The sequence below is a fragment of the Pelodiscus sinensis genome, chromosome 2, assembly GCF_052426305.1.
Source record: "Pelodiscus sinensis isolate ZL-2025 chromosome 2, ASM5242630v1, whole genome shotgun sequence".
NCBI classification, from domain to species: Eukaryota; Metazoa; Chordata; order Testudines; family Trionychidae; genus Pelodiscus; species Pelodiscus sinensis.
Genome location: NC_143053.1, coordinates 82245530 through 82389708, shown reverse-complemented (window position 1 = coordinate 82389708; position 144179 = coordinate 82245530).

Sequence of the window (144179 nt, the reverse complement as noted above, 5' to 3'; positions counted from 1 at the left end):
CCAGCCCAGTCCTCCCCATCGGGGGCTCGTACCCCATTCCTCCCTCACCTCCTTCCACTTGCCCTTCCCTAGCCCCCCTTCTTATTGATGTACAAAATAAAGATAACGTTTCTTCCAACATTGACTCTGTCTTTATTGAAAAAAACTGGGGGAGACTGGGAAAAGGAGGTGGGAGAGGGGAAGAGAAAGGCTGGGAGAGGGGAGGGCAACTAACATGATCAGGGGTTGGGAACAGGTCCCAGATGAAGAGAGGCTACAGAGACTGGGACTGTTCAGCTTAGAAAAGAGGAGACGGAGGGGGGACAGGATAGAGGTCTCTAAAAGCAGGGGTTGGGTGGAGAGGGTGCATTCAGAAAAGTTCTTCCTGAGTTCCCATAAAGAAGGACTAGAGGACACCAAAGGAAAGGAATGGGTAGCAGGCTTGAAACTAGTAAGAGAAAGTTGTTCTTGACAAAGCAAATAGTTAACCTGTGGAACTCCTTGCTGCAGGAGGCTGTGAAGGCTACAACTAGAACAGAGTTTAAAGGGAAGTGAGATCAAGTCATGGAGGTTGGGTCCATGGAGTCCTATTAGCCAGAGGGTAGGAGTGGTGTCCCTGCCCAAAGTTTGTGGAAGGCTGGAGAGGGATGGCACGAGACAAATGGCTTGGTCATTGTCTTCGGTCCATCCCCTCCAGGGTCCCTAGGGTTGGCCGCTGTGGGCAGACAGGCTACTGGGCTAGATGGACCTTTGGTCTGACCCAGGACGGCCATTGTAAGCTCAGGGCTCAGTGTCGGGGGTCTCAGTGGACCCCCTTGATTTTCATGCACACCTGGTCCTGGGTGGCCAGGCTGGCAGCTCTCCTGCCCTAGACGGCCACTTTCCTGTGCCTAGTGCGGAGATCGTGGACGAGGTCCACGATGTCCGCACTAGCCCAGGAAGGTGCCCGCCTCTTGCGGTCCAGGGCAAGCTCCCGGGAGCCGCCAGCCTGGTCCCGGCAAGAGGGGGTGGGCTGGGGGGCATCGGGTGGCTGGCTCTGTGCCGTGCCAGGTGCAGGGTCTGCTAGCTGGGTGCTGGCAGGCTTGCACCTGGCACGGGCACCGTAGCCAGCCCGTGCCCCTTTAAGGGGTCCGGGGCCGGGAGGGGGGCATAGAGTTTCCCTGGTGTTGGCCAGAGTGGCCACCAGGGAAACCTGGGGAGGGCTAGCCTCCCACTAGTTCGAACTAAAGGGCTACACAGCCCTTAGTTCGAACTAGCTAGTTCGAACTAGGCGTTAGTCCTCGTAAAATGAGGTTTTCCTAGTTCGAACTAAGCGCTCCGCTAGTTCGATTCAAATTCGAACTAGCGAAGCGCTAGTGTAGCGCATAGGAAAGTTAGTTCGAACTAACGTCCGTTAGTTCGAACTAACTTTCTAGTGTAGACATACCCTTTCCTTCTCCTCTCATTCCAAAGCCTAGTAGGGGCCCAAACCATCCTTCTGACATAAAAAGGATTGGATGGAACTTTCTCTGGAGCTCATAAATATAATTTCTGGTTCATTTCATAGATTCATCCAACAACAAGATAGTTGTGTCCTAGGTCCCTAATAAGGAACATGGAATCATGCTGTAATATCAACTTACCCAGTCCCGCATCAGTTTGCATTCTCTACCTCAGTCGTTCCTTGCTCCTGAGTAGCAGAGTGATTTCAGCACATTATGGCTAAAGCAAAATCAGGGAGGATTTGGCAAGTTCTTCCACCCTAGATCACAAGAGTTTCCTCACCATGTCTCTAGGTGGATTACAGATTTGGTGGGCTCTGGGCCAGAGCAAGTAGATGTCCTCCCCACCCTTTTTGCCTGCAGTCCCTCCCTGTCATCGCCCCAGGACTTCTGTTGGTGAAATGGGATCAGGCTGAGTGGGCAGGCTGCTGCCCTGTTTCTCAGTAGGGCTTACAACTTTCAGTAACATGCAACTAAAACCCTCAGAATACCTATACTTAACAGAATCAGGCCTTGAGGCCCCCTGCTGGAGGCCTTGTGCTCCTGTCACACTCTGCCCCCTGGAAAGATAATGGAGAGGTCCTCCAGGTGGGCTAGAGTGGCTGCAGGGGAAGACCCTATACAAAGCGCTGGGGAACAGAGCAGCAATCAATTCTTCTTGAGACCTCAAGGTGTGCAGACCAAAGCTATGTCTAGACTGCATCCCTCTGTCAACAGAAGGATGCAAATCAAGCACATCAAAATGCTAATGAAGCCAGGATTAAAATATGCAATGTCTCATTAACATAAACATGGCCGCCACTTTTTTTCAAAATGGATTTTTTTTAAAAAAACGGCAGTTTAGACGCGGATCTGTCAAAAATAAACCCTTTTTCGACAGATCCTGTAAACCCCATTTTTTGAGGTCATGTTTATGCTAATGAGGCATGAGATATTTAAATCCCGGCTTCATTAGCAATTTTGACGTGCCTAATCTGCAACTCTCTGTCGACAGAGAGATGTAGTCTAGACACACCCCAAGTGACTGGCTGGTAGAGCAGTAGCACCATGGATAGCTACATGTGGAGAGCTTATTGGAGACTGCTGGATTGTGCTGGAACTCTGAGGGCACATAAACACTTCTGGGAAGATTCACACTCAAGAGGTCAATCTTCTGGTCAATTTAGCGGGTCCTATTAAATTGAATGTTGAGGCCATCCCCATTGGCCCTGGAACTCCTTGCAGTCATGAGGAGTAAGAGAGTTTGATGGGAAAGTTTATACTGTCAACCTGTTGCTGTGTGGCTGCCCCAGAAAATTGGTGCAAGGTACATCAACTTCAGCTATGCAGTTCACATAGTGTGAGTTGTGTATCTGGCATTGATTTTCTGGCCTACGATAAAGCTCTGAAGTAAGGGCAAAGATATTGCCTCCAGGAGGGGAAGCTTTGGGGGGGTATCGCAGGGCAGTCCCTACTTTCCCCCTCTTGGGTCTACTGTCCACCACGTGTGCCCTGCCCCAGGCAGTAGCTGGCCTTTTAAGGCAGGGCTTGCTGGCCCACTGGCCAGAGTCAATATACAAAGTCACGGTAAAGGGCTACACCCCTAGTAGGGGGACCTGGGCCCACCCTATTCCACCGGGTCCCAGCTCAGGGTCCTGTGAGTGACAGGAGGATTCACCACTCACTCAGCGGGAAATCTATCTGAAACGCATCAAGGATTCCATTCCGAGGCGGCTCCTGTCCCCTCCCTGAGCCACTTCCTACCTGATCCAGTGGGGTGGGGTCCCAGGTGCTCACTGGATCCACTACTTCCCTGAGAGCTGCTTCTCCCTCGTCGACGGCTGGGGAGATGTCCCAATGAGCCCTCAGGTCTCTGCCATCTTCCCTCCAATCAACGGGCTGGTCTGGGTCTGGAGCTCCCCTCTGAGGTCCTTTCTCTCCGGCAGTCAGCCCAGACTAAGCCTCCCTCCAGGCTTTTATATCTAGGCTGCAGTCTGAGCATGTGCAACAGAGTCATGGGGGCAGGGCTTCTTTGGCCAAGTGGGCCTGATTAGGCTCAGCCTTCACAGTGCGGGGCTGATACACCCCATCACAAAGGGGTACCACTTTCTTCAGAGTGAGGGAACAGACTCAGAGGGACACTACAGCCTCTGCTAGATGTGTATCCTGGAAGGGGTTTGTGTTTGGACACAGGGCACAGGGGTTTGTTATTTGGCCAGAGGGATGAGTTGCCAAAGAAGGCTTCATATGAGAGAGAAAGTACAGGCACACACACTCAGTCAGAGGGAGCACTTACAACTCGTGAGTGCTGCCCCTCTACAGTTGGACTCAGATGTTCCCTTAAAGGGACAGTTCTCTCTGAGGCAGAGGGATTATATTTGTCATCTATTATCTCAAACAGATAAGGGTGAGATTACAGAAATAACTTTGATTTCTTATAAAAAGATGATATCTGAAAAAGCAGTTGTTTACAAGTTCTATAAACTCCATAGAAAAGTGACATCAGATTCAAACAAACACTGAGGAGGGAGGAGCCATCTTCGAAGGAAATTCTGTTGTGTGGATTTTATAACTACAAAGGGTCATGATAACATGTCTTAAATTATACTAAGAAATCTCAATAAATGAACACACTTTAAAATAATGAACAAAGGTGTCAGATGTATCGATAGTATATCAAAGCAGAATGAGTTTAATTTCTATGTTGAAGAGCCAACATGAAGTACAATTCTTAAAATTAACCAACTAAAAGACTCTTACGAAGAAATGCATGACCACAGAGATTTGTTAACTCCTTAACTGGATGAACAAACAAGTGAAACCAAGCTCATCAGTGAAATAAGAATAAATGAAGAAAGAAAAACAAGAGCTGAGTTAGGGTATGTCTACACTACAGACTAATTTGAACTAACTTAATTCGAATTAGTTAATTCGAAATAAGCTAATTCAAATTAGTGCATCTAAACCTAAAAACTAATTTGAATTAGTGTTTTGCTAATTTGAAATAGCATGTCCACATTGAGTGGATCCTGAACCGAAGTTAAGGCTGTCCGGAACCAGTGCCAGTAGGGCATCATGTTAGGACTTAGAGTGTGGAGCTGCTGCCTCAGGCTAGCTGAGGGCTGTGCTTAAAGGGACCCGACCCCGACCCCGGACAGACAGTTCTCAGGGTTCCCCACTTGCTTGTCTAACTTGATGAGGGACAGCAAAGCAGTCCTGTCTTGGAGTGCCCTGAGTGCCCACACTCAGCACATCACAGCACTCGGCCATCAGCTGCACTTGCCGCAGGCTGCCATCTGGGAGCTCAGTCGGGGGGCTGTCAGGATCCAGGAGGCCCTGGAGGAGAGCTTCCACTCCGAGGAGCCCGCAGAGCCACCCCAGTCCTCCCCATCAGGGTTTTGTGCCCCATTCCTCCCTCCTCTCCTTCCACTTACCCTTCCCTAGCCCCCCTTCCTGATGTAAAAAATAAAAAACACATGTGTTCAAAAATAGAAACTCTCTTTATTTAACAAAACTGGGGGGAGGAGGGATTAACCTCAGGGGAGACTGGGAAAAGGAAGTGGGAGAGGGGAAGAGAGAGGGTGGGAGAGGGCAGGTGGAAACCTGGGAGGAGGGAGCTGGAAGGGGATAGCCAGGGGAAGAAGGAGGAGGGGAAGTATAAAATTATGGTACGCCATATCTTCAGTACTGTGTACAGATGTGGTCTCCTCACCTCAAAAAAGATATTTTGGCCTTGGAAAGGGTTCAGAAAAGGGTAACTAAAATGATTAAGGGTTTGGAACAGGTCCCATATGAAGAGAGGCTAAAGCAACTGGGACTTTTCAGCTTAGAAATGAGGAGACTGAGGGGGGATAAGATAGAGGTATATAAAATCATGAGTGGTGTGGAGAGGGTGAATAAAAAAAAGTTCTTCATTAGTTCCCATAATATAAGGACTAGAGGACTCCAAATGAAATTAATGGGCAGCAGGTTTGAAACTGATAAAATAAAGTTCTTCTTCACACAGCACATAGTCAACCTGTGGAATTCCTTGCCACAGGAGGCTGTGAAGGCTAGAACTATAACAGAGTCTAAAGAGAAGTTAGATAAATTCACGGAGGTTGGGTCCATCGAGTGCTATTAGCCAGGGGGTAGGAATGGTGTCCCTGGCCTCTGTTTGTAGAAGGCTGGACATGGATGGCACGAGACAAATTGGTTGGTCATTGTCTTCGGTCCATTCACTCTGGGGTACCTGGTGTTGACCGCTGTTGGCAGACAGGCTACTGGGCTAGATGGACCTTTGGTATGACCCAGTACAGCCACTCTTATGTTCTTATGTTCTTATGTTCCAAGCTCAGGGCTCAGGGTCAGGGGTCTCACTAGACCAACTTGATTTTCATGCAAACCTGTTCCTGGGTTTGCATGTGGCCTATGGTGGCCAGGCTGGCAGCTATCCTATCCTAGACAGCTGCATTTCTGTGCCTAGTGCAGAGGTCGTGGACATTAGAGGCCTCCCCCCAAACTTCAATGAGGTCCACAATCTCCACACTAGATCAGGCGGGCGCCCGCCTCTTGCAGCCCCGGGCAGGCTGCTGGGAGCCGCCAGCCTGTTCCTGGGAAGAGGGGGAGGGCTGGGTGGCAGCGGGTGGCTGGCTCATGCCGTGCCAGGTGCAGGGTCTTCTGGCTGGGTGCAGGAAGGCTTGCAACTGGCACAAACACTGTAGCCAGACCATGGCCCTTTAAGGGCTCCGGGGCTAGGAGGGGGCAGAAAAGTTTCCCTGGTTTGGACCAGAGTGGCCACCAGGGCAACCTGGGAAGAGCTAGCCTCCAACTAGTTTGAATTAAGTGGCTACACAGCCCTTAATTTGAACTACTTAATTTGAACTAGGCGTTACTCCTCGTAGAATGAGGTTTATCTAGTTCGAATTAAGCGCTCCACTAGTTTGATTTAAATTCGAACTAGCGGTTTGTATGTTTGTATGTGTAGCCCCTATTAAAGTTAATTCGAACTAACGGCTGTTAGTTTGAATTAACTTTGTAGTGTAGACATACCCTTAGGCTGTGTCTACATTGGCACCCTTTTCCAGAAAAGGGATGCTAATGAGACCAGTCAGAACTGCAAATGCCGCGGGGGATTTAAATATCCCCCGCGGAATTTGCATGAACATGGCTGCCGCTTTTTTCTGGCTCGGGGTTTTGCCGGAGAAAAGCGCCAGTCTAGACGGGATCTTGCAGAAAATATACCCTTTTCCAGAAGATCCTTTATTCCTACTTGAAAGTGATCTTCCGGAAAAGGGTTTATTTTCCACAAGATCCCGTCTAGACTGGCGCTTTTCTTCGGCAAAACCCCGAGCCGGAAAAAAGCGGCTTCCATGTTCATGCAAATGCTGCAGGGGATATTTAATCCCCCGCGGCATTTGCAATTCCGACTGGTCTCATTAGCATCCCTTTTCCGAAAAAGGGTGCCAATGTAGACACAGCCTTAGAGATTAATAGTTTATAGAGGTACCTTCATCCAACAGATGTTTAATCACTCTAAGGCTGTTGGAGAATATAAGACTCAATTGGCTATGTTGTGGTGAACAGGCTAGTTAAATACATTTATAAAACCATCAAAACTTTATTCAAATGTAAAATTAGACTTTGTAAAGAAATGACATTGTATTTTCTATAGTCTCAGAGAGCACATGGAGTTCGCAAATTTAGCCCATACCGTATAGTGCCAACCTTCAAAAAAGCTTGGTAAAAGGTCGTGGAGCTGTGTACATCAAAACAAGAGATCCCACAACAAACAAACAAGCTCGGAGCTAGAGCAAATGTTAATTAGTTTTTTTAAACTGTTGAAATTCTGAGTGAAAGTGGAATGTTCCAAAACATTTGCATGTGAAGATTTATGGGCTTTCCTGTCAAACATCACTTAGGGCAGTGGTTCCCAACGCAGTGCCCGTGGGCACCATGGCACCCGCCGGAGCATTTATTTGCACCCGCCTAGCATCACATCCGGGTGCCCGGTGCATGTGCAGCCCCGCTCCCGGGCATAGGGTGAATGCATGGCTCCTGCCTCGGGTGTGGGGCGCTTGCATGGCCCCTGTCTCTGGGCGGCATGGCAGCCCCGTGTGGTGCCCACCACCCAAAAAGGTGGGGACCACTGACTTAGGGTATTAACTTGACTCCATCCCCTATGTCTATTTTGAGATGTTTTTTGTGAATCCTCTATGTTGTCAGGTCCCATATGTTTTCTGTTTCTGAGTTCAGAAGACTTTCAGTGGACTTTGATTTCTGTGCAACTGCCTAATAGTAATTTGCAGCTACAAATAGGAAACCCACAGAAGAGAATCTATTTTAATGGAAGAAGCATGAAGTTTTATTTGCCTTTCAAATAGATCATGTCAGCAGTTCATACAAAAACTGGTTCATGCTCTGATCATTCCAGATCTACTTTTCAAGACAGTGAACCAGTCAGTGTAACTCATCGACTGAATTAAAAATACATTGCCTTTATCACCACTCTTCTCTCAGCCCAAAATCACCTCACAGACAAGAATCTGACATAGGATACCATCAATTGATCACAGCTAAGATGGCACTCAAAAATCATGTGAATGTGTACTTTGTAAATTGTGTAGAAGAATAAATATCTCCACATTTTACTGGTGATGTTTGCTACAATTACACTGCTTTCTCATTATAATCTGTGGGATTTCAAAACAGTAACATTAATTCAAGACACATACACTGTGAAATACTTTCGTCTGGGGAATAATTCTCACAAATAAAACAATTTGGGATGTTTGAGCTTTGAGTTTGCTCCCTAAATATGTCTTTACTAACATTGAACTGTCCTAAATCTTCATCATAAAACAACATCAGTAATGATATGATGAGCAAATTATACAAAAATGATAACATGTCAGATTTATAGATTATTATTCTTTATTTGCTCCTTATATTTCTGCCGTGGATTTGCTATGGTTGAATCGATTCAGCAAGCAGCAATAAAACGTACTGCCTAGAGGATATAAACATTCTAAAAAGTCACAACCATACTGTAGATAGGTTTTCTTTTTATAGATACCACCTCTGGCTAAATTGAAATGAATACAAAACATTGGGAATACTGTAGCTTGAGCTATTCCCAGAGCATTCACTTCTGCCTCCCACTAACAGCACTTCTCAGAGCTGTATCATGGTTTTCACAATAGATCACTATGGTGTACAACTTGCAAGATGTCAAATATGCTGTATCTAATGGTATGTGTGGTATCCAATATCTTTTGCCATGTTGTTGATGTTGTGCTGTATATAATTTGAATTATATATAGTAGTTCTAAAACTCTTCAACAGAAGTGCAGGTAATTTGTAATAGCTTAATTATTCTACTCCAGAGGTCCCAGAGAACAGAGACATGAGCCTAAGTTCATTGCAGGCTATTTTTCAAGCTATGGAAATGACCCTTCATATCACAGACAGGTAAGTTCACCACCAGATACAGGGCCACCACAAAGCCAGTGTACCACTTAAATCAGGGCTACTCAACACGTGGCCCGTGGGCCACATGCGGCCCATGGCTGATTTGTATGCAGCCCGCAATGCAGTTTGGGTTTACGCGGGGCTTAGCATGCAGCTCGTGGGTAGGAACCAAAACAAAAGAGTAGTCAATATAATGGTCTTCTGTTGAGATGTGTTTAGTAGTTAAATTCCTGGACTGTCATTGCTCATTAAAAGTGCTGTCATGTGGGAGAAAATCGGGTAAATATTTCTTTTTATTAATATCAGCAGAACTGACTTAAATGGGGCCTGCATGTTGTATAGTCTTGCCTTAATCTTTGTATTCATGTCCATCAGTGTGAAAGAAGTTATTTGCATATATTTGCATATATATTTGCATGTATATGCAACCACACTTAAGTTGTGGTCCTCAGCATGTGCTGTGAGTATCATTGTGGCCCCAGAGCTTCCAAAGTTGAGTAGCCCTGACTTAAATCTTGCCCTTAAAAATGCCCCCTCGCACCAGCATTCTAAATCCTTAATCTATAGGTTAAGTGTGGCTGAAATTGTGGGTAGAAGATAAAATGGAATGAGAGTATGCTGCTGCTGGTGACCCTCTGCATGTATTTCACCTTATAAGAATAATGTACAGGACAATTAAGCTTGATTATTACCTAAATATTAGTAAGTTTTAACATGATTTGTCATATTATTATGAAAATCAAAAGTACGTGTTTAACTTCCTTAACCATTCACAAAACACGTTCATGGCTGCTAGCCACCGCAAGTGTTGAAACTCTCATTGACTTCTGAACAGGAGCTGCACGATTTTTCCTTTCACTTCTGCTGTGAGAAAGGTGCTACTTCTGATGACTCAGATGCCAGGCTTTGCAGTGGTGGTGATGAATGGTGTTGATGATGATGATGCCTGGAGGGGAACACCTGAAAAACTTGCTAATCAAGTCAGTGTTCCTCTTTGTGGTTTAAATGTTCTCACATTTGCTTAACATAGGCTCTAGGAACAAAACAGATTTGGGTTTATAATTATTTTAAAGATCAACCAAGTGAGGAAAATGAAACAACAGGGATTAGGCTGGGAATATACAAAGGAAATTAAAACAAATTTTTTTACTTGACATTTATATTGCAATAAATGAGCATGCACTAAGTAATTTTCATTACATTGAGTTATTGCAGAGCTCCTTTATATTAGTATTTGTTTTGGATACTTTAATCCAAAATGTAGATATAAATACGAGACACCTGCAACATCTACTCCAACTTCATTATTTAACTACTGAAGACCCCATAGGACAGAATACACTTTCAAATAGCATCTTTTACACAAGTTGAATCCAAAAAACTTTAAATAGCTCATAAGACATTGAGACATATAGACAAGAGAGGAAGGATATTTGGGGCTAGAACTTCAGCTGGTGGAAGCCAGCCTGGCACCATTGTGCAATGTTCCTGTTATTTTTAAAATGTGAAGAGTTGGAGAAGTGATCTGCTGCACAAGATCCAGGAAAGCTATTCTAGATCACAGAAGAAGCAAGGCAAAGGAGAAGGCTGTCACACTAACAATGACCAAACTGTAAGCAACTGGAAGAGAAGAAATGAGTGGTAGGTGTGGTCTAATGGGTCTGGTCTACACTAAAGAGGCAAGTCGACTTAAGATACACAACTCCAGCTACTTTAATGATGCAGCTGGAGCTGAAGTATCTTAAATCACATTTTCGCACTGTCCACATAATGGGAGATGGACGGGAGGATACGCTCCCATTGACTTCCCTTACTCCTTGTGAGGAGCAGAACTACTGGTGTCAATGGGAGTGCCCTCTCAGTTTGAATTAGCAGGTCTTCACTAGACCTGCTAATTCAAACCCTAAAAGATCAAGTGCAGCAGCGTCAATCTTCTCCGTAGTGTAGTAAAGCACATGGGGACTTATTTGTAGAACAAAGGGAAGCTGTGTATTTTGCTGGGTGTTTATTTTTTTTCTTGTGCTCTTGTAATTTCTAACAGGGGCATTAGAACACTGTCCCTCCCTCCTTTTTATTTTTTAATACACAGCTATAGAAATAAAATAATATACCAACTCAGTCAAGAAAGGGTCAGGGGTGGCGGGAGGGAGTACTAGGAGACACAGTTCTTGAAGTAGGCCAGGGAAAATCTATCGATGTTTTAAAAAATGAGGGTAAATTTTACATGGAGCTTGGAATGAATGGAGTGCCAGTACAGCTGTGTAAAGATTGGAGTATGCTTCTGTGTGGATATGAGGTAGCAAGCAGCAGCATTCTGCATGTAATGGAATTCAGAAAGTTGGGTCCGTGGAAATCCATTCAGAAGGAAGTTGTCAGGGTCAAGGTGAGAATAGATCAAAGACAGAAATTAGTGCTATACATGACCAATATTGCACAAGTAGCTGTAAGCAGAGCAAATAACTGATTTTTCTGTTTGTTGACAATTCCAAAACACTGGAAAAAGAATTTTGGTTTGCGTTAAATCAAATCCATTTTTTTGAATATTCAGTGAATTGAAAAACAACAAACTCAGCGTGGGTCAAACAAAATAGGTTGTCTAATTATGTTTCAGCACATTTTCCAAGCATTTCTACATGTCCAAGAGTGTAATCACTGCCCTTATATTTGGCAAACTCAAGTTCAAATTCCTGAATCCAATGCTCTCTTCTTTCCAGTGACTGTGTTACCTGCCAAGTTATAAGTTGTTTTGCCATGGGAATAAGCCATATGTCTGAAAAATGTTGCCCATTTCTAGTCAGAAGCAGATTTAGCTTTGTTTTCAGAAGTCACTTTTGGGATTTACATTTAATATTAACAATGCAGCCTGAAGATAAACCACCTGAGTTGAATAGTGGTTAATGAATGACTGATTTGCTATTCATGACCACCAGCACCAAAGATTTGTGTGTCAGATACAACTCCTGCTTGACAGAGACTAATACTGAAGACTAAGCATGCATATTAGCACTGCAGAGCTGACCCCAGGGAAAGAATAAAAAATAAGTACACATCAGGAAAACTGGTTTCATTCATTCCATTCCATTCAGAGTTAGAATTCATCAAAGAAGGCTAATCTAACAGAAGCTATTTTTCCTTCCAATTTGATTCAGAAAGTCAAATGGAATTTTTTTAAAAAAAAGGCAGGTGAAGATGAAACGGTCGCAGAATAGGAATAATTGTGGGACCAAATAAATCCACACAAAAGAACACATGACTTTAAATTTCTCAGCTCTTCTCCTCATTGCTCAACATTGTACTTTTCTTTTCCTGCATCGTTGATATTCATCCATGTCTGAACTTTCTACTCTTTCTATCAAAAATGAAATACAATCATGAAGATGTATTAGGAGGGCAAAAGAGAGGAAAACTGGGTTTGTGTTTAAGAGCACTAGACTTCTCAGTGTAGAGAACTGGGAAACATTTGAATTATTCTTTATAAATATCATCTGCCTCTCAGTGTGTCTGAGTGATATTTGCCTGCCTGAATGCTCAGTCAGATCAGAAAGAATAGTTAAAGGAAACCAAGGAGGAAAGATAAAATTATGTGCTAGATAAGAAGTATCTACCTCAAACAACAGCCAGGATTACATTTCTAAAGATGGTCTCCTTGGCCCTCACCCTTGCAACAGGGTTGTTTGCCTTTTGATCTCTCTCTTCTCAGCTTTGGCCAGAGCTATGCTGGAAAGTGCTGTTGGCAGAACAAAGAGCCAGTGAGCTCATCTGGAAGCTGAAATGACAGCATGATGCAGGCTGACCCTTGAGATTGATCAGGAGTCAGGGATCTGTAGTAAATAGCCTACACCTTGATTCCCAGAGAGAATGGGGAACAGGGCACCTGTGCTATGTCATGACTACCCTCAAAGTGAATGCAAGCTGGGGTAAGAAAATAGGTATGTGGGACTCTTTCTTGTTTTCAATCTATTTCTTTAAGCACTGTGAATCGTTGGGGGCAGAATAAAGCAGACTTTGTTTTGAGGAAGTTTCTGTGTCACAACATATGGTTACTGACCACAGGTTCCCTGAAACTCCTTCAGCTTCCATGGCCATTGGGGCTTCTAAGTAACAGAGTTGGTAGCCAGGGAGGGATCCCACAGTCCAACCAAAGACAAGAGGAATTTTAGGCCTGTCACATGGAAGGGGTGTATTCAGGGTACTGGAAAAGGGCCTCAGGAATGGCAGCCTACCCATGGATAGTGCATCTCAGGATATTAGGGTTCAACCCTGGTTCTGTCACATACTTCATGTATGACCTTGGGTAAGTGGTGTCTTAGGGTATATCTACACTACAAAGTTAATTTGAAATAACAGCAGTTATTTCGAATTAACTTTAATAGAGTCTACACAGGCAAATCGCTATTTCTAAATAAATTCGAAATAGTGGAGCCCTTATTTCGAATTTGGTAAACCTCATTCTACGAGGAGTAACACCAATTTTGAAATAGCTATTTCGAATTAAATGCTGTGTAGACACTTAATTCGAAATAGGGGGCTTCCAGCTCTTCCCAGGGAACCCTGGTGGCCACTCTGGGCACAACCAGGAAAACTTACTCTCCTCTCCCCCAGCCTAGGAGCCATTAAAGGGGTAGACCCTGGTCACAGTGCCTGTGCCAGCTCTAAGCCTGCCAGCCCAGAGCCAGCAGTGGACACCGGGGCCCCTGAGCCAGTGGCCCCAGAACATGAGCCAGCAAGCCACTGGCAGCCAGCCCTCCACCACTCCCCAGGAGCAGTCTGCCAGCTCGCAGGAGCCTGATGGGCTGGAGGAGACGGGTGCCTTCCTGGTCCAGGATGGAGATCATGGACCTTATTCGGGTTTGGGGGGATGCCCCCAATGTCCATGAACTCCGCACTAGACAGAGGAATGTGGTCATCTCTGGCAGGATAGCTGCCAGCCTGGCCACCAAAGGCCACATGCGAACCCAGGAACAGGTTAGCATGAAAGTCAGGTTGGTCCAGCGAGCCCCCCAACCCTGAGCCCTGAGCTTCCTTTCCCCCTTCTTCCCCTTGCTTCCCCCTACCAGCTTTCTCCTCCCAGGTTTCCCCCTCCCCTCTGCCACCCTCTCTCTTCCCCTCTTCCACCTCCTTTTCCCAGTCTCCCCAGAGGTTCATCCCCCCCCCCCAGTTTTGTTCAATAAACCCAGTTTCTATTTTTGAACATACATGTCTTTTATTTGACATCAGGAAGGCGGACTAGGGAGGGGTAAGTGGAAGGACGTGAGGGAGGAATGTGGCACGAGCCCCTGGTGGGGAGGATTGGGGAAGCTCTAAGAGCTTCTCGGGGTGGACGCTCTCTCTCAGGGCCTCCTGGATCCTGACAGCCCCCCAATGGACCCCCCAGATGGCAGCCTGCAGCAAGTGCAGCTAGGCTGATGGCAATGACCCCATGACCGGAGTTGCAAATGAAGCCCGGGATTTAAATATCCCGGGCTTTATTTGCATGCTTCCATCCGAAAGCCATTTTTAAATCCCCCTTAGTCCGAACGAACTGCCAGCGGCTACACGTGGCAGTTTAAAGTGGAATGGAGTAACAGTTAATCCAAACTAAGGACTTAGTTTGGATTAACTTTAAACAGCAGTGTGTAGCCACGGGCAGTTCGTTCGGACTAAGGGGGATTTAAAAATGGCAGCCGGATGGAAGCATGCAAATAAAGCCCGGGATATTTAAATCCCGGGCTTCATTTGCAACCCCGGTTCCCTGATTTGCCTACCTAGCTCGAATTAACGAGCCAGTGTAGACATATCCTAGGCTTTTTAAGGCCAGATACTGCTCTTACTGTGTATTTTTACAGCAAGTAGCTTAGCAGGTCCCAGTCTTGATTGGGTTTCTGCATGCTACAGTAATCAATATATAGTAATAATAGTGCTGTATTACTTATAAAGCACCACAAGAGATTGTGATCCTTTACAAAACACATAGGCTACGTCTACATTGGCATGATCTTGCGCAAATGCTCTTTAACGCAAGAGTTCTTGCATTAAAATAGTTGAGCAAAAGAGCGTCTATATTGGCCGGGACTCATCGTAAGAACGATGCACTTTTGCTCAAGAGAGGGTCTACATTGGTGGAATGCTTTTGTGTAAAAGCAGGAGCCTGGTACCATTTTGGAGAGGGCAAAAGGGCACCGGCCCTTTCCGGGGGTGGGGGCCGGAGCTCCTTTGAGACACGAGCTTAAAGGGATCTCCCCCGACAGCCATTTCTCTCCTGCTGCGCGCTTTAGGATCTCTTGCAGGGACTGACAGTCGTAGCAGTTCTAGTTGTGGTTGCCCTCTGCCTTGTTGGACACCACAGCCTTGTGCCTTAGTGCCATTAGCTGATTTTTTTACCTCAGCTCTCTTCTTGTGCCATGGAGCCGGGGTGGCCTTGTGCCTGCTCTGGCCCCTTCTGACCATTTTGGAGTGCCTGCAGCTGCTGCTCTATGTTGCTGCATTCATCGTGCAGGACTTGGAGGTGCAGATCGCTCTGGACTCCCTCACCATGGAGGCCATGGCTTCCCTGTGGCATCCCCACCCCACCGTGGAGAGGCCCTCGTGGAGACTGGACACCGGTACCGACTGGTGGGCTGCTCCTGGGGCAATGGGACGACCAGCAATGGCTCTGGAACTTTTGGATGCGAAAGCGGACGTTCCTGGAGCTGTGTACCTGGCTCGCCCCTGTGCTCAGAGAAGCACCACCTGGCTGTGGGCACCCATCCCTGTGGACAAGAGGGTCGCCATCGCACTCTGGAAGCTGGCCACCCCGGACAGCTACACCAGTTCGGGGTGGGAAGATCCACCGTCGGTGCTGTCGTCATGCAGGTAAATCCGGGGGAGGGGAGGAGGGTGCTGCACTCCATGCCCAGGGACAGGCAAGACTCCAGGCTGAGGTGATGGGGAATGCCCCGTCACCTAGGGGTTTGGGCCATCCGCCCCTTGCACAGGCCTGCTGGTGGGGGGAGGAGGGTGGCCCGTGGGGCGAGGGGCTCAGTTCCTGCACAGCCCAGGCATGGAACAGTGTGCTGTTCTGTGTGCTGCACCCTTTGGGAGGTGTGGGCTCTGGCCTGAGCCCCTGGGGCCTTGGCTGGTTCCAGCCCGCATCCACCCCTTCCTCTCTGGTCCAGATGTGTGCTAGCAGCACGGACCCAGGCATGCCCTGGAGCTGCCTGCTGTGGCCGCATTAACCGCATGCCACTCCGTCACCAGGCTGCATGTGGTTGCACGTGCTGCATACTGGTAATGCTACACAGTGTGCAGCTCATGCTGCCCGAGTGATGCTCCATCCCCCTCCCCCTTGGGCACTTGGCTCCCCCCCCCGCCCTTGTGAGTGCAAAGTGCAACACTCACTAGTGGATCCTTCCCCAACCTCTGATGACACACGGGAGATGTCCGGGCTGCCTGAGAGGACCTCCAGTCTGTGGGACGCCCAACCTCGCCCTACTTCTTCCCGAGGGATTGAGAGAAAGACACTGGCCACGCCAAGTCTGGAACGCAGGGGTGAGAATATATACCCGCTAGGTGTCTATTTTGCATGCATTTAACAAGAGCTCAGAGAACCAAAAGGGTTTCATGGTACCTGAAAGTGACTTAGTGTAATTTCTGTCCTGTCCTTTGTAGTGGCTGTGTTATCTGTAACACAGTAGTAGCATTTAACAGCTAAGTTTACCCTGTAAAAATAAAATAGTAACTGTTTAAGCTGTGACCTGACTCCTTCAGTTGCTGTAACAGAACCAGGCACAATTTAAAAGAACTTCAGCCGGTCATAAGGGACAGATATAGGGAGAGCTTGAGCGTTGGATCATGTCGCTTCCAGGGGACAGATCTGTTGGGGCATCTCTCAGCCTCCCCAGGCTGCCCGCTGCGAAGGGATCGTGTATCCTAGCAGTAAAAATCTGAGGTGTAATAAGCTCTCCCTGAAACTTGTTGGGGCGCCCGTCAACCTCCTCCAGGTTGCCCGCTGCGAAGGGACCCCGGTCTCAGCAGTTGAAGTCTTGGGTGTATAACACACACGCACACTACTCGCTGCCCTGACCATCGGCTGACAGCACCTTATAGACTATATATGTAACCATGGTCATCTCATCTGAAGAAGTGGGTTTTGCCCACAAAAACTCATGATTATATATATTTTTGTCAGTCTCTAAGGTGCCACTGGACTACTCATTATAATCAAAAGCTGACACAGTTACCAAAGGTAAATTCCAGAGGATATCAGCCACTGTGACTAGTTGTGTTTCATTCCTATATCAAATCTGCAAATATTTATTGGTAATGAAGCTGGGCATTTTTTCTGAAAATCTGGAAATCTTTAATGTTTTACAAATATACACATAGCATTTTACGTTACCCATAGTCATAGTATGATTTCCAATTTCATCATTATTTTGGATAATTAACTGATTAACCCTTCCCTGAAGTTTTTTTTCATTATAATTTTTTCATTGGACCCTGTTCTGTCACTGAGCTCCATAGTAGCAGATCCCTGCATAAGCATGGACCTTATGTTGCAGGATTGGGTCCTTGTTTCTAAAACTCCATCTTGTTTATCATCTATCTCAGTATTGATGCACTCATAAACGTAGTGTTTCTTCCTCATGAGAAAAGTTGCGTATATACAAAAATACAGTAAAACAAGACTGAAATGACTCCACAACCCAGTCATTTATGCATTCATATACAACAGCTGTGCCTACAGCAAACCATAAACCCATGGTTGTCAGATGAATGGGACTGTCACTGGGAATGCTTTATTTTCTGTAACATTAAAATAGATTTATTGTGCTACTGTACTTTTCCAAAGGAAAGAAAAGAGGGTGAACTTTATTATGGCAAATTTGAGACTTTAAACAAAAGGACACTATTAGTTGCATGTCACACAGCATGCGTCATTCCGTATATGCGAAGAATACCAATGTTTTATTTGTTTTCAAAAAGATACCAACACAATCATATGAAATACATTAGACAAACAATAGTTTCTTTCCCCGTATTTTATTTTGTTGCGGATAACTTGAGAACTCCCATACAATGTTTTCCAACCATGAAACTCTCAGGAAATTAAAAATGTGAAGAAAAGAGAAAGCTAGCCTTTATAAGCAGGGGTCCAATGGGAGGAGGGTGGGAATGTGAGCACATAATTAAAGACTGTACCATAATGAATACACATGAGCAGGGATTGTGACAGACATTACCAGGCCTGGCGTGTGTGGTCCCCCAGAACGAGCAGGGTCTCAGGTGGAAGGGGTAGGGCTAGACACTACCAGCCCTCAGCACTGCCTGGACCAGTGGTTCTCAACCGTGGGCCATATGGCTCCTCTGGGGCCACGCCCTACCTCTAGGGGACCACATGGAAAAACCGGAACATTAGGTAAATTACGTACCTTTTTTTCCAACTAACAGTGGCTATGAGGGGGGCTACAGAGGTAAACGAGGCTCAGAAGTGGGCCATGAGCAAAAAAAGGTTGCGAAACACTGGCCTGGACCATGCTGAACTGTATTCCTGTGGTGATTTAAAGGGCTGGGGACTTCATGTAGTGGCAGCAAAGGCAGCCGGAGCCCTGGGACCTTTCAAATCACTGTGGTATGAGGCAAATGCCCCCATACCTTTCTCACCCTTTGTGGTTCTGCATCTGAACATAACTGGTCAGAATATTTGTGATTGCATCACATTTCTTCTAAGCCAAAACAGTTTGTGGATATGTTTCAGTGTTAATGAAGATTTTTTCAGGAAAGGTTTTTGGGGGTTTTTTTGGAATCAGGAATCTCTGATCAGAAGTGACAATAGACAAATTTTCACTCTCTCTACGCTGGTTATTAGAACATTGGTCTGAGCTAGGGGAGACCCAGGTCAAAGTTCTTGCGCTGTTTCAGAGTGATCCAAGTGAAAATCTCTGGTGACTCAGTCACATCAGGGACTTTAGCATGGATGTCTCCCATTCCAGGCCAGTGCCCACATTTCTGGGCTATCCTTTGTGAGGGTCTTTCTCTAACTAGAGAGATTGAGCCCTGGATCCCAAACACCTTCCTGAATTGAAAAGCTCAAGTTTCAGTCCAAAATTAGATACTTGGAAGCAGGTCCATTTTCACACAAATGTTTGAAAGGGTTTGTTTTCATTCCAGTGTGGAAGGAGAACTAATTGTGGAACCTTGAAAGCTGTCACAAAATTGTCATTCTCTGGGCAGCTCTAAGGTTTACTTCAGGTTGCCTGGGTGACCTTGATGCTAGCAAACCTTATTTTTTAGGGTTTGTTTTTGCAACCTTAATGCCAGTCTAGTGGACAGGTCTTGTGTTCTGAAGCTCAGGATGACTGATTAATTCACAAACCCAAGAAATGAACTATGCCAAACTCTTCTTTAGAACTTCCATGACATGCTGTCTTATGCTCTTCAATAACTCAAACTGATCAAATCTTTTCAAATTAAAAGGATTAAAATAAACAATTTAAAAAAGAACTGTTGAACTTTTGAAAAAGTATTCATTTAATGTGATTTTCAGAACATTTTTAATTGAAAGGGTGGTTAGTAAACAAACAACAATCAAGAAACATTTTGATGGCATTTTCTATAAAAACTATGACTAAAATATCATCAAAAATTCATGAAAAATGATTTAGTTTTTAACCCTGCATCCAGGACTTTCAAGAGCTCTGGGTTTTGAGAAGCAACCAGTGTGACTGCCCTGCAACCCAGGTTTAAAGGAGAACTACTGAAGAACAGTAACTCCATTTCATTAGAAAATTCAGGTTTTGTAGATTTGGTTCTGAATCTCAACTAAACCAGATCCTCCAGAAAATCTTGAAATCCTCCGAGGAATGAATTTACTGTTCTCCACCCAGCTCTAATATTAGTCTATATTTAGACCTATCTTTATGTGACCATTGCATAAACTTGGGTCTTTTGTACTATCCATGCTTTACTACATAAAATTTAGATATGTGGTAACTAGTACATCCTGCACTACAAACATTTTAGCAAGCAGGGTACTGGAACTACAGTGATTTCCAGACAGGAGAAAAACATTTTAGGAAAAGGCAGTTTAATTTTGAGAGGCTGAGAATTAGAATTAGAATTTTGAGAGGCCTTTTTTGTCTCCTTATTTCAGCCTATATGGTATCACTGTTTACTTTTTAATCAGCTTTAAAAAAATCTTTTATGACTGTGGTTTCTGAATGAAAGAAAGCATTTGCTGCAAGATATTGCTGCACATTATATAAGCTTTTCAGCTAATTAAAAACTGATAGTTTCTATCTTAACTTAGGAGCACCCACAGTGATGGAAATTGCCTCTTTAACAATATTATTGACTGACAATGTAGGCGATGACCTGCTTGTATCTCCTGAACAAGTTCATTAGTTTGTTCTAATGACTATTGCAGGTAAACACTGATATTTCATTATCAGGTTGCCTACAGAAGAGCAAACTAATAAAAAATCCCTTCAGCTAACTGGGAACTCTTGTATGGCCAGTCTAATTCACTGTTAGTCAATAGATGTATATGTGACACTGCCATTAATAACTATTAGAGCCCTGTTTGAGCTGCAGGATTAGACTTCTATATCCTTCATGTTCTAAAAATAAGATATTATAGGTCCACATGATTAGCACTTTAGGTAGTGATATTTTAAACCCTTTTGGTCTGCATTTTCAAACAGACATCACTTAATGTAATTGTTCTGTCCTGACACTTTTTTTTTTTGGTACTCAGTATGATGAAAGACGCTTGGAGTCATTAACACTAATGTTTCCATAGAGTGTTTTCTTCAAGTATACCTGGAAATGACCATTTCATAGAGTACTATCTGGTAGGCCAAGCATAAATCTTAGGCAATCAAGAGCTTCAACACTTCTCATGTTAACAGAGGACTGGATGACTAATAATATACTTCGGGGGGGGGGGGGGGGAGGGGGATAGCTGAGTTAGTCTGTACAGGATAAACTTAAAAAACAACAAATGGTCTGGTAGCACTTTACAAACTAACAAAACATGTAGATGGTATCATGAGCTTTCGTGGGCACAGCCCACTTCTTCGGATGACCGGAGTTTTGAGTTTAGGATATGCAGACACAGTAATATACTAAACAGGGATCTAACTTCCACCACCGAACTGAAATAAGGATTGGGGTTATTTCCAAGCAGGAGGTGAAATTTACCCCTTTGTGGATGCAGCTACATCATCTGATAGACAGAGATTACGTCATCCAGGGAGCTCATAAAAACATTTCTGATGAGCATTTCTTTTTAATTGGAATGCACAAATTTGTACTAATTGTAAGATGGTACCTAAGATATCTGCATATACTCTCCCTCCATTTTAATTTACCCTGTGCAATATATTTTCAATATATTTGATATATTTTTCAGCAATGTGGCTTAAGATTCAAATACTCATTTGGTTTTACTGGCCACAGCTCCACTGATCTCCATAGAGATTTGTCTGTTTGCAGTCAAAGAGAATTTGGCTTTAAACTTTTCCTTCTTACAAGTATGTTTGCCAAGTAGCATTGCCCATTTGCTTGGTTTTGTTTATGATAAATTAATTTTATTAAATGGGAGAACAAATGAATAGATTCACCACTTGTTCTCCCTTCCTCAATGCAAGCAAAGCATACTTCCCAATTGCCTGATATATTGGTGGATTAGGGGGAAATGTATGTGTGACCCCCAATACTAACATATTGACTGTTTACTAGTAGATGGCTCAGGCAATATTTCACTCCTAGATCACCAGTGCAAATCCAGCACATCTTAGCAGTGATCAAAGGCTGTTCACTGATCTATATTGAACGAGCTTCTGGTTTCAGGCCAGTGTCAAATGAACAGACAAATCATAAAGCAGTTTTCACGTGCGAGCAATCCCATTAGCAAGGTCCTAGATAGAATAGGCTGTGGCGGGAATTTTCCAATCTATTTAAACTTTAAGCACTGCCAGCTGGCATTGGAAACACACATGACAAACTTCATTTATACTTCTCCGCTAAACAATGTGGGTGCATCTAGACTGGCATGATTTCACGCAAATACTTTTAACGGAAAAGTTTTTCCGTTAAAAGTATTTGCACAAGAGAGTGTCTACACTGGCACGGATGCTTTGCGCAAAAGACATCTTTTGTGCAAAAGCATCCATGCCAGTGTAGATGCTCTCTTGCACAAGAAAGCTCCGATGGCCATTTTAGCCATCGGGCTTTCTTGCGGAAGAAGTTAACTTGCCTGTCTACACTGGCCCTCTTGCGCAAGAATACTAGCGCGAGAGAGTTTATCCCTGAGCAGAAGTGTCAAAGTATTTGCGCAAGAACCACTGATTTTGTACAGTACAAAGTCAGTGTTCTTGTGCAAATACTCGCGACCAGTCTAGACAGGCGCAAAATCTTTTGCGCAAAATCTTACCAGTCTAGACGCATCCTGTTTGTTTTATTGTCACCCCATCCTTCCAACCCTTTCTCAGCTGGCAGTCTACTTCAGGTAGCTGTTGGACCAGTCTGAAATTTACCTCTCTGGGCTGGGCCCATTTTCTTAGGGCACGTCTTCACTTCGCAGAAGATTGGCATTGCCATGACCCATCCTCTGGAGTTTGATTTAGCGAGTCCAATTAAAAATTTGCTAAATCGAACACAGAGCTGGCATCTGGTACTCCTACTCTTGTGAGGAGTAAGGGAAGCTGTTGGGAGCATTTGCTGATGGGAGCATGTAGACCTGGCCTTAGTTACACTTGGGGTATGTCTACACTACCCTCCTAGTTCGAACTAGGAGGGTAATGTAGGCATACCGCACTTGCAAATGAAGCCCGGGAAATTCAAATTCCGGGCTTCATTTGCAAGTGCGGTATGCCTACATTACCCCCGCTAGTTCGAACTAGAGGGGTAGTGTAGACATACCCTTAGTTACTTGTGTATTCCATGTGACCCTGATGCTTCTTTGGGGCCCCTAGTTATTGCTGTGTTAAAGAACAATAGTAATTTTGAAGAGAAATTGAAAGGAAGACTGTCAAGGGTCACCTGCTCTTCCAACACTCTACCCCTCCTTCCCACTCCTGAATGAAAAATAGTTCATTTTGCGGTTCACCAGAAAGGATTGTGTGATGTCTGGAGGTCTTAAAGCAAACTGGCAATAGTGAAAACTGCAAAACACTTACAGCACACAAGTTTCTCACTTTGCTCTGCCATTCTGCCATATTTCATAAACTCACTTTCAATATTTTAGCTGCCCCCTGTAAAAGTGTTAACATTTTCATTTAGGCTCCCACATTTTTCTAGCTGGAATATGTGCAATTTCCTTCACAACATAATTATTTGGAACTGTGCCATTATGGGATGGATCTTCAGCTGATGTACATCAGTTGAGGATAAAATCCACTCTGTAACAACTGAGAATCTGTCCCTATAACTTTACTAGTGAATCTCACAATATTTCACAGCTCTTATCTAGCATTTGAAAACTACAGTCCCCAGAATCTCTTGCTATACAGTACAGCTCATGAGGGAATTTTGCAAATTATAGTTTTATTATTCTTTATGGTAAAACACAATGTCCCCTCACTCACAGGGAATGATATTGCATACTTTATTATTCTGGAACTTTTGGGATTACAACTATTTAGAATATAAAAAGAAACAATAAGTGACTTTAATTAATCCCTGCTTAACAAAATAGCTGATAGAAACTGAAAGAACATAATGTTCCTGTACAGGAACACAAAACAAAACAAACATTCTTTCAACATAATTTTTTTTTTACTTTTGTGACAAAAGCTTATGTTGACAGTTATTACCAATCTGGTATTCTGTCACATGTTGAGAGAATCTCTGGTGTGTGTGGGTGTGTGTGTGTGTGTGTGTGTGTTCCCTCTGGTGTGTGTGTGTGTTCCCTCTGCGTGCCTGCTTGGCTCTGCATAGTTAGCCAGTGAAACAGACCTCAGGTGAAGTGTCTAATGATCACAAAACCAGATAAGAGATGAAGAAACCTGTCCAGGTTAATTGCCAAATGAAATACTGTCCAAATGTCTCGGCTCTATGATTATAGGAACACTAAAAATGAGTGCACCTTGACAATGTACCCAGCTCAGTCAGTGGCAGGACTTTCTACTGTCCCCTAAGCTGCACAAAGACAGCTCCTCTGAGATACATCTTTATACACAAACAAGTCATGTATCACTCTTGACACTTCTAGGCACCACTTTCTGACATGTCTGGGTGCCACCCATGACCTTGTACATATTGATTCGATGAAAACATCCCTATCTATTATGCTGCCATCCTGATCTTATACTCTGGATGGGAGTGTGCTGGTGTTGGGGTGTTCTGGTGCTTCCCTTCTGGAATGTGCTTGTGTGAGTGTTTTGTGCCTAGCAATATTAGCCTTATGTTTGCCAAATTCTGCCTGCCGCTTGCTCACAGCTCAGCTTTGCTTTATCTTAGCAACATTTTGACTGCTTTAGCTCAGGCCTCATGCCAGGCCTCTGATATACAGACTTACGTACCAGATGCTCTTCTTACTATAGCATACAAAAGTTAAAAAAAAAAAAAGTGCAAGGCAATGCTAGTGCAGGAAAATTAAATTTTCAAATGGGAATTTAAAATCGTGGCGGCTTTGACCCTATAAGAAATACAAAATTTTAAATAAAAATGAAATTAACACTGAAAAATGCATTAATATTTTATAAATGTAAAGATAGAATGTTTTTGATATTTTTTAAACTGCTGCTGATCTCTTTGAAATCACTGTTAAGCCCCCCCCCCCCGCTCCCCCCCATGACCTGCAAACTAGTGTGTCGTCTGTGCCCATACAGGACAGAGAAACACACTGTTTATCCATTTTCAGGGGGAAAAAAACATGATAAAATACTTCTGCAACAAGCTTTGTCAAGCAGAGTCATATCAGTTTGACGGAATCATAAGGGCTTGCCTGCATGGCTCTCATTGCAGGATCAGTCAGAGCCATTAGAGAATTGGGCCCAGACCATAAGTCTGAAACTACGTCATGACTTGGGCAGCTGTGATTATAGAATGGCAGGGTTCCACTTCAGGACCATCTCTACTTTGAACAAACTCTGACTTAATCCAAATGGCTCAGCCAATGAAAAGACTTAATCCCACAGGGAGAAATAAATCAACTGCTGATAAAAAAAAATGTTTTTTTTTCTTTGTACAAGATTCCCCTCTAACTCTGAAACAATAATTTGAAGCTAGCAAATATATTACACAACACTGCCAAGATTTCCTTGTCAGCCAGGGTCAAACAATGTGACAATGACTGAGTACAAAAAGGCTTCCAGAGAGCTAGAAGGAGAAGAGAAATTCAATTTATTTGTATGACAAGCATTCTCGAATAGGGCAGTCAGATGGACAGAAGCATTCTGAAGCTTTCACGACTTTAACAAGCTCCATTTTCTGCTATATCTGGGGTGAAAAATGTGAACATTTTACTTTTAACTAAAACCGAAAGACAGAATCCTGGAGCATCATTAATGATCTGGAAAACAAAAACAGAAGAAAATAAATAGATACTGCCCTACTCAGAATTAATGGTGGGATAGTATATTAAGCTTCTGCTGGAATGTGGAATCTGTTTTTTGTTCTGATCTCTCATAATTTAGCATTAAAAATAAAACTAATCAGAAATGTAGATTATCTTTTAGCTCAATACCGCTTAAGACATACATAAAAATAAATAACAAAGCAGCCAGACAGCAACACTGCTTAAGGCTCATTGATGTCAACTTTTACACACTTCATTTTAATGATAAAAAACTTGTCAAGATTTGAAAAGTCCTATTCCAGTTGGAATTTGGCAAGAGGAGCACAAAAGATGGATTAATATGGTAAAGACTTCCAAAAGGAAATTTTGATCTCCAGCACTGAAGAATTAAAAATGAGAAATGCACAACTCATCAAGTGAAAATAATATTAATGGGATATAACCAGCACAAGTAAAAGAAAAGACAATTCACCCACTGAAAAGTACTTTTTTTAAAATGAGCAATAAACATTGAATGAGCTGTGTTGTTAGTGACAGGTAGTTTAGATGGCTAATCCTTTTAGAAAAAAATGTCTAATTTCATCAGAAAAAATATATTTAGGATATCAAAATTTGAGTGCACTATGACTTAGTGGTACTTTTAATATGTAAAAGTGTCCATTCCAAATGTTCTTATTTTTAATAGACTTTTACCAGCTACTTTATGCTTCCCAGGGATTTGGCAATAGGGCAAATTCTTGAATCATTCTTCTCTCTGCCCCATATTGTCCCCCATGCGGGTTTTTTAACATAGTAAGTTCTCCTCCTCACCAAAAATAGAATGAATGTTTTCTGGAGACTGTGTTAATACCAGCTCTTTAATTAATCACTCAACAGGGAAGCCAAAGAGCCATTCGCTCATAAAAAAAATCTCCCAGAAGACACCATCACATCCAGCAGAGACCAATGGTGCCAAATGGTGCTTGAGCCTATGAGATATCTGCTGAGTGCATTAATTTCTAATTGCAGCAAGATAGTCAATGAAAATTCAGAACATTCATCACCTTGCATGTTTATGGGCTTCCTATATGTTAACACCTTGTGTAACTCATGCAAGAGGCCTGTGTCCACTAATAGAACCAATGATTGGAACAGCCATTCCAGGCCTTGATTTCCCCACCAACTCTGCGCTTTGTCTGCATACAGTCCAGACTAAATGCATATGGAATTAAATTCACGAAATTAGAACTGAAAATGTTCAGCACCTCATAGAATTAGCCAAAGAGGAGCAGCAATAGATATGTCTTTTCTGTTTGTTTTTAATTGTTGTTAGATTACTCATAGAGATGCTTGTTGTTGTATTTAAGACTCACACACCAGTTTCAGCACAGCAGTTTTCTAAATTGGGCAGCTCAATCAGACTGGCAGCAAACAGGAATCAAGAGGAGGCTAACTCTTTAGAAAGTGTCTCAAAATATCAATTCAAACATTCAGTTGTGGCCAGGTAGCACAGTCTAAAATATGTATTTACAGCAATTTTAAGCATCAGACATATGGGTTAAACAGGAGTTCACTAGCATCATTGGCAGCAGGCATAAGAGGCAAGGGAAGACAATGCCATCACTGGATCTTAGTGCTCAACTCTCCCTTGTTCCTATCTCTATTCTGACTATTCCTGCAAGCTCCCAGAGCAGTCAGGTGAGACTTCCCTCCATCTAGGAAGTGAAAAGCCTTCCAGTTTGCCAGATCTATTTGCATAATGTTTTACCTGTGAAAGAGCCATTAAGTGGTAATGAAGCCATTTAACAGACATATACTAACCTGAAGGTATATACTGGCAGTTTCTGAATGTACTGATAAAAATAATTGTGAATTACTGTAATATGTCCAACAGGACCTTATTTAAAATGTGCTTTAAATATTTCATTAATTTGTTGGTGAAGATTAAAAAAATCACATCTCTAAAAATCCTTGGATAGTTTGGATCTTCAGACATATAGTATTTTAGATGAATTTGTCTAAAGACCACCCTTACCTAAATACACATTTTAATTTGAATTACTATAGTACAAAAACATGCTTCCAAAATCTTCCTTCTTTTATCCTCTGTTGAAGAGAGTCCTTAAAGGCAGGCCACATTATGAGTTTCGTGGACCCTAGGCACTTTTGCCTTCGTAGGCCCCTTCCTCCATAAAAAAAAATATTAAAAATTATTTTTGATATAACTTTAAATACTTCAACATTTTATTTTTTTTCTATTTTAGGCAAAATGTAATAGATTTTCATGGGCCCTAAAAGTTTCATTTTTTTCTGATATGAGAAAAAAATAAAACATTTTCTTCGACCCTAAAAATTCATTTTTTTTCTTCTGATTTTAAAAGAAATTAAAACATTTTCGTGGGCCCCTGAAAGTATCGTGGGCCTAGACATTGTGCCTACTGTGCCTAATGGATAAGTCGGCCCTGCTTAAAGGGACATTACTTTTCTTATAGATAGGTGGGCAAATGAGTTTCCCTTTCTTTACTTCTGATTAATTAATGAACTAGTTTTAACAGATCCCCCTATCAAAACGAGTATCTTAGTAATATATAAAATCCTTTGTTATGCCTAAATTCTTTGGAAACATACTTTTGACATAAACATATGGTGACATTTCACAAACATGTCTATTGTTATGTAGATCTCACAAAATATATTAGTATTTCCTCTTTCTAAAAGCAATGAACTTTGTGGGGAACACACTAAACCACTCTGACAGATTAATGTCTTTATTTCAGCGTGTTAAATATGTAGTAATCTGGAATGTAAAACAGAGAAGAGCTCCGTCATCTATTTCGTAATATTTAATGCTGTATTCAGCAGAATTGCTGACTTGCCTTTGCTACAAAGTTTTTGCAAGTATATTTCTGAACAACTTTGGGGTATAAAAAAAAACTATGACTGACATAATCTCCAAATTTAGTGTTTTTAATTAAAAACACTGCATGTCCAGTCTTCATAATCTGGCACGTAATGGAAAACATGTTCCATTTTCTTTAGCAAGACATTTAAAAAAGGGGTTTTTTTTCTAATGTCATTTGCTACATTTGGGTTTAGGGATTTAGTTGGAAGGGGTGAGCAGAAAGAAGGGGAGGGGAGGGAAGAGAAGAGGGAGACAGTGGGGCAGGGTAAATTTAGGCAGAGTGGGGGCAGAGCCTGGGCAGAGCTGGGGTGGGTTCACAGGGTGGGGAGCTTACATCCTCAAGAAAGAGTTTCACCCACTGCCCATGACTAGGGTAAGCCTGAATAAATACTTCCATTACAGCCATCTGGAATGGGAAAGAAATCCTGGATGTGTTTATGTAAATATGGTTTGCCCCTGCTTGGCTTCAGCCTGCTAGATATTCAACTTTTATCATGCTGTTTTGCTTCTTGTAACCATTTTGGCTGTTGTGGGGTCACAAATTGTGTTAGCACTAAATGCAGGGATAGTGAGATATGATCACCAAGACTTGCAGTTATTGTGGGAATGCAGAAAGTCAGACTGTGTTTAACTTAGTTCAAAAGGAGAGGCATTGTCAGTGTAAAGAACCCTGGATGGACAAAGGCTTCACTGCCAATGCTCTGCACAGTTAACTGGGAAGGGAGGACTCATGTCTGCCAGGCGTGAGCTGTAAGACTGGTTTAACCTGTTCCTCCCCTTGATCTAATGATAGAACTATAACAAAGTCCATAAGGAGTGTTTTATTATTTTAATCTTACTCCAGTGGATGCTGGAATTTCTAGTGGCTGGACTGTACTTAGGGCCAAGATCTGGAATCACTAACAACTGAAATCACTGGGTTTGGCCCAGAGCCAAAGCCACCACAAGCCAGCGGAAGATGTGATGAGCGGCCGGCTAATTCCATGAGGAGTAACAGTAGTTCGAACTAGGAAGCCTAGTCCGAACTACCTAGTTCGTGCCGCGTGTAGCCGCGCGGCACGGGGTTCGAACCAGCCGGGATTTAAAAATGGCGGCGCCCGGCTTATGCAAATGAAGCCCGGGAAATTCAAATCCCGGGCTTCATTTGCAAGTGCGGTATGCCTACATTACCCCGCTAGTTCGAACTAGGAGGGTAGTGTAGACATACCCTCACAGCAGTGTGTTGGTTTCACAAATATTCCTTTTAAGTAGCATATATGTAAGGGCTATATGCTGTGCTAGTGTAAATTGGCACGTGTCTTGGACTAGATCCTCCACTATAGCTGTGATGATCTACCCTTACGGAGGAGCAGATCTTTTTTTCTGATTTGTCTAAATTTTTCAGAAAATCTTTACTCTGGGATGAACCACGTTTTCAAGAAAATTGGAAAACAAAACCAGGCCTATAATGGAGAGCTAACTGACTGAGGTAACTAAAGTAACTTTTTTCAGGATTAATAAATAAATAAATAAATACATTCAGGCCTATAATGGAAAACTATCTGAGGTCATTTAGCTGTAAAATGGCAATTGCCACTCCAAAGTGAAATAAAAAATTCAGCTAATTAACTCCACAGAAGCTTCTGAGGCAGAAAGCTTCTGAGGCAGGGGCTTAGTACTCTCTTCACATGCTGTCTTTGCCATAAGTCCTACCCCCAGGCAGTGCAAGTCTACTCTGTCCCCTAAGCACCTTCCCCTGCTAAGCCACCCCTCTGGCTGGGTTTGCTGAAGCTACTGCAGTTAGATTCTCTGGGCCTTGGTGCACAAGGCATCCTTGGCGATTAACCCCTTCCTGTCCACGCTGAAGCTAGGGATACATAGAGGTGGCTGGGTTGTGTCAGTGCCCAGCTTCTGCCTGGAGGTGTTAGCTGCCTTTTTCTATGGGCAGAAAGGGACAAGCTGCTTTTAGCCACATAGTGACACGGTGGGAGGGAATGGGGGCCACCCTCTGTGGCTGGAAGCAGTTCTGTTCTTGTCTTCCTGCACAGTGATCAAAAGCTGCTGGTGGCCATGATCTGGTGTGAACCCTCACAGAAATCTGGGGAGGAGGACCTGTGACCCTGCATGCCCCCCCCCACACACATGTTGGCTTGAGAAGATGTAGTGCCAGGCACCAGAAGTGGTGGATCTATCCCAGAGGCCCAGCCAGGTATGGAGGGTAGAGAGCACTGGACAGGGAGGATTGTGTCAGATCACTCGACCATCCGTATCCGTGTGTGAGAGAGGTGTATGGGAGTGGGTGTGTAAGTCACCTCTCTCTGTGCAAAACCTTAAAGATAACAAGGCAAATAAAAACACTCCAGCTACTCCTTTTAACAGGGGGATCAAACAACTTGATATTATTTTGAATGCTTGTACTGCACAGTTCTGATTGATTGTTATTGAACTCACTTGAATATGAGTAATTTTACCAGGATGTCCCGTATTCAGCAGAGGGAACTACGGTCATCCTAGAAATAATAAAACTGTTAGGAATGAATGAAGAATGTTCACTCTCTGCTGTAGCATATCAGTAGCTGGCTTAGAATGCACACACTAACATACCCTGAATAATGTAGCAAATTTTGGGCACAGGCAGTCTGTCTGGTATTAAGAGATTTTTTTCCCCAAGTAAGTGTAAAATACTGTCCTTTGGCTCTCCTAGTAAATCTCCTTCTTGGATACTTTCTCATACTTCCACTTATGTTATTGCACCATTAAAAAATTGACACCCTGTTGTGTTTTTATTCCAGGAATTCATGTGTCATATCCACATAAGCTCAAAAGCTTCTCTCTCTCCCTAACAGAAGTTGGTCCAATAAAATATATCACCTCACCTCTCTAATGTTTAGTGCATGTCCAGAAGCTTTGCTCAGGCTCGGTGAAGAAAAGGTCTGATAGAGGTACAATCACAACTCCCCCGTTCTGCTCTTCCCATCCCCCGTGCAAGTTAAAGCCCCAACATGGTAGCCTTAAGGTATGCTGAGAATCAGGCCTAGTGTGTCAGTCAACTGTGTGTCAGTCCAGTCTAGATTGTCTATTGGTCAGAGCAGGCATCAGGCACCAAGGACTAAAGTCAGAGCTGGAGTCAGTAGTCAAAAGCCAGAGGTCAAAAAAAAAAAAAAAGCAATCATGATAGCCAGCCAGAAAGGGATCAAGGCAGGACAGAAGCAAAGCAGGAGCAAGGTAGTACAGGAGAAGTCACAGTAGCACCATGGGCATTATGAGAGTTGCTGCTGGTTTAAGGCATAGTGTGCTGGCCCTCAATAAGGTGGCATGGCCAGTTGGGCAGCCTGTTGCTGGACAGATGAGTCTCCCTGGAGACAGATTCTACTGCAGGTCCTGGTTCCTGCCATAGTGGAGCCTTCCTCCACTATGCACAATCCCTCCCCTGGCCCTGAACCTGCTTATATTCACTTCAATGCACATCCACCCCCTGCAAGCATACAAATATAGGCCGCTGCAGGTACATAGGAAGAAGTGGTGCAAAGGAACAGTGTAAAGATACCTTCACCAGCTTGACCGTGACCAGAAGGGAGAGTTGTTTAGGGGGTTCTCCGGCCAGTTCAGTGAAAAATAAATGGATCCACTCTGGGGACCCCTTTATGAATAGACCCACTATACGTAAGATTTCTCAGGGGTCTGCATTTCCATCTGAAATTTTTTAGGTGTCCACTTCTGAAAGAAGGTTGAAATCCCCAGGACTAGAGGGCCTGGCTCCATATTTTTCACTTAGTGTAAAGAAGAGCACAATTTTCAAGTGCCAGCCATGTTATGGAATAGAGATAGCTGTAAAATTTAGGCCCATTAAAAGTTAAAAAATGTACAACAATATGTTCTTTGACTTCTTACATACTTCATAAGACATAAGAGGACCGATACTATAAGCACAGCTAATTCAAACTAAAGTGTGCCACACCATGCTCCAGATGAATACAGCTATCAAATTAAGTGCAAGGAAGTTGTTACAGTTTAAATGATCTGAAGTATTGGAATCAAATCTGAGTCACACTGTACAAATTCTTTATTGCAACAGTGTAGGGATTTAAAAAGAAATCAATCAAACAATGATTCCTAAAAATGCAAGGGAAATGAAACAACAGCTTTGAAAGAACTTTCTGATGGCATTTAAAACTTCAGTGTTTACTTCTATATTCTTTTATAACTTTTTAAAAATTCAATTTAATTTTCTCCCTCTTCAAATGCTGGTACAGTCTGTGCTATGAAGAGAGGGCAGCAAATCTGATCATATTATTCAGTGCTGTCAGAGGTTATTAGTGGTCTGTAAGATAAACTAGTTGTTAGACATGGCTGCAGAGAACTAATGTAGGATACTTTCCATTTGTTCAAAGATAATGAAGATCTAAGTCATATCTGAACCCAAAATTCTTACATCAGAACACACCTACTCATATACTAGTGACAGCATACCCACAGCTATACACCACTTGAATTGTCACAAATAAATAACAAGTATCTGCTCCAAACAGCTTATGGCCTAAGCAGGGTTGCTCAATTTTGGAAGCCCAGAGGGCCACAATGATGCTCACAGCACTTAACTGTGGTTGCATATATATTCAAACATATATGCAAATAGCTTCTTTCACACTGATGGGCATGAATACAAAGATTAAGGAAAGACTACATAACATGCAGGCCCCATTTAAGTCCGTTCTGCTGATATTAATAAAATGAAATATTTACCAAATTTCCACCCATATGACAGCACTTTTAGTGAGCAATGACAGTCCAGGAATTTAACTATTAACCTTTTAATCTTTCTTATTAAAAAGAAAATTGTATGCTAGTGTTTTGGATGTTTAGCTTGAAGCTTCATGTTGTGCTTTTCTTGGAGTGATTTTATTGTAAAAAAAAGTTTCCAAGCTAGAGTTCTCTGACTTGTGGTGGATGGGGAACTGGGTGGGCATGAGAAGCAAAAAAGAACAGGTGCCCGGAAGCCCAGTCCTGGACTCCCAGCAGGGCTGACATCCCCATGCAGGAGTCTGTCACTCCATGTGGGATGGAGGCAGGGCTGCCCGGCCACCCAAACATGGCCAGTGTGAGCCAGTCAGCACCTCTCAGGCTCTGCCCACAAGGCTAAGCAGCCAGCACTTTCCACAATGCCCTGGCACATACTCTCTGGGGGTTAGAAATGCCAACACCCTGTACCTGTCTGTCCCAGCCAATCTGCCCGCTTGTGTCTTTCAGTGCTCACCCCACCAGGGAGATGCCTTGCTGTTGTGGAGCATGTTCCCAGTGGAGTCATGTTCAAAGTATGGGTTAAGTGGGTTAAGTACAGTGTTAAGCCCCGTGTAAACCCAAACCGCACGGTGGTCTGTAAACAAACAGACCATGTACTGAGTAGCCTTGGTCTAAAGTCATGTGTGAGTATTGTACAGAACATACAAATACAATACAGAACAGCTTTCATCAGCGATACTCAGTCTGATGCTTAAGAGCCATTAATGTATCTTTAATATGTAAGCTGTGGCGCTTTGCAGCACATGGTATTAAAACACTCTGTGATTTAATTAACTGATTAGGATACTTTTAGTATATTATTAAACAATTGTAGTTGATAAAATAATAATATTTGGCCAGTATAACAAGAAAAAATATTCATTATTTCATTTACTATATATAGTATATATTTCTCTCAACATGCCCTCCTCCCCCCCACAATGAAACAATGAATTCACACTTGTGTGGTTCTTTTGGGATAAAATTGATTGGTAATTTGGCTCCTGAGTGACTGAAGTCTGAGTACCACTGGCTCACATTATTTATAATCCTTATTGCAGGAAAACTTAGAATAGAAAAGTCTGAAAGCAGCTTGTTATACATTAATTTTCAGGCTGTTTTGAGTACAATATGCACATGTCAGTACAGTGCTTAGCCAAAGGAGGCCCTGATTTTGACTGGGATGTTTAGAAACTATCTTAATAACAATAATAAGATATAATTTCTGCTAATGAGGACAGGTAATACTATTAAAGTGCATAATCTATGTATATATATAGACAAAGCTTCAGATTTGTAGCTGAGTTAGTCTGTACAGGATAAACTTAAAAAATAATAGTCTGGTAGCACTTTAAAAACTAACAAAACAGGTAGATGGTATCATGAGCTTTCATGGGCACAACCCACTTCTTCAAATGACCAGAGTGTTGGATGTCCAGAACCAAAAATAAGGAGGGGGGGGGGGGGAAGAGGCAGTTGGTATATAAATATCAAAGGGAAAGCTGAGCAGTATGTAACAGGCAAAACTGATAGTCTATAAGCACCTAAAGGCTGGATAGTTAACAGAAGCAGATAAGAACCATTAGTTAGTAATTAAAGAGGAAGAGTACTTACACCAGATTCTACATAGACAAAAAACCATTGGCACCTTCATTGTTTGTTTGGTTGATAACGTCCCAGCCATCTGGTATCTCGATTCAGACCATTAGCATGAGAATTAAACTTGTGAATGAATTGTAGTTCCAACCCTTCCCTGTGTATTTGGCTTGTGGAATTGGTCTGTAACAAAACAGTAATATCTATATCTATATCGAGAGAGAGAGAGAGAGAGAGAGAGAGAGAGAGAGGGACTACATCTGTATTAAGTGCAAGTTCCCCTTCAATCTTTATTAGGTAATTCTATGGCCTGCAATGCTCCTGTCTCTGAGCACCTCACAGTCTTTAATGTCTTTTGGTTTATAACACGCCTATCAGGTAATGAAGAGCTGTTATCCTCATTTTACAGGCATGGAAGGAACTGAGGCACAGAATGGCTAAGACCCAGATCATCCCTTTATTTCATTGAAAGTTAGGAGCCTTTGAGAAACTGGGCTCAAGTGAGAGCAAGGTCACATAATAAGTCTGTAGTAGAACAGGAACTGAATGCAGCTTCCAAGTCCTCAGCTAATGTCCTAAATGTGTATCTGAGAAGGGAGAGGGGTTTCAGGGTGGAGGTAGAAACAACTGAAGAAACTGTCCTCCAATGCTGGTTCCGAACAGGAACTGACTGAGAATGTTAGAATAAAAGAGAGGTAAATGATCACAAGCTTTAAACTCATCACAGAAAGGAGCAGGCTCACAAACTATGATAATACAATTTGCATTTGATTACAGGAGAACAAATATTGACAAACCAAGAAATTGAGGAAATTCAAGTGGCAATATTAAACACATCCCTTCTACTATGTTAATAGAAATTTGTGGGAATATAACCCAGAAGTAACCTGCATACACGTTCTAATATCAGACAAGAAGCATTTTTATTAGTTATAATCACGTAAATATGATGTTGATTTCCTGTACAAAATCTGTTCCATTACCTATCCTTGCTCCATTTAAATCAATGGTAAATTTCCATTGACTTCAGTGGTTCTAGCATTTCATCCTTGTCTTCTTGATTCCATCAGGGGATGACAATGGGAAATGAAGGAACCAGAACTGCCAAATATGCTCAGAACCTCACAGGGTCAAGCCACCCAAAATAGTAACTAGAATGGGTGAGAGATATTGTCTATGATTTCTTTTTTTGGGGGGGAGGGAAAAGCAGTGGCAGACCAGGTACCATTTCCTGCCAAGGTATCAACTGAATACAGACTAACACATGCTAGAATCAGCATGACTCACCTGTACGTTGCTATCGTTAAAATAGGCATGAGAGTTCTAAAAATGTTTAGATTTTATTAAATGCTTCTATGTTGCTGCACACATTAATTTCACTTGAAATATCTTATAATATTTAAACGTTTGCTCTGTAACTGTAAATAAGGAGATAGGAGAGAGGCATTAACAAGTGTAAAATACTAATTTCCAACGAGGTGTGTTATTTCTTGTACAACAAAAGAAGGCCAATCAACACCAGACAAAGCATTGTGAAACATCAGAAGACAAAAGGTTTTGAGGATAGCTTCCTTCCCTCCTCTGCCACCCACTCAGTGAAATGGAGACGTGTAACTGAATTCCTCTCAGCCACTGGATTTGCAACTTGAAACTGACTGTGGAAAGGAGCAGCACTAACAAGAAGGAACTGTATTTTTATTCTGCTGGGATTCTGAGGGGCAAGGATTACTTAACCATAACCAAAAGATCCCCAGTTCTCTTGGCCTGGATTAGTTCTAAAGGACATATACAACTTGCTTATTAAAGAAGCTTCTGTTACTTTTTGAAATATAATATTGAAACTTGTGTGTGTGGGGGTATGTCTACACTAGCCCCCTAGTTCGAACTAGGGAGGCTAATGAGGGCGACCAAAATTGCAAATGAAGCGCGGGATTTAAATATCCCGTGTTTCATTAGCATGTTCCCGGAATAACTGCCCGCGTCTACATGCAGCAGAGAAGCGCAATTCCTCATTCTGTGAGGTTTAACTGTTAATTCGAACTAAGGGGTTTATCTCGGAATTGCGCTTCTTTGCCGCATGTAGACACGGGCAGTTATTCTGGGCTAGTCAGTTTCCAAAATGGCGACCGGCCAGGAACATGCTAATGAAGCGCGGGATATTTAAATCTCGTGCTTCATTTGCAATTTCGGTCGCCCTCATTAGCCTCCCTAATTCGAACTAGGGGGCTAGTGTAGTCATACCCTGTATGTTTTCCTATTTTAACTTGCAAATAATGTTCATTTCCTTTTGCTAGTTAATAAATCTTTAGATAGTTTACTACAGGATTAGCTATAAGTATTGTCTTTGGTGGAAGACTAAAAGTTCAATTAATCTAGGCTAAGTGACTGGACCTTTGGGACTGGTTGTGATTTGTGCTATAAGAGACAATCTATCACAAAGGCAAGCTTATGTGGATGGCTAGACAGTACCCAAGGGAACTGTCTGTGACTCCATACGAAGTAGCATTTCTTCTTGAAGGTGCTTTGTGAGACAATACCTATAAAACGTTAGCTCCTTGTTTAAGTTATCCTTGCAGATGACAATTGCATTTTGAATTCATTATACATGTATAAATCTTCCCTCTATAAAATACATATATTTCTTAACCTAATTATCTTTACATCATCATGGTTGGAGTACCATTCCGACACAACCTAGATGATAAAACCAAACCAAATCCTGAGGCTACCCTGGCCTTCATTCCATTGTACAGTACTTCAAAAATAACAGTTCTTGAGGCTGTCTTTTCATCCAGATAGTTTATATTTTCCTTGTTTGTGTTATTTAAACATTCTTCCCACAGCAAGGTCATCAGAAAATCCCAGATTTCTTCTTGAGACTGTGAGAAGTGACAAAACACACAGGGACGAACTAAAGCACTAGTCTCTTCTTCAGGTTCCATCTTTATTGAATCTATGCATTAGGCTATACTTGTACATGTATTTAGGCTCCGGTATGCACCTAACAACCATGGATTTCAAATACCATTACAAATCTGAAACTTTGTTCTTAGGAAAAACTCTACAATCCACTGAAAGCCTCTACTCTTTGTAGCTTCCCAGCTCATGAAGTGTTGGTGCACACTTCAGCTGTCAGGAACCTAATGCATCACAGTTGGTGGCTCATTCTCCTGACTAAAGATTTAGGCTTTTCTATTGGCCAGGTCTCTATGACCAGTCATGATGGCTAGGCTTATAAGAAGCACACAAGATCTTTTTGGGGAAAAGGCAATAAATATGCTGTTTATTGAAAATGCAAAGTTAAAATCATATGCATCCATTCTCTCTCTCTCTCTCTCTGACACCCCCCCACTCCCCATCCTGCTAATGTCATTGTAACCAGTCTGTTTCCTTGCATCACCCTAGTGACCTATTAGACTGAGTGCAAGGGAGGAGTGGGGCTCTATCAGTCCGGACCAGTGCTCCAGGATCTTGGCAAGACAGAACCTCATGGTAAAACATCCCATTTTATAGTAGCTTTCCTTCATTGGGACCAGTAAATTTTGTGCCATCAGGTTGTAATCAATCACCATTGATGAGTGCTTGTTTTCTTATGCTGTTCTTCTCATATCACAGCTACCTTGTCCCACCTGATAAGTGCTTGCTTTATTTCACAGAGTTTTCAACCTGCCCTTCATCCGCATTTCAGTAAAGCTATGCCTATACTATGAGCCTCTTGCGGAAGAGCAAATGCAAATGGAGTGCTCATTTGCATATGCCATGCTCTCATTTACATTTTGAGGAAGAATGGCTCTTGCGCAAAAGGGGGTTTTTGTGCAAAAAACTCTCGTGCAAAAGGGAAAGGAAGAGGAAATGCAAATGAGAGAGAGCGACATATGCAAATGAGCGCTCCATTCGCATTTGCTCTTCCACAAGAGGTTCGTAGTATAGACGTAGCCTAGGGATATACAGCAATCTCCTGGAGCCTTTACATGTGTCTTTGGCTTCTTCTTAGAATATCTAGTCCAGAGATGGCCTTCACACTCAACTCTTAACACACATTCCTCATTCTTCACTCCCACAAACAAAAATTACATATTTGTTTCACGCAAGCAAGGATTACATAGCTGCTTTTGTAAAAACAGATCTAGTACAAAATATTCAAAAATTAAAGTAACTATTACTCTTCTTCCTAATACAAAAACAGTCTTACACTCTTAAAGAAAAAAAAATCCTAACCGTAAAAGGGTGACAGTAGAGACAAACAGACCCTTTTGGTCTGCTCCTTCTTTAACATTAAACACAAACAGCCTGCTTAATGCACCTTTACCAGCAGCACTAGACCAATTCTTTCCGCTAGTCAGAAAAAATGGCTGTCAAGGTACACTAAAGCACATTACATTCCATCAGGCTACATTTTAGCTACATGGCTGCATGACACCTCTTCCAAGGGCAGCATAACAGATCTCCTGATAGCGAATCTGCTACTACTCTTTTCCTTTGGCTTGGGTGGATGATGGGGCCAGCATCAGAATATTCCCTGACAGTGAGGGTGAAAATTAAGAGGAATGAATTACAGTTGCAAGGTGTCTGGTATCCTTAGAGAAGCAGAATGTTGAGGGCAGTTGGAATTTGATTTTGGGATCAACCAGATTGTAATGAGCCTGAGACAGCAACATGGCTGCCTGTTGACCTGGAAGAGGAAGCGACCTCTATGACCCCTTAGTAGGTGGGTCCAGCCACACCTAGCCCTGCCCACAGGAAGTCATAGAGAGGGTCTAGGACTATAAGAGGCACGGGCTCAGTCAGAGACAGGCAGATGAGCTGAGCAAACACCTAGCCACAGCTCCAATAGGGACAGTGGGCCACCAAAATTGCCCCCTACCTGAGTGGCCTCGCCCAGATGGCCTATCAAGGCCTCTCTCCTGTGGCAGCCAGAGACTATGTGCAGGTAAAGGCAGCTATTCTCAATGCCTTAGACATAACCTCCAAGACCTTTTGGCAGCACCTTAGGATAGTTAGCCATTGCCCAGGAAATTCGGGATCTGGCCTATCACTGGCTACATCCAGAGAACTGGACTATATAGGATGTGGTGGAGGACATAGCCCTCAAGCAATTTTTTCACATCTTACCTCCCCAAGGCAGAGCCTGCATTGGAGTCTTAATTTGCCCTCTATCAGCTGTGCTTCTGGGGCTGCCTGCTGTTGGACGAGGGTCCGTCCACAACCCGAGTCTCTAAGAACGGTCCAGACTCCTCAGTCACTGGTGAGGGCCCTATGAGGTAATTTGCCAGGTGGGGCTGGTGACATATGAAATCCTTCAGCCAGACCATCGTCGGAAAAAGCAAATATACCATGTCAACCTGCTAAAACTCTGAAAGGTGCTGGAAGGATTATTGATTATCCCACAACCCCCAGATCCTGGATTGGGACCCCAGGTTGTGGACATAGACAACCCAGATGCTACAGACAAGCCAGCCCTAGGTAAAACGCTCTCCCTTCAATGGTGGGAGGAGGCTCGCTGCCTGCTACACTCCTTCCAGAAGGTGTTTACAGCTCGCCCTGGACACACTACAGTCATCTATCACAAAATTCAGACAACTGCCAGGGCCGCCATTCGTGAAGAGGTTTGCCCTCTCCCAGTCAGAGGTGGGAAGCCTTCCAAAGAGAGGTTCAGACAATGGGACCCTACTTTTTTGCATTGACTTTCATATAGTCAATGCTATTTCTAAATTTGATGCTTACCCAATACCCCAGGTCGATGAACTCCTCGACCAGCTGGGGACAGCCCACTACATTACAACTCTTTACCTCACCAAGGGGTATTGGCAAATCTTCCTAGATCCCCAGTCACGAGAGAAGACCACCTTTGCCACCACTACCGGGCTATACCATTTCGTCCGCATACCTTTTGGCCTACATGGAGCACCGGTGATGTTTCAGCAGGTGATGGACCACCTTTTGAGCGCACACACGGCGTACACTGCTGCCTACCTAGACGATGTCATAATCTACAGTAAAGACTGGGACACACATCTGAGGCAGGTAGCCACCGTCCTCCAGACTCTAAAGGGAGCTGGGTTCACGGCCAATCTTAAAAAGTGCAGAATCGGGTGTCAGGAGACAAACTATCTGGGGTACACCCTGTGCTGAGGGCAAGTTCGACCCCTTATAAAAAGTCCAGGCATTACAGGACTGGCTGGCCCCAAAGACCAAGCGGCAAGTCTGGCAGTTCCTGGGCCTACCTGGGTATTATCAGCAGTTTATACCCTAGTTCACAACCATCGTGGCTCCCCTCACTTTGCTCCTAAAGGACAGTTCCCGCCAAGTCCCCTGGACACCGGAGTATAAAGGCTTTCCACACGTTAAAAAGAGTCCTGTCACAGAAACAGGTACTCCTTACCCTGATTTTAACCGAGAATTTTTGTTGCAGAATGACGTCAGAGATGGGACTGGGGACGGTTCTCTCACAGGTGGATGGCGAGGAACACCCCATCCTCTACCTAAGTAGAAGGTTGTTTTCACGGGAGTGTAAATACTCCACGACAGAAAAGGAGGCCCTAGCGGTAAAATGGGCTATGGATGCCCTTCATTATTATTTGTTGGGTGCTCCCTTTGTCCTGGTGATGGACCATGCTACTCTGCAGTGGCTGCACAGAATGAAGGACACCAACCCCTGGCTGACGTGGTGGTACCTGGCATTCCAGCATCTTCTCAGTATGGTATCGAGCAGGCAGGGACCATCTGAATGCAGACTTTTTTCCACACCCAAGGGAGGAGCCAAAATCCAGCCCCAAAGACTGGGGACTGGACTTGAGAGGGGGCAGGGAGTATAATGAGCTTGGGACAGCAACATGGCCATTCTCTGACCTGGAAGAGGAAGCGCCCTCTATGACCCTTTGGTGGGAGGGTCCAGCCACACCTAGCCCCACCCACAGGAAGTCAGAGGGCGGGTCTGGGGGCTATAAGAGCCATGGGCTCAGTCAGAGCCAAGCAACTGAGCCGAGCAGACACCTGGTCTTGGCTCCTGCAGCGATGGCCTCAGCCATGCTGCCCCCGGCCCGAGAACTGGATTGGACCGCTTGGACCCCTCCCAATCCCAGAGCCCTAGTCTGGACTGTGGAGACACCGGCCACCACCTGAACCCACACTGACCCCGCCGAGACCCTCACCAACAACTGGGCCGGCTCACCTAGAGCCCTGCCTGAACCGGAGCCCATGAACATCCTGCCAGCCCCTCTGTCGCCTGAGGATCCAACGGAACATGGCCAGAATCAGGTAGGCTCATGGGGGGGAGGTTGGAAAGGGGCCCAGGGATAGCTGACCTTGGGGCGGCTGAGGATATGGAGGTCGGGTGGGCAGCGTACTGTGGCCTGGACTCCTGCTGACCCTTGACCTCGTCGGTGTGTAATGGCCTGTATCCCCGCCGACCTAGTGGCTGCAAGACTGCCACTGTCAGGGCCCTGGACTGGGATGCGGTGGAGTAGGGGGGGCCCACCCCCCCACACCTTTCGTTTTGCGTGGCAGGTTTCCCACTGTGGGGCAAAAACCCCTGAACTTGTCAGCTCTCCCAGAGTGAGGAGACCTGACAGCCTGCCCCACCAAAGCTTTGATCACTGGACAAGTGGTGATAGACACTTGTTGCCCTGACTCAGGGCTGTACCTTAAATTGTGAACTGGTGACTGTTTGTATTAACCCTGTGTCTTTCCACCTGCCCTGACCCCAGGCTGGGCCTCACAGACTGTTGCTTGGCCGATGCTGAGGCGTCCCTCATGGACTTGTGGGCACTTTAGGGAGTCAGGGGTGCCCCACCCGCTGACGTGCGACGCTTTACAAGGTGCTAAAGCCATAGAGCTATAGGAGCTCAAACACCTCAGCTGTGGTACAAGCCCACTGGTTTCCTAGCAAAGGGAATTTCTGACTTCCTCGTTCATCCAATTACAGGGTATATACATCCTAATCACAGTCATTCTTGTGCAGCTATTTTTATTTTGTTGTGAGGAAATGACCATATCATGGGAGAGGTTTATGTATGTTAAGAAGAAACTGTATCAAGAGATGAAAGTACAGATCTTTTCTGGATGTTGCCTCGAGGGGAGAAAAAAAACCCGTACATGCTCTTAAACAGAGTTGGTTTCACTAGAGAATGATGTGAAATTAAATTAGATTATGTGTGGGGGAAAAATTGTTTTTAATTACTGTGCTGGTGCCAGACATTTTTATTGGCGCAGTCCAAGACACAGGAAGATGAAGAAAAGAGGAACTCATGGGACGCTGCCAAAATTATATTATTGAATCTGATTCTTCCTGATTAGGACCTAAACTTAATATTCATGCTCTATCTATTGTGGCACCTCTCCCTGTTTTGCACATTTAAAATGTTTTATGCCAGTATTACTCTGTGAACCAGTTTTATAAACGGACGGGATTCTTCAGTGAACCTGATCATGCAACGTGCAGTACACCTTCATGGAGCCTCTGAACAACTCTCTCCCTCCTCACTGAAATCAATGGGAAAGGAACATGCTCAGCACCTTGGGGGAATATCAGAAAGCAGCTACCTTTTAAAAAACTACCGTCACATTTAAAAATCAGGAATTTTCAGATGATATCATTCAGGTAGCTTGTGAGCAGTAAATCTCTGCACTAATGATGTGCGTTTAAAAATAAACTACTTGAGCCCACTTGTCAGGATGCATACATAATGCAGGTTGAGCCTAGGGAAAAAATTAATCTCAAATGCAATTTGAAAACAACCCCATTATTCTACATAGATGTCACTGTGACTTCCAGTTTCACTTACTGTTATCTTGGAATAATAAGTGATTCTGTTTGCCTAGAAGATAATGTTCAGATATTTGAAGCATAGTTTGTTAATAATGTAATATTCACTGGGGCCTAAAATAAAGTAATAGGGCATATTGATAGCGGTGCACTATCCCTGACATCACCTAGGTATTTTGATATTTTACTTGAATGAAGACAGCTCTGGTTTTCTTCACATAAGTGGAGTTTTGAAATCATAATATGCAAGTGACTTGAAATGATGAAACAAGAAATCATGTTACAGTTTACAAAATTGATGATATTTTTCTTAGATCTGTCAGAGCACGTTCACAGTTGAAAGACTCTGCTTCTGACATATGCTTCTTGTGAAGGAAAAGAGGGAAAATATCACAAGCTGGATAACATTTTCTCTCCATTACTGTGAAGTCCACTATTTGCAAGATGAAGCATACGGATCATATTTTAACAAATCACGGTTTGAATCCTGCCAGGATACCTCTTACTCATTTTGCCATCTGAAACAAAAGCAAGATAAAGTTTGTTAGAGTTTATTATTAACATGATTTCTCTCTTCAAGTAAACCTCTGTTTAGAAAATATAAACCGCAACAAATCATTTTGGATCTCTTGGAAAAACTATAAAGATAAGTCCCAATCACCTCAGGCACTTTCGTCTAATACCTTCTAAGAATGATATATACGGGGAGAGTTCAATTTATTCACCAGTTTCTGAGGAGTAAGTAGGAGCAAACAAAGAAATTAAATCCATTTAAAAGGAAAGACTTTGTAAAGAACATTGATATCTCTGGATGCATAACCATGATTATTATAATACCCACTAACCTGGTTTGCTTAATTGAAAACAAAATGAATGAGAGAGCTATTGAGAGAGAGAGAGAGAGAGAGAGAGAGATTTTAAATAGAAGATGGTATACAGAGAGGGAACATGATGAAGTTGAATGAGAAACACAAAAAATGAAGAGATGCTTCTGTTGATCCTTTTTCATACTAAAAGAACCAAAGGACATTCAATGAGATTGAAAAGTAATACATTGATAAAAAAATATGCTGCATAACTAGCCTGCAGAACTCATTGACACATGATTAAATGCTAATGAAAACAAAAGTAACTATAAATTGCTTACAAAATGGGTTACTGTGCTAATTTGGAGGAGAGCCACAATACACGTAAGGAAAAAGAGGATGGACACCTTCTCACATATGCACAGAATGTTTGGTATAGTCAGACACACAAGCTAAAAGAGAATGGGTAAAATGAGCTAACGATCGTAAAATGTCAACATAACACATCCTTCTACTGAAGATCAACAGGCAAGGCATCCATCAGACCCTAAGAATATCATTAAGGATGTGCATATAAGATTTCTATATGTTTGGGTAATCATAAGCTTAATTGTAATGTTAATAAAACTTGTGAAACAGACTAGACCTTGTACTTGTAAATGTATGTGTGGTTGCTACCCTTGGTCTTTACATGTTTCTAGAGGCTCTACACCTGAAGCAGGTAGCAGAGGTGACTTTCCAGCTGAACTGGAAACTATGGCCCGCAAAGCCAAATGTACGGTGGTGTAATACATTACTCAATTCACTTTAAATAAAGCCTACAGTGGGCTACATGGATCACTGGTGCAAGCCATTACATCAGTTTCTTTGTCCTAGAATTGTTCCCAATAAAATACTTTGATGCACTGTTTATATGGTTACTCCCTTAGCCTCATTGTACTTAACTAACCCTCACAAACTCTTCACTGGTGAAACAGGAAGCAGTGGTGCCAGAAAACTGTTTATATGGTGGAGGTGCTGAGAGCCATTGAACCAAACTGTAAACCCCGAGCACTCCTAGGCTTTGTCTACACTGCAAGTTTTTGTGGCAGAAAATATGCTAATGAGGGACTCGTTAGCATGAGTCGCTATGTCATTAGCATATTTTTTGCCGATTCTTTTTGCGCAAGGGGTTTTTGCACAAAAAGAATCAGTGTAGCTGAGAGGCATAAGGATCTTGTACAAAAAGGGTTTTTTTTGCGCAAAACAGAAGTGGCTACACTGCTTCTTTTTTCCCCAAAACCCTTTGCACAAAAAGAATCGGCAGAAAATACGCTAATGACATCACAACTCATGCTAACGAGTCCCTCATTAGCATATTTTCTGCCACAAAAACTTGCAGTGAAGACATAGATCCAACACCAGTGACTGGAAGATGCCCACCATGTTTCCCTTGGGCACAACTGCACCCTGCTCTCCCTTGGAGTTTTGTAGCAGAGAAGTGCAGCTTTAATCTCTGCAGAGGGTGGCATAAGGCTCCACCTGGGAAAGGGATGTAGGGGAGGTGTACAGCTTTGCAACCTCTTCAGCTCTTGGTGAATTGGCTCAGTAAGTTGCTTAACAAGCAGAGGCAATTCATCTTGGGGAAAGAAGGGTTGAGTGCCTTCTAACAGCTGACCCAAGTGGAATGGACAGGGCCAGAGCCTCTTCCAGCCATACTGACTGGGAGAGTGCCTGGCTGCAGCTCCACTCAGGCTTAGCTACTGGGAGAGCTTCTCATAGTCTGTGAGATAGGACACAGGGATGCTTCACTTGAAAAAACTTTGGAAAATACATGTATATTCAGTCAGTAATTTACAATAATGCACTAACCAACAATGGGGTGGAGCAGTGAGCCTTTTAAATAGCTGCAGCAATCTTGGGCAGCTACCAGACAACATGGTAGCCTTAGAGCCCTTTCCTGTGTTTTTAATTTAAAGCCTCCAGCCCCAGACAACTTTGGGAGGAGGCTAGTTCCCAGCCCCGCCCCTTCCTTCCCAGGCCCGCCCCTCCCAGGGGGGAGGGGAGCTGGCCTATGACCATAGAGCAAAATTCATTAAGTGGTCTCCCTGTGAAAATTATTGCCCACCCCTGCTATAAGCACAATCTAGCCCAAAATATTTAGAGCTAGATCTCAGCTCCTTCAAATCAGCATAACAACACTGACTTCATCAGCTGAGGATCTCATTCCTTCAATTAACACTTTAAATCTAATTCATTCATTGGTTCAAATAGTATTTATTCAAAACCAAGCAAACAAACTAACAATAAGCCTGAACAGAACAAGTGGGGACAGGCAATAGTTGAGTGGAGTTTAGTTAGGGCTTTAAAATACCAGCTCTTGGTCCTGCCTCAGTGCAGGTGGCTGGATTTAATGACTTATCATGGTCCCTTCCAGCTCTGTAATTCAGTGAAAGACTAAATCTGTCTCCGGTGTGCTAAGACCAAACCAGTAACGTAAAATATCTTAAAATAAATTAGTTTATTTTTACTTTTAAAGTTTAAAATGGCAACCTTCTCTTAACATCTGCAGAAAAGTGACATGACTTAGCTGTAACACAGTATAATCAGACATCCAGCATTTTGATGCCTGAAGAAAACATATTGATAAATGTTTACATCGGAAATCTATTTGTAGTGGGTTAGCCAAGAGTGGCTCCATTGGAATATATCAATCACATTGCAGCATTTGCTGTGAAAGTTCAACCTTTTCCTCAGCTTGTCTATGATTGCCAGGAGAACATGATCATCTCTTCCAGCAGATGTTCCTATGGCAATAAAGAGGTGGGAAGGGAACATCAGTTCAGTAGTGCATTGTAATTTTTCTAGCAGTAAATAACAGAAAAGTATTTGCTTGATGTGCCCTTGGAGACAGTGCACGCAGACAGAGAGCCCCAAACAAGAAACAGGATCACATTAGACATATGTCTTTAATGTTTGATTTCTGGAGCTCAAAGGAAGCAGCTCAACTATTGGATCTGTCCAAAGGCAATAAGGAAACAGAGCTCTCTCCATGGGTAGCAGCGCAGCTGTCACAGATCTGCTGCAGGATGCCTGGCCTGCGGTGGCCCCTCCTTCACTGCCTCTTCACTTCCCTGCTTCACCCATTCCTCAAGGCCCCCCGCCTCCCCGCTCACTGGTGGCTGCCCAGTGAGTCTTTCCTTTTTTCTACTCCACACCCACTTTCCGGAGGTCCCTGCCACTCACTGCATCCCACCTCTGCTCCACTTCCCTGAAGTTGTCTGCCCTCTCCCTTGTCCCCCTCCCCCCGCAGAACTCCTCTCACAGCACCTTGCTGCATCTTGCATCTCCTCTGCCTCTCCCCCAAAAGGCTGCCCACTGCTTCCCATATCTCTCCTCTTCTTCTCTCTTCCATGAGCCCTCTCACCACTTCTGTGTCCCTCCTCTCCTCCATGAGTCACGTCCTCCTGCTGTGTCCCTCCTCACACTGCTGTCCCTCTTGGGGGAGACGGGTGGAGGAGGGCCACGGTGAGTAGCAGTCAAGTAGGCAGGTCTTTTGGGAGAGGCGGGTGGAGGAGAGGAGGGACGCAGCAGTGGGCAGCTCCATGGGGGGGAGGGAGAAGGGAATGTGGTTAGGCTGAGTAGTGGAGGGAGCAGGGACTGTGGTGGAGCAAGGATGAAGAGTAGTGGGCCACAGGTAGACTAGGTGGGACAAGGAGCTAGACTCCCACAGGTGAAGCTTTTCCCGCTGCCCACGGCTCTCTTCAACCACACAAACTGTAAAGATAAGTGACATATCATGGAGCACCACTTACATCTTGTTTTATGGCACAAAATGAACTTCTGATGATAAAAAAGAAAGTTATAAATATTGGGTCACGAGCAAAATCACTAAAATCTATGGAAAGGAGCCCATTGACTCAGTGGGCTTTGGGTCATGTCCATCATTGCTGGCTTTAATCCAGTTGTCAGGGAAGATTTCTTCACCATTATATTACACCAGAAACCTAGCATCCTTCTATTCTGTTCTCTCTCCAGAGTGAGGTTTCTCTAATTACATTTTCTCCATAGTGCTGTAACTAGAAAAGGGCATCACAGCTAGACAACATAGAGTCCCTGTTGATTCCAGATAGCTGACAGATTGCTGTTAAGTCAAAGAGTTTGTGGCATGAATCATTTCAGCCTAACTTTTAGTGTAATGTATAAGTTCTGTGCATTGATGATATGTTCACAATCAGAATCAGAAGAACTAGCTATAGCTTTGATTTGGAAGTGTCTACCTCCAAAATGTGGGATCAGACCCTATATGGGATTTTATTAGCCATTGACTAACCTGTTAAGCTTTTTCTGAAACTGGGCAGTTCAGGCATAGCTTTTTAGGTGACTACTTTACTGACCACCAGGGCTTAAAGTCAGTCAAAGCTGTCTGGAGTGGACCTGTGGTAAATATTTTCAAATCCAGAGGTACTCCAGTGACTCTGCCTAGGGCTGAAGCTCCAAGAAATACTCAGGTTGAAATTAAACTCCAGTCACTGGCATTATAAGACTACATTTGTCCTGAGTGAGTTCTTTCTTACTAGAGAGAGGACCAAAATGGGGAGGGGGAGAGAGAGAGAGGAGGGGGAAAGAGAAACAGGAAAGCAATGGGAGGAATGGGGTGGCATGGAGATGACACAAGTAGGTTGTGTATGGTAGAAATCTTAGGTCAACCACTCAGGAGGTGCTCAGGATGCAGCTATGAAGCTGATGATTTCACCTGATTCCATCTGATCTGATCAGAACACCATTCACACTCAGGAAAATGCTGGCCCTCTAGTGATGACAGTAAATCCTTGGACCACCATGTTGGTAGATGAAGTCTACAAGTTTTGCTCCTTTAGTTTCCAAAACAGATGCATCTGCTTAAGCACATCTCACGAGAGATGATTTCCTCTTTTACTTAGCTTAGTCATTTTGTGTCAGGGTATTACAAAAGTGGCAGAATCCCCTCTCCATGGCCTTAAAACATATAGATGATATTTATCTTGTAGTATGAAGAAAATCCAATCAAACTCTGGCATATGCAAGGACTGCAAAAACCAGTAGACTTATTTATTGCCTAGCATCTGTAATCAACTTCTTACTTAGCTGAGATTTTCTACAATGGTTTTAACTGTTGGGGTCCCACCATGGTTCCCAACTGACTAATTAATGGCTATTCTCTTTTGGTGTGTTGTGATATATCTCGCTTACAGCTTCAGGAAGCATTAGGTCAATGGCATATCTGTGCTAGGAGAAAAAAAAATTACCTCACCCTTCCCCACCCTAGCACAGCCATACAAAACAACTCTGAATTTTGACCTATGCTTTCCTTTTACTGACAGAGTCCTTCTTGTTCTTTTGTAATGGCTACAATGTTCCATCAGAACTATATTACAAAACTGTCATGCAGTCACTACTGCCTTCTATTATATGTTTGTACTGGTTTTTTTTCCTCGAAAGAAAGCATTTTGAATTTAGATGTTTATTGCTCTTATAATTTTAGCATTTAGGCATAAGTCAAGAAAGTAAACAACAGTTAAGAGTGGAAACATTGAATGCAGTGTAATACAAGTAGAGGATGGACCTCTCTGGTCTGGCACCCTTGGGACCTGAGAGTTTGCCGGACCAGGGGAGATCAGTGCTCCCTTGCTGGCTCCCCTTGGGGATCCCTGCCCTGCTGTTGGCCCCCCTAACACTGGCCAAGCACGGCTCCCCATCCTGCTGCCTGCCTGCTGCCCCAGGGTCTACTGAGGCTCCTGGTAGGGACTGCTTGGTCACTGCCAGGCCCATTGCCTGCCCTGCTGCTGACAGGGGTTCCCGAGCTGGTGTGTCCAGCTGTTCTGCTCCATTGCTAGGGCTGGCCCCGTTGCCCAGTCACCCCAACTCCGCTGCCATCAGGGTTTGCTGGGATTCCTGGCCAGAGCTGCCCGGCTGCAGGTAGCTACACTGCTGGGATTGGAACTACCAGGTCACCTGACCCTGCTAACACTGTGGATTCCCCGGCCAGAGTGGGGCTACACAAATACCACATGGCCCAGCCAAGGCTCCCCAGTCCCTGAGTTGCTCCCACCTCCTCTGGGGCTCTTTGATCCAGCAACATCTATGACCCTGAGAGGCCACGGATGTTGCCAGACCAGAGAGTCCCAGATTTGGGAGGTTCAATGTGTATTTACATTCTTGAATGACAAAGTGTTTTTAAATGCATCACATATATCATGATTTACCATCACTATGCCCATAAAGATGGAATTGTGAAGTGATGGTTGCTTTGTATGTGTATTCATAGTTCTACAAACAAAGGATATTTATAGCTTGTAATGTAATAATTCATAATGTAGGGCTGAGATTTTCATAAGAACCTTGTGGAAAATGAACAGTAAATTAGTTTCTATGGTTTCATTGCATAGAAAAAAATATAGATTCTTTTGTTCTGATATCACAGCAGTGATAAATACAATAGCAGTGGTCCAACTGGCCAATGCGCTACTTGCATGTCACTATATTATCTTTCTTTTTTGTCCTTCCTCCTCTTTCGTCCTCTGACCATACACAAACCCATTTGGTAAGTCTTCAATAGAAATTAGATTATGAAGTTTTTGGATCAGGGACCATGTCTTACTATAAATATGTTCAGCGGGAGTCAAAAAAAGAGCCCCAGACCTCATGAGGATTTCCAGGTACTATCTACTATATATCTGAGGGTATGTCTACACTACCACTCTAGTTCGAACTAGGGTGGTTAATGTAGGCAACCGAAGTTGCAAATGAAGCCCGGGATTTAAATATCCCGGGCTTCATTTGCATCTTGCTGGGCGCCGCCATTTTTAAAGCCCTGGTAGTTCGGACTCCATGCCCGCAGCTACATGCGGCACGGAGTAGGTAGTTCGAATTAGGCTCTCTAATCCGAACTACCGGTACACCTTGTTCCACGAGGAGTAACGGTAGTTCGAATTAGAGAGCCTAATTCGAACTACCTACTCCGTACTGCGTGTAGCCGCGGGCACAGAGTCCGAACTACCGGGGCTTTAAAAATGGTGGTGCCCGGCAAGATGCAAATGAAGCCTGGGATATTTAAATCCCGGGCTTCATTTGCAACTTTAGTTGCCTACATTAACCACCCTAGTTCGAACTAGGGTGGTAGTGTAGACATACCCTGAGAGACTTTATCTATGCATGTGTCTGTCTGTCTGTGCATCTTTCTGTCTGTTTGTTCAAGAACTCCTAAATGGTAAGAACTGGATCACCAATTTGTCATGCAGCTTCCTTGTATCATGCTTAATAGCTTCTTACAACTATCTTAAATGAAAGGCAGAAGTTACACTCCTCAGTTTCCAGACAATTGGAGCTTAGAGATTATTCTGGGGGTGGGAAGAGAGCATAGATTTCCCTTGACCGTAGTATGCAGCATGTAGAGAACACATGGTCCTCACAGCCAGGCCACTTTGAGTGGTGTGCAGAAAGTGTGGAGGTTCCTTAGGCTCCTCATGGGCAGTAGGCCAGATCTGAGAACTTGGTGGACTGGGTCCAGCCTTTGGGATATATTTTGTCCTATGGGACATGAAAATCTCAGTTCCACATCATTAATTAACTACAAGCTACTACTACTGTGCTACTTTCTCAAAGCTATAATCTCAGTTTGCTAAAATGATAGAGACTCATGGTTTCGCTGTGTATAGACTCAATCCTTACAGACTATCCGTGATGGGCTGCTCACTCCCCTCCCCCACAGCACCACATACATTAGCCTGGAAGAACAATGTGGCTCAGATGGGACCAAATAACCTGATAAGGGTTATCTGAACAGGGTTAGGCTTGACTGGCAATCTTGGATTGAAGATGGAGCCTAATGGTGAGTGTGGCAGGACCCCTAAGATATAACATGACACTGTGGGACCGCTGTGCCCCATTAACTGTCCAGGCTGGGTTCTCTCACACAATGTGATGCCAGTGACAAATAGCAAAGCCCTCCAGGAGCTGTCGCTACTCAGCATTCAGCTAAATTGCACGAATGCTTTCCAAGTTACTTGTGAATTATACAGAGAGACGCATCGGAGAATCACCTGCACATTAACAGATTTCTTAACCACAAAGAGATAGGCTTTAAGGCTGTGTCTAGATGACATGCCTGTCGTCAGAGGCATGTAGATTAGACACATAGGCTTCATTTAAATTTACATTAAATTTACATGGCTGCCGCGCTGAGCCGACAAACAGCTGATCAGCTGTTTGTCCGCTCAGCGCGCTAGTCTGGACGCTCCCCTGCCGACATCAAAGCCCTTTGTTAGCAGCCCCGTTATTCCTCGTGGAATGAGGTTTACCGGGGCTGCCGACAAAGGGCTTTGATGTCCGCAGGGGAGCATCCAGACTAGCGTGCTGAGCGGATAAACAGCTAATCAGCTGTTTGTCGGCTCAGCGTGGCAGCTATGTAAATTTAAATGAAGCCGCGATCATTTCAATCGCAGCTTCATTTGCCTTTGCCAAAACAACAAATCTACATGGCTCCGTCGACGGAGCCATGTAGTTTAGACATACCCTAAGTGATTATAAGTAGCAGACATAGAGACCAAAGTTGGTTACATAAGAAATTTAAAAAAACTGTAGTCCTAATTCTAGATGGGTAAGGTTTCTCACTCTTAATAGATGTCACAGGCAGCACACAACTCTTAATACACAGCCTGAATTGCCTTTCAGCCTAGTTCAAAGTTTTGCCTTCCGAAAGATCTTTTGAATGTTGAGATGTTAGTCTGAATGTTTTGTCTCCAAGGTGCTGCAGAACTATTCATTGTTTTTTAAGTTCTCAGGATTTTCCAAAAAACACATGTTAAGATACATTGCTTTAAAAAAAACAAACAAAAAAAACACCTCAGTCATGTTTTACCTTCAGTCAGATTTTCCAACTAGGTATGGTTTACACAAAGGAACACTAAGCCCTGGTCTATACTAAGACCTTATTCTGAAATGCCCTCACCCCCCAAGTTCAAATTTATAAGCGGTGCTTCCACACTACCCAATTCATTATTTCAAAATAAAGTGCTTCAGAATTCAAACTCTGTACTCCTGCTTTTCACAAGGAGTAACACTAATTCCAAAATAGTAATTTCAATATAGCATTAGGTGTGGATGCTCCGGTGCCACTAACTCAACCTTATTGGCCTCCAGGAAGCCAGTTGCAGCTCCCCAGAATGTTTCCTGAGGGCTCTAAGTCCAAGGTAGGGCATCCACATTAACGGAGCGTGCCTTGGACTAATTTTGATGCTTCCCTGTAGTGAGTACATGTTAGTTTGAATTTGTTAAATTGGGAGTTCTTAAGTCGAATTTAATAATTTCAAAATAGTTTCCTAGTTTAGACATGCCCTAATTAAGTTGTTTCCCATTTTGTAAGGGTATGTGGTAATACGTGTTCAAAACCTACCTTTCACCTCACTGCAAGGATAGACAACTGGCTCCTCTCTTAAAAGTCACAAATACAAATAACTGGGTAGGGGGAAACCCAGCCGCTGTCAGCTTGATTTGGAATTCCACAGAGAACCTTCATGATACATGGAATAAGATAGCCACATATAGCCATATATTAGAAATAGAGTGTTTTCCTCTTGCTAGGGAGTTCTTATATTTTAAAATAAAAAAATACAGTCAAATTGATATGTATTTATACAGTGCATTTGCGGTTAGTAGATCAAACTATGAAAGGTGTGATATGACACTGTAAAGTGAAAGGAAGTTGCACAGAAGGGTGCATTTATTAATATACAGATGGTCTTACTCTAGTTGGCTGAAACCATGGTGACTTGGTAACAGAAGTGGAACTCCAAATGCCTGAAGCCACCCCAGATGGCACAGCAAACACACCAGAGAATATAATTTAACAATAATTTATACAGTAAGTGTAACACTTGCAAAATTTGTCATTCAGCACCATCACTGCACCCCAGTCCCTAATGAGTAATTTAAGGACAAATACAGTATCCCAGCTTTGAATTGGAATGAAGATAATTAGATTCTCATTTTCAATCAGGTATATGAGAAGGAAAGTTAATCAACTGTAAAAGATAATCTAGTAGATTTGGATTCTCCAATGACACTCCTAATAAGAATTAGGACACAATTTGGGACACATAAAGAGTTGCTAATTATTATGAAAATATTTTCGATCACACAGCAGCCTAAAAGGAAAGGAAATGTATGCAAAACCTGATGTAGAGAATCTCCATCCTTACATATTTATATCCATTGTCTGCAAGTATAGACTTTCATCAGCCTGAGTGGCAAAGTTTTAATTTGGGCATTTGCCTCCTAAACTGAATATTGGGCATTTGCCTCCTAAACTGAATATTTGATCTGCAAATATTCAATAGAACTGTTTCAGTCTGCTTATGCACTTCCCTAGTGATGTGCATTGTTTGCTAATAATGTGCTTTGCTTCTCAATGAAAATTTGTGCTGGTGTCTTAGAACAACAAAAATGTCCCCCAATTCTGGGTAATGTGCTGTATATCAGTTGTTTAATTAGTTACTGCCTTCCTACTCAGAGAAATGCCTACATCATTTCAGTGATTCTTATAAAGCACTCTGGAACCTTTCCGAGGAAGGACATAAACATAAGATATCTTATTTTTACTGCTCTTAAAGATTTGAAGATTCACAAACTGCAATACCACAAAACTGCAGGCCAGGATTTTCATGTTTAAAAAATAATGTGTGTAGTTCTCATGAATGCAAAGAAAAGCTTAAAAACCATGAATCAAATCTACCAGATGCCTGGCCAAGTCTCCAGGCATCCCGGAACAAACATTCCAAGAATTATGGACTGCCCCATTCATATTAATTCTGAAATATGCCACCATTCCCAAGAGGGGTGGAGACACAGCACAGAGGTGGAGTCTCATGAGGACGAGGCTACAGGAGTCCCCTATTACATTTGCCCCAGACTGCCTGAATTCATTACTCTTTTACCAAACCATAAAGGGACTCACCCCAATTACTATGAATGAAACATTTTTGCGGGTATAAAGGGACCTATGTAGAATTAGAATCATGTCTACAGGACACACTGACAGATTCTCATGTGTGTCATACTCTCATTCTTGCTTGTATGTTTTTGCACATATGTCATCTACTGGAAATTCTTATCAGATTTACTCAAATATATCTCAATTCCATTATATCTGCTATTTTGATTTACAACATCTATGGATCTGTCCTTGTTCTCTGCCATAAGGAAAATTGATCATTATTTCAACTTACTCTTTTCCCTTCCCGAATTTCTTAGCCAGTTTATAAACCAGGGAAGACATTTACATCACCCTCCAAGATTGCTTAGTTTCATTTGTAGCCTCTCATGAGGGATTTTGTCAGAATAAGTATGAATAATCAGGTGAGTGCAAGTAAATGTCCCTCCTGATATTTTTGGGAGTATAATTCTTACATTGCATTATATTGTACATACGTGCCATATAATTAGCATCACCACAGGTGTTTCTGCTCAAACACTTTGAATAATGGCCTTTACTTTCTACTAATTCAGCAGAATCATCATTCAGACAATCTCTCTGATTATGTGGATATTTATACATAACAAATTCTAGGTTTCTAATTGCATATGCAAGGTCACACACAGGCATCATGACTCCTGTAACCATATTTATTTGCTTAGCTTCACTGACATGGAAGTCTCCTGGAAAGGTGGATAATGCATGTACATAAATTGCCTTTGAAACAGCAAGATAAGTGTTTTTACTCTGGTTTACAGTGTTTGCAACACAAATGATTCTAGGTGGAATTTGCCCTCAGCATACATGAACAACAGGTGGCTTGACCTGCACAAATGATTGATTCTCCAGAGCATTTAGGCTGCTTTGCTTCACTCTACTCATGCAAAGCTACCAGACCCAGGGGATCTATGCCTTAGAGGATTCCTTGTGAACAGGGAGATTTCCAAACAGTCATACCTGTTGGTCGTGCACGGTCTTTCCTCTCCTTCAGGCGCAGCCTCTAAGGGGTCCTGATGTCTGTGTACAGGTACAATGGGAAGAGGGGAAGGAGGTGTACTGCTTCTCACTCTCTCAACAGTCTTAGAGCTGTGCTACCTGTGGCTTCCCCACCATATAAGGGCCTGACCAACAGAAGCCACTGGGGAGATGGGCAATTTCAGCATCTCTCTTGGTATTGCCAGCTCCCAGCAGAGTGAGGGGAAAGGACAATTGGACCAGTGGTTATTACACACTCATTTCTGGAGGATTTCCAGGCACCAGCTTCACAGTTCTGGTTCTGCCACGAGAATTTAAGGCGTGAGTCAGGCCCTAAAGGTTTATGTTTGTTTCATACATATATAAAATAACATTTGATAGACATTGCTGGTGAGATGACAGAAGAGGGCAATTTTGGAGACAACCTTTCCAGGTAGTTTACATTTCACATTTATACTTCCAAGTCATTTGACGGTACATAGGGCCTGATTCTGCCTCCATTCAAGTGAATTGTACACTTCTGTGGACTGCAACAGGAACAGGAGCAGCCCTTTAGAGTAGGCTTTAAAGTATGAAAGTAAAGTATGGGCACTTTAAATAGTTTTATATCTGACCAATAGAGAAGCATACGTGCATAGAACTCACCTCATGACATGCCCCCCATTGTGCACTAGGAAGATATTTACTTAAACAAGAAGCTATGTTGTTCAGTAAAAGCCTGCCTTTACCTAATGTATAGCAGAAGTTATTCAAGGGTATTTTTGCCAATGTAAAGATTATATATAACAATGATGCACTGGTGCTAGAGGTTAATAACTTCTTTTCCAATAAGTTTTATTTATTAATAGGTGTTCAGTTTAGGGGTCAAAAAGGTCTCCTCATACTTTATCGTCCTTTGGACTGGTACATTACTAACATGCACCAGAAGGGTGTCCCATTGTATAGCAAGTGAGAAAACAGTCTCTCTTCTGAAATATAATTATACACACACAAACTTTGTTGAAGTAAAAGTTGCAGGCATGTAGCAGCAACTTGATTGTTCCATAACAAACTTTAAAAATTATTGCAAACCTTCGGTGCTGGAATCCCATTTAGTGCAGAGTAAAAATTACACTTCTCACGCAAATCACCCACATTCTCTTAGCCATGGCCAGTGGCATCTCTATCCAATCATCTCTTCTTTTCTGCACATAGCATATCAAATGTGCAGTGTTTTTATTTTTTTCATGCATACACACTTCCTCCAATATTAACCATGCTCCATTGCAAGCATGGATTTTCATCTGTGCCACAGCTCTGCTTCCCCCCCCCCCAATTCTTAATTCTTGAGGCTATCACCAGATCTGAAAATAAATGGTTTTGAGAAACTCCAAGTCTCATCACTGGGTCCTTTAATGTATCCTATGCCTGTGGAAGATTACAGTGATGGAGTGGGACCAAATTCAGCCATGCTGTCCCTCTACACGCTCAACCTGCCCCCTATGTTAAGAAAAAAAGATGGCAACCATAATATCTGGAACTATCGCACTTGCCCATAAGCAGGCAGAGTTCCTCTTATATCAGGTGAAATCTAGTCTGGCTTTTTGTGGCCAGTTTCATCCCCATTTGCATCCTCTGGATAGAATTGAGTTAATGGATGTTTCTGTTTTCTGGAAAGAAAAACACACACTTGGGATCAAATAAAAAATATTTTTCAATTTTGTTGTTAAAAAGAGAAGAAAAAAAGTTTGTGGTGAAACAAAACATTTTATTTAGACTAAATATTAAAATAGTAACCATTTTCATTTTTAATCAAAATAAAAGTAAATGAAATTTTGAAAAGTTTAAAACTGAAAAAATCAATGTTCCATATATTTTTATAACAAATAAAAAATATGTAAACTTGAAACAACTTGAATTTTACACAAATTTGCAAGAGGTTAGAGTCATCAAATCTGTATTTTTCACACACACACACACACACACACACACACACACACACACACACACACACACACACACACACACACACACACACACGTTGAAGAAAAAGTTTACCCAGCTCTGAACAAAGTTGAATAGGAGAATCCAGATCTAATTTTTGTTCTTTTAAAAATATGTTCATACAAATGCTCTAAAGTTTGCACCTGGCGATATACTAACTTTGTATTAACAACATTCACATAATTTATTGCCACCTGGAATCATGTAGATCACTTTTGTGCAGTGCTCTCTATAGAATCTTGCAGTATTGAGCCCTTGAAGTATGAGTAATGATTGACTTCAGTATGTTATTGTTTAATTTGGACTTAGTAACGATACAGTTTAAAAAGTATGTCCCTGTTAAGCAGTACAGCTACTATGCCATGAGAGTGAAGATTTTCATGGCCCTATCTGTTCAAGTTCAATGCTGCTTTTTAGTATTTGAGTGTTACAGATAATGGATGTTTGCCTGAGGGATGAATGTTACAGAGATAATTATTTAAGAGCTGAAAATAATCAAAATAAAACCAAAGTCTAATTTTTAAAAAATTCTACAGGCTTAACAGCTACTTACTTCTACTAATTCATCATTAAAGTGAGATTAGAATAGGGGATATTAGAACAATTTGCTCTTATCATATCTTTTGTCTTGTTCATCTCTCAGTGTAGAAAACAAATTTCATCTCAAGGCTTCTGTTCCTAATTAAATAAACTGGATAGATGATAGTCAATTAACTCTGCAACGTCAGAACATTTCTGACATTGTCTCCATGGTTATTTACAGGAAAACCACATAAAATTGACTTAAAGCTGGTTTCAAATATCCATTTTGTATCTTAAGCTGTAAAGTACAAATTTTGGTGAGACAAAAAAGTAATTAATACAGCTCCTCATTAAATCTAATTACTATTAAACTCCTCCAGACAGCTTGCCAGTGTTTCCTTGAGACCTTAAGGCTCTGTTATGAAAAGTAATTTGTTACTTTAGCTATATTTGTATCTGAGAACATTCGAAAAACAACCCTGCACTTCAGACAATATATATCTTGGAGACACAAATAGTGCTGAGGAAGAATGTGAAGTTAAGAAAACCATAACTCTATATTACTTAACTGATGCAAGTCAGTAAGCATTCCTATAGAACTTGACTGCTGGCTTCTGGATTTCTGGATTCAATTCAGTTAAATTATACACGTATCCTTTCTCCCATCCATGTATTAGAAAACTCGTTCATTCTATGTAAAAAGCTGGTTCATATTACTGCCAAGTTTTCCTTTTTGCAATATGGAAGAATTTTGTTCTTCACTGATCTTTTTTCACCAAATCTATGTGCTATCATTATAAGGGACCTTTTTAATTGCTGCCTTGATCAATGACAATTATGAGTCATTACTTCTTAGCAATGAATAGTTGCAAGTTATGGTCTGACATTTCATGATTGGGATACACATATCTTAGATGCAGAAAGAAGCCTGGTGTCACTAACTTATACTAGGTACTCCTAAAGAAATGTACAGTACCATTGCCTGAATAAATTGAGCAAGAAAATGTTTAGAAACCTCTCAACCCTCTCTGAGGAGTGATGGGGTCACAAAACTGACACAAAAACCAACAACAATCCCAGGAAGTGAGAACCGGAAGCTGGAGTAGAAAGGCCAGGTAAATAAGGTAAAAATATTTTATTGGACTAACTCCTGTTGGTGAGAGAGAAGAGTTTTCAAGATACACAGAGTTCTTTTTCAGAGCTGGGAAAGGTGTTTAGCTATGACACACTGGCTGTGTCTAGACTGCATCCCTTTTCCGTAAAAGGGATGCAAATTAGACACATCGCAATTGCAAATGAAGCGGGGATTTAAATCCCCCCCCCCCCCGCTTCATTTGCATAAAAATGGCTGACGCTTTTTTCCGGCTCGGAGCTTTGCCGGAAAAAAGCGCCAGTCTAGACGCGGATCTTTCGGAAAATAAAGCCTTTTCTGAAAGAACCCTGGTTATTCAATTGTGCCTCTAATACATAATTTTATGATGTCTCTTAATGGCCAAGCCTTTCTTTATATAGCTATTTTGAATATAGCACATTTTAGTGTATTTACTTGCTTGAGTTATTAGAAAGGATGATAAAATACATGTACTTCAAGGGCAGTGTTAATTTTATTATTATCTGATTTCATGCTAAATATCTTAAGCAGTGACCTTGTTAATTATGCCTTGTTTTAATATTCTTCTTCCATCTATATGATCATTTTAAAAAATATATTTAGAAGTTTTATTTGTAAGGATGGTGAATATCCACACATTATCTCAACATTGGTGTATATACCAAAATTCAATCTACCCAGGGATCGAAAAAAATTAGAGGGAATGCTGGTTGCAAGCTCTCTTCCTTTATGCATCTTCCTGGGTGCAGTTGGTGGATGGCTAGTGTATGTTACCAAGAACTATTGCAAAACTTAAGAAATAACAAATGGACCACTGGAATTTTAAATGCTCTGTTTCAGTCTTTTTTAAAAATCATAGATTTTTCCACTCAAAAAGTAATCCATGAAAAAGGTCATAGTACACTCAACCCTCACAGGCTCTATGCAACACTCTTTTTACATCTCTTATAATAAGCATGTCATAGAATCATAGGATCATAGAACCATAGAGCTAGAAGAGACCTCAGAAGGTCATCAAATCCAGCCCCCTGCTCTATGCAGGACCAATTCCAACTAAATCAACCCGGCCAGTGCTTTGTCAAGCCAAGACTTAAAATACCTCTAGGGATGGAGACTCCACTACTTCCCTAGGTAACCCATTCCAGTGCTTCACTACCCTCCTAGGCCGTGTCCAGACTCAGGGGTTTTTTCGGGAAAAGTAGCCTTTTCCTGAAAAAACTTCCCCTGCGTCCAGACACAAGCCGCGTTCTTTCGAAATTATTTCGAAAGAACGCGGCTTTTCTTTCGATGGCGGTAAACCTCGTTTCACGAGGAAGAACGCCTTCTTTCGAAAGTTCCTCTTTCGAAAGAAGGCGTTCTTCAATGTAAATAGGCCGTCTTCGAAAGAGAGCATCCAGACTCGCTGGGTGCTCTCTTTCGAAAAAGCGGATTTCTCTTTCGAAAGATCCGCCTGCAGTCTAGATGCGATCTTTTGAAAGAGGCTCTTTCGAAAGATGCTTTCGAAAGAGCCTCTTTCGAAAGAAGCCTGCAGTCTAGACATAGCCCTAGTGAAATAGTTTTTCCTAATATCCAATCTGGACCTCTCCCACCAAAATTTGAGACCATGTCTTATTGCCCCAATCCAGTCAAGCCAGTTCTAGTCACTGGTTTTATACTGTAGGATTGAGTTACATTATAAATGACTCATTTCTCATTTTTAGATAGTTCATTTTTTTAATTTTCCTATGTTACTGCCCAAACTACCATGGGCAAACTATTCCGTTCAGATTAATAATATTGGAGATTGCCTATCTCCTAGAACTGGAAGGGACCTTGAAAGGTCATTGAGTCCAGTCCCCTGCCTTCAGAGCAGGACCAAGTACCATCCCTGACAAATTTTTGCCCCAAATCCCTAAATGGCTTCCACAAGAATTGAACTCACAACCCTGGGTTTAGCAGGCCAATGCTCAAACCACTGAGCTATCCCTCCCCACCCTGTAGCAGTCTGAAGTGGGAATGTCTCAAAGCACAACTTCCCCATCCCAACATACACACCTCCCCTTTTCTTTTTTCCACAATAGACCAAGAGCTAATACAGAAAACAAATACAGTTTTCATTGACCACCCATAAATATGAAATGCACAATTAATTTTCTCACATGTATACTCATAAGCCCATATAGAACCAGATCCTCAGATCCTGTGTGTCTGTTCTCACAATTGCTCTACGTTGTACCAGCAGCCTTTACGTGGCTATTATAATTATTGGATGATGCCCAGATGTTGTGTCTCTGGCCACCCTCTGCTGCTCCAAGCATTAGGAAGAGGAGCTTGGGAATGGCTATAACAGATCTTTGTTGCCTGGTTATTTTTTCATGGTGATGGAATTGTTGGCTAGGCAGATGAGCCAATTTTCTCACTGCCAGTCAGGAGTGATACAAAGCAGCTGGGGTGCGGAGGTAAGGATGCTAAAAAAAAATCACCCAACTATTCTGACTTGTTCAGTCCACTGGAACACTTCTCAGCATGAATGAGGTTGGCAGAATGAGGCACATAATTCCTTAAAGAAGGAATTTTTAAGGCAGCATCAGTACATTTCACTTTTTGGAAGTCAGACACATTTTATTCAGGTTGATTGTACCTCTGAGTCACTTAGCTTGTCAAGCACTTGCATAAATGTAGATATTTTGAGTACTATTACACAGCAAATTGCACTGTGCATCAGAATGTAAGCTCTTTTCTGTCCTAAGGTGTTTCTGTAGTTAGATTAAATTTGGGAAAGTCACTGTGTTTGGCTGCTCTCAAAGTCACACTTCCACCCAGATGGTGTGATGGTACTAAGTATAGTAGTAAGACTATAAAATGCAAACTCTTTAAGCAGAATGGTTACCTTGATGCTTTCAAGACTGGTTTTGTGCATCACAGCGCTGTATGTTCCCAACTGGATGACTTTCCCCCCAATTGTATTTAACACACTAAAAAAGAATCTTTATCTATTCATGTGGAGGCAGGATGTATACGCCCTCTGGAGCCATTAAAAGCGAGAATTTACAAAAGCTGCCAAGGAAGGAGGAAAATTACATACTGCATGACTCTTTACAGCAATTTCATTCATATAGACAATCAAGTCATGCATGTTAGTGTCTTAGTCATTAAATAGTTTAGGGAAGGTCATCATGCAAGAGTATGAGGGTACCAGGCAACCCTTTTAGACGGGAAGCCTATGAGTAAATGCCCCATGTCTTCTAACTGGCACAGCCTGACCATTATTTCAGCAGTAATCCAAGGAACCTGCAGACCAGTATCCTGTAGGACATTAGCTTCAGTAGTTAGCATAAGCCTTGAGGCAGTAAATATAATAAAGGCAACCTAGCCCTGTGGACTACACATGCTACATCTGTTTTAAGCTACACCAGCTTAAATCAGCTAAACAGACTTCCCAATTTTCATAGCTGGGTTTCTTTAGTAGCACTGAACTGAAGTTAGTAGCTTTTTGCACAGGTTTAAGGGCCTACACAACATGCCAGGCGAGAAAAAAATCTGTTCCACAGCGCCAGTAAATCTCTAATTTAAAACTGTTATTTGGTTCATAGTGTTCATGCTTGAGTTGCTGGGATTTCATCAGCTCTGCCATTATTAATTAAAAAGGTTATCGAATTCATCAGTGAGGAGTGAAATTTGTTCCTAGCCAGGAAATAATATTTTTCCTTAATCAAGTTTTTAAAAAAGGTTCACTTATGTATTTAAGGAGCTCCAGGGGGTAGCTGACTTAGTCTGTTTCAGAAAAAAACAAGCAAGCAAATGGTCTGGTAGCACTTTATAGACTAACAAAACATGTAGAGCTTTCGTGTTTTGGTATCGTGAGCTTTTGTGGGCACAGCTCACTTCTTCAGATGCCCAGAGTTATGATGAGAGGATAAGGAAACTCAAAATAAATAGGAGAAGGGAAGGGGGTAGAGGGGAAGAAAGCTGAGCTGTCACCCACCCCCATCCACTGACTTTGATCTTTATCTACTCAGGTTTAGCACCCTTTCTCCTGATAGTTTATGCATAGAGGTAGGGGGTTGGTGACAGAACATCTTTCTTCCCTCCCTTCCCTTCTCCTATTTATTTTGAGTTTCCTTATCCTCTAATCATAACTCCGGTCATCTGAAGAAGCGGGCTGTGCCCATAAAAGCTCATGTTACCATCTACATGTTTTGTTAGTCTATAAAGTGCTACCAGACCATTTGCTTGCTATTTTTTATGTATTTAAGTGATGCAAAAGACAGAATCAGTTAGTATAATTGATTTTTGGACTTTTTTAGATTTCTAATTCCCTTAACCTAAAAAAAAAAATGTAGCAATTGATTATTCAGTTATTATATTGAAATAGTCAAGACAATCAAGTTAAAAAATTAACTACTGAACATGAACAAATATATATGCAATTTTCACAATCTTTAAAATTGTGGACAGCAATGTAATCACACAGTAATCTCTAGGCTCCAAAAAAGGCCATATCAGTCTGATGGAGAAATTAAAAGAATTTAGGATTTCTGTGCATAAACCAGAGAGGCCTGGCTACGTTGGTGAAAATATTGCCAGGAAAAGTGAACTAAAAAAAAAAAACAACTAACCAGAGTACAAGTCTAGCGAGTCTCTCTTTCCAGTCCACCGAAGGTTGGCCGCATCACCAGGTAGCATTGCAGAGTGACATGCCCTCTTTTCCCACCTAGTAAGACCCATTTACTAAAAAATTCAATAAAATAATTGGGACATGAAGTGTTAGTCTTTATAGCAGTCCTTCCTTTACCATCTTGTCCATCCCGTGTCTGCAAAGAACACAGTCCCAAAGCCCTGCTGTCAGTCATTTAGCAGGCTTGTGCCAAATGAGCCAAGTCAAGTGACACAAAAATATTCCTTTTGTCTTGTTGTATGAATATTTTCTAACAAAATAAAGTGGTGCAAGTCTCCATTCAGAGACAATTACTGAGACAATTTCTCAAAGACCTTGGTCTCTGGGAAAAGAAAATAAGGAGACAAGTTTACCAATATGAAGTCTTTTTCCTCTCGGTAAACAATTAGTCTTGGGAACTGAGTTAGAAGATGGCACCACCTGTGCGATTTAAAAACCCAGAGAAACAGGTGACCTTATATGCATGTGCACACACACTACAAAATGGCAAAAACTGTGCTGTCCTACTCTAGTCTCATGTTAAAACTATCTGGATCAATCATATGTAGTAGTTCCAGGCATAGTTGGAGAAAGTACATCACATAGCAGTCCATATGTCTTTAGACCCATCACTGTTAGCAAGGCTGAAAGTGCTTGTTCATCTGGAATGGAGTTGCAAGCAATGGAGTACTAAGAACATTCATGATACTCTATCCATGATCCACGATTGTCATTAAATTCACCATTATTGCCCCCAAAATTGCCTTTTCTTTGCTTTCCTGTTGGATTTCACAACTCCTGGACATCATCTTTCCCACAGAGAAAACAATACTTTGTGTCTAGACCAATGTTTTTTAAAGTGGGCTGTGGGCCATGGACCTGCTTTGGGAAAGCTACTAGCAGACCTGTGTCTAATGAGTCTGTAGCCACGGAGCCTTGTGGCTCCCATTGTCTCTGGATAGTCATTTCCAGCCACGGAGAGCCACGGGAAGTGGTAGGTTGGGCCATTTGGCTGCTCACAGGGTAGTCTGGGTAGGAAAGAATTTTTGCTGTGGTCTTGGTGCTGAGCTGAATAGCTTTTCTGCCTGTGGGTGACCTTACTATGGCTTAAAATATGAACTGGGGTTATGGAGCAAGGAATATGACTGATTTCGGTTTACTACTGTTTTGTTACAGAAATGAAGCCATATTTCTCCTGTATTCCTAAAATAGGACATGAAAATTTGGCCATTAAATTGAATAAGAGTCAGGACTATTATCCCACTATCCCTCCAAGTCATTTGATCAACCTTGCAAACCACTTTATACCAGGCTCAACCTTTTTAAACATTTAGCTGCATAATGGAGTTTCAGTGTATCACTCTGCTACTTATATACTTATTACCACTTGCTCAGTCAAGTATGTATTTGTGTTTTATATCATATATTATCATTGATAAATATTTATAGACATTTGAAAAAAGTGTATGCTTGTACTGCCATATTTCTCAGCCTTTTAAAAATACAAATCTCACTCTCTTATGAATACATTAACATATGTTTCATTTCCATAAGTATTCAGATGCTCCATTCCTGGAGACTATCAAGAAAATTCATTATAAAACTCTTCCCTTTAAGAATTCCAACTCTTTTCCTATCAGTTATCTACTTCTTTATTCCTGCCATCCTCTACTCTTCCTGATTAACTTGATGTGGTAATTAAAGCTTTCAAAAGGCCTAGCCTGTGGAGGAAGTATATGCAGCATTTTCCTGAATATAAATTGTATTTCTTATCTTAGAACCTACATGTCTGACACCACCAATATATGTAGACAATTGTGATGTAAAGGTTAATTGGTTAACCAATAAGCATTGTCTTAGCTGCATAACTACCAGTTTTCTGATTAATCAGCATGGTGGTGGGAGGCAGTCCCCTTCCCACTGTCCCCCACCTGGTATGATCCCGGCCAACTGGAGCGCAAACCTCCCTCCCCCTGACCTTAGCAGGACCCTGACCATGGTGCAGTACAGTAGGACACTGGCTAGCCAGCAGGAGCAGTTCCCCGCCCATGGCATGGTGTAGCAAGAGCAGCCCCCCACCCCCAGGTTGGTGGAGAGTCGGTTGGAGAAGCATCCTCCCCTCCCTCCCGCAGTGGGTTGGCCAGATCCCAGCCAGATAACTAGTTAAACGATTGCAATTAAATCTTTTAATGGTTAACTTTTTTCCTTCCTATTTAAATCCCTAATAGACAACTATAAACCTGGGTCATTATCAGATAGTGGCTGTGGCTGTGATGGCTGATATAGTGAAGATTGCAAAGCAGTTACCATTATAACTGCCATGTCTTCATTCTTCCAGAACTCTCTAAACTCTTTTTGACTGGGTTGACATTTTCCATGCTCAGTTCCTGAAAGTAAATTTTTCTGAGGCACTTATTTCAAGAATTTACATATTAATGGAACTTAGTTGTCACGACTCCAAATATATTTTAGATAGATCCAAGCATCCTATGCTCCTATTAATTGGTATTCTGAATTCTCCCATAATGGAAGATCCTGGTCTGATTGAAAAGTGCTGCTAAATCATTTTCCCTTTGGCAATTAGCAAAAATCTATGAAGGTTTTATCTTTAGCATATAATTGCTCCAATGAAATTTGAGATTGGTAATACTTACGTATGAAGTATGTAAGGTACATAGGTAGAGCAGGTAATCAAGATATAAAACTATAATTTGTGCCATCCAAAAGATTGAAGTTTAGCAGATCCCACATGTGAGATGCCAATGCATGTTCTGGATAAAGAAACTAAAATTGCCCTGGATCATAATTTTCAGATCAGTCGGTTCCCTGTGGGTGGTGAGGGGAGGCAAAGACTCTGGTTCTGCACTATCCTGACACTCAAATTATTCTTCTCTAACACATTATGAGAAAAGAAATATGGTGCAGAATATGAAGGTATAAAGAAACTCTGAAAAGCTGTAAAAAGGTAAATCTCATCATCATGATACAGGAGTGTAAAATTATATAAACCAGTATATATAAAGATGCTATCCAATAGTCAGAGAGAGACAGCCTGAGTCCTCACTGAGGGTATGTCTACACTACCACCCTAGTTCGAGCTAGGATGGTAATGTAGGCAACCAGAGTTGCAAATGAAGCCCGGGATTTGAATTTCCCGGGCTTCATTTGCATCTCGCCGGGCGCCGCCATTTTTAAATGTCCGTTAGTGCAGACTCCGTGCCACGCAGCTACACGTGGCACGGACTAGGTAGTTCGGACTAGGCTTCCTATTCCGAACTACCGGACTCCAAAAGAAGGAATAAGAGATCCTCCGGAAAAGGGCTTATTTTCTGGAGAATCACGTCTAGACTGGCGCTTTTCTCCGGCTTATCCCCAAGCCGGAAAAAAGCGGCAGCCATGTAAATGCAAATGCCGTGGGGGATATTGAAATCCCCCGCGGATTTGCAATTGCGATGTGTCTCATTAGCATCCCTTTTCCGGAAAGGGATGCCAATGTAGACACAGCCCTTGTGTATAAACCCTTTGGAGATGGGATCTTCCGTTATTATGTGCCTGAGCCTGACAGAGAGATGCTAGCCTTGGGTTGGGGTTTGTGGGTATTATCACCATACGTAATAATAGTACCACTATGGCTCTATTCAAGGAGTGATGCAGTAGTAGCCAATTTAAAAATAATATTTCACTGGCACATATTCAACAGGACATTTACCACTCTGTAGCACTTTATAGATTTTTTATCCTGTAATATCCTGTAAGACTATTTATATTGTCTTTTGATTATTTTAGCACCTTAATGTTAGAGAAGGATAATTCCAGGATTTATTGATTTATTTTTGCTAAGAGTTAGATTTGTGCACATACATATGAAAGACTCCAGAGGTTTCATTTACTGAGCTAAGAGTAAAACTAAGTATTTGAATACTTGTTTCTGAATTTTGTGACTTCTTTAGCTTCTTTATCCACTCTAGGACTTTGAAATTCTTCTTGCCTTCTACATAAAAAAATGGCCTTTGTTCAAAATAAGGCATATTCTATCTTTATCCATATTTTATTACAATCATATTCTCCTTTCAATGTTTGCTCAGCCCCCCTTTTGTGTTAATCCTCTTCAAGTTTTTATATTCTCCAAGTTTTCAGTTTGTAATGATTTTTTTTTTTAAAAAATCCAAGTTTCTTAGGTTACCACAGCTATCTGTGTGTTCAGTTGAGCTTCCCACAGCTTATGCTTATCATAAAGGTGACTGGATCATTATCTGTTGCATGTGGAGATATTTGATCTTTAAGTAAAAAGGAATTTGTTCTTCATCTACTTCATTTCATTTGATTGCTATTCAGATCTATAGATGCATGATCTCTTAAAGCTCTATGCATGGTTTCTTAATGCTCTATTTCCTATGAAATGAGACCGTTCCAAGAAATACTGAACCTGATGTTATGATGAATCTGTTCTCAAGAAAACATTGCATGAAGTCAGGTTGAAAGTAAAGTCTCTAATAGGATTATGACTCTTCTAAACATCATTGAGTAAACTATCTAAGCAAAATTGTACAAATATCTTTAAATCTGGTGATGCTTTGCATAATGATGTTTTCAGTCAAACTTTCTTTCTCTCTCTGGCCCAATACGTATTTAAGTATGTATCCACAGTGGAACAATTACTGGTCCAGAGAAAGAGAATGACTTTGTAGTTCAGTGTTTAGGTCAACCACTTGGAAGGTGGGAGACCCAGGTCTTGTTCCACTGTTTGAATACTTCTTTCATTATTGATTCACAGTGGAACAACTTCATCATAACTCATATATCAGAGAGGTAGCCGTGTTAGTCTGAATCTGCAAAAGCGACAAGGAGTCCTGTGGCACCTTATAGACTAACTGAAGTGTAAGAGCATAAGCTTTCGTGGGCAAAGACCCACTTCGTCAGATGCATGTAGTGGAAATTTCCAGAGGCAGGAATAAATATGCAGGCCAGGATCAGGCTGGAGATGACGAGGTGGATCCAGTCAAGTGGCCTCATCCTCCTTGATTGGATCCACCTCGTCATCTCCAGCCTGATCCTGGCCTGCATATTTATTCCTGCCTCTGGAAATTTCCACTACATGCATCTGACGAAGTGGGTCTTTGCCCACGAAAGCTTATGCTCCTACACTTCAGTTAGTCTATAAGGTGCCACAGGACTCCTCATCGCTTTTATCATAACTCATAGACTCACAAGACTGGAAGGAACCTCAAGAGGTCATCAAATCCTGTCCCCAGCACTCATGGCAGGACCAAACACCATCTAGACCACCTCTGACAGGTATTTGTTTAGCCCGATCTTAAAATTCTCCATTGATGGAGATTCCACAACCTCCTTAGGCAATTTATTCCAGCCTGTAACCACCCAGGGTATGTCTACACTACTCCGCTAGTTCGAACTAGCGGGGTAATATAGGCATACCACAATTGCAAATGAAGCCCGGGATTTGAATTTCCCGGGCTTCATTTGCATAAGCAGGGCGCTGCCATTTTTAAATCCCCGCTCGTTCGAACCCCGTGCGCGCGGCTACACGCGGCACGAACTAGGTAGTTTGAACTAGGCTTCCTAGTTCGAACTACCATTACTCCTCATGGAATGTCTTCAGCCTAGTTCGAACTACCTAGTTCGTGCCGCGTGTAGCCGCGCGGCACGGGGTTCGAACGAGCGGGGATTTAAAAATGGCAGTGCCCCGCTTATGTAAATGAAGCCTGGGAAATTCAAATCCCGGGCTTCATTTGCAATTGTGGTATGCCTACAGTACCCCGCTAGTTCGAACTAGCGGGGTAGTGTAGACATACCCCCAGACAGTTAGGAACTTTTTCCTAATGTCCAACCTAAACCTCTCTTGCTGCAATGTAAGTCCATTCCTTCTTGTCCTATGCACAGAAGTTAAAGAGAATATTTTCTCTCCCTCCTCCTTGTAACCACCTTTTAGGTACTTGAATGCTGTTATTATGTTTCCCCTTCTCTTTTCCAGACTAAACAAATCCAGTTCTTTCAATCTTTCCTTATAGATCATGTTATCTATACCTTTAATCATTTTTGTTGCTCTTCACTGGACTTTTTCCTTTTTGTCCACATCTTTTCTGAGATGTGGTGTCCAGAACTAGACACAATACTCCAGCTGAAACCTAATCAGCATGGAGTGTAACAAAAAAATTTCTTGTCATGTCTTGCTCACAACACTCCTGCTAATGCATCCCAGGATGTTTGCTTCTCCCCCCTCCTCCCCCCAAACAGTATCACAATATTGACTCATATCTAGCTTGTGGTCTACTATGATCCTGTACATCTCTTTCTGCAATACTCCTTCCCACGCAGTCATTTCCTATTTTGTGTGTGAAACTGATTGTTCCTTCCTAAGTAGAATCCTTTGCACTTGTCCTTAATGAATCTCATCCAATTTACCTCAGACCATTTCTACAGTTTGTCCAGATCATTTTGAATTATAATCCCATCCTCCAAAGTACTTAAACCTCTCCCAGTTTGGTATTATTTGAAAACTTTATAAGCTTACTCTGTGACATTATCTAAATAATTGATGAAGATATTGAACAAAACTAAATCAGAATTGCCCTCTGAATCCCTTGTTATGCCCCTCCATTGGTTCATGACCATGAACCATTTATAACTTCTCTCTGGAAACGGTTATCCCACCAATTATGCACCCACCTTTTAATAGCTTCATCTAGATTGTATTTCCCTAGTTTATTAATGATAAGCTCATGTGAGTCTGTATCAAAAACCTTACTAAACACTAGATATGCCACATCTACCACTTTCCCCTATCCACAACACTTGTTACTCTATCAGAAAAAAGCTATCATGTTGGTCTGACATGACTTGGTCTGGACAAATCCATGCTATTACTTATCAGCTTATTAACTTCTACGTATTTGCAAACTGATTCTTTAATTATTTGCTCCATTATCTTTTCTGGTACCAAAGTTAAACTGTCTGGTCTGTAATTCCCTGAGTTGTCCTTACTACCCTTTTTTTTTTAGAGGGGTACTATATTTGCCCTTTTCCAGTCTTCTGGAATTCCTCCCATCTTTCATGACTTTGCAAAGATAATAACCAATGGCTTAGATATCGCCTCAGTCAGCTCCTTGAGTATTTTAGAATTCAGTTAATCAGGCCCGGGTCCCTTGAAGACATTTAACTTGTTCAAGTAATCTTTAACTTGTTCTTTCCCTCTTTTAGCTTCTGAACCTACCCCATTTTCCATAGCATTCACTATGCTAGGCATCCAATTGCCACTAATCTTTTTGGTGAAAACCCCAAAACAAAGAAGTTATTAAGCACTTCTGCCATTTCCACATTTTATGTTGTTTCTTCCCTTCATTTAGTAAGACCTGTCCTAGGTCTTCCTTTTGCTTCTAATGTATTTGTAAATATTTTTCTTATTACCCTTTATGTCTCTAACTAGTTCCATATCATTTTTTGCCTTGGCCTTTCTAATTTTTCTCCTACATGCTTGTGTTATTTGTTTATATTAATCTTTTGTAACTTGAACTAGTTTCAACTTTTTGTAGGACTCATTTTGTATTTGTATATCAGTTGAGCTTTCCTGGTTAAGAGAGGGTGGTCTCTTGCCAGGCTTCCTATCTTTTCTATACACTGGAACAGTTTGCTCTTGTGCCCTTAATAATGTCTCTCTGAAAAATTGCCAACTGTCTTCAGCATTAATATACAGACCTTGAAGATACTAATTTTATTTCTCCCCTAGTTCTGTCTTGCCTCTCCTTTATTCTTGTATTACAGGTTATGCTCATCCAAATTTCTGACCCTTCTCCCTGGTCTCCATGCTTTTGACTTACCTGTGGGCTCACCTGCCCCTTGTGAATCTAGTTGAAAACACTCCTCACTAGATTAGCCAGTCTGTATCTACAAATGCTCTTCCCCTTCCTAACTAGGGGTATGTCTACACTACCCCGCTAGTTCAAACTAGCGGAGTAATGTAGGCATACCGCACTTGCAAATGAAGCCCGGGATTTGAATTTCCCGGGCTTCATTTGCATAAGCCGGCCGGCGCCATTTTTAAATGCCAGCTCGTTCGAACCCCGTGCCGCGCGGCTACACCCGGCATGGGCTAGATAGTGCGGAATGGCTTGCTAGTTCGAACTATCTAGCCCATGCCGCGTGTAGCCGCGCGACACGGGGTTCGAACGAGCCGGCATTTAAAAATGGCGCTGGCCGGCTTATTCAAATGAAACCCGGGAAATTCAAATCCCGGGCTTCATTTGCAAGTGCGGTATACCTACATTACCACTCTAGTTCGAACTAGGGTGGTAGTGTAGACATACCCTAGGTCCCTATCTTTGCTTAGCAGTCCTCCCTGGAACAATATACCATGGTCAAGAAAGCTGAAGCCCTCCAAAGCTGATGTCACCAGAAGCCAGATATTCGCCTCCAGGATGCATCTATCTCTGTTTAGTACCCTGCCCTTAACTGAAAGGATGAAAGACACACCACCAGCACTTTGAACTCCTTCACACATACTCTGTGATCTCCCAAGGATCATACCTCACAGTATCATTAGTGCCCATGTGGATGAGTAGTATGGGGTAGCAGTCAGAGGACCATTTGATCCTCAACAATTTCTCCATTACATCTCAGTAATGGGCCCCTGGCAGGCAGCATACCTACCAGGATGCCATGTCAGGGCAACAGATGGGTGCCTCCACTATCCTGAGAAGAGAGTTTCCAAACGCCACTATCCTCCATTTCCTCCTAGGAGTGGCAGCTGCAGGCTACCCAGCATTGGGGGTACATAGCTTCTCCTCTTCCACCCTAAGGGGTAATTCTCATCTCTTGGTGCCAGAGTAACAGTTTTCCATCACCCTAGTTAATGTGTTGGGAGTAGCGTTGCCTGCTGCCAGTTCATAGTTCTGTGGTTGGGATCCCTCTCTTGAGAAGTAGGAGATCCCTGGTCAAATCCTTTTTCTCTTTTAGGTAGACAGGAGGGAATTAAGCCTAGGATCTCCCACATCCTTGATGAGTGTTTCAGAAATGGGGTTAAAAGGTATAGTAATGTGGACACCACCATTATCTCGAGCTGGTTTTTGTGTGGAGCGAAGCAGACACCTAACTCAATCCAGCAAGCAATGCCATAGACATCAAAGCCACCTGCCTGTGGGTGGCAGAGTTCCTGTATCTAGACTGCTAAACAGAGAAAGGTGCCTAACGTCCCCCCCTTTCATTGCCATCTTCCATTGGCTAGTTTAGGTGGCTCCCTGCTTAGTATGTGGACTTTTGTAGATTTTTTCTAAGGCTTTTAACTCTCCCTATTCATTGAATAGAGACTGTAGGCATCTAGCTAGGTTCTGTGCATTGCAGTGAGATTCCTGTAATTTTTCTAGGATCTCTTTTTGGACTTTATTCCTATTACTTTAGATAGCAATGAAGAGTTTGTAAAGCAGGACAACAATAAAGATGACTAACAAAAAAGAAAGAATTATTTACCAGGGTCAATACTTCTGTCAAGAAGTTTCAGGGGGTAGCCGAGTTAGTCTGTACAGAAAAAACAGACCATTTGTTGTTATTTCTGTCAAGTGAGGAGAAGGAAGACTGTTTGCAATTGAGGCCACTCCTTGTGATGTTTGGGTAAATTAGAAGGTGATGTTCCAGTATATTACAACTCCTAGTCTTTTGGGATGTCATTTATTCTTTTGGTCACATGGAGGAATACAAAATTAAAGGCTCTTGAATCTAACACGCTTTAAAATTTTGCAGATGTTCAGAGCATTTGCTAATTGCTCCTAGCCAACAAGTGAAATAATTAGAGACAAAGGATTACAATGATAAATTAGAATAAACCATAACAGGGAAACCAATCTGCCTTTGGTATTAGTGTTCTAGTTTACTTTTGTTCGTGTATTTGCTTAATCACATTGGCAGTGTAATATTGTTGGCCAGTCTGTATGGTGTTTAGTATCCCTTCCTACATTTTTTTTAAATGTTGGTATTCCTGTTGACGTTGTAACCTTTGTAACTTCGGTCAAGTAAAAAGTTCTGTATTCTTGGCTCCTGCAACTAGGTGCACTCAGAGGGAACTACCGCCAGTTCTATGTGACTAGACAACAATAATAATTTATAATACTGTACGTCTAAACTCTGCTGATGTAAAGCTAAATGAAAATTACTAAATAACCAGACTTCTCATATACTAATTAAAATGCACATCCTCTGACAGGTGATAGAAACTGTTTAAAAGTGTGGCTCACTTGCTGTATTCATCTATGGAGCTTTAGCCTTTCATAGCCACATTGCTAATAAATCATTCATAAAAGCATTGCATTTCAATTTTTAAAAGCAGTTTTTATATTCAATACCAACCAATCATTAGCACATTTAGTGCCAGATTCTGACACTTTTATTCTGGCTGTATTCTAACTTAATAGAATGCAATGCCTCACTGAAATCATTATTACTACTGGTGAAATATGGCACTGCTTAAGCTAAATAAGGTGTCAGAAAGTGATCTGTATTAAGTAAAGTTCATAGAGTGATAATCCCCGTTCTAGTTGTCTAAGTTCTAAAGATCAACTTGTAGCTCCTAGACATATGATATGAGCTGCAGCTCGACGAGTCTTATTAGAGATTTAATTTTAGAAACAATAAGTCATGTTTTGATTTGTTATGCTAGTGTAAATCTGAAATGTTTTCATAGAATTACTGTAGACTTGCAGCAATGGGGAAAAAACTCTGAGCCATCATGCTCTGATTATATGTAATAAGCCTGGCAATGGTGCATCACTTCCATTGTGGAGTGGGTGTGGGCATGCTGTATTGCCAGTAAGGGGTTTTGTGCCAATTGATCGCCTAGGCTGCATCTGGAGGGGGTGTGCGGGAGTGAGGCCTAATTATAGACAAGGCTCAGCTGGAAAGGAACAGGAGGGGCCTGTATAAAGCCCAGTAGCTGAGAGCAATTGAGAGACAGAGGCTGCCGTCATGCTCAGGGTGAGAGGAAGCACTGTGGGAAGCAGTCCAGGGCTACAGCAATAAGATTCAGGACTGTGCAGACTGCTTGTTGCTTGATCCTTGGGCTACATCTCAGTATAGAGGGCAGGCCTGGGTTCCCCTTTCCACCACTGGAGAAGTGGCACTGAATAAGAGGACTGCCTTGGACAGTGGTTCCTGAGAGACTTTGATGCTCTGGAAGGAAAGGACTACAGTGACCTGGCCAGAGGACCAAGCTATAAAGTGAAAGCAATTGTGTCCTGTAAGAGTGAAACACAGAGACCATGACAGAACACAAACACAGGGAAAGCTGTTGACTTGAAATGTTAATTCCCAATGAGGCTGAGAGGAACTGCTTCAGCAGTGAAGACCTGGTCACCAATCTATTCATAGTGTGCTTACTACTGCAATAATTATTTGTTCAAAATATGCCTTGTGAAGTATCAGATGAGAACTAATAAAATGTTGGTTATTAGTAGCACTGTAAAATGCATGTGTTAATGTTATATGTGAAGTTATCAATTTTCTCTGTGTGTTGTTACTAGAACATGTTTAAGACCAAACAGCCTAGCCTAGGAAAGATGATAAATAGGTGTGATCTGCACAAAGCTATGAGACATCCAAAGTTACAAGGCAGACAGTGACGGAAGTCCTATTGGCCTAGGTGAACCCCAAGGATGTGTCTAGACTATAGGGTTTTGTTGACAAAACTATGCCTACGTCTACACTACCGCCGAGTTCTGTTGACATAACATTGACAAAACTCGGCAGTTTTGTCAATGACGGTAAACCTCATTCTATAAGGAATAACGCCTTGTGTCAACAGAGTTCTGTCGACAGAAGGCGTTATTTCATCTACACTGTTCTTTGTGTTTACACTCTCATATGGACAAAGTGGCTTGCTTTGTCAACAGAACTGGATGTAGTCTAGACGCTCTTTGTCGACAGAAGCTTTGTCGACAGTATCTGTTGACAAAGCCTCCGTCGACAAAAGCCTGTTGTCTAGACATAACACACATGCTCCTTTCCTTACTTTTGGCCAGATCTGTTGGTCAGTGTGGAGGGAGGTGAAGTCATAGTTCCACTTCCTGCCCACTTCTCCCTGTCTGCTATGGGTTGTCTGCACCCTACTGGGTAAATAGAAACTACTAAAACAAGACAGGACTATTTCCAGTAACTGAAAGGATATGGGTCCATTAGTAATGGTGCTGAAATACGACAAAGCCCCTCAGCATCTGGGAGCCCCTATATTTTAAAACACATTATTTTGGGGTTTTCATATTGTCTGTCCCATCTTTCTTTTTAATGGGCTGATCAGCAGTTGGTGCAAATTGGTACGGGTCCATTGACGGCAGTGGAGTTATATTGATTTACAGCAGCTCAGAAACAGCTGAATAGCAAACAAGTGCCTCAGATATGTCCCCATGGCCAACCACTGTTCAGGGTTTTCCAGACAAGGTCCCATGAACACAGATGGTATAACCTCAGAAGGAATTGAGAGGTTTGACAAGAAAAAAATGGTTCAAAAGCTTAAGAGAGGCAGTTTAATGTTTTCTCACTTTCATGTTGTAGCAGCACACAAAAGTTCTGAATTGTCACACTGTAAATACTTGCACAAGCGGTTCACAAGTAACATGAAAATGTGGACAGGAAAAAGTGGACTGACATTTGTTCATAAATCTTGTGGTGCCAACAGTTAGTCAGCTCAAATTATAACCTTCAGGAAGTGTTAAGTGTACCATTTCACTAGTTAGTACAGAACAAAAGAAAAGGATGTTACAACATCCCATGTGCATAGTGTGTGCCTGTTTCCATCAATATATCTTGCTTTGCTTTAAATACATGAAAGCCAGTGTAATGGTAATGTTAGATGAAGACAATATCTGTTTCCTGTGACTGCTATGTTTGTAGTTTACCTTATATCAAAGAAGAAGAGTTTGCTTGATGTCGTATTGTTCATGAAAACTAAGGAAATTGTCCAGATGTCTGTAACTAAATGACTTGTGTCTCTGTAATTGAATGGTCCATCGACTAGGAACGAAGCTTTGGAACTTCAAATATAGGTCATTATGTAAGACAATGAAAGAGCCACAAAACTTCATCTGCATTTAGTCAACAAAGCAAGACCCATGTGTTGATGAAAACAGCAGGCTGTTCTAAACTATAGAAAGTGAATGATTCTGCATCTCTCATCTGTCAGAAGGCATTCCAGATTCAAGACAGAGGTCCCTGAAACCATTTGGGCAGCCTAAAGAAACTTATGGAGAATTAATCAAACACCCCATCACTGCTATTATTGGAATTTACAAACTTTGACGTACCGGTCATATATTTCATGTTCTTTAACCCCCCAACAGCTTTCTTTTGTAGAACATAAATCTTTCATTAGTTTATTAAAGGATTGGGTATCAGGATTGGTTTTGGTGTGAGATGCAGAGTATCCATTGACCCAGGGAAAATGACTGGTCCTTTAGGACTGGAAATAACCTAATGGGTGATGAATTTTAGTTTTGCTAAACTTTCATCATAAAGACCAGTGCATTTGGGTGATAAAAAGAGGGCCTGTGGTAAGCCCAAGGGTGACTGTCCATTGCATTCTGCTACAAAGACCTTTTACATCTGCACTTGAAAGGGAATCCTCTGAACTGTCATTCATGTTAAAATTCGACACTTACCGACAAGGACTTAACAAGTCTTTGAACTTTCTCACCCATTATCAAGACAGTTTCCCCAATTATCACCTGTAATACCATTAACTCACAAACATCCCACTCTCCCTACCTTTAATATCAGCAATTCACAGACACTTACCTTCCTTCCTCCCCCTTCCCACCCCCCCGCATCCTCCTTCTGTTCTGCAATGTGATTTGTCCTTTTCATATTTGTTCATTTTTTTAAATTGTATCCTTTGGTATATATGGTTGTGACTACTTTCTTCCACTATTTGATCTGAGGAAGTGGGTCTGGCCCACGAAAGCTCATCATCTAATAAACCATCTTGTTAGTCTTTAAAGTGCTACATTGTCCTGCATTTTGCTTCAACTACCCCAGACTAACACGGCTACATTTCTATCACATGACTCCTTAGTAACACTAATGTAGTAATCCAGGATTGCACACTTGTTACTGGCTTGGTAAAATCTAATTACAGAATATACCACCAGTTTGGGGTGCCTGCCCTGTTTTCTGACAGTCTGACCTAAGACTGGCATTCACAGCTGTGAGCCACTCCAGAGAGTATGATAAGTATGATCATGAATATTTCAAGACTAAGCATATTAAATGCTGCTTTAAGTAATTACATTGAGCTGATTGCTACTAATACCTCTGCTGAGTCAAATCTGTGTTCTCCATAGAGCTTTGGTACAATGTATACTAATCTTTTTTAATAAAAACAGATCAATAGACATATGGCATGTGTTCAGTTGAACTAAATTTGATACCTTTGGGGAAATGATTAATAAAGTATTGTTTTTATGTGTGGCTTATTGTTACTGATTATTATCGAATCTACACAGCTTGTTAGAGACTCATTCTTTAGCAAACAACATACCTTAGACTGGCACTGAAAACATGACAACTTTAAACCTTACTAAAAGTTAACTTAACAAAAGCTCTATACTCACAGTCTTACCCCCATCACACCTACTGCTATCCTGTTCAGTTTGCCTTGCTCCCTCATATGGGCTGTGTCTAGACTGGCCAGTTTTTCCAGAAAATCAACCGCTTTTCCGGAAAAACTTGTCAGCTGTCTACACTGGCCGCTTGAATTTCCGCAAAAGCACTGACTTCCTACTGTAAGAAATCAGTGCTTTTTGCCGAAATACTATGCTGCTCCCATTCAGGCAAAAGTCCCTTTTGCGCAAAAGTTTTGCGCAAAAGAGCCAGTGTAGACAGCTGAGATTTGTTTTCTGCAAAAAAGCCCCAATCGCGAAAATGGCGATCAGGGCTTTTTTGCACAAAAGCACATCTAGATTGGCCAGGGACGCTTTTCCGCAAAAAGTGTCCGTGCCAATCTAGATGCTCTGTTCCAAAAATGCTTTTAACGGAAAACTTTTCCATTAAAAGCATTTCCGGAAAATCATGCCAGTCTAGATGTAGCCATGGTGTTTATCTCACTGTCTCAATAGTTGAGACCCATGAAAATAGGAAGGGGATGGAGAGAGATGTCCGTGCTAAATATTTTAACTAGCTCCCATTCTGAAGCAGTCAGATAAACTGATATGAAAGGCACCAATCACTAGGAACAGACACAGAGAAATCTGGGATTTTTCTATTAACTGAAAATGGGAATAAGGGAAGGAAATATGAAGGAGAATGAAAGCAAAGATTGTTCTTATTCAAATAGTGCATAATTCTGATTCAACAACTTTAGAATGTGTTTCAAGTAATCCTGTTCTTAAGTATCTTGTTGAGTCAACATATAGATAGATAGATAGATAGATAGATAGATAGATAGATAGATAGATAGATAGATAGATAGATAGATATTTGAGAGAGTTTGTGTGTCTGGCTGTCCGTGTGTCTATCTGTCTGTTTGTTCAAGAACTCCTCCTAAACAGTAAGAGCTAGGACCACCAAATTTGGTATACAACTTATTATTAGCATAACTTGAAGTAAGGTCAGGGTTTGGTTGTACCAGGAAAATGAGATGTGCCTGGAATGGGGTTACTTCTCATAAAATCATACAGAAAAGAGACAGAATCACCAGGCAGGTGAAAGGGGCTGGCCATCTGGGTCTGTCTTCCACCCCTCAGGTACTCTTTAGGGAGGGTGTGTGGGGGGACACTGAAGATCTCCCTTCCCCCCCCCCAATTTGTATGGGAACATTGCTGGCTGTTTCCCTTCATCAGGGAGCAAGGGGAAAGTGCACAGTTTGCGGCATTCCTCACTCTGGCTGGGGAGCACAGGGGACAGACGAATCTGGACCTGCCCCAGCCAAGGGAACATGCACCCCTCCTCTGGCGGTGCCCACTGGAGCTGCAGCGGCCATGGTCTCCCCAGGGAAGCCTGCATACTGAACCTGTCATCTCCAGCCCTATCCCAGTGCAATGATTTAAATGAAGAAAAACAAACATTTTTTAAATTAAGGATCCTTGCAAGCAATGCTGGATAAATCTTTGTGTGTGTGTGCACCTGTACATGTGCATGTGTGTGTATACCATTGACATTGTTTTAATGCATCATTAAGTTGTCATGCAACAGTCACAAACTACAAGTGTGATTTCACTTCTCCACCTTGCCTCACCCACTCAATAATTCTTAAATGCTTAATTTTTGAAAAATGTTAATTTTTCAAAAGTGGCTTTTGTATGAGAAGGGGGGTGTGAGCGTGAGTGTGTGTGTTGCACACATGTTCAAGTGAAGGATGGAGTTTGTGAAGACTGTGATTGTTTAGCTAGAGGAATACAAAGAAAGGGGCAAAAAATTTCAAAAGGAGAGTATATTTAAACATTTCTTTTGTAAAACCCCTTGGGGTTGTGAATTATTGAAGAAGCCCACTGAAGGAGGAAGCTGAAATAGAGGGCTGCTCGGACAACTAGGAAGATGCATGGGGAGCATCCACTCATTGACACTGAAAAAGATTGCAAGAAAAAAAATCACTTGTCCTATGAACATTTGTTGTGTTGCAGGTGCAGATGGAACAAAGGGATGTTTTCTTGCTTTAAAGTTGAAGTTTAATTCATCCTTGTCTGTGGAGTCTGTATAAACCTTGCATGATGCACACACGTGGAAGGATTGGGGTGAAATCTGCACCATGCAGGGGAGAGGAACAAAATATCTTTAATTTTGTTTTAGATTTATTCTATTTTTCTGGGTTGAGCTATAACTTTGGTAAGATAGTATCTCTGATAGTGAGTCAACTGTATCTTTCCTAACTTTCACCAATCTCCTGCTGGCTTAACTCCTGCTAGGAACAAACCAAAAGAACAATTCAAGCCCTGGGAGGGGGTGCTGTTGGAGTGTCAGATTTGTATTCTGTCTTTTATATGTTTCTCGTGTATGCAGGCTACTCATAATGAGTGATTCTATTAAATACATGACCACAGATACCCTGTGGTGAGCTTAGCAAAGGGCAGCAGCAAGACAAACTATTCATTGCGTCTCTATTTTTCACCTGTTTGGAGACAAACTGACTTTTTTTAGAACATATTGAATTCAGGACTCAATCCAAGAGGGTGGTACTGAGCAGACGACTGCTGATTTGATTTGATTTTTCACAGGACTGAATTCATCTACTGCCTCCCAAGCAGATCAGTATAACAGAACAGGTTCCTCAGCAAACTGCCCTCTTCATCAGAAAGCTGAGCTTTCTGCAGGAGCTATTTAAAACCACTTTTGTTGACAGATCAATTCTAGAGCTCATCAGGAAGTGGACTGCTCATGAGGTAAATGCATAACGATGCCTATCCTCAAGCTTACGTGGCTGAGTATGACATAATTAAAACATAAAACAAATGTAGATGCCCCTAAAATGTCAACTTATCAAGCGGTATAGAAATTATTTCTGTTTAACTATGGCCATGACAGATGTTCGGTCACTCTGTTTTATTATTTTCAGTTCCAACAGGACTTGGAAGAATGTTCCTCTTCCCATTGGGGGCTACATGTACTGAATGTCCATTTTGGAGCCACCCTTACTTCCATGGTTTGGCTTTTTTCATATCCTAAAGTTATTATTCCTGAAGTAAGATACAGAAAACTTCATGGGCCTGGTTTTCAGATGTGCTGGGCATCACACCTCTAAATGAAGGTGCCCAATTCCTTTGAAAACCAAGCCCCACATGTCCCTTATTTGACCTCAACAGCTGTTCCAGTACTAGAAGAGCCAGGGCAACTCTAAGGGCTAGGAGCAGTATTTGGCATGGGCTACCAGTATCCCTGGCTTTGGGTGTGGAGTTGTCAACCACTAAAGAAGCCACCCCCAAATGTCAAGTCATTTTTCCTTCCAGGATGAAGTTCTCCTTTACTTCGGCTGACAAATTGCCATGCCTCATGTCAGACAGAGACTATGCTGAGGACATTGCTCAATGTTCTCCTGAACATTGAGAGCCTAATTATCAAATCGTTTGGATGGACTCAGAGGTTGTGCTTGTCAGACAGGGAAAATACCTAAATACATATCATGGTATTTCACAGCTGTCTAACTGTGCTGACATTTTTCATTCTCCCCATAAGATTTGCTTTCTTAGCTACAAAGCCCAGGATACTCTCAGAACTACCAATGGTCAACAGCAACATAAAGTATCAAGTAAGGAATTCTCACCTAACAAGTGTTATTTTCATTGCATGTTACAGTCCATACCATAGAACAAAATTATAGCACATTATAGATTTTACTATTTTATTAATACAGGCAGGAAGATCTCTGAAAGCATTTCCGCAAAGGGCAGCTTTCCTTCTGGTTGTAGGATTACAACCTATATTTATCATAATTCTTATAGTTGAAAGCTTAAAAATGCACCAAGAAGCTTGAAAATTACTGACACTAATTGCCACATTTAAACTTTATGAATGTTGAATATTTTCTATATACATTTATTTGGATTCACATTTGTTCAGATATACTCGAGGTATCTATTCTACAATCCATACCTGCAAAACAAAACAGCCCTTACCCCTTTTATCTCAGGGCATTTCCAAGAATTAATATTAGAATGTCAATGTTACTGAAATCCCTTTAATCTCAAAAGCCATCCATGGTGATCTCTCCCTCTTTTTTGACATTATTAATGGCTATAATTTATCTTCAGACAATCACACCTATGATGTGTAGTTGTTTCTAGAATTCATCAGTTGTTGACAAAATACATTCTATCTTAGAAACATGAATTTTCTTGTTGCTGTCAGGGAGATGTGTTTGTGTAAATTATGATTGGTATATGACTTTAAATCAGGAACACTCGGTAAATAATAAATGTTATTTGCTTGCATCATGTAAGTCTCCTCATACACAAGCTCTGCACTGATGGGTGAATGCTTTAGAGATTCTCTCCTTTCCCTTCTCCCCCCGACCCTTGCCAAAAAAAAGAAGAGGTAAATCAGATATTACAGAGTTCAAACTCAACTTAAAAGAAAGCCAAACATTTGAAAGGATGGAAATTCACAGTTAAGGTATCAAAATACTTTCATTCTGCCTCTGGAGAGATTGCAACCTACCATTTCCATTCTTTTGACTATAGACCATAAAACACTGACCTTCCAATTGCCTTTGTGACAACAGTCTCTCCTACAAAGTTTGTGGCTTTGCTACTGCACAGTTCTTTTTTCCCCCACATTAGTGTTACTTTAGTCATAGACCTAACCTACAACTGCTAGAGGCAAGATCATTAATGGCATTTGGACAAGTGGCTGCTCATGAACTTATGACTGGATGATTTTGAAGTGTTGGGACCCATGGTGTCCTGAAAGATTGGGCACCTCATGAGTTGAGTGCAATGACTGTGAGTGGTTGTAAAGAACTCAAACAAGCCTATTAAATCTTGTGGGAAATGTATGTAGATGTGACCCAGTGTACCTAGAAATGCTTAAAGGAGTGGGTGAGGGGGTTACCAACCAGAATCCTTAGGCTTACAGAGATTGAGGATAGGACACAGTTGAGTGTTTCCTATTTTCTCCTTTTCCTGTGTTTCCCATTTCTTCCTTGCCTGGCTGGCACCTTCCATATCCTTTGCAACTCATTTTTTCATTTAATGTTAGAATTTAATAAGTCCCTAGGCAATTCGCTTCAGAGTTGACAGATTACATTTTATCTTTGCTAAATGTTTAACATGCACATTTTAAGGATAATATTTGTTTGGTCTCAGATTTTTTTGAATTGGGCAAGAGAGGCAAAAATCAAGCTTATCAAAGTAACTCACTAGCAATCTTATCTATGTGATGTCTACTGCCACTGTGTGAGAATGCGTTACCTGTACCGCCAGTGCAGTGTCAGATATCCCCAATTCAGCTGCATGAACAATTTAAAGGATCATTGTCATGTTATTAGATTTTAAGGGGAGCAGCCAGATCACTGCTGCACCCAGGGGGTAGGGAGGGATGTTTGCCCCAAAGTCTGTACAAAGGGGGCCATGTGAGGTGTCAAATGAAAGCTTATATTTCACTGATTCTATGTATGCTACTCATGTACTTGTATGATGTCTGTATGTGGAATTATGAATATAGACTCTGTGCTGGTATTGTGAATGTTCTTTGCCTGAGACAGAGCAATGGGTCTGGACTGCCTGTCCTGAGGAAGGAATGTCCAGTGAATGACTGTGCTAATTAGCAGGGCCCCAAGGACAATGGCTCTCAAGGTGCCCAATACAGACCTGAGGAATGCGTCTGGAAACCTGCAAACCAGTCAGTATCTAATGGCTGATGGCATGGGACACAGGGATAGGTCACTTGGCCATGTGACCCACTCCAACTGGGAAGTTATGGATATAAAGTGCCATGAGGTGGACTCCATCATATCTTCATTTCTGCTACTGATCCCAGATGCAGCCTTACAAGGGACAGCGAGCTGGGAAGGATTGTCGACCCATCCTGACATAGGATGTACACCAGAGACTTTTAAGATAGCAGTTTATAACATCTTTTCTGAAAGCCTGCATCAAGAACTTAATGATTGATGCATGTGATGTATTCTCCTTAACAACCTTACTCTCAACCTTTTCTTTCCTTTATTAATAAACCTTTAGGCCAGTGGTCCCCAACGCGGTGCCCGTGGGTGCCATGGCGCCCACCGGGGCATTTGTGTGCGCCCGCTGACAACCTGGGCTGGCCCCCCCGGGGTGCGGCGCACTGGAGGCACCAGCCCCAGGCGCGCGACATGCACCGGCGCCTGGTGTGCGGAGCTCGGGCGGCCCCAGCCCCGGGGCACATGCAGGCGCGCGGTGCCGGTGCCGGCCCCAGGCGCGCGGCTCGGGCGATGGCACCGGCCCCGGGACACGGCACAAGGCGCTCGGGTGGCCCCAGCCCTGGAGTGCCCCAGGATGCACAGCCCTGCCCCCGGGCACCCGGCGCGTGAGTGGCCCCGCCCCCGAGTGCCTGGGAGCCTCTAAAGGTTGGGGACCACTGCTTTAGGCTCCATCTACATTGTGCTCTCTTGCGCAAGAACATATGCAAATGAGGCGCAGTGACAAATATCATTGCACCTCATTTGCATACTTAATGGGCCGCCATTTTGTGCAAGGGGCCTTTGTGCAAGCAGCAGAATAGCTCTCGCGCAAGAGGGTTTTATTGCGCAAAATGGTGGCTCATTTGCATATGCTCTTGTGCAAGAGAGTGCAATGTAGACGTAGCCTACAATTTTAGATTCTAAAGGATTTGCCCAGCATGCTCTTGTGGGTAAGATTTAAGGTGTAAATTGACTGGGAATCTGTGACTGGTTCTTTGGGACCAGGAGAATCCATTCGGGGTAGGTGAGATTGGGTTCTATAACCCCTCACCTCTGTGTAAGGCTTGGGGCTGATTATGGGACAAGAAGATGGGGAAGGGATAGCTCAGTGGCTTGAGCACTGGTCTGCTATAAACCCAGGGCTGTGAGTTCAATCTTTGTGGAGGCCATTTGGGGCAAAAATTCATCAGGGGTGATACTTGGTCCTGCTGTGTAGGCAGGAGACTGGACTCAATGACCTTTCAAGGTTCCTCCCAGTTCTAGGAAATAGGCAATCTCCATTAATTTATAAAAAAAAGAGCTGGGGTGTCTGAGGGGTTTTGCTCATGAGGCTTCCTGCTGGCCAGATTGGCAGCTGAAGTGCTCTGTGTGACTGATTTGTGGCCTATTTGGGAAAGGTTGCCAGTCTGGGGCTGTAAGGAACCCTGGTTTTGAGCAATTCGCCCTGAGCAGATGCCCTCAGCGGTGCCCAGACCAGGCCTGGTCCATCACAATCATCTATGGAAAGCATAACATTGACCAGTTTCAAAACTCTTTTTACAACTGTTCCTGCAAAATGAAAAGTTGTTGAGTTCCTAATAATTGGATATTTATCATAATAGAATTCATTATAATATTTTCATTTAAAGGATATTTATTACCATTTTAGCAATGAATGGAACAAAGGTGCTTTAAAAAAAAAAAGTTAATTACTGTAACTTCAGCTGAACAGTTTTTGTACCACAGTGTCAAAATGTAGTGGTTTTCGTTTTTCACATATGAACAGATCATCTCTTTATAATCTACGGATGAGGAAATGTGGGAAAAAACATAGTATTTGTTTTCCTAAAGTCAATCAATCAGAGAGTAGGCCACCTCAAAAAATAAGAAAAGTTCATCAGAATGGGCAGATTAATGAGGAGGCACTTAAATTTGGATGCAAAAAGAATTAACTGGTGAAAATAGGTTTAATTTTCTATGTTGTACCCAGACACCAACGACACTATGGTAGGAATAAATCAGGTCATGAGTCTGTGGACAAGGGATAGCTTTGATATAAAATGTTATAAAGTAGAAAAAAAGAAGGAACTGGAAGAATTTTTCTTCACATAGGTATGACTAGAGCCCTGCAAATTTGCGGATATCTGCTTTATATCTGCAGATGTCCATATCCATATCCATATCCATGGATGTCATTGCAGATATCTGTGGCTCATGTTTGTGGACATAGATGCAAATGTGGATACAAACTTTGTATCTGTGCAGAGCTCTAGGTATGACTCATACAGAAGGCATAACTGAATACAACTCAGTTGGACTGCAAAGTTTGAATAATTCTAGAAGGGATTTAGGCCCTGACTCATCAAGATGCTTAAGTATATGCCAGAAGCACAGAATTAACTGTATTGAAATCAATTATTTAAACTGTGAATAGCCAACTAATAGATCTGACCACAGAACTTGTTAGGATAGAGCTCTATTTAGGTCACTGACTACTCATGTGGTCAAAGTCAGGCACATAAGAATCTTGCTTAAATAATTGTTTAATGAGAAATGTTATGAATTGGCTACTCAATCCAAACCAGGCAAGAACCTAAATTGATCTTTGCCCTAAAATATTCCATGTTTGTTATTAATATCTTAACTATCAGAAATATAAAAGGTGCATTGCTGAAGGCGGAAGGAAGGCACACTTGTCTCCTTTCTTTCTCAGTAAACACAATAAATATTTTCTCTCTGAGAAACAATTTCTTTTATAAAGAGCAGATAGGTATGTGTCAGCTGAACACAGACTAAATTTCTAACAGTCCTTAATTGCATTCTTGTGAGGTACCTCCATTCATGATCAGAACATGAACTGTAAGAAGAGGCAAGGTGTCATAGACATGGCTCTATTTAAGTTCACAGTTCTGAAATAATTTTCTATTAATATTTGAAGAAAGTTTATTATTTGTCATGCATATCAGAAGAGAAATCTAATGCCAAACAGCCAGACAGAAAGTGTGATAAATGTTAATCTATTTTGCTGGGAGGAAAGAATGCATGCTTGTAAGACTTAAATGTCTCTCTTAAAGATTCTCTTCTCAGAAGATATAAACCTTGAGAAATTGAACCTGGTGTCACATACATCTGTAGGGCACAGTAGTAAAACCAGAAAATATTACTTGAATGAAAAAAAGAGTTGTAAACTAGCCTTCAACATTGGTTGATAATGCAATAAATTTGGAATAGCTGTTGCTATGGTTACAAACATATTCCACTGACCAATAATGTAAAGATGGTCCTGGCATTGTTTACTACCTATATTTTACATGCTCTTCAGTTATTGGAATGGTTTACTGCATTTGCTTACTGCTACTAATAGAAACATGAAACACCATGTCAGGCTCAATTCTGCATTGCTAGAACATCCAAAATGCTCATTGAAACCAATGGGACTTGGTGGCACGCAAGGAATGCAGGATTAGGGCAGTAATGCTTTAAATACTGTCTGCAGTGGTGTATTTATGGGTTGTGCTTAACAGACTGTTAGCAAGTTCAAATTTTACCAAACTCTGTTATAAAAAAAATTTCACACAAACTAAGATGGATGGGAATGTTTTCATTGCTTTTTTTCTTTTGCTTCAATGGGGAATTATTTTTAAACAAACAGAAAACAAACAGAATTCTCTTTTCTTCCAGTGGTTGAAAGCCACAATACACGAAAAACTACTGCAGGTGCAGGAGCTCCATAAGGTGGAACGGACTAGAAAATAACTATAAATAATAGTGAAACTGGCTTTGGCATTTTTTGTTGGCCAAGCTGAGAGTAATGAAACAGTTTGAAAGTAAACAAACAGCACAATTGTGAGAGGGGAAAGAGGTTTTAATAACTCCTTCTTTTGAAATAATTTAAAAGCACTCTGTAACCTAGGAAAAACTTTTACCTGGCACAGTCCTATTAACTGTATTACAATATCAATTATGTAGTATGCTGGTTTTCGCACAAGAATATAGTCAGACCTGCCCAGTACAAAGTTTCAACTTATCTGGCTCCTTGAGAATTTCCCCTGCATAGGAACATCCCTGGGAAGTGCAGAGGTTCTGTAACAGCTCCTCTCTCAAACCATCTCTCCTTCAGGTGGCACATCCCTTGAAAAGGAGTTATGGTCAGGCATCACTCTCCCAAGATTCAGACTTTGCAATTTGTAGGCAACTGGAAGTAAGTCAGGCTATGTCTACACTACAGGCTTCTTGTGCAAGAAGCTTTTTGCGAAAGAGAACTGCGAGGCAGTTCCCCATCCACACACATCTTTTTGCACAAAAGCTTTTGCACAAAAACAAGTTATCCCTCATAGAAAGAGGAATAACTCTTGCGCAAAAACCCCTCTGTTCTGTCGATTTACTTGCACAAAAACGCGCTTGAGGTATGGACACTCCTCGAGTTTTTGCGCAAACATGGCCATTTTTGTGCAAAAACTCTGCAGTCTAGATGTAGCCACAAAATGGCCATCAAACTGGGGTTATGAGCATTTAGTGGGTGGTGCAAACTGGACACAAGACACATCGATGAAGAAGGGCAAGGAGAAACTGTGGAGCATGAGGTACAATCTGCTTACTGTTTCTGCTGACACAGGGGAGCGCTATACTACACTTTACATAGAAAGCTCTGACATAAAAATAGTTTGAAGAATTGATTTTTCTCTGTATATTGTCATTTTCCAAACAATTCACCCCAGCAGAGCAGAGAATGAAGTTCTTGTGTTTCCTGATTCACAAGCCTATATTAGTACACAGTGCTCAGCCTACTTCTTTGTTCATTTCTAAATATCAGCAATCAATAAGAAGTCTGCTTGAGGAAACAACATATTTTTTTTCCGGTTAACTTCTACTCTCTCCAGAGAGTCTGCAGAGGCAGGGTATTAAATATTATTATTTGTTCTCAAGTGCATAGACTAACCTGTGACGTATTTTTTCTTTAGTTTCAAGTGGTACACCAAATCAGGATTTTTAACAGGTGAAACATGATCCTCACTAGATTATTGCAACTATAATGTTAAGCCTAAATAACTTGATGGGCTTTCACGGCCTTGAGCACTTATTCTGGCAACAAGTTTGAATTTTCAGGGCATTGTTTCTATAGCATTTAGTCCTATTTGTTCATACTAAAACTCTTGCTTTTCTTTCACTGAGCCATGGCTCGCAGTGAATGGAAATGCAGGGTGGCCACATTACAACCGGAGCCACCCTGCATTTCCGGATGAGTCAGCAGGATGAGTCAGCAGAAATCTCTCTGGGCAGGGTTCTTACGGAATTCATGCCAACTTCTGAAACTGGACAGCTGTGTTGCCTACTTCAGGGAAAAGGTGTGGGGTAGGGCTATGATCCTGTCCCATTGAAGAAGGCCAGGCACCATCAGTAGTAATAGCATGGAGCAGTGACACCACTTCCCAGCCATACTATAAGAAATACAACAGGAGAGAAGGCTCCTTACACTCTTACCCTTCCTTTTACACTTGCTCAGACTCAGACAAGCTGTATCTACAGAGATTTCATAGCATCTTAGGTGCTGGTTTGGAGTGCCTTTGATTTTTCTGTATTGTCTTTTTAGGAGCTCTTTTCCTAAGATCCCAATGTCTTCTCTTTGTCGCGATGGCATCGCTGGTTCTCTGTATCGGATTGGAGACTTCTTCTTCCATCCCTTTATCACCCTTACCAATATTTTGTTCCTGTTTGGATACTCAAAGAATTATGTTGTTCTTGTTTAAGAGTTGAATCACTTTGGCTTCAATAGTTAGCAGAAGGCCTGGGTCACAATTCTTTATGGTGGACATCTCACTTGTACCTATTTGCCAGAACTGTGAACATATGCCAAATGATTATCATCTCCTGATAGTGAATTAGCCTTAATATTGCTCAATAAGAGCTCGCTAATTTACATAGTAGGTCCATTTTAATTTGTATATCAGACTTTTCCAACCTGTGCTCAAACCTAAGCTCTGGCATCCACACTCCAGTGCACAGACCTGAATCAAGTAGGCGCATCCCAGAGTCCCTGAGCTACCTCTCCTCTGGAAATGTGGCTATTCTTGCCTTTGGACTATGGAAAAACTTTACTTCCTGACCACCACATTTCCAGAAAGCAGTACCCTTTGCAAAGGCTTGATTGGTTCACTCTTTATTGTAGACCCAATTTGACAGGGGGCTTGCAGATAAGTGATTCAAAAAGAACAGACTAATGCTGACCTGAGCTGCTACTGTTCAGAAAAGGAAGGTGGCTTCTATTTTCAGTAGAGTGAATTGTAGATTGTAGGGATAGAGAGCACAAAGGAAATGTCCCTCTGGAATTATGAGACAATTCCAGCTGACACCTGGGCCCAAAGTCAAGCAGAGCTGCATTTACACTGCAAAGCAACAGGGCTTCGATGCTGCTTGAATAACTGACGTTATTGCAAAATAACATAGTCCACATCTATATTACAAGCAATTATTTTCACATAATGTCAAAATATGTTCTAGAATCATAGAATACAAGAACTGGAAAGGACCTTGAAAGGTTATCGAGTTAATTCCCTGCCCTAGACAGGACCAAGAGCTGTCTAGACCATCCCTGATAGATGTCTATCTAACCTACTCTTAAATATCTTCAGTGATGAAGATTCCACAACCTCCCTGGGCAATTTATTCCAGTGTTTAACCACCTTGACAGGAAGTTTTTCTAATGTCAAACCTAAACCTCCCTTGCTGCTGTTTAAGCCCATTGCTCCTTGTCCTACCCGCAGAGGCCAAGAAGAACAATTTCCCCCCACCTCCCTGTGACACCTTTTATATACATGAAAACTGCTATTATGTCCCCTCTTCGTCTTCTCTTTTCCAAACTAAACAAGCCCAATTCCTCAGCCTTGCCTCATAGTTCATGTTGTCTAGACCTTTAATCGTTTAAAGGTAACTACAGATAAGAGTAGATCCAGGTTTTCATTTTATGGATTTGTTTTGTATAGTAACCATTTGCTTCCATCTCTTTCATTTCTCATTAAGTCTTGATTCTTTGTGAACTAAACTGACATTTGTTTTATTACAGTGCTCCCAAGCACCTGAGTGATTTTACAGGAATGGTAACACAAGGTGAAACTGAGGCACACTTCACTTTGGGGAGAAGTGGCTCTGGAATTTCTGTTAGTAGCCCATGTGAGGGGCTAGAGATCACAGGGGAATGATACAAAGGGACTCAAGAATTGGGATGCATCTATTGTTAATCTGCAAGAAGATGTAAGAATTTGCATGGCTCACAGATGAGTGCTTGAGTGGCTAAAAAGCTGGAATGTCAAGGAGCATTTAATCATTCAAAAGAAAAACTCCATCATACTAGAGGCAGGGCTAAAAAGGAAACCCAGTCCTGGGTGCCCAAAGAACCATCAGAGTCATATGTGGCAAGGGCCCCTCTCACCCAGGCCACCGCTAGGGACAGCCTCTCGCTGCCAGCCCCAGGGGTTGGGGTTTGCAGCAGGTCTCTGTGGTATGGGGCCCAGCCACACCTCCTGGGACTCCCTCCCTGGCTGTTTCTATTCTAATGTTGGTATGAATCACTCTCTAATCTTTAAAAAAAGACAGGACTATGTAGCACTTTAAAGACTAACAAGATGGTATTAGATGATGAGCTTTCATCATCTAATAAACCATCTTGTTAGTCTTTAAAGTGCTACATAGTCCTGTATTTTGTTTCAGCGACACCAGACTAACACGGCTACATTTCTATCACTATTCTCTAATCTTTGGCTCTCTGTCCCGCCTTCACCTCTCTTCCATCCTCTCACTCTCCCCTGCAGCTTCCAACTGCTGAGGTTTTTAAAAGTCTTTAGCCAGCCAGCAGAGGAGTCATCTGGCCCCAATCTGCCTGAGCCAGCTCCCTCCCAGCTGAATCTAAATGCCCTGCAGCCCTCTGCTTCTATTTAGAGGTCTTTACCCTTTTTGGGCTGCCTTTCCTCCACTCTGTAGCAGCTCTCTGACCTGACCCTGCCACACATACTGCTGGTTATACTGTTTCTAAATCCATATTCTTGTGCAGACTGAAAATCTCACATATAAAGCATTTCTCATCCATGATAAACATTTTCTAGGATACTGTGCCTTACAAAATGTAATCTTTTGTGTGTCACTTAGACTTTGGAAATGGGTTTTAAAAAACATCCAGGACTTTCAGAAGCAACTAATCACTTTGTGGGTCTCAATTTTGGAATGTCTGACTTTTTGCAGGAGTCCGATTTTCAGAACATGGGTACTCAGAACTTTCTAGAAATAAGGCCACTTTCCTGTTTCTCAAGTTGGAAACCCATAATCATTAGTCATTTTTGAAAATCTTATCCATTGTGCCTTTTGTTATTCATATAAAAAAAGCACTGAGTGGTGCTACTGGAAAGGACTATGCATGGTCTGGTTTTAACCAATCTGTTCCTACCTGACAAAGTAATGTGGGGGACTAGTGAACAAATGACCTTTTCACATTTCATGGAATTTGGAGTAAGTCTAGTTCAACTGTTTTTATCCAAAAATGAAATTCACAAGAAGTGGGTCTTCCAGTTGGCCACCCACTGAGATTTTATTTAATTCAGACTGCTGGATTTCTTAATCGTAGAGGATCCTGCAGAAAGCATAATATCTCTTTACAGAGGAAAAGATTTCCTCGCTGCATTGTCAATTTAGTGTATGCTGGTTAACACTGTTATCTCCTGATAGGTATGTAATTAATGCATGCCACTGGTGACCATGATGACCTTTAAAATCATAGAGAAATTAAATTCAGTCTTTTGCAATACAGTACATTTCACAAGTATACAATTAATTGAAGCAGATATGTGTAAGTGGCAGGAGCTGACCAACCTTTTATAGCTTCTGACTTAACAAAACATTTCAGAAAAATGTGAGTAACCTTTCTTAACCATATCTTCTTGGTTTTTTTTCTGCCACTGCACTAATCAGCACATTGCTCCCTGTGCAGGGAAACTGGGAAAGGAAAGGTAGAAACCTGGGAGCATCAGAAATTGAAGAACAATGCTTGGTAACGCAAATCAGGTGAAGATTCACAATTGTAGCAAGGTCAAGGATCCTCAAAGAATCCAACAGCTTACAAGAGTTCAATACATATTTGTGTTTGGGGGAGATATAATTTCTGTATATTTCAAAGGGTAGGGGAAAAAAAGAAAGGGTTATGTGAGGGGAAGCTGAGAGAGTGTGCCAGAAACAATGAACACAATAAGCTTATCGTCTGATTTTGTGCAACAAGAAAGTCATTTTATCTTAACAATGTTTCACTTGTAATCAGTCTCAAATATTAAATGAACAGATAGGGAATGTTAATACAATAATTTGCTATTCATCATGAATAATAAACAGAATAATTTCCTATTCACACATCTCAAGTTTGTAAATTGGCTCTCACATTGAATCAGAAAGCAGTGACCAGAGCAAATTTATCAAATGAACTGATACAAGGATAATGTGGTAAATCCCTCATGTTGCTCAGAAATCACTAGGCTTGTTGGGTGAACTCAGTTCTCTGAACTTTAGTTCTTTCAAGGCATTTAATTAGTCTCCACCCTTATCCCCCTGCTGCTCTTTCACATGAAAAAAAATATAATCTGGGCTTGCAGGGTTTCTCCTTTGTATCTGTGCAGGAGAGACATATGCAGGCTCAGACCCATTAAACCACATATTCCTTTTTGGATGATTTGTTCACTCAGTATCTCTTAAATCTGCTCAATATTAGGACATCAACAACCTAAATTATCAACCTTAAAGCTGAGAAACTTGTTTTACAATGTTAGCATTGCACTTAGCATTTTGGGGTGGGTATGTGAAAAACAATATTCAGCTTCCCTCTTTCCATGCACACATGGTAACTCCAAGATGCGTAGTACCAGGCTCCAGAGTAAGTCCTTTGAGAGGATTCTTCTAGAGGATTGCCTCTAGCTCAGTGATTCCCAACCTTTTTGAGCATAAAGACCCCTTTTCAATCTATTAAAATGTCATGGCTCGCCCTCCCCAGGGGAGGGGAAGAAAAGAAAAGAAAAGAAAAGAAAAGAAAAGAAAAGAAAAGAAAAGAAAAGAAAAGAAAGGATTGGGCCCATTGTGGTGGGCCCAATTCTTATTTTTAAACTTTCCACGGACCCCCTGCAGTACCATAAAGACCGCCAGGGGTCCACAGACCACAGGCTGTGAATCGCTGCTCTAGCTTCATTTGGTGCAGGGGAAGAGGAATTCAGTCTAAAGGGGATAGCTCTGAGTTTAGTGTTTATAGTCTACAAATTAGAATGAGGACAAGCCGTCAGCTCTGCCAGCTTACTCTATGCAATATAATAAGACCAAGAGTCAGTATATAGTGGTCAATTGGAAGGCTTACTCCAAAATTTCCAATGTAGACGAACATTTCACCGCAAGGGGGGAAAGAGTGAACTACATAAGTTCACAGACACTAAAAAATAAATAGTGTACTTTGAATCAGGCTACCCGCTGACAAGGCGACAAAAGGATATAACTCAACCTGGTTGACATTTTTCCTTGAAAACTTTTTTCCATCCTCCCCAAAGAGCCATTTTATGACAATGATTTTTTGTATGGAAATGCCATTTTTATTTTTCTATGATATTTTTAAGGGAAAAGAGTGATATTTGTTTTTTATAAATCAACACTATTTTGCCTTTCCGTTTTTCAGTGAATATGTTCTGTTTCATTCCTTTTGTCTCTCAGTTTTTGGATTTCTTCTCCTTGCTTTTTTAGTGGAAAAGAGAAAAAAGAAAACAAGTGAGAAAGTTAAAAAAAAGAAGTAAAGAGACAAAAAGGAGGAGACAAACTCAAACTGGGATAGCAAAGCCTCTAAAAATCAGCGTGTTTCTTTTTGGATGGGTTGTTTCTTTTTAAAAAATGACTATACTCAATATTTTTAACAAAATGAGAAAATATTTTTATGCAACAGACTTACTATTTTTGGTTAGCTGTCTGTATATCTTTTCCTGCCTTCCAAGTTTTATATTGTACAATTTATCACTATGCACATTTGAAAGTAAGTTAAAAATGAGAAATGTTTTAGTTTAAATAAATTATCTGAGAATGTCACATTTGTTTTCAGTGTTTACCCATGGGCTGATACAAAGTACAGTGAAGTCAATGGGACGTTTCCATAGATTTATTGTGCTTGGGCTCAGGCCCTCAGTCTGTTAGATATTTACATTTTGTACGGTAAGTTATATAAAGCAGATTGTACCTGCATCTTAAACTACATGACTAATACAGATTAGAAAATGCAAAACTAGTTTATCAAGTTTAGAGGGCATTTGGTTACCATTAGTAGAACTCCTTGGTCTTTGATCTGACAGAAAGCAGAAATATACATTGATTTCCTACAATATGTACGTTAGCCTTTAAGCCTCGGGAAATCTTGATGGAATATAAAAACCTTGCCAGACCCAAAATCCACCTTTTCTATACTAATTCTGAAATACTCTCAAGAACTTAATTTGTTAAATCTCACAAAATAAATCCCAAAGTCTTTATTAAAAATGCATCTGCATTAATTTATTATATAACTTCTTCATTATGCCATGGCATTGCAGATCAACATGAAAGAAATGGGAGTTTTACTCTTATGGGAGGAATAATAGGAAGAGTTGGGATTGCAATGCATTTTCTGATAATTTGGCAGCTATCATTGCACCATAATGACACACAAGAGGAACAGGCATTTTGTTGCCAGCTGCAGCAATATGGCAAGCTATTTTGTGTAGGTATAAACATTTCAGAGGGGTAGCCATGTTAGTCTATAACTGAAAAAACTTTAAAAAATAACAAATAGTCTTGCAGCACCTTAGAGACTAATAACAAATGTAGATGGTATCATGAAATTGTATTACTTCTTTGTGCCCACAAAAGCTCATGATATCATCTACAATTTTTGTTCATCTCTAAGGTGCTGCAAGACTATTTGTTATTTTTTTAAAGGTTTTTTTGTGTTGGTGATATCCAAACAGTAAAGACACAGTTGGTCTTTTTAAAACCACAGGTCTTTGGGGGAGAAAAATATTCTGGATTTAAACAGATAAACAACTTTGTATTTTGCCAACAGTTAAATTCTATCAAACAAATGTCAACATAAAACTTAAAGGGACACTGTGAACTTGATTTCTGTTTAAATTAATTAACTTTAAAATATTCCTGTTTTGGACATAGTGTTTAAAGAATTATCTACCTTGGTTTTAATGATCTCATCCTTTGTTATTGAAGGGTTTTTCTGCTTCCCTTTGGATTTTTATAAGGCTTTTTTCAGAAGAAAAGAAACTAACTGAGGTAGATGATGGTCTTTTATTTGAGGCACTGTTTGAGACATTAGTGATAAATCTTTGTCTCTTCAGCTGATTTCCTGTATGACCTGGGGTAAGTTACTTAGGCACAGATTTTTTGATATTAAAACTGTAAGTCATATTGGTTTCAGTGGAAATTAGTCACCCTAACATCTTGAAAAATCTCTGCTACCCCGGGCATAACAATTCTTTTTCTTCTTTTGTGCATTTTCTTTTCAGTTGTCAAGTTCTATTGGTAGGGTCTATACCCTACTATGGCCAGCTCTAGATTAGGACAATAGCTAACAAGATTTTAAATCAAAACTATTTTCTTGTATGTTTGTACAATAACAAGTATAAGGTTGCCTACATCTGAATTGAGATCCACAAATGCTAGCATGATGCCAATGTAAGCCTCAGAACTAGAAGGCATAGAGGGACAGAACCACAACTCCTTCTGTAGGTGAAAAGATGCAGCAAGGTCTGACCAGTAGTGGCAGCAGTTCAGAGAAACTTTGCTGTGATCCAATAGAGATCAGCAGTGCAGGCAGCAGCAGTACAGAACTGGACCTGGTAGCTGAGCATCAGAGCAGGAAGGTGGGATGCAGACTTCACTGGATTGGAGCAAACCCACGAATGATCTCTCCTAATGCACTGGAATATCACCATGTCTAATTATATCTGTGGGTTTTGGTAGGGTTGGGTTTCTTAATTTCTTGGGATTAAGCTTGGAATCTCAACAAACTGGACAATTAATACATTGCTAATGCTGATGTTTGTTCCTTTTAGTGTGTGCGTGAGAAAGAAATCTGGTTATTGTGTTGCTTTAATTTAGACTTTTCCTCCACATTTAACATTTGTGGTTCCACGATCTAAAGGTTTCCATGCAAATGCACTGGGGAAGTTCTATTTTAATTTCCCAGAGTTGAAAACAGGAGCACAGATCTGGATGAGGGGCTTAAATCATTGTTTTATTGATGGTAAAAAAAGGACCTGCAGACACACTTGAACCTAGTCCATGTTACTGTCAGAAGGGATAACCAAATACTACTACTAATAACTATATTGAGGAAATGGTGAAACTGGCTACACACAGAGCCACAGCAGTGTTATTCCAAAATAACATAGTGTTCATCTACACCACAAGCCTTTATTTTGAAAGAATGTTGAGCTGGAGGACTTCTTACTCTGACTCCTGGTAACCCTTATTTCATGAGGAGTAAGGGAAGTCAAAAGAAGAGTGTTCTTCCTCAGACTTCCTGCTGTGTAGACAGCGCCAAAAGCCGAATTAAGCTATTTTGACTTAAGCTACGCAATTGATGTAGCTAAATTACATAGCTTAATTCAACTTTAGTTCTGCTGTGTAGACGTACTCAGTGCTTTTACAAGAGAACATTTGGAAAAAAGAGCCCTTTTCTCTAATTTCTCATTTATTGTTACCTTATGTTCTCTTTGAAGTACTACAGTTAGAAAATGTTGAGACAGAAATGTTACTTACAAGTTGGGTGTCTCTTTAATGTTATGCCTATCACAGAGGCTGCTATTGCCAATAAACTCCCCCAATAAAAACCTGATATTGAAAATGTTTTCACAAGACCAGCATGCACAGCTAAGCGTGAAACCCTCATCTTAGTTTGACTAAGGCAGTGAATAGTAGACAACATTTTTCATTGCAGATGGATCGTTGTAATGTTTACAGGATGCAACAATTACTTAAAGTTCTTGCTGGAAATGAGGCTATATTTTCCCTTCAGAAAATTTCAGTGACACCTTCATTTTTCTTAAATGTTCCAAGCCTCTTGGAGTGACTGACTTTCTTTTTCAAAAAATAAATAACCGTCCCTGGTTATAGTTATTCCTCAGAGTTCTGACAAATTACAATCTGTGGTGGCAGTTAGTCTGGGTTAAAGATAGACATGTCAAACACATCACTTGATCAATGGCAAGTTAAAGTGTCAGAATGTAAAAAAAGGATTAATTCAGTCTAGGCTATGGCTGCAGGTTTTCCCTATGAATACTGTACCTGTGACTAAAATGAGCCTAAAAAAACCATAGCAATATTGAAACGGTCCATTTCTCAAGTTTTTCTGTGCTGTTCTCTAACACTAGGCTTTTCAGAGTGCTGTGAATATCTCCAAATCAACAGCTGCCTAAAATATCTGCCTCATGGTCAGTTTGCTTTTCCAGATGCTGAAATTGCTCTGCAGCCAGGAAAGACATTGGTGGGGTTAGATTAGGGGATTTACAGAAACTGCCTGGGAGACAACAAACATCACCTCTGAGTATGAGTTAGTAACAATTATTCTTCGTCTTGTCATTGGACTTGAACACTGGCTATTTGGTTAACTCAGCAGAGGTCTCTATTCTTCTGCAGGAACCTCAAATGTGTCATTCTCTTACCAGCTCTTTATTGGCAGCCTCAGATGAGAGGCCTTGATTGACAGGACATGGAGACTCAATCACTCTCTCCTATCCCAGAGATGGCCCATGTGGATGATCATTCACTACCGTAGTGATAGAGATGCAGCCGTGTTAGTCTGGTGTAGCTGAAACAAAAGACAGAACTATGTAGTGTTACATAGTTCTGTCTTCTGTTTCATTCACTACCATTCCTTCTGCTGTCCATGTTCACTAGCTAAATTGAGGCTGTCAATCTGGCATCTGCCAGAGGACCTGAATTCTAAGAAAATTAAATTCTTAAAATACATATTTTTGAAAGATTTGGTTGAATGTCTTCACGTGTCCAGATTTGGATGATTAAAGAATTAACAGTGCAGGCTTGTTTTAGAAACAGACTTGATCTAAGCCACTTCTACTATATATTTTGAAGAGTTTGTTTGTGGATATGTTTGTGAAAAATAAAGTCACACTTTGCAATTACCTACAGATACCAAATTTTGCGTAAACAATCCTGTCACTTAAATTAACTGAATGCACTACTTTTTACACTGGGATATGCTGGGTGAAAGGTTTAAATCAGTGTTTATCAAACTGCAAACCACAGCCAATGGGAGCTGTGAATCTCTGTGACTGTGGACCCAATAAGTACACAAACCGGAGTGGTCCCAGTAGCAGCTTTCTCAAAGTGGGTCCACGGGCCACTTTGAGAAATACTGGTTTAAAGAATTATTTTTGTTTTTCATCGGAAAAAAGTCATGACTATTATGATTAGCGTTCATTAAAAAAATTGCTAACAAAATTAAAATTGAGTTACCCATGTAATTGTCATTTTAGTGGAAAATTTTTTTTACTGTTACAAATCACAGAATAATTCAAATGAGTTACAGAAAGAGTAATGGAAGCTTTACGAGTTTGTTTCAAATTCACTATAGACAGTAAATGTTCAATAAAATGAATAATGTTTGACATTGAAATCATACACATTTAAAACTGTTCCTTTACTTTCCTTTTGCAAGCACATTAATAAAAAATCCTATTACATATATTTAATTTTTTGAACTTTCCTATAAGCGTGACCTATGTAAAATGACTTTGCCTGATCAATGACGGGCCTTACCTGCTACTTCATAATAATTCTGATTATGGAAGGAGGAATACTGCTGTGTGTTTGACAAGGGAGAATTAAAGGAAGGACATCAAATGTCTGGTATTTAAAGGATTTTAGTTAGATTATAGGAACAATAAGAGTCTTGTTAGTAAAATATCAATTTGTTAACTCCAGATCACTACTCTACTGTGAAATAACCATTAACTCGATTTCAAGTTATACCCTTTCTTCTGCAAACATATGTTGAATGCTGTGACAGAGTTCCTGGGGTGCAATCTGGACTGAGGGACCACTGAGCCTTCTATCCCACCAACCTGGGGTATCCCTCTCATAGTCTCATGCTAGTATATACTGCCCTTACACAGACATCCCCAGGCCAATACACCCAACTGAGTTATGGGAATGTTTCTCCCAGTTACTGATGAACTAAGACTGTGGAAAAGCAGACTGTGAAGAAATTAAAAAAAACTCACCAAACTGAGTGATTGGGCAACAAAATGGCAAATGAAATTTAATGTGGATAAGTGTAAAGTAATGCATATTGGGAAAAATAACCCCAACTATACGTACAGTATTATGGGGGCTAATTTGCCTATGACAAATAAGGAAAAAGATCTTGGAGTTATCATGGATAGTTCTCTGAAAACTTCCGCACAGTGTGCAGCAGCGGTCAAAAAGGCAAATAGGATGTTAGGAATTATTAAGAAAGAAATAGAAAATAAGACACAGAATATCTGACTGCCCGTGTATAAAACTATGGTACGCCCACATCTTAGGGTATGTCTACACTACCACCCTAGTTCGAACTAGGTGGTAATGTAGGCATACCGCACTTGCAAATGAAGCCCGGGATTTGAATTTCCCGGGCTTCATTTGCATAAGCCGGCCGGCGCCATTTTTAAATGGCGGCTTGTTCGAACCCCGTGCCGCGCGGCTACACGCGGCACGGGCTAGATAGTTTGAACTAGCAAGCCATTCTGAACTATCTGTACGCCTCGTGGAACGTTCCACGAGGCGTACAGATAGTTCAGAATGGCTTGCTAGTTCGAACTATCTAGCCTGTGCAGCGTGTAGCCGCGCGGCACAGGGTTCGAACAAGCCGCCATTTAAAAATGGCGCCGGCCGGCTTATGCAAATGAAGCCCGGGAAATTCAAATCCCGGGCTTCATTTGCAAGTGCGGTATGCCTACATTACCCCGCTAGTTCGAACTAGCGGGGTAGTGTAGACATACCCTTGAATACTGTGTACAGATGTGATCTCCTCACCTCAAAAAAGGTATTTTGGCCTTAGAAAGGGTTCAGAAAAGGGCAACTAAAATGATTAGGGGTTTGGAATGGGTCCCATATGAAGAAAGGTTAAAGCGACTGGAGCTTTTCAGTTTAGAAAAGAGGAGACTTATGATAGAAGTATATAAAATCATGAGTGGTGTGGAGAGGGTGAATAAATAAACGTTTTTTATTAGTTCCCATAATAGAAGAACTAGAGGACAGCAAATGAAGTTAATGGGTAGCAGGCTTAAAACTAATAAAAGAAAGTTCTTCTTTGCACAGCGCGTAGTCAAACCTGTGGAACTCCTTGCCAGAGGAGGCTGTGAAGGCTAGGACTATAACAGAGTTTAAAGAGAAGCTAGATAATTTCATGGAGGTTAAGTCCATAAAAGGCTATTAGCCAGGGGATAGAAATGGCGTCCCTGGCCTGTTTGTCAGAGGCTGGAGAAGGGTATCAGGAGACAAATCGCTTGACCATTGTCTTCGGTCCATCCCCGCTGGGGCACCTGGTGCTGGGCACTGTCAGCAGACAGGCTACTGGGCTAGATGGACCTTTGGTCTGACCCAGTATGGCCATTCTTATGTTCTTATAGGACAATGGTGATATAGAGCTTCTAGAGTGGTGCTTTGAGGTACACAGGGCTACATGCACATTTCACTTACAACGTAAGTTTACGTGTTTAAAGGTAGATGTTTACAAATCTTTGCAGAATTGGCTTCTTAGTATCTAGTACCACAGTGCATAATAAAAGAATAGTTCAAATTGATATGTTGGGATTTAGAGTCAGAACTGGACGTCTCCATATGGACGTAATTCCTCTGCATATTATACACATGAAGCCTGGATGTCTGTCTATGTATCATAGTTGATAATATAAGAATTATATGTTAAAAGGGTGAAAAATTAAGGGTTTAACTTTCATTAGGCTGTTTTGAATTCTAACATTCTGTTTTTATATTGCTTTATAACTATTTAGACGTATATTGGCAAATACAGTAAAAGAGTTGTACAAAAAGGCCAACTTTTGAATAAACACTTATCCATTTAGTACAAACTACAAATTTGCTTCAACATTGTTCCTGATGTTTTATTTGCTTTCTGAGAACATCTGTAAGAACACATTTTGGTTTGCAATAAGTTCCACAATAGGAAGTGTCATTAAAATGTCACTAACACTATGTCAATATTCATTTGTACCTTAAGTCTTTGTGTGGTTGTCTGGGAAGTTCTTTAGGCATATGGGGATGATCCAGTCCAGGGGCACTGAAACTAAAGGTGCTGGGGGTGTGGCTGCACCCCCTGTCTTGAAGTGGCTTCCGTCATATACGAGGTTTACAATTTTGTACAATGGCCTTCAACATCTCCACTGTACAAATTGTTCCAACATCCTTGATCCAGTCATGAAGCAGAAGTTCCATGTGACTTTGGTGAGCAATGATGCTTAATGAGCTACGTATGATTACAAATACTCAATAGTTGTGATAAAGAGTTGGTGAGCTAGCCATAGGATGAAATTGCTCACATAAAGTAATAAATGAATAGTTTCTAATGATGAAAATGAAAGTCTATTCATAGAGAATTAATAAAGAGGGGCTGAACTTACTGAATTAATTATTTGCTGCAAATAATTCATCCAGTTTTAGTATTGAGTGTGAACATGCCTCATTAAGAGCCAAATAAGATTATATCTGGAGAAAAAACTAACTCTATATTCTTTAACTTGATCTACACTAGGGAGTTATTTTTGAAATAACCCCCCTTATGTCGAAATAATAAGTGGAGTGTCCACACTACCAAGCCTGTTATATCAAAATAATAGGCTGGTTATTTTGAAATCTGTACTCCTGCTTTCCTCAGGGAATAGCACTTATTTTGAAATTGTTATTTTGAAATAGCGTTAGTGTGGACATTCCGCTGCTGCTATTTCAAAATAACGACTCTTCAGAATAATTCAAAGTAATAACTTACCAGTACTTCCTGGGGCTCTAAGTTGAGGTGGCACAGCCACAATAACAGAGCCTTCCTCCGATTAATTTTGGGGCTCCCCTGGAGCCTCAAAATCAATATTTTGATTTTGTTATTTCAGGAATTACTATTTTTAATTTAGTTATTTTGAAATAATTTCCTAGTATAGGCATGCCCTTTCTGTCTCCATATTGCAGGAAAGGAATAATTGCTTCTTGAAGTCTTCATGAAATCATTCTGGCTGCATCTAGACTGTCAAGTTTTTCCGCAAAAGCAGCTACTTTTGCAGAAAAACTTGCCAGCTGTCTACACTGGCCGCTTGCATTTCCGCAGGAACACTGACTTCCTACTGTCTGAAATCAGTGCTTCTTGCAGAAATGCTATGGTGCTCCCATTCGGGCAAAAGCCCTTTTGTACAAATGCTTTTGCACAAGAGGGCCAGTGTAGACAACGCGGTATTGTTTTGCGCAAAAAAGCCCCAATCACGAAAATGGCGGTCAGAGCTTTCTTGTGCAAAACTGCATCTAGATTGGCACGGACGCTTTTCCACAAAAAGTGCTTTTGCAGAAAAGCGTCCGTGCCAATCTAGACACTCTTTTTTGAAAATGCTTTTAACGGAAAACTTTTCCGTTAAAAGCATTTGCGGAAAATCATTCCAGTCTAGACATAGCCTCTATGTTTTCCTCCCATGGGACTTTGCATCACTCTTTAGAGTTTACTAAATTTCACAGTGGCAAACTAATGCTTTTGTAAATCTCTTCTCTGTTTTTTGAATAATGTTAGTATTTATCTAAGATATAAGTAAATCTGGTGGAAAGCAATTAAAATAAAGTTCTCTCAAGTTTAAAAAGGTTTTGAGCCTAGAGTAAGCTTAATTAAAGTCAATTGTGGCAAACAAAGCACTTAGCACTGCAGTCCTCCACATTTGTCAGGCTTGGGAATCATGGGAAGCGTTAATAAGAATCAAATGAGGAAAAGTAAACATTAAGAGTTCTTTCTGGGGTTCATTAAATTTGAATAAGTCAAAATATGTAATATTCAACTTTGTAGCTATGTCCCATACTTTTCTGTCTTCTTTTCTCCTCTGACAATCTCTGGGTACTGGATTAAAATATATATAGGGCCTGATTCTCTTTTACAGAGTGGAGGGTCTTGGAATGAGTTGCACATAAATTGCACTCTACAGGCCTAATTCTCATTTATACTTAAGTTACGGTTCACCATTATGGCAGGGAAGAAGGGGAAGTAAATTATATGTAGTTTAAAAGCCCTTTGCAATTCCATAATGTATAAAGCGGGCTTAGCATAAATGAGTATTAGGCCTGTAGAGTGCAGTATATGTTTTACAACTCATTCCAGGATTCTCTTCTCCATCCTTTTGCTGTGAGGGAGGAAAATAAAAAAAAATTAAAAGCTCTTTCTTTGTACAAGATAGTGTAGAGGCTATGTACTCCTTAAGTGGAGAAAAACTAGATCTTAACCACATCAGCTATATCATCAAAGGCTCATTCACATGCACATCTATTAATGTAATATATGACATGTGCCAACAGTGTGCCTCTGTCATGTACACTGGACAAACTGGATTGTGTCAGCACAAAAGAATAAATGGACACAAATCAGACATTAAGAATGACAACATCCAAAAGCTAGCGGGGGAGCATTTTAATCTCCCTTGGCACACAGTTTCTGACCGGCAAGTGGCCATTCTCAGAGAAAAAAACTTCCAAAACAGACTGCAGAGAGAAACTGCTGTACTGGAATTCATATGCAAATTTGACACCCTGAACCAAGGTCTAAACAAACACATGGAGTGGTTCTCGTATTACAATAGGTAGTTTCCCATGAAGGTACACTTGCCTTCTCACCACTGTTGGGGATGAGCCACATCCACTCTGATTTAATTAGCACTGATATCACACTCCCATCTCTATGTTCTTTTTCCCCCTCTTTTTCTTTCTTTTTCTCTTCAGTATTTGAGAAAGTGAGCTGTATCTCACAAAAGCTTATGCTCTAATACCCTAATAAATGCATTAGTCTTTAAAGACCCATCAGATTCCTTGTTTTTTCTGAACCCAATGTTTTTGGGGTTTTAATTTTTTTTTCCTATATGAAGACTGCAGAATCAGGCCTCCTACAGATTGAAGGTACGTCTACGCTGCAACACTATTTTGAAATAACTAGCCCTGCTCCAAAATAATTTAGTCTGTGTCTACACAGCAGGCAGTTATTTCAAAATAGTGTCAAAATACTGTCAAGCTGGAGGACTTCTTACTCCAGTTCCTGTAACCTTCATTGTACGCAGAGTAAGGGAAGTCGGAGGAAGAGTGCTCTGTTTCGAAATAAGTGCTATATAGATGCTCTCTATTTCTAAATGAGATACACAATTAACGTAGCTCAATTTGCATAGCTTATTTCGAGTTAAGCCCTGCAGTGTAGATGCACCCCGAGTTTGAAAAAAGGCGCTCCCAGATGTAAGCCATCTCTCAAGAAATGCTGAACTATGTAGGGATGTGTTATGTGGGAGTTGTCATAGAGGACAAAGAGAAGAGGATAGTGAGAGCCAAGAAGGTGACACACCAGGAATTTCTATAATGGAAAAAAATGGGAAGCTGTGAGAAAAGGAAATAAGCTTTTCTGGCCACTTTGTCAAGGTGTCAAATAAGAACCCAAAACTTTCTTGGGTTAGCTAAGTCTCATCACTTTTCAAAGTCTGCAACCCACTAGTTGTCCACAGGAAATTACAAATCCCACTACAGAATTTCTTAAGACACCAAAGTCTTGTCTCCCTTGCATGAATTAAATTCCTGATGTGGAAAAAATATTTCAAAATTATCTACTCTACCTGTTAATTCAGTTGACAGCATTATCTACAGAGCTATGTGAACAAATACGTACACAGATAATAACTGGACATAATTTCCTCTAATGTTAATTGCTTTAATTTTTCATTCATCAAATTAACAAACTTTCCTTATAAGAGTCTTTCATTTCACTTTCTCTTTCATTGTGTCCCCTTCTTGTTGTGTAATTATTGATGCCCACAGTGACAGTTGCTGATGAGAGATCCGTTATGAAGACGTAATGAAAATGTTTTCTTGCCTCAGGGTGTCAAGTCTGAGCAATGCCCTGCTAGAGTATGACAATACATGACGGAAAGTGCTGGAAATATGGCTAATAGTTACCTGGTATATTGCACGAACATGCTAGCACTGTGTTTACCAAACACTGTAGAGATATGAACCTTTATTTCAGGGTTTCCCAACTGGAGGATTAAGACCCAAAATCAAATTGCCAGAATATCTCAGAGAGTCATATGGCAGCTTTTGAGTTTAGCTTGTTTCACCTCCCTGGTCCAGACATTGCAATCTCTGAGGTCCTAGAACCACTCAGGTTTGGCCCAGCTGTCATGGCAACAGAAGTCTGGATAGACCAGGTCTGAGTAAGTGACACTACATGAGTCAGGTCACACTTCCAATCTCACAAATTTGGGCCAGTCAGGGGGTCGGGCCAAACCTGAACAACTCCAAGGCTGTGTCTAGACTACATGCCTCTGTCGTCAGAGGCATGTAGATTAGACACATAGGCAAAGGCAAATGAAGCCGCGATTTAAATGATTGCGGCTTCCTTTAAATTTACATGGCTGCCGCACTGAGCCAACAAACAGCTGATGAGCTGTTTGTCCGCTCAGCGCGCTAGTCTGGACGCTCCCCTGCCGACATCAAAGCCCTTTGTCGGCAGCCCCGTTATTCCTCGTGGGATGAGGTTTACCGGGCTGCCGACAAAGGGCTTTGATGTCGGCAGGGGAGCGTCCAGACTAGCACGCTGAGCGGACAAACAGCTGATCAGCTGTTTGTCTGCTCAGTGCGGCAGCCATGTAAATTTAAATGAAGCCGCGATCATTTAAATCGCGGCTTCATTTGCCTTTGCCAAAACAACAAATCTACATGGCTCCGTCGACAGAGCCATGTAGTTTAGACGTACCCAAAGTTTGCAAGGCCCAGAGCCAAGCCTAGCGCCAGGCCCATAGCACAGAAGCTGCTGGAACCACCACTATAGGGTGAGTGCCATGCAAGATCAAATCAAAACCATGACCTCAGACTATTTACTGGTCTCAACAGGCAAGAACATTTACAAATGGGTTTTGATCCCCAAGAAGCTGAGAACCACCGCCTGATGTGCTGACAAGTTGTAGTTACTATGCATGCTGCTACATTCCAGTGCAATCCTTAAAAAGAAAAGAAAAGAAAAGAAAAGAAAAGAAAAGAAAAGAAAAGAAAAGAAAAGAAAAGAAAAGAAGTGAAATCTCTATTAAACTTGTTCTTGCAGGCAAATGCTATTGGGAGAATTTATATAAAGTCTTCAGGAGGGAGAAAAGGGCAGCTCATTACCTATTGTACATTAGTGTTTCAAGAGCTGTAGCGAGATATTAATCTTGAAGGGAAGGGATAGGAAGGAAACCAGAGCAAGATCCTATATCACAAGACAGTTTTAGCAATGACAAATCAGAAGTGCTTCGCAAGTAAAAAAAAAAAAAGAGATGCTGTTTTGTTTAAATTAAACCCACAAAGGAATCTGGCCTATAAGAAACGCGTGTGTGATGTTAAGAATGAGCATTTATAACTATGTTAAATTAGTGCTAGGAAAGCCAGATAACAAGTGGAGTTAAATGTGAGTGCCCAATCTGAAATCAGGCAATGTAGTGTGCGTGCAGGAGGCTGGGGAGGATTCAGACTTGCTGTGGTTATGCAATGGTGAAACAATGGAAAACCTGTGTGTGGGACCCAGATTGAAAAGCTGCTTTTACTGGACGATAATTTTCATAGATAGACCTACAGGATAGAACTCTGAAAATGAATATTACAGCATCTCTGATCATGCCTGAAGGTAAACTGAATAGAACAAGGAGAATAATACAACAGCATAATTCAACTGGAGCAAAAGCTAATTTCCTGAAAGAAAATGTTATGTTGTCCCAAGAGTCTGAAATATTTCATAAACCATGTTCTTGTAAGCAGCCAAATTACTGCAGCATCTTTTAAATTCTCCAAGAGCCAAGTTGCTTTCTGTATTTTTGAATGAAGCATTATTGTACTCAGGCAAATTTTTCATTCCTCAGAACAATGCCTCCAGAAGTCAGAAATAATACAAATGGTCTACAAAGCCTTCATGGGTCTATAGGAGGTATATTTCGGCATGGGTGAAGAAATACGCTGGTCAGATGCACAGTTGCAGGTCCTATCCAAGGTATGCAGTTGTGTCTGGAGTTTGAGAGACATGCTGAAAGCACTAAGCTTTTCTGAAAGCTCATGCAAAATTCACACAAAATGAAAAGTCAAACAACTTTCATAGAATATCCACAGATTCCAAAGACCAGAAGAGATGAGTGGGATCAGGGCAACTGATGTCCTTTATACCATAGTCCATAGAACTGATTCAAAGTACTTCCTAAAGGAGGTCTTTTAGGGGAAAAATCCAATCTGGATTTTTAAATTGCCCAGGATGGAGAATTCAGCATTATATAATAAACAAACAATGTGAAGCTCAGTCATGGTGAGGTGAGATGAGAGAGGAGCAAGATCTCCAGTTGCCCAGAATCTGGAATGTAGGACCTTCTGAGTTTACCAGATCTTGAAGTGCCTCTCTTCTGAAGTGCCTACCTGCCTCTTCAAGAGCTTAATTCCAGCAGTTAGACATCAGTGCTGTTTTCAAAATAGCTACCCAGTTGCCTCCTGACCTTTTAAGCACCTATGTCCCCTTCAGGGTGTCTGTAGTTCCTTCTGTCAGCATTTGTAAAGCTGGCGCTGTCCAACAACTACGAAGTTGCTGAGAGCCCTCACTCAAGCCAAAGAGGGATTATCAGACGAGGCAGGGAATTGCCCATCTATCTGCCTGTGCTTCATCATCAGCATAATATCTGAGTGCTTCCTAGTATAATCTGATTAGAATGGTTCCTTCTAGCCTTTAAAATCTAAGTATAAAAACAAAGAAAACTCTCAGCTCTTCACTTGCAAAAATAGCTTAATATATGAATATGCTGAGGATGTCTCTTCTGGCCTCTTTTTACCTTCCAATCCCCAATGGATGTGTAGAGCAATATGAGGAGTTTATTATGAGAAAACTGAGCAAATGGTCTTTGCATTTCGATACAAAGGCTGTTAATAAATGTGTGTTACCATTTTAATAGCTATTGCTATTAAATAACTAGTACCTTCATGCCTGCATTTCTTGTAAATACCACAAAACATGTCTCTGTGATGGCTTTTAGGAATTAAAGGCTAGATTTCTATAATTTATATATAAATGTTTATAAATGAGTCATTAAGGATCTTGATTGTTTACTACAAACAATAACTCCTTGCCTTTGTGGTAAATTATACATAACAGAAACAAGTGACTGTTTATTATAGGACAATAGGGATTCTGCTGACATACAAATTATAACAACAGAGGCTGAAAGTTCCTTTCCAATCAGATTAGATGCTGTTAACTCAGAATTATTAACAACCTATAACATGCCCCCAAAAGCTGACCACATGGCTTCATGGATAAGTCATTTGTTCCGAGCTCGAAACATAGGATTTTTCTTTAAAAAAATATTTATCACAGCAGAGTTTGAATACACATAGAACTGAACACTGGTAAACAAACTGCACACAGATATAATGTGTTGCCACAGCAATTTTCAAAAAGTGATGTATTGCAGGGGCTCTCAGCCTTTCCAGACTACTGTACACCTTTCAGGAGTCTGTTTGCTGTGTCTTGGTTACCCCAAGTTTTCCCCTTATTTAAAAAAGTATTTGATCAGAAAATCAGACATAAAAATACAAAAGCATCACGCACACAGTATTACTGAAAAGTTACTTGATTTCTCATTTTCACTGTATAGTTGTAAATAAATAATTTGGATATAAATATTGTACTTATGTTTCCCTGTTTAGTATATAGAGCAGTTTAAAAAAGTCATTGTATGAAATTTGAGTTTCTACTGTCTTCTCTAAAGCTTTCTATATAGCCTGTTGTAAATAGGCAAATATTTAGATGAGTTAATGTGCCCCCAGAAGACCCCCTACATATCCGTAGGGATACAACTACCCCTGGCTGAGAATCCTGACCTATGAAACACTTGCCAGAGGTGTGTAGTGAGCTAATTGATTATATAAGACTTCCTCTTCTCCTTTTCTCCACCTTCTAGATCACATTAACTCCAGCTCAATATCCAAGACCCAGCCACGAAATTATGCTGGTTGACACCAGCTGCAAACCTGTTCCACACTAACAATTTTCTAGTCTTACCTTTACATCTGAGCAACGACTGCAGTTGTCAAAGGAGTGTAATGCCACCACAAAAGGAAAGGAAGATGATCACAAAACACCTTGTTAAACATGGTATGAAAAGTCTGAGATGCCCTGCAGGCCAGCTTTGCAGCTCATGCTAGTGGAAGCAAAACCAGGCTTTAAAGGCCAGATTTTTACAAGCAGGCATCTAAGGATCCAGCAAGGCAGGTAAGTGGAGTTGAATATATGGAGGGTAGGGGAGGTGTTGTCAACCTCTCAGTTGCATCTCAGCCCCACTAAAGTGATATCACAGTCAAAACTATGAGTAGAGTTTAACTCTCATATGGGTCTGCACAGTATGGCTGTGTCTACACTGGCATGAATTTCCGGAACTGCTTAAAACGGAATACTATCCGTTTTCAGTTTTTCCGGAAAAGGAGCATCTACATTGGCAGGCTGCTTTTCCGGAAAAGCCCTTTTTCTGGAAAAGTGTCTGTGGCCAATGTAGACGCTCTTTTCCGGAAAAGAGCCCCGATCGCCATTTTTGCGATCGGGGCTTTTTTCCGGAAAAGACTACTGGGCTGTCTACACTGGCCCTTTTCTGGAACAGTGTTCCGGAATAAGGACTTATGCCTGAGCGGGAGCAGAATAGTTTTTCCGGAATAGCAGCTGATTTTGTACAGTAGAGCGTTGTTGTTTTTCCGGAAATTTAAGGGCCAGTGTAGACAGCTTGCAGCTTATTCCGGAAAAGCGGCTGATTTTCCGGAATAAGTGGCCCAGTGTAGACACAGCCCCCATGTTTTTTAAGGTGATTACAGAATGCCAATTTACATTGTATATTGAGCTTCTCTTTGACTTGTAATTCCATTCATGTTACAAGATCATACTGTAGCCTATTCCATAAGGACTACTAGAAATGCCATCCCAGGTCCAGGAGTAAACCCCAAAAGTAGCCGTACATTTAGAGGTTGACACACTTCAGTGTCATTCCCATAAACCAGCTCTAGCTGCCAGATGATATGACATCACAGGGAATTCCTACAGTGCATTCCTAATAACATGGTGTATGTCCTAAGTGTACCAGCTGATACTTCTAGAACTGATGTGAAAAACAGGATGGCAGCTGCTAGAGAATGTAAGAAAACATCTGCTCCAAGTGTGAATTGTCAGGCCCAGAAACAAATAGGTTCAAACTTCATCACCCAGTTGTGGAACTTGTGCAGGCTTTAAAAATCATTAAGCCCTCCATCACTTGGCAACTTTGTCCAGAAGTATTTGCAACATCCTTTGAACTGTAAATAGTGTGATTGCCACATACTGTGGTTGTACTTTTAAGATCTGCAAGTCACCTGTCGAGATATTTCATTCTCTAATTCTATGAACAGATTTTGAAAAGAAAACATTCAGTCATCCTATAAGGCTTTTGGGAAATGGTGTTGATTTCCTGATTTCTGTTTCAGCAGAGCTCCAAACCATGTGCCCTATAGCATATGTAAATAGCAAAAGGAGGCTTAGCAGAAAGAATCTTCTGTTCTCCAGAACAGCTGTTGCTCTTGACAGATGTGCCAATGCCAACACAACATTAAGCTGAGTAATTTCCATAGAGATTACAAACTTTATCAGCATTTCTTTTACTTACTAGCCAATAACAAAGTGCTGAACTTTTTAGTATGAATATAATAAAACATAAAAGGCTTATTTAGAGTCAATGTTCCACAGATACAGATAAATGAAGTGGTACTGCATTGTCCTTAATCTTACTAGAAAAAATGTTTCCTTTTATCTATTTCACAGATACATGATAAAATTATTAGCATGTTTAAGGCTTTCTTGATTGTTGGTTTTTGATTGTGTAGAATTTTTAATTGAGACCCACCCATTTGTAAACAATAAGGTGACCAAAGATTATATGGCATGGCCACAAGTAAAATGAAACAAAAACAAAACAAAACTCAAATGAAAAAAGGGAATCAAAATCGGTATGGCAATACGTTGGTTATGAGCAAATGAGTTAAATAACAGTGTACACTTACTATCTGTAGAATGATTAGTGTGCTTTTAACTAGCACTTATTAACACTTACTAGCTGCTACAGGTTGAATCTCTCAAGTCCATCACTCTCTGCAACACTCAGCAACATCAGTGGTCCAGTATGATGTCAGTTAGCCAGATGTCCACTTATCATGGATGTGGTCAAGTTTCCTGTAGTTCCATAAAGTTTGTTTACAGCCACCAGTCTTGGTTCTCAGTGTTCTGTGCTGTTATTTAGCTTTAATTTAACCTTGAATGTCTTCTAACAGCCCAGTAAGCAGTGGACGTGTTGATAATCCTGCTAGACAATATTGACTACCCGTGGTTTGGCAAATCCTCTGGTTCGGCATGGGTCAGGTCCTAAAAGTGCTGGGCTAGAGAGGTTCAACCTGTACCTGTGAAATACTAACTGGTTGTGTCTCTGCTTCTGATCTGTCCCTTCTCTGATTCCTTTTCCCAAGCCTCTGTTTTCCTCCTCCTTATCCATCTCAACAATTCATTTGCATATTCTACTAGGATGTATTGCAATGAACCATAACAAATGAGTTAAGTCAGCAGCACACAAACAAGATTATCAGAGCTGAGTGAATGCTCTATAAAGAATAACTTGCTTAGTTTGGAGCACCAAATAATATAAATAATGATGAAAATAATTAATAATAATGGAGCTTGTTCATCAGCAGTTCACAGCAAGTTTTCATGATCTGAAATTCAAAATAAATGCTGTGTTGACTAATTCTAACTGGCTAATAGAGGTCTACAAGGCCTTTTTTTCCTATGCCTTGACTGGCTAAGCATAATATTTAAAATGATGTTTCTGGTATGAATACTTGCATTTATGAGTTCAAACTTTATTTATTGAAAATATTCTCCAATGTTTACTTAAAAATTATAGTGTCCACCAATATGTCTGCTAGTATGTTATTTGCTGGAACATAAACAGAAAATAACAACAGACACAGGTAATTTATTTCTATATCATAAAGAAAGCAGGGAGGAAAAAGCAAAACAAAAATGCCCCAAGCCTGCCGTTTAAATAACAATCCCTTACAAACGCACCTTCACACTTCTTTTTCCACAGCTGGCAGGAAGTGACTATATTGTCACCTCATAAAATAAACAAGGCTTACTTCTCAAATGAGCATGGCTGCAGGATTTGATTAAAATTGTGACCTGTCCAGGTTTTCTTAGGATTGTTCCTTTTTAGAGGTAGCTGTTATGGATCCCCCCCCCCATCCCAAAATTGCCAACATTGTGAATACGTATCTTCAATAAATGGGTGGTATAATTAAGTTATCATAGGCAGAAATATATTTGCATAAAAATCGCCACTGAAAAACGCTGAATGAACAAATGGAAATTGTGATCCATTCTGTACACTCTGCCAATGCAAAACAGGGCTAACTCCGATGAGTAACTTGGCTGCTGTAAATAGTTTGCTCAGCATGACAACCCTAACTTTATCTATCGAAAACCCTTTTTGTTGTATTTTTGTAAAAAGAGTCAGTGTCATTTTTCTGCTGCTAGATGACTCCAGATGGAGTTGTGAGTCCACTTTGTTATCTCCCACTGAAAAGCATTTGTGAATGACTTTCCAGACAAATTTCTCTGATGAAAGTGCAGAAGAAAGAATCACCATTTTTTCTTATGTTTATTACTAAATAATCCTTTCACATCAACCTTGGTGCATGATTTGATCAACAAGTGAACAATAAAATAATGTAAAGTGCAGCCCAATCCTTCACCAAATCCCTGGGTGCACCTAGGGGTCACAGTACAGGGCTACTTAGAGCACCCCTGTATGTCCTTTGCTTCAGACTCCAGATTCCTCTGTCAAGACAGCTTAATCCATTTTTATTTTTTTTAGTGTTGAGATTGCTGGCCTAATTTGCAAGTCTGGTGGCTTCAGGCTTCTGGTTCCAGACCTTCCTTCCTGCGCTACTCCAGTGAGACATTTATCCACCACTTGTCTACTTAATGCTGTCTGGTTTTTCCTGTCTTGGATAAGCTTGGTAGAAGCCACAGGGTTTGTTTTGATTTTAACTTTTTTTTTCTCTGTATGAGGGTGAAGATAGTTAACTGAGTTTGGCAGAGAACTGGCCAGGAGCAAAAGAAAAAATAAAGACCAGATCACACCATCTTTACTGCCATTGCTAAATGGCTTATGTTTCAAGTAGTTCTGCTGAGTTCATTGGAACGACTCAAGGAGTAAGTCACTTTAACATCATAAGTCAGGTTGAAAGAACATCCTTAGTTCCATCTCCTTTTGCATATGAATTACTAGAAGACTTACCTAGCATTTCTCGGGTCCATAACTGAAATAATTTTTGTTTTATTCCCTCAAATTCTATAGTAGACGTGTTGCAAGCTTTTGCCAGCAGAAAGCTCCTTGCATCACAAATTAAGATGCTCATTGCTTGAGTCCTTTACCCAATTAATTTTTGTTTTTCCTTAAAATTTGGTCTAGACAGTATTGGGTCCTGCCATGAGGGCAGGGGACTGGACTCGATGACCTCTCGAGGTCCCTTCCAGTTCTAGTATTCTATGATTCTATGATTTCTGACAGTGCTCTGGGTTTGAAGCTGGGGATCAGGGTCCAGTATGCAGCTGCCCTGGGGAGTGAGGATTACCCTAGCCCCCGCTCAGCACAGCAGCTTGGGGCCAGGTGAGAAGCACCTCTCCATGGTTGCTGCAGTTCCAGCAGGCACAGCCATGAGAGGGGTGCAGATCCAGGTTCATCTGCCACCTGTGCTCCCCAAGCCAGAGTGAGGAATGCAGCAAACTATGCACTTTCTCCTGGCTCCCAGATGAAGGGGAACAGTCAGTAACACCCCCAAACAAATCATACTAAAGGGAGCAAAATATCCCTTAAAGTTAATTGTAATGCTTCTCATTAACAAGAAGCATTGTCTTGGTAAGTTTGCAACTTGACAGATAAAAACAGTAAAGCTATGTCTACACTGGCAATTGAATGCCAGATATGGACACTTCTCCACTGGGAAATAAACTCATACCCTTTATCTTACCAACATCCTGGTATTAAAATAGCTAAGTAGAGCCAGGGAGAATGAACAAAACCCTAACAGAAATTCAACAACATGAGTGAGTGAAGAAAATCTCTACAGATGATGATGACTTTTTATTTCACATTTATTCTCTGTGGGAGAACCTACTGGCCTTTGTGGTATACAAGCTGAAACTCATTCTGCAGGCATTCTACAAATATAGAATGAATGGCAGTCCCTGTCTAAAAGAGCTTAAATTCCTGATATTGCTAAAATTCCCTATTGATATCGATTAACTATTCCCATGTCAGAGTTATGCAGAATATAAAGAAAAATAACCCCACGCTTTATGAATAAAATGAATATTCGAAAAAGTAACACTATCTTCCATAAGCACCAACTTCATCTCCAGTGTGGAAGGGTTCTAAAGACCATGATAAACCACTCAGTTTATACAGTCATGGTTACTAATTTCACTTACAGTGCATTAGAACCTTATTAGATATTATTGTGAATACTATGTTATTTCATATACAACAGATTTATAGAAGAAATCACTAGGGAGGTGCACACTTTAATAAACTCATTCCTGAAGTTCTTTATAAACCTTTGTGCTTGAAAGATTAATCGAGTGGACCAGTCTGTAAATGTAAATCATTTTATTCACCTCCCTGAGGACTCTTTCTCTTTTAAAAACAACATTTTCTTTCCATTATTTTCAAACCACATCTGTGTGATTCTCCCCCATAAAGGTCTAACTCGGAAATCATCATGTATTTGTCTCCTGTTGTAATCCATTCAAGTACAGGTTAGGTGGAGAGCCCTTGGGGCATCCATTTACTCGGAGAAGGATTTCAGTGACAAAGTTCAGACTGGGTGGGGGAGGGGAGAAGCAATGTTCTCTCCTATCAAGAATTAGTTTGGAATATTCTGCATTTCCTTAATACGTCATTACAGGATTATTATCCTAGGGGCCATTTTCATTATGGGTATGTCTACACTAGCCCCCTAGATTGATCTAGGGAGGATAATGAGGGTGACCAGAATTGCAAATCAAGCCCGGGATTTAAATATTGATTTGCATGTTCCCGGCCGGTCGCCATTTTATAAATTGACTAGCCCGAAGTAACTGCCCGCGTCTACATGAGGCAGTGAAACAGGATTCCGATTTAAAGCTCCTAATTCGAATTAGCTGGTAAATCTCATTGCAGGAGGAATACCAGCTAATTTGAGTTAGGGCTTTAAATCAGAATCCCGTTTCACTGCCGCGTGTAGACGCGGGCAGTTACTTCGGGCGAGTCAATTTATAAAATGGCGACTGGCCGGGAACATGCAAATCAAGCACGGAATATTTAAATCCCGGGCTTGATTTGTAATTCCGGTCATCCTCATTAGTCTCCCTAGATCGATCTAGGGGGCCAGTGTAGACATACCCAAAGTACTTTTAAAGTCTCCATTGTTCTTTGTCTCGTGTTCACTGGAGTCTACTATAGAGAGCCCAACCACAATGAAGGGAGTATTAAAATCATTTGATTTTCTTGCCTTCAGATGAACTCTCTAAGGGTATGTCTACACTACAGCACTAATTTGAACTAACTTAATTCAAATTAGTTAATTCAAACGAAGCTAATTCGAGTTAGTGCATCTAGACCTAAAAACTAATTCAAATTAGCATTTTGCTAATTCGAAATAGCATGTCCACATTGAGTGGACCCTGAACAGAAGTTAAGGCTGGCCAGAAGCAGTGTTGGCAGGACATCAGGTTAGGACTTAAATTGTGGATCTGCTGCCTCAGGCTAGCCGAGGGCTGTGCTTAAAGGGACCCGACCCCCACCCCGGACAGACAGTTCTCAGGGTTCCCCACTTGCTTGTCTACCTCGATGAGGGACAGCAAAGCAGCTTTGTCTTGGAGTGCCCTGAGTGCCCTCACTCGGCACATCACAGCACTCGGCCATCAGCCCTGGCTGCACTTGCCACAGGCTGCCATCCGGGGGCGGGGGGGGGGGGTCAATCGAGGCGCTGTCAGGATCCAGGAGGCCCTGCAAGAGAGCTTCCACCCCGAGAAGCCTGCAGAGCCACCCCAGTCCTCCCCATTAGTGGCTCGTGCCCCATTCCTCCCTCACCTCCTTCCACTTACCCTTCCCTAGCCCCCCTTCTTGATGTAAAAAATATAGGACACGTGTTCAAAAATAGAAACTCTCTTTATTTAACACAACTGGGGGGGGGGGAGGGATTAACCTCTGGAGAGACTGGGAAAAGGAGGCGGGAGAAAAAAAGAGAAAGGGTGGAAGAGGCGAGGGAGAAACCTGGGAGGCGGGAACTGGAAGGGGAAAGCCAGGGGAAGAAAGAGGAGAGGAAGTATAAAACTCTGGTACACCATATCTTCAGTACTGTGTACAGATGTGGTCTCCTCAGCTCAAAAAAGATATTTTGGCCTTGGAAAGAGTTCAGAAAAGGGCAACTAAAATGATTAGGGGGTTGGAACAGGTCCCATATGAAGAGAGGCTAAAGAGACTGGGACCTTTCAGCTTAGAAAAGAGAAGGCTGAGGGAGGATATGATAGAGGCTTATAAAAGCATGAGTGGTGTGGAGAGGGTGAATAAAGAAAAGTTCTTCATTAGTTCCCATAATAGAAGGACTAGAGTACACCAAATGAAATGAATGAGCAGCAGGTTTAAACCTAATAAGTGAAAGTTCTTCTTCACACAGCACATAGTCAACCTGTGGAACTCCTTGCCACAGGAGGCTGTGAAGGCTAGAACTACAACAGAGTTTCAAGAGAAGTTAGATAAATTCATGGAGGTTGGGTCCATGGAGTGCTATTAGCAAGGGGGTAGGAATGGTGTCCCTGACCTCTGTTTGTGGAAAGCTGGACATGGATGGCATGAGACAAATCGCTTCATTATTGTCTTTGGTCCATCCCCTCCAGGGTACCTGGTGATGGCCACTGTCGGCAGACAGGCTACTGGGCTAGATGGACGTTTGGTCTGCCCCAGTACGGCCATTGTTATGTTCTTATGTTCTAAGCTCAGGGCTCAGGGTCGGGGATCTCACTGGACCAACTTGATTTTCATGCAAACCTTCTCCTGGGTTTGCATGTGGACTTTGGTGGCCAGGCTGCCATCTATCCTGCCCTAGACGGCCGTATTCCTGTGCCTAGTGCGGAGATCGTGGACGTTGGAGGCCTCCCCCCATCCTTGATGAGGTCCACGATCTCCGCACTAGACCAGGCGGGCGCCCGCCTCTTGCGGCCCCGGGCAGGCTCTTGGGAGCCACCAGCCTGGTCCTGGGAAGAGGTGGAGGGCTGGGTGACAGCGGGTGGCTGGCTCATGCCATGCCAGATGCAGGGTCTTCTGGCTAGGTGCTGACAGACTTGCAACTGGCACAAGCACTGTCGCCAGATCGTGGCCTTTTAAGAGCTCCGGGGCCAGTAGGGGGGCAGATGAGTTTCCCTGGTTTGGCCCAGAGAGGCCACCAGGGCAAGGTGGGAAGGGCTAGCCTCCAACTAGATCGAATTAAGTGGCTACACAACCCTTAATTCGAACTACTTAATTCGAACTAGGCATTACTCCTCGTAGAATGAGGTTTACCTAGTTCGAATTAAGTGCTCCGCTAGTTCGAATTAAGGGTTGTGTTTACTCGAGTTTACCTCATCTTACGGCACACACAGACGTACTCTCCCACTCCCAAGACGTCCCCCAGCGCGGGGGAATAGAAATTTTCTAAGTCCCGCCCGCTCGCTCACCACCGCCGCCCTCTCCTCGGTCACGGCGACCGACCGCAGCCAGAGCGACCCACCCCGCGCGCCTCCTCCGACCTACCCTCGCTCGCCCCAGGGAGGCCCGGGTGGTGGTGGGGCGCCGAGGCCCTCTGGGCGGCGCCCCGCTCGCCTCCCTCCCTCCCTCCCTTCCTCCCTTCTGCCTTCCTCCATTCCCAGCAGCCCCCGGGCTCATCTGCAGGCAACAGAAGAGCCTCCACCAATAGGCGGTCTCAAAAGACGTGCCTGGGCGGGGCCTGAACAGCTGATTGCAGATCAGCTGTAGAGCGGCCGGCAGAAAAATTAAGTTCGAACTAGCAGTTTGTATGTATAAATGCTATTAAAGTTAATTCGAACTAACGGATGTTAACATCCGTTAGTTCGAATTAACTTTGTAATGTAGACATACCCTATAGTTACCTCTCTTTTTATTATCCCTCAAAGAGGGGACAGAGGAAAAAGGAGATGCTTTGAATTCATTTCTCTCCACTGAACACATTGTGAACTCAACTGGAGCTACCAGTTTAGGAATGAAATGTTTTCTTTTCCCCCAGTCACTGCCCCATCCCACTCATTGTTTGGGAAGCAGCAAAAACAAACAAACAAAAAACCCCCCGAAAACCCCCACATCAGAACAGACAATAGATTCTGGCTTTCCATCACATGAAACTACTATCGTTGAACAGGAGGCTATTTTTTTGCTATAAAATTATACAAATTAAATGAGATGTGAGCAGGGGCAGATGACTGTTTTGCGGGGCCCTGGGCAGCATAACTCCACAGGGCCCCCCCTTTGCCACAGTGCATGCGGGGGGGTTTTTTAAGCGTGGGGCCCGGGGCGGCCGCCCCGTTCGCCCTACGCTATATCCCCCCCAGATGTGAGTCTAAAAGAGGCACAAGTTCATGTGAAGCAGTGGTCATCAACCAGTAGATCGGGATCTACTAGTAGATCTTGGAGCCTCTGACAGGTGATCCTGACTGGTTTGGCCATGTGGCTATCAAGTGCCAGCACTTCGGCTGCTCCTCTTCCCACTGTTGCGCACCTCTGGCCTTTTGCCTTTTGAGCTGTTGCCCCAGGAGCCTACTGCTTGCTGTGCAGAGCAGGGGAAGGAGAGGAGGGTGCTGATATCAAGGTGCCCCCTTCTCACACCCTGTGTCTTATCTCCACAGAGCAGAGAGGGGGCACAACAGGATAGGGATACAGCAAATTTGCTGGCTGCTTGTGGAGTGGTACAGGGCTGGGGCAGGGGTGAACCTGCCTTAGCTCCACTGCACCACCACCCAGGAGCCACCTGAGGTAAGCAGTGCCCAATTGGAGTCCACATCCTGAACCCCTACCCTAGTCATGAACCTCCTCCTGTGTCTCAAGCCCTTACCCTAGCCCTGAGCTCCCCTGCATCCAAACACTCTCCCAGAGCCTGCCCCTAGAAATCCCTCCTGCAACCCTACTGCCTGCCCCAAGCTCAGCTCAGAGTCCCTCACGCTCTTAACCCAAGTCCAGAACCTGCACCCCAACCCTCTGCCCCAGCCTGGTGAAGTGTGTGAGGATGAGGGAGGGACGGATGATAGAGTGAGCAGGGATGGGGGCCTCAGAGAGAGGCGGGGCAAGGAGCACAAAGAAGGCAGGACAAGGGTGTTTGGGTTTGGGATAGATCTTGGATTGCACTTAAATTCAAAAAGTGATCTCATGCTTAAAAAGGTTGGAGACCACTGATGTAAAGCTATAACTATGTGCTAAACAAAAAAGAAGGAAAAACAAATGACTCAGACTAATGATATATCTATATTTATAGATATAGATATAGTTATAGATTAGATATAGATATAATGACCAAGAGGATTTAGGAGCACTGGGCCTAAATCCCTGTTCATGTGTGATCCACAAAGATATTTAGGTGTCTACCTTTCATTGAAATCATTGGGAGTGAGGCATCTAAATACTTAAGGACCTGAACTTTAGTCTGTAAAAATGGGGATATCATCTCACTTCCTGACTTCATGGGGGATGTTTTGAGGCTAAAGTCATAGAAAGTTTGAAAGGTGCTCAGGTTGTACGGTAATGACAGCATTAAAGAGATAACTGGAGCATACATCAAAGATAATCTGCTTATTCACAATGGAAATTTGTTTGTGTGCATGTATGTATAAACATGATTGATACAGATATTCCATTTTGAAATTTTCTGTGATTGAGAAACTAACAGTTAAACTTTTGTTTTAGCTTTTGTTGATTGCAGTTATTCTGTTTTTCAATACATTAAATGTCTATTATATAAGCCCAAACCAATCTATTTTGCCAAACATTTCCATTGTATTGAAACATATTGGGCCAGATTAACCAATAGCCTCTAGCCATTGAACCAGATTTATGGATGGAGCAGCACAAAACAACAGTAAATTAACTCATTATTTTCATTTTCACAAGGTCATCTGACAGGGATTGGTTAATAAGAGAAGTCTGGCAGTGAAAATGTAATCTGTGGGTTAGTAAAAAATTGTTTTTTTTATTTCCCCCCACACAACCTCTATTATGCTCATTTGTCTTGCAGAATTTGATAATCTATTTTAAAAAAAAAACCATTTTCTTCTCTATATTATTTATCATTTGATTCCTGTCAACTCATAATTATTTCAGAAGTTTCATAAAATAAATAGGAAAGCAACCACAACAGTTCTTATGGAATACCTCTCCCACAAAAAATTAGTCAGCGATTGTATAAAATAGAGTGGCATTATTCAGTTTTATTCATCCTGGTACTAAAAGTTTTGATCTAATTCATATTAATTTATGTTATTAGCTGGCAGGGCTGGATTAAGACCTTTAGAGGCCCTAAACACTGAAAAGATTATGGTGCCCCCCATATGTAATTCAAAAATAAAAACAATATTATACTTTAAAATCTCATTTTTTGGTGCCCCTCCTTTGCTGGTGCCCTAAGCACATGCTTAGCCTGCCTATTGGGTAATCCAACCCTGTTAGCTGCACTTAATAAAATGTCCCTTTTGTTGTTTGATGATGGCTTTGAAAGATCATTTAACCAGTTTGATATCTTACTAAAATATAAGCCCTAAATGCATAACCATATTTTGAAGGAGATAAATTTCAGGTAAATATATATAAGCAAAGGGTCTAATCATGTTCTGCAAAGGGGCCTGCAAATAGGACTGGGGCTAAAATTGGAAACATCATCCCCAGGATACACTGAAATATTTCAAGGAAATGTGAAGCTTTATAAACTTCATTACATCTCCTTAAAAAAAAGATTCTGGCACCTTTAAACACAGCAAAATCAAATCATTCTTCCAGAGGACTCAAAGATACACCCCTAAGGTATAACACTAGATACACACATTAGCTTGAGTCTACAGTGGCAAAGGGAGCTAGTCAACAAGAAAATTTAGCCAGGGCAAACAAACTAATCCAAGGTCATAAAATCTCATCTGGTAGGCTGATACCAATGACAGTCTTTTAGCCCAAGAGAACTGGGGGACCTGGGCTGCCAAGTCACCAGAGAACTTTTAAGACCGGTGCTGCTCAATGTACTTATTAATGGTTTGGGGAAAGAAGTGAATTGGAAAGCACCAAAATTTGCAGATGACACAAAATTATTTAGGTAAACCGAGACCAAGACAGTCTTGAGGAAACTCAGAGGGCCTTGAAGCTTGCTGGCCAATAAAATCCAGTATTGACAAATGCCAGGTAATGCACACTTGAAGAATAATTTCAACTGTTCAGGCATATTAGTTGGCTTCTGTGTTAATTGTACTAAGAAAAACGACCTAGCAGTCAGTGTAGACAGTTCAGTTAAACACGACCAACATACACAGTTTACCCTCCGCCACTAGGGCCTTGAGTTTCAGCCGTCATGACAACAGGACAGAATTCTCTTTGTGGCTGATCAACAGTGCTTAGTCAGATGGAGTATGTTTAGACTACATCCCTCTTTAGCCAGAGGGATGTAAATTAGACATACCAAAATTGCTAATGAAGCAGTGATTAAAATCTCCCGAGCTTCATTAGAATAAAAATGGCCACCGCTTTTTGCTGATGCAGCAATTTGCCAGCAAAAAGCGGCAATCTAGATGGGGATCAGTTGGCAAGGAAAATCTTTTCTGACAGATCCTGTAAACCTCATTGCACAAGGCATAAGGGATCTGTCAGAAAAGGCTTTCATTGCAGACCAATTCCCATCTAGACTGCTGCTATTTGCCGGCAAATTTCCGCATCAGCAAAAAGCGGCAGCCATTTTTATTCTAATGAAGCATGGGAGATTTAAATCCCCGCTTCATTAGCAATTTCAGTATGTCTAATTTACAGCCCTCTGGTGACAGAGAGATGTAGTCTAGACATACCCTTGGTCAGGTAACTGTTGTAGAGCATTCAGGGCAATAAGTTAGCACATTTCAGAGAAACAAGAAGCAGAAACTAAAATATTGGTGTGTTTGTCTTTTAAATATTTGGGATATTATTTTGTTCTTATAAAAATCCAATAAAATGTTAAATAACTGTACATATGTATAGCAGATCCTTCCTGCAATATTTTGCCAGTCTCCTTTGTTTCTTGTTTTACCGACACACAAATCTTGTTTGAAGGAACACTTCTTGGAGAAAGTTTCTGATTTAATAAAGAATTGGCACAAGCAGAGATTACTTGGACTAACTGTATTTTATTATCTGAGAGAGTACAAACCAGCAGTAAAATGTTTTCTTGTTTATGCTTTGTGAGAGGTCACTTTTTATCCATAAATCTTTGTGTGATAAAAGCTTGTCTATTCGTCTCAGTGGATATATCATTTAAAAACAAGTATTGCATTAAACCCTATTATGCAACTCATGAAACAATAAAAAGCAGTTCATTGCTTTCAGTATTATATGAGGTGGTCTCTGCACTACCACATCAATTTATTGTTGATTGATATAAAGCTACTTACCATGTTTAATCTACCTTGAGTGAAATAATATCTTGTATACAGTTGAGAGAGTTTGTGCATCTGTCTGTCTGCCTGTCTGTCCATCCATTTGTCCATGAATTTTCAAGAATTCCTCCTAAACAGTAAGGCTACGTCTACACTGCCGGCTTTGCCAGCAGAGCCTATGCAAATGAAGCACGGATTAGAATTTTGCCATGCTTCATTTGCTGAATTTATTCAAACTGCTTTTGAACAAGGGTTTTTTGCGCAAAAACAAGCAGTGTGGATGGCTTTGTGTGCAAACCCTCCATTTTTGCAAGATCTGGGAGAGGCATAAGGATCTTGCACAAAACGGGTTTTGCGCAAAAAACTCATCCATACTGCTTGTTTTTGCACAAAAACCCCTTGTGCAAAAATGGCTTGAATAAAGTACGCAAATCAAACACGGCAAAATGCTAATAATCCATGCTTCATTTGCATAGACTCTGCCAGCAAAGCCAGCTGTGTAGACAAAGCCTAAGAGCTAAGACCTCCAAATTTGACATGCGGTTTCCTCTTATCATAACTTAAAGCAAGGTCAGGTGCCAGGGCAACAGGATATTCATGGAATGAGACAGTTTCTCATCAAATGGAAAGGGAGGGATGTGAAAGCAGGGAGAGATACTTCAGAATGACCATAGGTGACAGCAACCAAGCACGACCCCTCCACTCCAAGTTCCCTGGAAAGCCATGGAGCACTGCCATCTGGGCAGTGTGGCCCCTGCCCTGCCCAGAGGAGCAGAAATTAGCTACCCCTCCACCTCCTTCCCTGTTCCCTGTACCCCCTCACCTCCAGTCCTAAGTCCCCACCCCTACCCTGAATACTGTACTCCCCACATCCCCAAGCCCCTGCCCTGACTCCTGCACTTCCCCCCAGTCCAGTCTCCTGCCCTGAAGAACCTGAGCAATGCCAGGTAAACCTTCTAGTTAAATATAATTTGCCTAAGACGTAAAGTGGAACTTTATACTAAAAACTGTATATAGTGAAATCTAAACATTTGTATCCTTCTATCATGATTATCTTTTTTGCCATCTAATCGCATAATGCCAATGGCAAATGAAGAGGAGCTGTGTTACATAGCTCATGCATTTCAGCTTCACTAAGATATTTGATCAACCTGAATACTTAATCTGCTGCGTTGTTGACTCTAGCATCATGAATATTCTTCCTTAATTATCTTAGGCAATTCACATGCACGGCAAGAAAAATGTTAAAGTGAAAGAAGAGGAAAGATACAGGTTGAACCTCTCGGATCTGTCTCTCTCTGGTCCGGGAACATCTGTGGTCTGGCAGGACAACAGATGTTGGCAGACTAGAGAGCCCCTGGACAATAGAGCCCTAGCCACAGACGTTGCCAGTGTCTGGTGGCTGGCGCCTGGCCAGTGGTGATGGAGCACTAGCGGTGTGCCGGATGCTGGGGATAGTGGAGCCTCAGTAGTCAGGGGTGACGTGGACCCCCACTAGCCAGAACGGGGCTGGCAGCCAGAGCCCCAGCAATAGAGCCGCAGCAAGCAGGCCTGCAGCAGTGCGCTGGCTGGGGCCAGGAGCCAGGAAGTGAGTCTTGGAAACCCTGGAGACGTGAACTCCCTGATCTGGCAAACTCCCTTGCCTGGGACCGCTTAGGTCCTGAGGGTGCTGGACAAGGGAAGTACAACTTGTATGTGTACTTTGAAACAGATCAAACTTTAATATAACTTCCTTCACTTTCAGGTCTTTCTTACTGTGCATGCAATTACCTAATATAATTAGTGAAGAACAGTCTTGATGTGACGTCTCCTTTTAGGTACAGTGATCAAATGGAACTTACAAAATTAACACAGTTAATTCCATCTGTTTCTCCGATAGTTTATAAGTCCAAACTCCCCTCCCAGCACTTCGTTGCCTATCTACAATTTGAAATAAGATGTTTCAAAGGCTCACTGCAATCTATGTGCTTAATTGTCACTCCAGTGGAATGCTGCCAAAATCCAAAGTGAGACCTTCACATACTCTAGATACATTTTCTACATTTGTGGTGAAAAAAGTTTTAAAGGTAGGAGGACATTTTTTCATGCCCTCATCTGAAAGATTTGGGTGTTCTTATAATGTGACTGTCAGAAGCTGGGAGCAGACCATTGGGAATAGATTGATCAATAATTGCCCTGTTCCCCCAAAGCATCTGGCATTGGCCACTTTTGTAAGACAGGATAGTGGGCTAGGTGGACCTTTGATCTGACCAGTCTTATAAGTCAATTCACTCTGGCTGCGTCTAGACTGGCATGATTTTGCGGAAATACTTTTAACGGAAACGTTTTTCCGTTAAAAGTATTTCCGCAAAAGAGTGTCTAGATTGGCGCGGATGCTTTTGCACAAAAGCATCCATGGCCAGTCTAGACATGATTTTGCGCAAGAAAGCTCTGAATGCCATTTTAGCCATCGGGCTTTCTTGAGCAAAAAATTAAGGTGCCTGTCTACACTGGCCCTCTTGCACAAGTATTCTTGCACAAGAGGGCTTATCCCTGAGTGGGAGCGGGAAAGTATTTGCGCAAGAAGCACTGATTTTGTACATTACAAAGTCAGTGCTCTTGCGCAAATTCAAGCGGCCAGTGTAGACAGCTGGCAAGTTTTTGTGCTTTCTAGACGCACCCTAAGCATATGTAATATGGTACCTGGTTTGGCACCCTTGGAACCTGAGTGTTCCTGAACTACGGAGTTTGCCAGACCAAAGAAGGTCAGGCCTATGAATTTTCCCAGGATTCCCCTTCTGGCTGCCACCCTGGCCAGTGTGTTGCCCCCAGGCTCTGCTCCTGATCACCAGTCCTGCAGGCTGCCAGCCCACCAGACTAGCTATACTCCTGGCTGCTCTCAATCTCTGCAGCTGGTGCTCTCTGGTACAAGGGCTCTCTGGTCCAGCAACGTCCATAGGCCTGCTGGACCACAGATGTTGCTAGACCAGAGAGTCCCAGACCAGAGACATTTAGCCAATAGTAAAAGATAGTAGCCGGTAATGGATTTATTAATGTTGTGACTCTCAGTATATGTATCCTATTTCTGACACAATGTAATACTTTCATTGGTTTATGAACCCACATCCTTCAGAGAGCATCACAAATCCACATGATGTCCCTCAGTGCTTCATTTTGCATTTGGATTTCTGAGTTAACTAAAGATGGGCAAAAATTCAATTGTTCAGACAGCTCAAGAGCATTCTGTCAGACGTATGACTGTGTGTAAAAATAAAGCTGTCAAGCTAAATGAGTTTTTCTACATCTTCCAGCTAATTCCGAAAACCAAATGCAAAGCCCAACACTGAAGGACCCCAGGTGACTTGGTGATGCTCCTTGAAGGGCCATAAACCAATGAATAGATTACAATAAAATATAAATTATGAGAGCTATTGTAGTTACTTGGTTCCTTAGAAAATGAGCATTTTGTTATTATTCCCAGAGGGAAAATCTTGGCTTCTGATCCCACTGCCCATAAAATGACTAGCAAAACTTAGAGTGATTTGTACACTAATTGCCTCATCTCCTATCGGCTGTAATACTTTGGTCTAATAGTGGTTGTCAGGAATAGCAAGTACTTGCTGGGTGCCACTGGTGTCCTGTGATGTACTAGAAGTCAGGCTAGATGATTTGTTGGTCTCTTCTGGTCTTAAACTCTGTGACTTCAATGGGAGCAGAATCAGAACCCTTGAAAAATCTGGGGATTTACACTGACAATACGAAATTCTGCCATTTTACTCTCCCCACTCCTCACTTCCCAGCTCTGTCTGTCTGTCTATCTCTCCTTTTAACCAAGAAAGGTTAAAATGCCACTGTGGGAAGTCGACAGGAAAAACTCTCCCATTGACTTCCCTTTTTCCTCACGACCTGGTGAAGTATGAGGGTTGATGGGGATGCCATCAGCAGTCAATTTAGTGGGTCCTTAAAAGACCCACTAAACTGAACCCTGTGAGCTCAATCTCTGGAGCATTGGTCTCAGAGTAAGTGAACACAAGCACTCAAGGAACTGCTCCCCCCATCACTATTATAGTTTGGAGGTGACGATAATTTAGTTTATGACAATGATGTCTGCATCCAAAAGAAATTATTGCTATTTCCTGGTCAGAAACAGCTGAAAAAATCCTTCGTTGTCATGACTGCAAAACTGTCTTACCATGAAGGAACTGGAAATACACAGTAATTCTCTTCCATTTGGGAAGAAATTGATTCGTTAACCTCTAGCTCATTTTTACACCTATCTGCTATGTTGCCTTCCCTCTGCAAAGCTGCTCTACGTGGTGCCAAGATGACAGACTCATTCAAGCAATTCCGCGGACACTGGGATTGAGTTTGGTCATTCCAACCAACTGCAATGCCCTGACACAGTGACCCTAACACTTCAGTTACTCCCTGTCTCTTATGTCCACCCTACATTACAGTCTTACATTTCCCTGTGGCTAGTTTTATACAATCAAGAATAGAAATAGACATAAAATTACAGTTCAGTTGTTGATATTCTTTTATTGTTCCCTTTTCTCTCTGCTGCATTTGAGATTATTTAAAAATAACACAAGAAAATGCCAAGTGCGTTGTATAGCATTCGGACTTTCTTCACTAATACACTTTACACACTGAGTTCTGATTCCTTTATGTGAATCTATTGTGCTGTTTTGAGGATTATAACCAGTGTGTTTGTACTGACATATAATCTCTTTTGAATGTGCATATAATAGCTCTCAGAAAAAATAAAAATCAAAGCAGAACATCTGGTTAAACACCCGGGCCGACAGAGTGCAGTTGGTAGAAGCCCCAGCGGTATTCTGCTAAAACTCCTGCCAAATAAAAATTCCTGAATTAGAGATGTTACCTGAGTAGCAGCAGCCTGTAGCCCAAATGAAAAGTTGACAAAGGGCCTTTTGATTCCAAGGGGGAATACAAAAACGAGTAGTAAAATAAGAATTGTGTTCTTAAAGAACAGCATGTCATTGGGAAACGGTGGCACAAGTCCACCCAAGGCTTAATCAGTTCTTCACCTTTATTTATCAACAGAATTATTATCATGTACAGTTTCTGAGCATATAACATATGGCAGACGATAAGACAGAATAAGTAGAGACCCAAGGTATCAGTTTCCAGAGAGTCTGAAATTCTGAATACTAGTAGACCAAGTATTTGCAGCCTCTCCATTTCATGGTTGTCCAAATTCTGGATCAGCGTTCTCCAGTGTGGTCAATTGGTGTGAAATACTGTCCCCCGAAAGTCAGTGGAAGTGTTGCCATTAAATTAAATGAGACCAAGAGGATTGCATCCAGAGACTCTGTAAAGCTGTAGTTCTCATCCTGTGGCCCATGGACACTTAGGGAGCTCCCCAACACACTACTATGGCATTTCTTAATTAAAGGGATTTTTTATGTGCAAACACTCAATTTTTTAATAAAAAGTTGACATTTCTGTAGAAAGCAGACCATGGGGGAAAAAAGCTTTAGTTGAAAACCTAATTTTCTTTTGAAAAACATGTGAATGAAAATTTTGACCAACCCTGACAATAATCTAATTAACAAGACCAACTTAAATTGTAAATAGCATCATCTAGGAGAATTCCCAGAAAACATGCTGGGCCAAACACCAAAAAGACTACGATAGGGAGGTGGGGATCCACCAATTTCTCCTGTATTTTTTTGTTAAAATTGTATTTTTTTCTGATCTGCCCTTCCCTGACTTCCTCTGAGTAAGAATTGCTCAGTTTGCTACACTGGCCTCAGTGGGGGTGCAATAAACTCCACTATGAGCATATGGGAAGAAAAGGACAAGGAATGGGAGGAGCTCTGGTTCCAGCCTTTCACAAACCAATTAGAATATCCGGCCAGATGCATACATTGTGCTCAGTTACAACCCATTATCTTGGTTGCTCCTGAAAGCTATGTGCCCTATTTACTCAGAGCGGACTGTACATTACAAGCCAGACTTTTGTCACTTTTTGTCTCATTTGTTAAATAATTGCTACCTGCCTTCATAGTTAGGAGGCTTGCTTTGGACCCTTGGCTGGAAACGCTTTACAGTGTGGCTGTGTCTACACTGGGCCACTTATTCCGGAAAAGCAACTGCTTTTCCAGAATAAGCTACGAGCTGTCTACACTGGCCCTTGAATTTCCAGAAAAGCACCGACGATCTACTGTAAAATTGTCAGTGTTTTTCCGGAAAAACTATGCTGCTCCATCTCGGGCAAAAGTCCTTTTTCAGGAACACTGTTCCGGAAAAGGGCCAGTGTAGACAGCCCAGTAGTCTTTTCCGTAAAAAAGCCCCGATCACGAAAATGACGATCGGGGCTTTTTTCCAGAAAAGCACGTCTACATTGGCCACGGACGCTTTTCCGGAAAAAGGGCTTTTCCGGAAAAGCAGCCTGCAAATGTAGACTCTCTTTTTCTGGAAATACTTATAACGAAAACTATTCCATTTTAAGCATTTCCGGAAAAAGGTGCCAGTATAGATGTAGCCAGCAAGTGCAAAGGATGAAATTCCTGTGAAAACTCTGCAAGCGTTTCAGTGTAACTTGAAAGAAATGTTGTGTAATTTATCTTTTTGGCCTAGGATGAAGAAGAAAGCTTGTAACTCCCACCAGTGCCCATTTCTATCTTTTATCTCCTATACTCCCTTGAGCAACCATTTAATAGAACAAAGAGGATACAAAGCAATGCTGGTAAGTGAACTGTTGAATTTTCTTCCTATGCAATTCTGCATGCACAAAAAAGAACAGTTAATCATTACGGATCACACCCACTGTTCTCCGATGATCTAGATGCTTATGGTGTTGTTACAAATTGGTCAGGAAGAATTTTACAAGTGGAACTGAATATCCTATTGCCACCAAGCAAAAAGGGTGTAGGAGAATGCATATTAGACATATTCTAATCTCCATGATTCTTTACACATTTGTTTTCCTTGGAAGTGAAGAAAGCTGCAAGTATAAAATAAGTGGACTTAACATTTACTTTTGAGTAAATGTAAAAGGCATGTTCCTTCTAGGTGTACTTAAGCATTTTAAAAGTAGGAACTCTTATTTCTAGGCTGTTACATGTGCAGAAAATCAATATGGGCTACTTGTTGTTCAAAAAAACTAATGACTTTTCTTCTTTTTCTTCTCCACAAATCTTGTGGGACCCTTTTGTCACAAAGGCTATAGCAGCTCTTTGCATAAAAAAATTAAGAAAGTGGTTTTAATTATTTCTTACACACATACACACACGTTATTGTCAGCCTGGATTGTGACTGAAATTAATCATATTTAACATTTACTAGACCGTGACAGAAATTATTGCGACAAATGTCTGTTAATATGCAAATGAGTTCCCTATTGCTTCAAGCATCATCCTATAATTACTCAGCTGTTTTGCCAATGAGATTTATTGAATCAGCAATCTACAAAGATGGAGTGGCATAACCTAATTCATTCATGTTGATTCATTAATGTTTGAGGGGTGGAAATATGCTTCCTGTCACTTTCATGAGAGCATTTATTAGCACTGAAATTTGATATGGGTCATTTAATTCGTCTATGCAAATTCATTTACGGCGTGTTTCTGGAACAGCAGCTTTTGGACAAGCATGTCTCTGAAATGTTTCCTGCAGTACTCCCACTCATGGTTTGAGTGCTTGGCTTAAAAAAAAAAACTGAGAAAACAGCACCAGCTGGTGCCAGACAAAAAGTATATGGCGAGATTAATTGGTTAGTACGAACTTCTGGTAATTAGACAAGAACTCAGAGTGTTCCTGTTTATTGTGTCATAGTTATAAACAATGCTAAAAGGAAAGTAGGGTAATATATACTAAGTGTTGGATATGGGAAAATGTCAAGATAACTATGAATGACAATTTTGTTATTGATTAATAACATTCTACCGGCTTGATTATGGAAGCCAGTCATGACACATCTAAACATTACACAAGCCGGAGGGAATATATGTATATGCTGTTTCAATTCTGATCCTAGAGTTGTCCTGTAATATTACAAATTTCTGCTAAGATAAATGGCAGCTCTGAAGACAGATTAAATTACAGGGCCAGGTCATTTAGTCACTCAGTTTCCAGGAGCTCATTTCATCCTTATATCCCTGTCCTCATTCAGTGGGGGGGACGGATAGATTCATACAAATAAATACATCTATACCCTAATAGTGAGAACACTCACCTCAGAGGAAAGGCACAGGGGATCAAGTTTCATTACCAGTTCAAAGAGAGGCTGCATTTGAACCCGGGTCTGCAACCTCCTGGATGGGTGTGCTTACTACTGAGTAAAAGAAAGACACTGCCTTCCTCCTGTCTTGTAGATTTGCTCTGAGCACACCAACTATATCTGGCCTGATAAGCAAGGGAACACTTGTAAATCCCACCAAGCTGCTTTGCAGGGGCCGCTCACATACCCAGTGGGAAAAAAATAGGGAATGTTACCAGTGGAAATATAGGTCTCTCCAGGTGGCAGCTGAGCAGTTGTTTTGTGAATACCCACAGGCTACGTCTAGACTACATCCCTTTTTCAGAAAAGGGATGTAAATTAGACGTATCATAATTGCTAATGAAGCGGGGATTTAAATCTCTCATGCTTCATTAGCATAAAAATGGCTGCCACTTTTTTCGGCACTGAGCTTTGTCGGAGAAAAGTGCCAGTCTAGACGCTGATCTTTCGAAAAATAAAGCCTTTTCCGAAAGATCCCTTATCCCTTATTTCAAGAGGGATAAGGGATCTTTTGGAAAAGGCTTTATTTTTTGAAAGATCCGCGTCTAGACTGGTGCTTTTCTCCGACAAAGCTCCGTGCTGAAAAAAAGCGGCAGCCATTTTTATGCTAATGAAGCACTGGAGATTTAAATTCCTGCTTCATTAGCAATTGCGATACATCTAATTTACATCCCTTTTCTGAAAAAGGGATGTAGTCTAGATGTAGCCACAATGTTTAAATGTGGGAAGTGGGCATGTAAAAGGTTACTTAGTCACCTAATTTCCCACATGAATGTAGTCATTTGACTTCAGTAATCTGTGCTTGGGATAAAGCATTTGTGGTATAAGGCCTAATTTAAAATATTAAAATCTAAAAGACCAGATTCTGCCACCTTTCCTCCCACTGTGTAGTAACTTACTCTCAGAACAGTCGCGCTGATTTAAATCAGACTACTTGTGGTGCCAGAGACTCCTTGACATCAGGAAGGGTGGAAGAATCTGGCCTTAATTTAAAGAATATGTAACTTTTAGATAGTGTTATCACTGCTGTGAGATGTTGGTGGCATCGTAAAAAAATGTAAGGTTTAATTAAAAAGTCATTTGAAAAGTCGATAACTAGATATCATATAAGGTCATAGAAACCTCAGGGAGAATAATTATTCACTTCTCCTTGTTAAGGAAACTTAAAAACTCTTATTTAGCCCAGGAGACAGAGGCAGCAATATCCATTATTACATGCATTCAATAAGATTTTTTTTTAAATGTAGTTAAATCACCAACTGATCTTGGAACCATTGTGTTGGAATAATGATAACTAGGTACCAAGCCATATATAATGTTTATTATTGCATCACCAAAGCAGGTCAGAGGAAGATTACAGAGCCTTCAAACAAAGTGTTCACCTCAGAAGACCTGAAAACTGAAAGAAAGGACATCTAAAATGCAATGGTATGTTGAAACATGTACATTTCACTTGAAAAAGTACACACACTGATGCTCAGACAACTCCCGGTGAAAAGAGCAAGAATATAGCAAAATTGTGTTTGAAGCAAGCAACTTTCTTATACCATTCTTGCAATTCTGTGTTAAAGAGGATGAACTGTCACTCATGCTTAAATTTGACACTTTACACCTAGGTCTGAACAAAGACATTAATTACCGTACCCATTACAAAGATAGCTTCCCCAATTATCACCGCTAATATAATTAGCTCACATACATTTACCTCCCCCCCTCATCCCCCTTCTGTTCCGAAATTTGATTTGTCCTTTTCATATGTGTTCATTTTTTGATTGTATCCTTTGGTATATATGGTCATGCCAATTTTCTTCCACTATTTGATCTGAGGAAGTGGGTCTGGCCCACAAAAGCTCATCACCTAATAAACCCATCTTGTTAGTCTTTAAAGTGCTACATAGTTCTGTTTTTTGTTTCAGCTACATCAGACTAACATGGCTAAATTTCTATCACTAAAGCAACTGTGTTCCCCTTTGTTACACTGGGGGCATAAGAGGAGGGTGGAGACAAAGGAAACTGAGTAGGTATTTTGCTATAACCAGACTTTCTGGAAGAGCTGGGGCAGCTGTACAAATGGTTATGAAACCCCATGGTATGATTTCATTTGGAGTCATGACAAAAGAGCAATATATACAAACTCAGGCTACAAAACTGAAGTCAATGTAAGCTTACCACTACGAAAAATAGGAAGTGTTCACGGCTGACAAACTCATTTCCCACTCTCCCAGGCTTCACCCTTCTTATCTATTTCCCAAATGATACTTCCTGGAATTATTGTCTTATAATTTGAGTAGAGGAACAAGAAGTCAGGATTCCTGTAGTCAGTTCCTAGCTCTGCCACAGACTCGCTTTGGGAACATTACTTGTTCTTTGTACTTCAGTTTTCTGATGTGTAAACAAATATATTTCTGTAATTGTAACATTGTAACAGTAACAATATATAATTAGTCATAATCCTATAAAACTAAAAATATTCACCTCCCTCACCACTTCTTAAAATACTATATTTTAGGACTGTGTTAATGTTTGTAAACTTATGTGATATTTTCATTTACACCCCAAATCTATAAGCTCATAAATAGACTATTAACTTTAAAGTCAATGAAACTACTCAGATGGTTAAAGTCAGCATGTACCTAAGAGTTTCAGGGTTAGGGCCATAAAACATGTCATAGATGTATTAAATTCTCTTCTTTATGAATCCATAGACAAAATGAACATAAGTACATATTTCTTTCCATTACCTTTATACTGTCAACCAAGCCCCTTCTGTCACAGTCATGGAGAAGAGAAGAGAACTTCCTAACAAAAAAAAAGTGATTGTATCCCACACACCCAAAGGCAGCATGTTACAGATACACTGGCAAGTCTGTCGAGACTCTCATCCATAAAACAAAGCCCTTAGTCAAAACAGTGAAGATAATTTCCTTCTGCATGAATAGGATGATGTCATCTTCTGGAGAGTGACCCAGACTATCCCTTACATCAGGGGTTTCCAACCTTTTTCAGCACAAGATCACTTTTTGAATTTAAGTGCAAGCCAGGATCTACCTCAGACCCAAATACCCTTGTTCTGCCTCCTTCATGACCCTTCTCAGAGGCCCTACTCCTGCTCATTCCGTCCTCCCTCCCTGCCATTATGCAAATGAAGCATGGGAAATTCAAATCCCAGCTTCATTTGCAATTTCGATCTGTGTAATTTACATCCCTCTTTCAAAAGAGGCATGTAGTTTAGACAAACTCTTGATGACTATCCACTTTAAAATAGCTTTTTATATGTTTGAAACTGTCAACACATTCTCCCTCAGATTTTTCTTCCATAGACAAAATGTCCCCCCTCCCCCACACACACTTTTTAACTTTTTGCTCCAATTTTGTTGCTCTCCTTTGGAATCTCTCCACTTTGTCACATCTTTCTTAAAGTGAGGTCTCCAAAACTGGACATAGTATGCCAGTTGAGACCTCAGTACTGCTGAAGATAGTAGAACAATTACATCCCATGCCTTAACTATTATGCTTCTATTAAACTATCCCAGAACATTTACCTGTTTCGCAACTGCTTTACATGGTTGACTAACATTTAATTAGTGATCCATATTGACCCTCAGATCCTTTCCTGCATTACTGTGGCCTAACCAACGTTACCCATTTTATATGTGTGCATTTGAATTTTCTTTCCTCTTAGTACTTTGCACTTGTCTTCCAAGAATGTCATTTAGTGGATTTGTGACCAATTCTCCAACTTATCATGACATTTTTGAATTCTAGTACTAGTCTCCAAACACTTGCAGATTGATGACTTCTTCAAATTTTATGAGGATACTGGCTATCTCATCATCCAAATAATTATGAAAATACTGAATAGTAGAGGACTCAGGACAGACCCCTGTGGAATCCCACTTGATATATCCTTCCCATTTGAGAGCAAATAGTTTATAATTACTTGGGGTACGTTTTTTCAACCAGTTGTGCAGCCATCTTATAGTAACTTCATCTCAGTTATATTTCCCTAGTTTTCTTATAAGAATGTTGTGTGAGATCACGTAAAAAGCTCAATTAAGTCAAGATATATCTTTCCTGCTCCTTTTTCTCCCTCTCACAAGGATATAGAGGCTTAGTTACTATGCCAGAAAAAGCTGTTCTAAGATATGAAGGTGACTGACTGACCTCCAACCATTCAGGGGATCCAATGAGCATAATGGTAGCTTAAAGGCACATTTGCTTCCACTGCCAATTCAGTTACAATGAATGAGATGGTGATGCTGCTGAAGATCATCACTCGAGATGTAATATATATTTCCCTTTACACTGTAGAGACCAGATTCTGATCTCAGAGAGACGTTAGTGGAGTAATTCTAGACTTTCACAGGTGTGATTGAAAACTGAATCTGATAAGCTTTTTTTTCAGTGTTATATATTTTGTTTTCTTATCATTTCATTTGTTGGCAGGAGATGTTTATGATGGAAGAGAAGACTGTGAATTCATCATTCCCAAGAAATGTATTTTTAGTTTTAGCTTCCAAAAATGATTCTATTATGTCATGAGATCACAGTCCCATGCAGATGGTAGAACCCGATGATCATATTAAGGAGTTGTAAGAAACCACCTGCAAATAGAAGCTTTTGAACCATCTCAAATATGCAGCATGCCACAAACAGAAAAGGAAGAAAGCAAAGGATAAAACAACAGCCAAATAACGAGAGCTTTAGAGAGGTGAATGCAGCTAATTTAAGCCATGAAGGATTTAGTATTTTTTCTAGTTTTAATAATTCATTTTATGTTTTCAGTATCTTCATTTTATTTTAAATGGTATAACTGAAAAACAAAGTCCATAATGAGGAGAAGAATCATTTCTACTTACATGGTGCTTTTTTACCCAAATACTGAAGAACGTTACCAAGGTCAGCATCTATTAGGCTGCCAATTTTGCAGATGGGAAAATGGAGCTATCAGAAGGTTTTTATTGAAGTTACAAGAGCAAAACAATATAAAGTAGAATATAAAACAGCAGAATCAGCTATTGCCCAGATCACTGTTAGAAGACCTTGCCTCTAAATGGGTTATAGGTAGAGTTAATCTACCCAATAGAAATTCTCCTCTTTACCCATAAGTTTATAAAGTTTTCATTACATACAAAGTTCTGCTTGAATTATGAAATTAATTAAATTAGAAATAAGTACCTAAAAGGGAATCACACTGTTGCTTTCTCATCTATAGCATTACTGCTTTGAGGATGGGTGAAAAGTCAGAGAAACAGGGCAAGATTCTCAGCTGGTATAAATCAACCAAACCTCATTAGTGTCAATGAAATTACGCTAAGGATCTGGTCCTTAGAAAATTGCAATAATAACTCCTCCCCATCTTGTCATAAGTACTGTAATCATAGGGGGTTGAGGTTATGATAAAGGGACTATACATTAAGTGACAAAGGAACTAATTACATTTTCAGATTTCCATAATTTCCTGTTTGGAAAACAATCAAAAAGTCATTACAATTCAAAATTTATTCTTAGTTTCTCAATTATATGTATTACAAATTCTTTTGGTCTGAGCAACTTTATACATTTAATTAAAAACTGCAGCATGCAGCTCTTCTCCAGTTAATTTGTAATTAAACCAGACATTTTACAATTAAATTAGGCTGAACATTGGTATTTAAAATTACTTCGTGAAGAGCGAGGATTTTTATATTAAAATGGTTTAATTATGGTAACACTGGAAACCTATTCATTTCCAATTTAAAACAGCAATTTTTTTGCTATATGTATAGTTACTTAAATCCAGGAATTAGGAGAATTACAACTAAAGAAAATTATAGAACTGTCAAATACAGTATGACTTTCTTAACCTGAAACTTCAAGCTAACACATGGGGTAGAGCTTGCCAGATATTTGTTATATTTATCAAGCACACTTCAAAAATGTAATTTCTAATGATGCACCAGACCTGTTGAAGTTTTTACTTGGACATTTGGATAGATTCTGAATAGAAATATATTTCTTGTTATATAATAGTATAACTATTAATTAGTTATTTTGGTTTGACCCAAGGCCATTATTCATAGTTAACTGTTAACAGTAACCGAATTGTCAACATTCTTTTAAAGCACTGAAGAAAATTCAAATGCTTTTTTAAATTAAGCTGACAGAAAATGAAGTGGAATGGTTGTTTTCTTAAAGTTAATGTTTCTCTTTTAAAATCCATCCTCAGGAAATCATCAGAATTCAAGCCTGCACAAATTCTGCCCCATCTGTACCTGAGTACACTGTTTTTGTGCATGACAATTTTTTATATTACTTGCAAAACTCAGTCAAATATTTTAGCATTTCTTACAAAGCTGTTGGTGAGATTTTTTTTAATACCATTTGCTTAGCTAAATGATGGATACATTAATTATTATTATTGCCACTATAGCACTTAGGAGCCCTAGCCATTTACCAGGACCCCATGTCATAGTGGAGTCTATAAATATGTTAGGTGTATTGTTGGTTCACAGAGACTAATAGACTTTCATAAAAGGTAACCAAATATATATTTAGGTAGGTATAGGTACAGTCAGAGGTGAACCCAGAAAGGGGTGGGCTGACTGAATGATCCACATACTAGTCTGATTTGCATGTTTCTGGCAAGTAAATAGCCACTGCAGCACGGCCACAAGTTAGAAATGCCTATATTAATGTAGATTTTGGGCATCTGCTGATATATCTGACACCGTCCCATTTCCAGATTACATCTCCTAACTGCAGCTATGCTGTTTTTGCTTACTATCATTTGGCTTCTCTCTACTTTCTTGATGTCCCTGCACAGAGATTTTTCAAAGATAGCTGATACAAAGTTAAAATTTGCTCTATATGAACATTTGAGAACACTGGTACTGAGAACATTCACCTTCTGCGGGCATTCATATGACCGTGTCAGTTGTGCAAATGTTCACAAGAAGCAAATACACAAAGCAAACATGGACAAAACAAATCCATTTTCAAATTTGTATGCCTACTCAATCTTGTTGCAGGAGTTGCTCCCCTCTAGAAATAATGTGTGATTTTGAGTTTTGTAACATAGTGATTCGATACGTGCTATTTGTTCTATGTCACAAACAGAAATAGTGACACAAACTAACATTCTCTGAGATCCATTTCTGCTCTGTCAAAAGAATGTGTGGTTGTAGTTCCCAGTGGGGAAAAATGACATTGCTTAGCTTTAACAGCTTAGCAGCCTTGAAAAACATTTGGAAGTAAAACTACATTTAATAGTGAAGAGAGAACAAAAGGGGAACAGTTATAGTTTACACTTCTATACCACACTGTATCCTTGAATCACATGTCACTACAAACGCATTAATCATTAACATCAAGGCACCATGGTAAGGTAGGCAGCATCCCCATTGCTCAAATAGGTAAACTGAGACACAGAAGTGCGGATTCTAAAAGGCATTAAGAGGCTTAATTATCTTTAAGGCTCTGGCCCAGAGTGTCTAAGTGGAGGAGTGGTCCACCACTGGCTATTAGCCAAGATGGTTGGGAGTGCAAACCCATGCTCTGAGTGACCCTCAATCTCCAGTTCCCAGAAGCTGGGGCTGGATGAAAGTGGACATATCACTCAAAATTGTCCTATTCTGTTTATTTCCTCTGAAGCATCTGGCATTGACAACTGTCAGAGACAGGATACTGGGCTAGATGGACCATCGGTTTGAGTAATTTAGGCCTTCTTATATTCTTGTTCAAGGTGATACAAGAAGTCTGTGACATAATCCAATTCTTTTTTCTCTCATGTGCTTAATTCAGTAGATGTGTCCTCTCTCTGAGAAGAAAAATATTTGAGAAGGAGTAATTGAAAGGGTTTTTTTTGCTACATATGAGTCATTATTGCTTCTGTCCCAACTGCTTACTAAGTCATAGAGAGGATTTCCTGTCATAGGGAGTACCCACTCTTTGCTGTTCTGGAACACTATAAACAAAATTGTGAATCCTAGCCCTAAAATAGAAGATTGATCCTGAGCCCAATATTAAACCATAGTACATCTTACATTGCTATCAAACTTTGTTGCATTATGACAGTTATAGATGAAACATGAAATATCTAATTCATCACTTCAGTGCATGCAATAAATAAACATTTAATCTTAAATTGTTTATAGTAAACACATTATGTGACAAATTACATTGTTAATTTGTATTTTATGGGTGGTTACAGATTTCAGCTGAATTCTAGGAGATGATGCATTTAGTTGTCTATTGCAAATAGCACTCATCTGAGCAATTGTGTCAATGGAAACTTGAATAATAAGAATGCTGAGTTTACCTCTGAAGCCCAGCTGTTGCCGTTGATAATGCATAGATGTATTTATATAGTGTCCCAATGAAGTCAATCGAGTGCTGGTCAGACGCAACAATCTGCCCACATGATTTGTTAAGTTGGATTGTAAGGTTATATCTCCATCTCCATTCATTAGTAAACAATTTTGGGATTTTTATGGGCTTGAGCCTGCAAAATCCTTACTTATGTGAATAATTGTACTTATATAAGTTGCACCACTGAAGTCAAGAACAAAACAAAAAGAGAAACTAGTTTTAGGAGGATAATTTGTTTCCTTCTAACTCAAAATGTAGCTCTGCAGTAAATGCCATATCTATGTGGGAATTATCTGTTTAGGTATTTGGTAAATGGAATTGCATATTATGTGTATTGTAAATGTGCCTCAATTTATTCATTTGATATTATCCTGGTATTTGCTTTCCAAACACAGAATGCAAAGGAGTCTGTTGGAGGAAGCAAACAAGAAACAAAACACTGAGAGAAGGTGCCTTAAGAGAACATGGGCCAAACTATTAATGAAGGACTGCCCTTGTGTGGCTAATAACAAAGAAAATTGGAAAAAGGGGAAGGCTATGGCCTGGAAGAGAGAAAGCAAGGAATATAAAAGTGAGAGATTTCTAGTAAGTTGAAATCAGAGGTAAGTCTAGGAGAAAATAAAACAGCTGTTGTGTTTTCCAGATAGAAAGAGAACACACTTCCATTTATCCTGGAAACAGAGGGGGAAAAAGTTTCTCCAAAGAGAGGATTAATCATAAATATAGAGTTAGGCCTGGGCATGAGTGAAGTCAAAGAACATCACGGAGGACTGTACTTCAGAAAGCCCAACAGCAAAAAAAGTAAAACCACATCTGAATGCATTAGGCATCTGAATTACACATTATGAGTTAGCACTATATGTCTGATTTTTTCCTCCAATCACACTAAAAGTGAAGTTACCATAAATGGTTACCAGATGCCCAATTAATGGCTACAAAAGTAATAGTTTTTTTTCTTTTAAATGTAAATATTTCCCAACCGAGCATTAGAGCTAAAATGAATAATTTGTACTGAATAATTTATTCAATTAATGACCTTTTTGTATGTGTGTGACTTGTTCACACACAACACATGCAATTCTCTAATGCATTTGTGATTCAAAGTTACTCATTAATTTCTTTAGAGTAAAATCCTTGGTCTGGAGATTATTGCAACTTAAATATTTTTAGCATAAAAAGTGATTGGGAGGGAGAACAATGGAAAATGAGATTATAAAACATCACATCTGGTGACTAGTTTGAGCTAAATGAATGGCAACTTTTGAAGATCTGTAAAAGTACCACTCTTAATCATAGTAGTTACCAGTAGACTAGCACAGGTAGTCCCTGGCATTATCCCATTTCTACTATGAGACCATTACAGTTATGTGATAACCACTGAGTCCAGCAGCTCTTAGGAGATGGAGATAGGGCCTTTTTATCTGCTATCCACATACTCATTTCTTTTTTTAAAAAATCAGAGGATTACTCCAGGAGCAAAGCTATGTTACCATTATCACCTTACTTCTCCATACATCCACAAACAAATACTGTTACCCTGGAGATACAAACATTACCATCACCTTGTTGCTGTGCTTTCCTTTTTCAGAGGACTTGAAATGTGATAAATTTAGATTTCCACATTTGCTTCCTTTGTATCAATTCTTAAATATTAGTATGTACCACATTTCTAGAAGAATTAACTAATATTACTACATATGCATGCTGTAGTCCGTGTCTAAAAGATTTTATAATTTGATTACTTTAAGTTTTCCTTTTTATTATATCATAGCTATTCCAAATAAATAAATAAATCACAATTCAGTGTTAGGGTATGTCTACACTGCCCCGCTAGTTCGAACTAGCGGGGTAATGTAGGCATACCACACTTGCAAATGAAGCCCGGGATTTGAATTTCCCGGGCTTCATTTGCATAAGCCAGCCGGCGCCATTTTTAAATGCCAGCTTGTTCAAACCCCGTGCCGCGCGGCTACATGCGGCACGGGCTAGATAGTTCGAACTAGTAAGCCATTCCGAACTATCTGTACACCTTGTTCCACGAGGCGTACAGATAGTTCGGAATGGCTTGCTAGTTCAAACTATCTAGCCCGTGCCGCGTGTAGCCGCGCGGCACGGGGTTCGAACAAGCCGGCATTTAAAAATGGCGCCGGCCGGCTTATGCAAATGAAGCCCAGGAAATTCAAATCCCGGGCTTCATTTGCAAGTGCGGTATGCCTACATTACCACCCTAGTTCGAACTAGGGTGGTAGTGTAGACATACCCTTAGTTAGCCACTTGTAATCTGGTTATCTCAAAATAACCTCAGTGGCTTTACATTTTCTATTGCTATCCTACTTGACTTTTAATGGAAGATTGATAATCCTGAAGTAAACCTTCAGCTACTGCTGCACTTATAACCCCAATTAATCTATGAGGACTAATGAGACTAATACCACCCAGTGATCCCTAAATTAAGTCATATATGCCAGCACTTAATTTAAAAGTTTACAAGCAAGTATGAACACAACAAATTCTTTGCTTCATTCTTTAAATTTTAGTGACCATAAAGTTCCTATCTTGAGATGCTTTTCCCAAAACTTAAAATGACAGCCTCTGAGGCCTGGCCCCTTCTAATGATCCAATCAGTACACAGCCAAATCAAATGCAGAGCTCTCTTTTTACTCAGCCCGAGCAAGTATGTTACAGAAAATGGCTTAAATAACATGGTTTGATGATGAAATCTTCTTTTATGGCTTCTGAGGCTTTATTGTCAACTACCTTCCAGGCATCCAACTGAGGAGGGAACCTTAGGTCTCCAAATGCAAGGTGTTCTAAAATAATTTGGATCCTTATTCTG